Source organism: Paralichthys olivaceus, chromosome 16 (assembly GCF_024713975.1).
Source record: "Paralichthys olivaceus isolate ysfri-2021 chromosome 16, ASM2471397v2, whole genome shotgun sequence".
Taxonomy (NCBI): Eukaryota; Metazoa; Chordata; class Actinopteri; order Pleuronectiformes; family Paralichthyidae; genus Paralichthys; species Paralichthys olivaceus.
Genome location: NC_091108.1, coordinates 211,898 through 348,542, shown reverse-complemented (window position 1 = coordinate 348,542; position 136,645 = coordinate 211,898). Strand labels below are relative to the sequence as shown.

At 44.4% G+C, this 136,645-nt stretch overlaps 17 protein-coding genes across 52 annotated transcripts in view; 5 read left to right on the top strand and 12 right to left on the bottom strand.

Moving 5' to 3' along the window:
• Positions 1–1,655, top strand: part of nmnat2 (nicotinamide nucleotide adenylyltransferase 2) — an 8,128-nt gene extending 6,473 nt beyond the window's left edge. For both annotated transcript variants that reach the window (XM_069511479.1, XM_069511478.1), the window contains one exon: positions 422–1,655. In XM_069511479.1, coding sequence (XP_069367580.1) covers positions 422–442 — 21 coding nt within the window. In that variant the 3' untranslated portion in view covers positions 443–1,655. The remainder of the gene's footprint in view (positions 1–421) is intronic.
• A 1,488-nt stretch (positions 1,656–3,143) lies between these two features.
• Positions 3,144–13,427, bottom strand: lamc2 (laminin, gamma 2). Its single transcript, XM_069511372.1, has 21 exons — positions 13,243–13,427; positions 11,950–12,126; positions 11,756–11,873; positions 10,562–10,680; positions 10,316–10,447; positions 9,859–10,048; positions 9,388–9,500; positions 8,905–9,309; positions 8,012–8,245; positions 7,303–7,439; positions 6,902–7,058; positions 6,316–6,521; positions 5,966–6,045; positions 5,741–5,878; positions 5,411–5,555; positions 5,146–5,295; positions 4,601–4,715; positions 4,329–4,525; positions 4,048–4,206; positions 3,871–3,970; positions 3,144–3,735 (listed from the first exon to the last, which is right to left on the bottom strand). The coding sequence occupies exons 1-21, from the start codon at positions 13,319–13,321 to the stop codon at positions 3,482–3,484; spliced, it is 3,405 nt and encodes a 1,134-aa protein (XP_069367473.1). The 5' UTR covers positions 13,322–13,427; the 3' UTR covers positions 3,144–3,481.
• Positions 13,428–16,108: 2,681 nt separating this feature from the next.
• Positions 16,109–23,743, top strand: mfn1a (mitofusin 1a). Of its 10 annotated transcripts, none has more exons than XM_069511407.1 (18): positions 16,109–16,264; positions 16,410–16,529; positions 16,900–17,035; positions 17,213–17,375; positions 17,460–17,584; positions 17,999–18,107; positions 18,211–18,318; positions 18,577–18,730; positions 19,539–19,606; positions 19,687–19,808; positions 19,882–20,008; positions 20,276–20,380; positions 20,773–20,875; positions 20,987–21,210; positions 21,284–21,385; positions 21,537–21,733; positions 21,814–21,948; positions 23,061–23,743. In XM_069511407.1, the coding sequence occupies exons 2-18, from the start codon at positions 16,415–16,417 to the stop codon at positions 23,125–23,127; spliced, it is 2,160 nt and encodes a 719-aa protein (XP_069367508.1). In that variant the 5' UTR covers positions 16,109–16,264; positions 16,410–16,414; the 3' UTR covers positions 23,128–23,743. The 10 variants fall into 10 exon arrangements, 8 of the variants coding, with proteins under 8 accessions (XP_069367508.1, XP_069367506.1, XP_069367505.1 ...); XM_069511405.1 differs by having other exon boundaries at positions 18,577–18,739; positions 20,707–20,875; positions 21,537–21,725; XM_069511404.1 differs by lacking the exon at positions 23,061–23,743 and adding an exon at positions 22,032–22,494 and having other exon boundaries at positions 21,537–21,725.
• A 1,820-nt stretch (positions 23,744–25,563) lies between these two features.
• pex5lb (peroxisomal biogenesis factor 5-like b) lies at positions 25,564–44,690 on the bottom strand. 2 transcript variants are annotated; one of them, XM_020108941.2, is made up of 14 exons: positions 44,414–44,690; positions 39,431–39,526; positions 36,318–36,432; positions 34,472–34,675; positions 34,243–34,363; positions 34,092–34,155; positions 33,670–33,768; positions 32,935–33,054; positions 30,127–30,270; positions 29,646–29,716; positions 29,351–29,563; positions 28,943–29,108; positions 28,687–28,844; positions 25,564–27,606 (listed from the first exon to the last, which is right to left on the bottom strand). In XM_020108941.2, the coding sequence occupies exons 1-14, from the start codon at positions 44,426–44,428 to the stop codon at positions 27,408–27,410; spliced, it is 1,785 nt and encodes a 594-aa protein (XP_019964500.1). In that variant the 5' UTR covers positions 44,429–44,690; the 3' UTR covers positions 25,564–27,407. The 2 variants fall into 2 exon arrangements, with proteins under 2 accessions (XP_019964500.1, XP_019964501.1); XM_020108942.2 differs by lacking the exon at positions 39,431–39,526.
• A 150-nt stretch (positions 44,691–44,840) lies between these two features.
• Positions 44,841–47,186, bottom strand: LOC109643740 (dual specificity protein phosphatase 18). The gene is made up of 3 exons (XM_069511487.1): positions 46,900–47,186; positions 46,422–46,591; positions 44,841–45,914 (listed from the first exon to the last, which is right to left on the bottom strand). Exon 3 carries the CDS (start codon positions 45,903–45,905, stop codon positions 45,270–45,272), a length of 636 nt encoding a protein of 211 aa, XP_069367588.1. The 5' UTR covers positions 45,906–45,914; positions 46,422–46,591; positions 46,900–47,186; the 3' UTR covers positions 44,841–45,269.
• Positions 47,143–48,851, top strand: sft2d3 (SFT2 domain containing 3). Its single transcript, XM_020112034.2, has one exon. It carries the CDS (start codon positions 48,014–48,016, stop codon positions 48,668–48,670), a length of 657 nt encoding a protein of 218 aa, XP_019967593.1. The 5' UTR covers positions 47,143–48,013; the 3' UTR covers positions 48,671–48,851.
• A 589-nt stretch (positions 48,852–49,440) lies between these two features.
• wdr33 (WD repeat domain 33) lies at positions 49,441–66,221 on the bottom strand. 2 transcript variants are annotated; one of them, XM_069511377.1, is made up of 21 exons: positions 65,857–66,221; positions 61,447–61,665; positions 61,059–61,127; positions 59,969–60,073; positions 59,741–59,836; positions 59,386–59,537; positions 55,634–55,731; positions 55,347–55,473; positions 54,714–54,868; positions 54,376–54,454; positions 54,142–54,252; positions 53,818–53,912; positions 53,653–53,739; positions 53,168–53,307; positions 52,918–53,073; positions 52,004–52,753; positions 51,830–51,887; positions 50,568–50,868; positions 50,325–50,485; positions 49,989–50,159; positions 49,441–49,916 (listed from the first exon to the last, which is right to left on the bottom strand). In XM_069511377.1, the coding sequence occupies exons 2-21, from the start codon at positions 61,648–61,650 to the stop codon at positions 49,774–49,776; spliced, it is 3,258 nt and encodes a 1,085-aa protein (XP_069367478.1). In that variant the 5' UTR covers positions 61,651–61,665; positions 65,857–66,221; the 3' UTR covers positions 49,441–49,773. The 2 variants fall into 2 exon arrangements, with proteins under 2 accessions (XP_069367478.1, XP_069367479.1); XM_069511378.1 differs by having other exon boundaries at positions 65,835–66,058.
• A 1,013-nt stretch (positions 66,222–67,234) lies between these two features.
• LOC109648095 (transcriptional activator Myb-like) lies at positions 67,235–73,452 on the top strand. Its single transcript, XM_069511457.1, has 15 exons — positions 67,235–67,328; positions 67,821–67,914; positions 68,065–68,146; positions 69,963–70,034; positions 70,167–70,262; positions 70,334–70,554; positions 70,852–71,008; positions 71,081–71,245; positions 71,504–71,605; positions 71,732–71,821; positions 71,919–72,046; positions 72,134–72,227; positions 72,346–72,438; positions 72,543–72,734; positions 72,871–73,452. The coding sequence occupies exons 2-15, from the start codon at positions 67,892–67,894 to the stop codon at positions 72,955–72,957; spliced, it is 1,602 nt and encodes a 533-aa protein (XP_069367558.1). The 5' UTR covers positions 67,235–67,328; positions 67,821–67,891; the 3' UTR covers positions 72,958–73,452.
• Positions 73,449–76,473, bottom strand: LOC138405100 (uncharacterized). The gene is made up of 5 exons (XM_069511497.1): positions 76,349–76,473; positions 74,657–74,700; positions 74,006–74,173; positions 73,783–73,877; positions 73,449–73,708 (listed from the first exon to the last, which is right to left on the bottom strand). The coding sequence occupies exons 1-5, from the start codon at positions 76,413–76,415 to the stop codon at positions 73,501–73,503; spliced, it is 582 nt and encodes a 193-aa protein (XP_069367598.1). The 5' UTR covers positions 76,416–76,473; the 3' UTR covers positions 73,449–73,500.
• Positions 76,474–78,551: 2,078 nt separating this feature from the next.
• On the bottom strand, positions 78,552–86,326 carry adhfe1 (alcohol dehydrogenase iron containing 1). 2 transcript variants are annotated; one of them, XM_069511438.1, is made up of 14 exons: positions 86,158–86,326; positions 85,354–85,391; positions 85,180–85,232; positions 84,842–84,895; positions 84,357–84,511; positions 83,981–84,177; positions 83,528–83,605; positions 83,225–83,330; positions 82,084–82,236; positions 80,930–81,028; positions 80,404–80,482; positions 79,847–79,943; positions 79,111–79,268; positions 78,552–78,865 (listed from the first exon to the last, which is right to left on the bottom strand). In XM_069511438.1, exons 1-14 carry the CDS (start codon positions 86,208–86,210, stop codon positions 78,782–78,784), a joined length of 1,404 nt encoding a protein of 467 aa, XP_069367539.1. In that variant the 5' UTR covers positions 86,211–86,326; the 3' UTR covers positions 78,552–78,781. The 2 variants fall into 2 exon arrangements, with proteins under 2 accessions (XP_069367539.1, XP_069367540.1); XM_069511439.1 differs by having other exon boundaries at positions 85,180–85,229.
• Positions 86,327–91,605: 5,279 nt separating this feature from the next.
• Positions 91,606–97,490, bottom strand: LOC109644456 (tripartite motif-containing 55-like). Of its 3 annotated transcripts, none has more exons than XM_069511444.1 (9): positions 97,204–97,490; positions 95,069–95,241; positions 94,488–94,662; positions 94,225–94,320; positions 93,911–94,144; positions 93,782–93,804; positions 93,272–93,405; positions 92,654–92,910; positions 91,606–91,782 (listed from the first exon to the last, which is right to left on the bottom strand). In XM_069511444.1, the coding sequence occupies exons 1-9, from the start codon at positions 97,321–97,323 to the stop codon at positions 91,702–91,704; spliced, it is 1,293 nt and encodes a 430-aa protein (XP_069367545.1). In that variant the 5' UTR covers positions 97,324–97,490; the 3' UTR covers positions 91,606–91,701. The 3 variants fall into 3 exon arrangements, with proteins under 3 accessions (XP_069367545.1, XP_019965409.2, XP_069367546.1); XM_020109850.2 differs by having other exon boundaries at positions 93,281–93,405; positions 97,204–97,488; XM_069511445.1 differs by lacking the exon at positions 91,606–91,782 and having other exon boundaries at positions 92,726–92,910; positions 93,264–93,405.
• Positions 97,491–98,127: 637 nt separating this feature from the next.
• Positions 98,128–101,065, bottom strand: LOC109648065 (dnaJ homolog subfamily C member 5-like). The gene is made up of 5 exons (XM_020113855.2): positions 100,710–101,065; positions 100,135–100,255; positions 99,788–100,001; positions 99,541–99,715; positions 98,128–98,834 (listed from the first exon to the last, which is right to left on the bottom strand). Exons 1-5 carry the CDS (start codon positions 100,813–100,815, stop codon positions 98,737–98,739), a joined length of 714 nt encoding a protein of 237 aa, XP_019969414.2. The 5' UTR covers positions 100,816–101,065; the 3' UTR covers positions 98,128–98,736.
• A 68-nt stretch (positions 101,066–101,133) lies between these two features.
• On the bottom strand, positions 101,134–115,223 carry slc4a2a (solute carrier family 4 member 2a). Of its 3 annotated transcripts, XM_069511373.1 has the most exons (22): positions 114,945–115,222; positions 114,456–114,556; positions 113,797–113,947; positions 113,177–113,354; positions 112,980–113,104; positions 111,341–111,474; positions 109,407–109,587; positions 109,142–109,277; positions 108,895–109,042; positions 108,037–108,133; positions 107,761–107,945; positions 107,459–107,678; positions 107,047–107,250; positions 106,766–106,914; positions 105,891–106,085; positions 105,462–105,671; positions 102,926–103,015; positions 102,676–102,842; positions 102,336–102,589; positions 102,086–102,255; positions 101,821–101,994; positions 101,134–101,492 (listed from the first exon to the last, which is right to left on the bottom strand). In XM_069511373.1, the coding sequence occupies exons 2-22, from the start codon at positions 114,507–114,509 to the stop codon at positions 101,412–101,414; spliced, it is 3,303 nt and encodes a 1,100-aa protein (XP_069367474.1). In that variant the 5' UTR covers positions 114,510–114,556; positions 114,945–115,222; the 3' UTR covers positions 101,134–101,411. The 3 variants fall into 3 exon arrangements, with proteins under 3 accessions (XP_069367474.1, XP_069367475.1, XP_069367476.1); XM_069511374.1 differs by lacking the exons at positions 105,462–105,671; positions 105,891–106,085 and having other exon boundaries at positions 114,945–115,223; XM_069511375.1 differs by lacking the exons at positions 111,341–111,474; positions 113,177–113,354; positions 113,797–113,947; positions 114,456–114,556; positions 114,945–115,222 and having other exon boundaries at positions 112,980–113,101.
• A 607-nt stretch (positions 115,224–115,830) lies between these two features.
• On the bottom strand, positions 115,831–120,751 carry ttc19 (tetratricopeptide repeat domain 19). 9 transcript variants are annotated; one of them, XM_069511454.1, is made up of 12 exons: positions 120,402–120,751; positions 119,529–119,627; positions 119,452–119,492; positions 119,245–119,333; positions 118,857–118,967; positions 118,694–118,732; positions 118,518–118,574; positions 118,299–118,360; positions 117,716–117,810; positions 117,014–117,177; positions 116,705–116,867; positions 115,831–116,625 (listed from the first exon to the last, which is right to left on the bottom strand). In XM_069511454.1, the coding sequence occupies exons 1-12, from the start codon at positions 120,452–120,454 to the stop codon at positions 116,465–116,467; spliced, it is 1,134 nt and encodes a 377-aa protein (XP_069367555.1). In that variant the 5' UTR covers positions 120,455–120,751; the 3' UTR covers positions 115,831–116,464. The 9 variants fall into 9 exon arrangements, with proteins under 9 accessions (XP_069367555.1, XP_069367553.1, XP_069367554.1 ...); XM_069511452.1 differs by having other exon boundaries at positions 120,434–120,751; XM_069511453.1 differs by having other exon boundaries at positions 119,529–119,624; positions 120,434–120,751.
• Positions 120,752–120,885: 134 nt separating this feature from the next.
• Positions 120,886–128,300, bottom strand: LOC109644847 (oocyte zinc finger protein XlCOF6-like). Of its 8 annotated transcripts, none has more exons than XM_020110307.2 (6): positions 127,995–128,300; positions 127,022–127,066; positions 126,742–126,798; positions 124,708–124,914; positions 124,344–124,491; positions 120,886–124,161 (listed from the first exon to the last, which is right to left on the bottom strand). In XM_020110307.2, exons 3-6 carry the CDS (start codon positions 126,742–126,744, stop codon positions 122,819–122,821), a joined length of 1,701 nt encoding a protein of 566 aa, XP_019965866.2. In that variant the 5' UTR covers positions 126,745–126,798; positions 127,022–127,066; positions 127,995–128,300; the 3' UTR covers positions 120,886–122,818. The 8 variants fall into 8 exon arrangements, with proteins under 8 accessions (XP_019965866.2, XP_069367526.1, XP_019965867.2 ...); XM_069511425.1 differs by having other exon boundaries at positions 124,708–124,928; positions 127,982–128,262; XM_020110308.2 differs by having other exon boundaries at positions 127,982–128,262.
• Positions 128,301–129,253: 953 nt separating this feature from the next.
• On the bottom strand, positions 129,254–133,391 carry tmub1 (transmembrane and ubiquitin-like domain containing 1). The gene is made up of 4 exons (XM_020110305.2): positions 133,252–133,391; positions 132,591–132,727; positions 130,657–131,150; positions 129,254–129,891 (listed from the first exon to the last, which is right to left on the bottom strand). The coding sequence occupies exons 3-4, from the start codon at positions 131,106–131,108 to the stop codon at positions 129,540–129,542; spliced, it is 804 nt and encodes a 267-aa protein (XP_019965864.2). The 5' UTR covers positions 131,109–131,150; positions 132,591–132,727; positions 133,252–133,391; the 3' UTR covers positions 129,254–129,539.
• Positions 133,392–133,401: 10 nt separating this feature from the next.
• Positions 133,402–136,645, top strand: part of ubtfl (upstream binding transcription factor, like) — an 11,092-nt gene continuing 7,848 nt past the window's right edge. For all 4 annotated transcript variants that reach the window (XM_069511398.1, XM_069511397.1, XM_069511396.1 and 1 more), the window contains exons 1-4: positions 133,402–133,588; positions 133,738–133,919; positions 135,959–136,040; positions 136,317–136,492. In XM_069511398.1, coding sequence (XP_069367499.1) covers positions 133,402–133,588; positions 133,738–133,919; positions 135,959–136,040; positions 136,317–136,492 — 627 coding nt within the window. The remainder of the gene's footprint in view (positions 133,589–133,737; positions 133,920–135,958; positions 136,041–136,316; positions 136,493–136,645) is intronic.

The following is a 136,645-nucleotide window of genomic DNA, read 5'->3' as shown; positions in this document are numbered from 1 at the left end:
GGAGTAACTGAGTACTCTTACTCCACTACATTTGTCCAACAGTTCCCTTTAGGAGACAAAGACGTTATTTAAATATAAAACTTGGTTTTCATTCACCAGAACTCAAGGTTGTTTCCCTGTTGCTATGGTTACACCTGGCGGAGTTTCCAGCCTCTGGATCAGAGACGTGTGTGAACTGATCTGGTTTCAGTTTGAAAACTCTGGTTTTGTGTTTTAGTCTGAACACAAACTGAGACTTTAGAAAACGATGCAGATCCTCCTTCAGAGGATTTTCTGTAACTTAGCAACCAACTGCAGAGACGACAACCTACTTCCTGTTTTCATCACATGATCAGTGTATGTTAATGGTCATGTGATGTGTGTTTTCAGGTTTAAGTGTAGACACAGTGATGTCAAGTATAACATGACTCCTCCCCCACAGACTGGCGCTGCAGCACGGTGACGGACACGTCGTGGATTATCTGACTCAGCCCGTCATCGACTACATCCTGCAGAGTCAGCTGTACATCACCGCCTCGGGATAGAGACACCGACCTGAACTGCATGACAACATGAAGAGAGAGAGTGTGTGTGTGTGTGTGTGTGGGGGGGGGGTCCATCCATCTACAAGCTATATATATACAGTATATATATATATATATATATATATGTATATATGTGTGTATATAGGGGTGGAGGTTGTGGTAATTACAGCGTTATGTCACTGGAAATGTTAACGGATAAGACTGTATCTTATCGACTGGATCAAGGCCGACGAGCTTCATGCAAGAACAACTCAGAAGTAAAAAAATGAAAGAAGCCAAACTTGATACGTTGAAAATTTAAAAGTTGAAAAAAGTTTGTTAACAAAGAAACAACAACTCTGACCTGAGGGGGGAGGAGTCATTCACATGTTCACCAGGAGGGGACGTCAGCTTCACTCAAGACACAGATGTCTCTCCGTCACCACGTTTTCATCACGCTCACAAACTTGTGCTTTTCTTTCTTTTGACGTCTCTTTTCCGAACCTGTGAGTTTAAGGTCGATTATCTGTTCACTGATCCGACATCTGTAAACATCTGTGAACAGTGTCAGTCAGAGAGCAGCTGGTGAACATGTGGAGCCAGATGTTTCCCTCAGGACGCGGTGGAGACCAAACACAGACAGAGGAGATAATTAACATCTCAGGTGTCGAATGTGACTCAACGTAAACTTCACGTCTTCCTGCATGAAGCCCGTGGGTTTGGTTTTTTTCGGACATCTCACCTGTACACGTGTCAACAGCAGTTTCAAACGTCGCTTAATCAGAGCTCAGCATGTGCTAAACCAAAGGTAACCATAGCAACAGTGCAGCTGCTTCAGGCTCCGCTAGCGGTCGAGTGAGCGGCGAAACAAACCGAACCCACGAACACTGAGTCAAACATTCAACAGATGTTTCCATGATGAAGATGAAGATGAAGAAGGGAACTTTTCTAAACCTAATCCTCAGCAGCAGGGTTGTTGCTGTTGTCGTTGTTGTGAGTGTGTTCCTCGTCACTCGCTCTGTTAGCCTGCATGCGTAGAGTCTGGTTCTAGCATGAAGTTAAAATCACTCTGTCGTGATCGTGTTTCAAAACAAGTCAAAATAACTCTGACAATAAACTGTGGGAATCATCTGCACCCACATTTTCTATTCACTCTGTCAATGCTCAGTGTGTGTGAGTGTGTGTGTGTGTCTGTCTGTGTGTGAGTGTGTGTGAGTGTGAGTGAGTGTGAGTATGTCTGTGTGTATGTGTGTGTGTGTGTCTGTATGTGTGTGTGTGTGCGTGTGTGCGTGCGTTTTCAGGGTCAGAGGTCAGACTTTGATCTTTGATTGTTAAATCAACACAATGTCAGATTTGCCCTCAGTCCACTCGGGGCTCCCCCTACAGGTAGGAGGTGTGATACAGGGACAGATCATATAATGACGTAGAATAAATTCAACAGCACAATATTGTGATTTCAGTATTATTTTGAATGACAGACAATAAACACAGACTTCCTGTGTGTTCTTCATATCTACGTTGCTGCATCAGAACATCATGGTTCTAAAAATCAAATCAAATCTTTTATAAATCTTTTTACGCTGCTCTCAAAATGTTTCTAAAGAAAATTACATGAAAGAAAACTTTTTCCACTTGTAGTTACACTCCTTGTCAGCAGGAGGTGCTGCAGCCGCGATGCTTACCCTGCATGCTCATTGTATATAACCCACTAGGAGACCACGGTCAGAACCCCCCAATGAGACCCCATGTCAAACTGTCTTTCAGAGGTTTGTCCCAGTAAACCCCCCGTCACAATCTGGTGTGTCTGAGACGTCACAGAGTCGGAACCAAACAATGACGTCTCGCTGCATCGATCCAGTAGATGAGTGTGACTCGATCTCATTTCATCATAAATCAACAAGAGAGAAAGTTTTGGTGTCAGGGGACTTTGAACCCAGCTCACTAGTAACAGGAACTCCAATTTATCAAGAACCCTCCCCCAAACTTAAGTCACAGAAAACAATGAATGTCCACTTAAATGTCCACAAGGTCAACTCCTTAGGCAGTTTGCTCAGTCCACAAAATGTCCACCAACAGAAAGAAGAAATCAGTGAAGGTCCTTCCTTCAAAATGCAGAAACACATCCGGGAACACAACGCACTGCAAAAACAAAAAGCCAAAAACAGAACTCACCAGGAGTCGAGTTGAGAAGAACTTCTGCGGACCTGGTCCTTCACTCACTCTGTGTTCTTTTCTTCCACTGGGTAAGGTATCAAAATGCAGAAAACCAGCTCCTGTCTTCTCCCTGTTCCTCCTCACTCCAAACTCCTGTCTCCCCAAACAATTCACCTCCTTTGTCCTCTAAGCCCCGCCCCCCCCTCACCTGAAGAGTGCTTGCAGCAGGACGCTGCACCGAGCCGCCTGGTGGCAGCGGCTGAGGAAAGAACTCAGCACTAAACCATTCAAAAGACAAACTTCCTGTCACACTTGTGACGGTGTCCTGACACGGCTTTGTTCATTCATTTATAATGTTTGGAAATAAAAACCTTTTCTTTCTGACACATTGTCTAATTATTTGTTTCTGCTTTTACTATTTTTATTTTCATTCTTTCAGAGCGTTAAAAACATTTTGGGCAGAAATGAAGAAACATTTTGATTTGATTAAAGTTTTAATGTGAAAAGAAAAAAGTCATTTAAATATTTGTGCAAATAAAAACTGTGAAATGTGAAAGAGTCAAAAAGTATATGTACAGATATAAATATCAAACATTCAGACGTCAGAAAAATACAGGTCGAAATTACAAACAGAAAAATATATTTTAATCTGTTGTATCGTTTTCATTAAAGAGGAACAATCTGTTGATAAGTGCAAAATCAAAACAAGTTTTTTCTGCTTCTGAAAAAAAACATTTTTTATGTTTATACTGTTTTATATTTCACGAGGACTCGTTCACCAGGACCCTGTGGTGATGTAACTGTTTATGGACCAATCACAAGCCTCAGGCCTCCTCGATGGGGGGGCTGTTAAAGCAGCCGGGGGGGATTTTAGACAGGATTTCCTCCAGGTTTTTGATGTCTCTCTGGATGGTGTCGATGTCCAGGTTGATGGTGGTCAGCCGGCGACGCAGTGCGTCCTCCTGCTGCTCCATGTCCCTGAAGCGAGGCCTCAGATGAGCCTCCACGTCTCTCTGAGCGTCGGCCAGAGACGCCTCCAGCTGCTTCAGGCGACTTTCATCCACCGTCCCGGGCTGGTCTGAGGAGGAGGAGGAGACTTTTACTGGAGTGAAGAATGTTTGACCTTTGACCTTTACCTCCTGTGATGTTTGAATCAGTTAGAAAACGACAAATGTTAACTCCTCTCCCCCCCGATCGCAAACCTTGAACTTACTCATGTTGTCCAGCAGGCGGCTGATATCTCTGAGTGTTTTACCCACGGCGTCTCTGGTCCGTCCGGCATTGCTGAAAGCGGCATCTGCTCCTATGGCAGCCTGCACAGGACACATTTACACGGTTACTCTCTGTGCGTCGATCGGTGAGTCAGCTCGCCTCCATGTGGACGCGTTACCTGCTCTGCTTCAGCCTCCAGATTCCTGGCGTCATCCAGCTCAACCTTCACGTCTCTCGTCAAGTCGCGCGCCTTCGTCTTCAGGTCCTCCGCCTCGCTGCTCAGTTTGGTGGCGTCACTCAGCAGGCCGACATTAGACGGCATCGACCCGAACATTCCCTGTAGAATACAAAGGAAACTTCAGGATGAAGCAGAAGTCCAACACCGGAACACGTGACACAGACATGGAGCTAAGCTAACGGTTGTTTTTGTGCTAAGCTAGGCTACACATGTGTTTTCACCTCCACACTGCTGACCAGGCCCTGCAGCTCATCCACGGTTCCCAGAGCGCTGTTGTAATCTTCAGACACGTCTCCGAGGACAGACAGCGTCTCCACATTGTTGCTAACGGCCTGCTGGATGGTGGCGTTGATCCCAGGAAGACGCCTGATGGCGGATTTGGCCTGAGCTCGACCACTGTCAATCTGCTTGTCGAACCCTGAGGAGAAGGAGGAGTCGCGTTCAGTCCGATGTTTCGTTTGTGGAGGAATGTTTTCACGAAGTGTGTCTGTACCTTTCAGCGCATTGAGGGCGTCGTCCAGCTCGTTGGTGTTGCTGCCGATTCGTCCCAGAGCAGCTTCAGTGTCGGCCTTCGCAACGTTGACTCGGTCCAGAAGCCCGTTGAAGCCCTGAACACGCACACACACACACACACACATTGTTTGTACTTCTATCTTAGTGAGGACACTCGTTGGCATCATACATTCCCTAACCTCAAACCAGGTCCATTAACGGTGGGTCAGACAGTGAGGACCAGACAAACGTCCTCACAAAGAGTCTGTGCAAGAGCACACTGGATGTTTGTCGACACTTTAACATTTTAACGTTATCGTTTAAACAGAAACATTTTGAAAGTGAACGCGACCTTAAGGAGAAAACAACTTTTCCTTCAGGTGCTGGAAGAGATTGACCAATCACAGCAGACCCTGACACTCTTCATCTGTTTGGAGGCGTGTCAGAATCCTAGGTGCAGATGTTTGTGCAGATGTTTGTGCAGATGTTTGTGCAGATGTTTGTGCAGATGTTTGTGCAGATGTTTCCTGATGTTTGTGTCAGTACCTGCTGAGCAGACTTCCCCCTGGCCAGCAGGTTCTGGGTGGCGGCTTTGTCTCGCTGCACGCCGTCCTGCAACGCCTCGAAGCCTGAGATGTTCTCCTCCACCTGACCTTTCAGGTCATCCAACTTGGAAACCATGGCATCAATCTCCCCCTGAGCATCATGGGAAATAGGGGAGGCGTTAAACAAAGGAGATTTCAAGTAGGATGTTTTCTAAGATCAGTTTTCTGAGAGTGAACTGTTTTCGACATCTAACAGCAGCTGTTACTTTCAGGGACGTCGGGATGTTGCGCTCCATGTTTGCGATGTTTTTCAACATTCCATCCGCCATCTTGCTCTCATCTTTAGCCTCGCCACTCAAACGGATGGCGTGGTCCTCCAGACCCTTCACCCTAGCCGAAGACTGATCAAACCTGAACACAAATGGACAAAGTATTTTTAATATCGTGTAGCGTCCTGAGGAAACTCACAACATCAGAGTGTCTGGTCCTCCGTGTTTGAAGCGCTGTGATTGGATGATCTTCATGTCTGTTGTCTCGTGAAACAGGAAGAGAGAGACTCTTTGGAGGAGAAGTTTGAGCAAACAGAAGCAACTCACGTTGTTTTCAGATCTCCAATCAGCTCTTTAACTTTATTCTCTTTGTTCATGAGAGTTCGGACCAGAGCCAGACTCTTCTCCGAGTCGCTCAGAGCTTTGCTGGCGGTCTCGTCCACGGCTGTGGCCTTCGTCTGGTGTCTGAGGGATGGACAGAGAGACGGGTCAGTGGAGAATATCGGACACTTTGGTATGTTTAATGATTACATATCAGAATCATGGACTCACTTATCTGCGAGGCTGGTCGCAGTTTGCACCAACGATGACAGGGTGTTTGAACCCAGGGGAGCGTCTCCGACAGGAAGTTCCTGCCAGGAGAGAAACAGGATTCGTCACAGCAACAAACACCAAAGTCTCAACATCTTTATATTCACTTATTATACTGGACATATAAACAATATCTATAAACCTATGCTTATATATTTTAATCTTAATACTTTTAAATCTCTAAACTATAAGATCAACTACCTGTTCTTCCAAAATAAAAGCCGCTGAATTGACTGTGATTGATTGAATTGATTAACCAGCTGATCGGAGGTTGGTCTAAAGTCTGACAGCTGATTGGTCGAAAGTCTTACAGCTGATCGGAGGTTGGTCTTGGCCTCCTCCAGTTTGCGTTTCATCGCGGTCATCAAAGTCTGCACGTCCTCCACCTCCGTCTTGTACTTCCTCTGTTGTTGTTTGATGTCGTCGACCGTGTCGCCGATGTTTTGGATGTTCTGACCCTCGACCAGCTGACTCCTGCTGATGGACGACAGACGGCCCTGCAGCCTCTTCTCCATTTCTATTGGACACAGGAGATGTGGAATAATCAGGTCATGATATCGATTTGAACTTCTGAAAACTTTCTCCACAACTTCTCTCAAACAGAAAATAACTTTTTGTGGAACACGTTGTCCAATTACACTTTTTAACTCCCAAAAAATTCAAAAACATGTTTTAAGGAGCATGTCAAGCCAACAGGTGGCGATATAACCACAACTTTAGAGTCAGGCAGCCCAAAAAATATTGAAAAAACAGTACAATGATACTTTTATACTTTTTTACTTTTTTCGTTTTAAAAATACCCATGAGCACTTGGAAAGCTGTAGTTCTTCCCGTGTCCACTAGATGCTGCTATAAAACTCTGATTTGAAATCAATGAATGCAGCGACATCCTCTCACCTGTCAGTTCCTCTGTGTCGTCTTGCAAGTCTTCAACCAGGTGCTCAGCAGTTCTCAGAGCGGCCTCCATGGTGGCGCTGTTGGCCAGAGTCAAACCTCCATCCATGTGTGAGAGTCGAGTCTCCAGCTCCTTCAGTCTGGCGGCGTAAACGTCCACCTGAGCACAGGAAACACGTTCAGACTTTAAACTGTGACACACAGACGTTCTTTGAAAATTCCAAATTCTCCGACATGAAACTTCACCATCTGTTAAATCATCTCAAAAGTCACTCAATCATTTTTATATTTTCTTATGTTCTTGTTGTTTTGTCTCTTGCAGCTGATTTGAACTGTGGTTAACACTGATGTGAACGATGAGTCACTTCAACATTTGCTGACTCGTGGCGTCTTGTGGTCGTCACCTGTGTCTTGATGGGGCTGAAACATCGGGGGCAGTGGGAGCGTTGACACCTCAGGCCCTCGAAGTCTGGTCTGCAGCGACAGCGGCCGGTGTCGTCACACTGTCTGGACTCAGAGCCTTGAAGGTCACAGTCACACGCTGTGAGAACAAGCGTCAGAAACATTTACACTATTAAAAACCCACGGAGCTTCATTCATTACACAGTAAAACTCAGGCTGCAGAGGGCGCTGTTTCTCAGTAAGGCCCAATCCCATTTCACCCCTTAGCCCTTCCCATTCATTTTTCGCATTCACGTGTAGGGGCAGGCTGTCCCAATACCTCCCAAGACCTTTTGGGACAGAGGGGAAGGGCCAAGCGTTCGAAATGAAGATTTTTCAGACCCTCACTTCAAACCTAGGGTTAGGAAATTAGGAAATGGAAATTTCCCAGAATGTCTTGCGAATCACAGGCAAGCTGAGAGAGACCTACAAATGTATACATTTCTTAATTAATAATGATTTAAAAATGGAACAAAAAGATTGCTAGCGCTGGCGTTAGCAGCACAGATGTTACCTGGATATTAAAGGTTTGTTACTTTAGTAACTGCAAACAACAGCATTGGTTTATTTAAGATCTCAACAATGTTATTACAATGACGTCTCTCGTCTGTTCACATTGACAACTTGTGAGTCCTGCGTTAATGACATCACCTCCTGTTACTCGGTTCTTACGTTTGCAGGCGTCAGTGAGTCGGCTGCGGTAGAATCCTCTCACACAGGCCTCGCAGCTCCGCCCCTTCGTGTTGTTCACACACCTCAGACACTCACCGCTGCTGCGGTCGCAGCTTCCTTCCACGCTTACGTCAATGTGGCTGTTACAGTCACAGGGTCTGCAAGGGCGGCGCTCTCCGGTGACTCCTGCTGGGTCGCCATAGAAACCCTCCTGACAGACGTCACAGCGAGGACCTGAAGTCAGACAGAAGAAACAACGTCATGTTTAAATATCTTATTTCAGTTTGAATGATTATAACTTTATATTTCCAGCTGGCTCATTACATAGAGCTCAGGTCTCCCCAGAACATCTGATCCATTGTTCTGTTTCACCTGGTTACACCACATGTGTCCTCGACTTGGTCTACGAAGTAGATTGAGAGGTCCACAGAGGCCCAGCTGAAATGTTTGATCGACAGAGGACTTCCTCTTGACATCAGCAGCTGTTGCTCAATTGCATCATTAGCTACTTTTAGTAACTGCAGCTTAACCATCTGAATAGCTTGTTAGCTTCCTCACCGACGCACAGTGAATCTTGGGATAGGTGGCCTGACGAGGTTGTTGGCTGCTTACTATGACAGTTGGTTTTCACAAGCCTCTGAAGGACCTGGACCAGACGGGTAAGATGTTCTCACCCAGTCCAGACTCTCATTGAAACCCAACACCCACAGGAAGCTGGTGTTCATTGAATAACATGTCAAACATTGCTGCTGCATCCTTCCTCTTCCTCTGTCCTCAAAGACTTTACCTCATTTCAGATTCACTTAGTCAATAATCAGGCTCAATTTTCACCTGCAGTGACATCACAGTGACCAAAGAGGAGCCGAATGTTTTCATCTGACTCTGGGTCTTACCGGTGGTTCCGGTCGGACAGCTGTCACACTGAGGCTGCAGTGAACCAGTGGCCAGGGAGCAGGACACTCCCTCTGGACAGGGACACTTCACACAGGTGTTGGGGCTCCCAGGGCTCTTCCAGGGGTCCCGGTAAGACCCCTGAGAGCAGCTCTGCTCTCCGGGCGTCTCATCAGCGGAGTAACAGTCTCCGGTCTGAGGGTCACAGCTGCCTCCTCTGCAGCTGCAGGGCTCGCAGGGGCTGAAGGCTCCATCTGCTGGGGTGCTGCGCCTGAAACCAGCCATGCAACGTTCGCAGAACTCGCCCTCATACCCTGTGGGGCAGCTGCAGGTGTGGACCCAGCGGGCCGGGACGCCAACGTCACGCCGTGCTGACACTAACTGAACGTTGTCAAGGTAACCACGTCCTGAAAAGACACAACAGTTAAACACCAGGGTCACTCAGCTGCTGTTTCAGGAAAATTGCTGCTGAAGTATAAACGGACCGTTTTCACCAAAAGTCGCCCGGATCTTGACGGCGGTGAGATTCTGCAGGAGCTTCTGGAACTGGAAGGAGGAGATCTGAGGACGCCACCTGCTACCGGGCTTCTCGTCCAATCTGATCATCCGACAGAACACACAGTTTCACACTTTACAACTCAAACTGCAACCGACTCACTCTTTATAGTATATAATATAAATATATATCTATATATATACAGTCTTGGATATATATATATATAAATACATGTGTGTGTATATACTGTATGTATACGATGTGTTTGTGTTCCCAGTGAATGGTGTGTCTTATTGTCAGAGTCTCAGCAGCAGATTTGTTTCTACTCGCTCTGCAACTTCAGGAATGTGAAGAAAAAATGTTAAAGTGGAAGCGAGGATGAGATCAGATGTCACGGCAGGAGGTGTGTCTTTTAACCACGGAGGAGCACCAGGTGGGTGGAGCCTATCAGATTACTGACCTGAAGCTGTAGTTGATTTTCTTTCCACAGGGGACGATGGATCGCAGGTCGCCCAGCGAGGCCGAAACTCTCACACCACCACCTTCAAGGACCACGTCATCGGTGGACGGGTGTCGGGTGCCACGGTCCAGACGCAGAGAGAAGGAAAGGTTCTGACCATAACTTAGCAACTGGTTCCCCAGGTAAGGAGCTGTGGAGGAGGAGAGGAAACACCTGGTGAGGAAAGAAAAGATAGAAGAGAGAGACACGATCGGAGGGGAAAGGAGGAAAGTAAGATTTAGGCAAGAAGAAAAGGGGAAAGTGAAGAAAGAGGAGGAGGGGAAAATAAATGAAAGAAAGACAATAAGACAATGTGAGGAGGTGAAGGAGAGGGGGAGGAGACAGGAAAATAAAGAAATCAGAGAGTGAGTCATGAAAGGTGAAGAAGGAAGGTCAGGGAGGCGGGTCTTATTCTCACCTGGGGCGTACAGGTAGACCGGCAGACTGTTTTTAGAGATGACCTCCAGGTCCAGGTGTGTTGGGGACCATCGGAAGTGAACATCTGCGGGGGTGAGGCCCTGAGTCGTCGCTGCCGTCCAACCCTCCATACCTTAAACAACACGACACACACTTCCTGATGCTTTCGTTTTAAAAATGAATCCCACAATGAATTGCTGAAGCTAACATTAGTCTTTTATTGTGAAGGGAAGTGGTGAGCGGTTACCGTCGGTAAAGGTCGACGTGATGTTGTGGACGGAGAAACCGAACTGTGCAGAACATCTGCTGCTGTGGCCGTAACAGAAACATGTCTGTCGACTCCCAGAATCCTCTCTGAGCTGACGTCTGAGAACCACGACGAGGCGCGAGGAGGCAGAGATGGACAAGAACAACCACAAGTTCAATTTGAAGCAGTGAAAGGAGTGGAAGAGAAAGATGAAACAGAAGCGCTGGAAGAAGTTCAACCAACATGTTAACATTTATTTGAAGTGCAAAGACTGAAAGGAATCACAGAGCAGTTTGAAGGATCGACACTGAACGAAGCTGAAATGACAAATAAGACAAAAGTACTGAACAAAAAACAATAACATTTAAACCCTGAAAGACGTTAAAGGTGCGAGAACGAAAGAGTTCATCTGTTGTTGAAAGGAACTAAAGTGGCAGAGGGAATTCAAGCAGTGAAACGAGTTAAAGATTCAGCAGAAGTGCAAATACAAGAATACGTTTAAAGTACAGACACAAAGGAGTTGAAATGATCGGAGTGAAGAGAAACTGGGCACATTGAACATGTGTTAGGTAAAAGTGCTGATGGGAAGTGAAGTGTGTAACTGTAGTTAAAATGTGAATTAAAGTGAAAGCACTGAAGCGTCAGTTGCAGGGAAAGAGCCAATTCAAGTGCAAACAACAAAAGTCTGATTGTTGAGCTGTACACCAAGATAGGCAGTGAAAACAATGAAAGATTGAAATGAGATGCAAACAGAGAGGAACTGAAGAGTGTATTGATCTAAAAGTGAAGAACGTTTCAGTGGGAAGAAGAAAAATGAGAAGAAAGAGCTGAAGTGTTAGTTGAGCTGTAGCCGATGAAACATAGTGAAAGAGGAGTTCAAACACAGAAAGGCAAATAACAGTGAGAGGAGTTAAAGTGTCAGCGAGAGCGGAGCTGAAGAAATCTGAGATTCAATGAAACTTCAGTCATGAAAACTGTTAAGAGACAGTTTGAGTGAAAGCTCAACAAGAATTAATGTCAGTGAAGTGAAAGTGTGAAAATACATGAATGATGTTGACACAGTGATAAAAGTAGAAGCACAGGAAGCGACAGTTGAGTCAAAGATGTAAAAAGAGTTGAAGCGACAGTTGAGTTGACATCATCCCTGTAAGATTTTTGAAAAATTATAATGTGTGAATGAAGAGAGTTGTTTACCTTTTCGAGCAGCCATTCGGTCCGATTGGTCCGTCTGGACAGCTGTTGCATTTATCTCCTGACACGCCTTCTTTACAGCTGCAGCGCCCCCTGCTGTCACATGTAGCACTGACAGACCCTGGAGGACAAGCAACAGTTTGAGACGTCCAGCACCTGTAAGAAGTCTCTGAGGACAGTGTGTGGTGCTTTCTCACCTGTAGTGTTGCAGCGGCAAGGCGTGCAGCTCAGTGCCGCCCCCTCCAGGAAGAAGCCGGCCTTGCAGTGCTGGCAGTGGCGTCCCTCAGTGTTTCCCTGACAGTCGACGCAGTGTAAACCCAGAGCGTCTCGAAGGCAGTACTGAGATCTCCCATTGCACTCGCATCGAACTGTTGCTGCCGGACGACACGAAGAAAATGTATTTTATTGATCTTTTAATTTTTATTCATTTTCTTAACTAATCTCACTCTTCAGGCTGTTTTGTATTTGAAATTGTATAATTTAGTTACTGTTCGTCTCAGTGTCGTGGTTTTAGACAACTTGATGGAACGTGATGGAAATCTTAATATATTATATATATTATGACAGGGCTTTTCAGAGTGTGGGACGCGCTCTCCAATGGGGGGCTAATTCTCCCACTTTGAAAACCCCTGTATTATGATATCTAATTTATGACGTCTTCGTCTTCTACGTGTTCGGCTCCTCTTCTTCATCCTGAGAGATTCGTGTTCTTCCAGTTTCACGTCCGTCACGTGTTAGAAACCTCAGAGAACAATAACGTTAATACCACTGCTCTATTTATCATATGTGCAGTTTATTTATTAAATGACATCTTGTTGCACTGACAATAAACATATCTGTGATGTAATATCATTCAATGTGTTCTGTAAATGGTAATGAAACTTAAACATGGCCCTTAATCCTCACTTTTTATGGAGCGACACCCAGTGGCCAGAAGTGGGTTGTGCATCCATCCCTTTCTTGTGAACACATTATCTCAAGAACACCTTGAGATAATCTTCTCAAATGTGGTACAAACTTCTCTTTGACTCACAGATGAACTGATTAGATTTCAGAGGTCAAAGGTCACAGTGACCTCATGTAGACTGAAACTTGACTATTTAGTGGAGAAACACGCACAGGACAATGGTTTCAGTTATGATGTCAAATATTAGCAGCAGAATCTGTGTTTTTTAATATATATAAAGTTAATACATCAGTATTGACATCAGTTCTTACTCTTAAAGTTCAGTTAACCCCTCTGAGGATGGATTAAAGAGAATAAAGTGTAGTTGTTTCATCCTGATAAACTAAACTTTGTGTTTCTTGTCGTTGATGATGAAGTTTACGATTCTAGTTTTGTTCTGCAGTGAGAACAGACAAGACAAAAGCAAAAGAAATGAGATGAGCTGCAGAGGAGTGAGAGAGTTTAAAGATGCTGAGCTGCTTCAGCCTCCAGATTAAAACATCAGAGTCAAAGCAAAGAGAAGTAAAGAAGGTTTGACACTTACAGTAAAACGTGTTTGTGGCCTGGACGAGACAAAGTGCAGATAAAAGCGTGCAGAGTAAAATCCAGCTGCTGCTCCACATGTTGATCAAATGTGTTCAGACAAAAATCATCCAGCTCCTCAAAGAGTCGTCTTTTAACTTCTCTGCTGCTGCAGGTCTGAACAGGCTGCACATACTGGCTCACACTTACTCACATGTGATTCACACACACACACACACACACACACACACACACACACACACACACACAGTCAGAGGATATGACGGCGGCAGTGTGTCAGCCTCTGTGTGTCGGGACAGTCTGGGGCGTTGTTCTGGACTCTTCCATCACATTTACATTTTTACAACACAAAGACGTTTCACAAGACAGAAAATTAAAAATCATGAGTGTGGACGTGAAGCTCGCTCTGTTCCTGAAACATGAAGATCACAGCTGAGGAGAAATCCTTAATCTATCAATACACAACATCTGAAGGAGGAAGAGTTTCACTCTCCAGAAAAATAAAAACACTCATCAACAAGATCAATAAAATCAAACGCTGATAATGGTCCAAACATATATCAACATTTTCATAATTCTGTTAATGATGATTTTATTTGTGTCTCCTGAGGTTATAAACTGCAGTGTTTGTTTGAATCACAGTCTGCAGCTGAGGTAGGACACACCCTGAACCTCACACACACACACACACACACACACACACACACACACACACACACGGTTGTTCTATCATAGTGAGGACTCTAAACTCTAACTTTAACTATAACTCTAACTCTACTTTAACTCTAAATAACTCTAACTCTAACTAACTCCAACTAACTCTAAGTCCAACTAACTGTAACTCTAACTAACTGTAACTCTAACTAACTCTAACTAACTCTAACTCTAACTAACTCTAACTCTAACTCTAACTAACTCTAACTCTAACTAACTCTAACTCTAACTCTAACTAACTCTAACTCTAACTAACTCTAACTCTAACTAACTCTAACTAACTCTAACTCTAACTCTAACTCTAACTAACTCTAACTCTAACTAACTCTAACTAACTCTAACTCTAACTCTAACTCTAACTCTAACTCTAACTAACTCTAACTCTAACTCTAACTCTAACTAACTCTAACTAACTCTAACTAACTCTAACTCTAACTCTAACTCTAACTAACTCTAACTCTAACTAACTCTAACTCTAACTAACTCTAACTAACTCTAACTCTAACTAACTCTAACTCTAACCTAAACCTGATTCTGAACACCAAGTCCCTCAAACAACCATTGAAGAAGTGATGGTCAGACAAATGTCCTCACTCTGTAGGTCTATGCTGAAGATGGTCCTTATTAAGATATAAGTACAGGAACACACACACACACACACACACACACACACACACACACACACACACACCCTAAACCTCAGACACACACTTACTCACTCACACACATTATGATGCACCACACACACCCTGCTTACACTCATATGCACTTTCCCCAGCACAAATACATCGCCGCAGGCCTCAATACACACACACACATCAGGGCCACGCCCTGTTCCCATGTCAACGCCACACCCTGAACACACACGTTATCAACACCTGAACCTCAGAGCAGCTCTGACCTGAGAACAGTTTCCTGGTCCTGAACACACAGTAGTCCAGCTCATAAACCTCCTCCATGTCAGCAGATGGGACATGGACCAAAATAAAACATTTAAAATAGACGTTAAATAAATGTTTGTCAGAGAGTATTTCTGTCATTTTAGGCAGCGCAAGGCGGTTTTATTGATAAAGCACATTTCAGAGGTCGATTCAAGGTGCTGTACAACACACGACAAATATTAAAAGACAACAATTTCAAATCTGAGATCAAAAAAGAGAAAAGATTAAAGAAGAAATAAAAAGCATACATTTGAATTAATATCTTATAATAAGTGAAAGGTAAAAATAACACAAATAAAACAGAACAGCACTAACACAAATCAATTTTCAATTCAATTTCGAGGAGCTCAATTATGGGATGGCTTTTCACAGGTGGTCAAGAAGTGTTCTTCTATAAAATGTTATAAAAGATGCTTAAAACACAATTTAACCGCTGTTCTTTATTAATTTATTTTTTCTTCTTTTTACCCAGTCTTTAGCCTAGCCTTTAGCCTAGCCTTTAGCCTAGCCTTTAGCCTAGCCTTTAGCCTAGCCTTGCTGTTTTTTAAGACATTAATACCAAATAAATAAATGATAAATGTAAACATATATGTTGAGGCCTTTAGCTCTTCTGCTCTGACTGAACCTCGTCCGTTCAGCCTCATTAGCATCCAACGCCTCCAAGCTAGTTCCCTCAAAGTGCTCCACCTTTAACCAATGAGTTCTGTTAATCAGGAAAAGAAGAAGAATCATTTTTTACCAGGAAGACATTACAGATAGGACCCACCCTACCCGGCCTCTGATTGGCTTACTTTGATATTCTTATCCTATCTAACCAATCAGAGGCAGGTGATGCTTTCGCCGTCCTTGCAGGACATGACTGAATGATGCGAACAACAGAACATACTCCGTATACCTGCAGATACCCTGCAGTACACACACACACACACACACACACACACACTTGAACTCTTGTCTTAGTGAGGACACTCATTGACATGATATATTCCCTAGCCCCGAACCCAAACCTCCACACTGAATACATACACAACCCGAGGTCTTAACCCTGAAACACCATTAAAGGTGCTTTAGGAAGTGAGGACCGGCCAAAATGTCCTCACAAAGATATCAGTACAAGTACATACACACAGACACACACACAGGTTTGAGGCTGCAGGTGAAGCAGCTCTAATTCCTGCTAAGAGGATCTATCTGCACACACACACACACACACACACAGTGTAAGCTGAGATTTGTGTGCTGAGGATCAGTTCAGTTGATGTGCGGTCATCCATGTGTTGAACAGAGGGAAGATGGGAGCTGACGACAACTCGACGGAGAAGAATCACGAAAACACAAGTGATCTCTGACCCCAAGACACACAACACGGTAAAATACACACACACACGTTAGACACAGTTAGTGTCAATTTGTCCAAGAGTTTGTTTTTGTGTCAATGTCTGATCAACAAAATGTGTGTGTGTGTGCGTGTGTGTGTGTGTGTGTGTGTGTGTGTGCGTGTGTGTGTGTGCAGGTGTGATGGATGTTGAGGATCCGTCTCCTCTGCATCATTTTGTTGTAGCAAAGCGTTCGATCACCTCCATCTTTGATCAGCTGCTGGACTTTGTGAAGGACGGCTCTGCCTTTGTAGACGGTCAGACACACACACACACAGACACACACACACACACACACACACACACACACACACACACACACACACACACACACACACACACAGATGATGAACAATGAAAAGTGTGCAGTGGTTTTTTTCCATCAACCAGTCACAGTCTCACTCTCTTCACATGTTCCTGACATGTTACGTTCACGATGAGGTCACTATGACCTTTGACCTCTGAAATCTAATCAATTCATCTTTCAACCAGTTTTGAGGAAATTCCTTCGAGGTGTTGTTGAGATATCGTGTTGACAAGAAAGAAACAGCCTCTGACCACTGGGGGTCGCTGGTGTAAACAATACAAACGTGACAATGTGACCTGTGTTTGTTGACGTGATGTCAGAGGCATGGCGGAGCGACGACCTGGGCCAGGTGGCGGTGGAGGAGCAGAGCGTGGACATGCAGAGCTGTGCCACCAAACTGTCGACCATCAGGGACGTTTTGCTGCGGAGGCACATGAAGGTGGCGTTCTTTGGCAGGTAACTGAAAGAGCTCACCCTCCACACAGTCAGTGAACACAACACAGAAACATCCAGTGTTTCAAATCTTTATATGATGACGAGGAACAATTCATTTTAAAATCTAAAAATAGAACCAAAAAAATACAACTCAGATTTTCAGGTAATGGTCACGTGTTTCATATGTATGATGTTCAGAACTAGTAACGGGAAAAGTACCGTGATCAACGCCATGTTGAGAGACCGAGTGTTGCCCAGCGGCATTGGTCACACCACCAACTGCTTCCTGAGGGTGGAAGGAACCGACGGAGACGAGGCTTACCTCACCACCGAGGCGTCCAATGAGAGGCGGAGCGTCACTGTACGTTTTTCTTTACTCATTAAATGAAGTGACCTGAGGTTTACTGAATCTGGTCATGTCTGACATCTCTGTCCTCGCCCACAGACGGTCAACCAGCTCGCTCACGCGCTCCACATGGATCCAACTCTAGATTCCGGCAGCCTCGTCAGAGTGTTCTGGCCTAAAAGTTGCTGCGCTCTGCTGAGAGACGACCTGGTGCTGATGGACAGGTAACACTGTCTTTACCTGATGGACAGGTAGCACTGTCTTTATCTGATGGACAGGTAACACTGTCTTTACCTGATGGACAGGTAACACTGTCTTTACCTGATGGACAGGTAACACTGTCTTTACCTGATGGACAGGTAACACTGTCTTTATCTGATGGACAGGTAACACTGTCTTTATCTGATGGACAGGTAACACTGTCTTTACCTGATGGACAGGTAACTGTTGACCTGAAACCTCCCTCTCTCTCTCTCTCTCTTCCTCTCTCCCTCCCTCCCTCCCTCCCTCCCTCCCTCCCTACCTGTGTGTTTGTGAGAAACTTGTTCTGATGCTACGATGACTAGATAAAAAGTTAAAGGTCACAGCAGCAGGAAACACTTAATCCAACCTGTTGTCATCTCTGAACTTTGACTCAGTCCTGGGACTGACGTGACTCTGGAGTTGGACAGCTGGATCGATAAGTTCTGTCTGGACGCCGACGTCTTTGTGCTTGTGGGAAACGCAGAGTCGACGCTGATGAACACGGTGAGGACCCCCCTACAGGACGACCTGTGAATGACAGATGTATGCGAAGGACAAAAGACGAAGATGAGTTTTATTCCTTAAATTTTTCATCTTCTGTTTTCAGGAGAAACTTTTCTTTCACAAAGTCAGTGAGAGAATTTCCAAACCGAATATCTTCATCCTGCACAACAGATGGGACGCTTCAGTCACCGAACCCGAGTACATGGAGGAGGTGTGTGTGTGCGTGTGTGTGTTCCTGCAGTAAAAGCCTGCATCAGCTCTCTCTTTAAGAAAGGGCTTTATTGTGAATCAGCTGAAGGAACTACTTCCTGTTAAGATCTGAATTTTTCCTTTAAGAAATAATAGAACTGTCCAAAGACAGAGAAACTCGTGTAACTGACTCTCAGACGTACGACACAAACAGCCTCACTGAAATATACAGAAGGTGAAGTTATGTAAAACTGCAGCGTGTGTGCCCCCTGTTGCTCAGGTGAGGAAGCAGCACTTGGACCGCTGTGTGAGTTTCTTGGCTGAGGAGCTGAGGGTGGTCGGTCTGGACGAGGCTCCGGGGAGGATCTTCTTCGTCTCAGCTAAAGAGGTCCTGAGCTCCAGGATGCAGCGAGCGCAGGGCATGCCTGAGACAGGTGAGACAGGTGAGGAACATGTCCTCAGTCCTCAGATCAGCTGAGGTCAAAGATCACAGCTTCTCATTGTAAACATGTTCAACAAGCTGACTTCAAACCACAGACCGTAAATAAAGATGGATGACATGACAGCTCCCAAAAATAAAGCCAAAGCATCTCCAATGCCTTCTGGTGTCTGGCTGCAGTACAGGTCATAAACCTCCATGTTAGCAGATGGGACATGGACCAAACTAAAAATCAAAGTAGATGTTAAATAAATGTTTGTCACAGACGTTTCTGTCATTTCAGCTCGTTCTTATCTCTCTGATGTTTGTTTGACGGTTCGTCTTTATATAAAGTCATCGATCAACAAATCAGGTCAAAGATCGAAGGTCAAACTTTATGATCATGTGATCATACTGTCATCATCTCACAGGGGACATGTGGATCTTTAGAGACGCTGGAAGTCAGTCAGGTGTGGCTCAGAGAGAAAGTCTGTACCATGATTTTGTATTAAATAAAAACATTCATCACGTTCGTATCAATAACAAACCAGCTTTAAATCATTTCACACAACAACAGATATTATTGAACTAAATGTTTTGCTTGGTCAGAATCACCTGTAAATGTATCTATGTCACATTGGATTGTAAATGTATTATGCAGTGACAGCTCCTCACCAGGGGAGGGTGCTGCATTCCCTCAGCACTCCTACCTCGAGCACCAGGTGTAACTATAGCAGCTAAAATAATACCCGGTGACCTGACCTGACGTGGATCAGCTGACCGCTCCATCAAAGTGAAACTGAACATCCTGTATCTACCTGCAGGTGGCGCTCTGGCTGAAGGTTTCCACGACAGACTGAGGGAGTTTCAAAGCTTTGAGAGGACGTTCGAGGTACGCAGCAGATTCAGTGTTTGCTCTGAGGCCGATGCTTTGTGCCGAGCTGTGACTGTGAATGACCTCTGACCCTGCAGGAGTTCATCTCTCAGTCTGCGGTGAAAACCAAGTTTGAGCAGCACACGGTGACAGCGTGGCAGATCACTGAGGCCATCAAAGCTGTGATGGACGACATCAACATCGCCTCTGCTGACAGAAAGTGAGGGAGACCGACAAACTCATTGTTTCATAATGTCCTCCTGTGTCTGACTCTGACCTCTGACCTCTGTCAGGATCTGCTGCCTGGAGGAGCGAGAGGAGCAGAGGGACCGGCTGGACTTTGTCCGAGGACAGATTAACCGTCTGAGCGACAACGTGAGAGATAAGATCAAGACTCTGAGTGATGATGTCGCTGCCAAGGTGAAGAAATCTTCCTAATGTAGCTTCACAACACACACTGTCAATAACGATGGATGACATGACAGCTCCTAAAAGTTAAGCTAAAACATACCAGTCGCCCCCTGGTGTCTGGCTGCGGTTTAGAGCATAAACCTCCTCCATGTTAGCAGATGGGACAGGAACCAAACTAAAACTCAAAGTAGACCTTAAATTAATGTTTGTAAAGATGTTTCTGTAATTTCAGCTCGTTCTTCTCTCTCTGATGTTCATTCAAGTGTTTCTGATCAGGTGACCTCAGCTCTCTCAGATCAGACTCGTTCACTTCCTGTCCTGGTGGAGGAGTTCAGGTGCGACTTCAGTCCGACACATGAGACTCTGCAGATCTATAAAACTGTGAGTGAAACATGTTGTGATGTCGACAAACATTTTGAGTTGTTAAAGTCAGAGGTAGTTGAAATCACAAGAGGGCAACGTTGGGTCGTCTGTTTCCAGACGATCGTATTGTTGGATATGAGACCAGTGACCAGGTTCAAGCCCCATGATTCATTGCAAAACAGTGACTGCTAAAGCACTAGCTATGAGGGCAGCTGAGCTGCAGCAACTGCAGTGGCTCAAAGAAGCTAACGGTGCAGCATGGCGGGAAAATCTGGTTCAATTATCTGGAAGATAAATAGAAATAAAAAATTCTCTGTAAAAGCCGACATCTCATTTGGCTTCAGCCGTCATTGTTCATGTCTGAGAGAAGAAAGAAGAAGAAAACAGGTTCCAGTCTCATCTCTTCTCAGAAGCTGCTCCAGCACGTGGAGGAGAGGCTGGTCGGCTGTTTGGCTCATCGCTGCTCCATCGGCATCCTCAGAGACATTAGGGACACCCAGAGACACATGATCGGTAATGGCAGCGTCCCACTTCTTCCTCAGACTCTGGACGACATCCTGCTCACGTGTTGCATGATGACAGTGTGGTTGAAAGGTTCTTCTTTTGTTTCTGCTCCATCCTCAGACAGCGTCCGTCCTCTGCTGTCTCTGTCTGTCCAGGAGCAGCTCTCTGCTTCCTCCTCCAGCTCCTTCGAGCTGACCTATGACCTCGGCCTTGCGGTCCTCTGTGCAGATTTTCAGGAGAACATCGAGTTTCAGTTCTCTCTGGGCTGGACCGCCCTCGTCACTCGCTTCATCGGAGCCGCCAACGCAAAGCGAGCACTGGGCAGCTGCGAGCCGCGGCCTCAGGTCAGGTCTCTGAGGTTCGATCCCTAGCAGCTGTTCGTCAGTGTCGCTCTGTTGTAACTTTGTGTCTCTGCAGAATGCCTCCAGCTTTAAGGATGAGATGGTGGTTTCCATAGCGACAGGCCTTGTCTCTGTCACCTCCCGAGCATCAATGACGGTTCTGGTGATCGGTGGAGTGGTACGTTACTTTGTGTATGTGTGTGTCTCTGGTGTGTGTCTCGGGTGTGTGTCTCAGGTGTGTCTCAGGTGTGTCTCTGGTGTGTGTCTCTGGTGTGTCTCTGGTGTGTGTCTCAGGTGTGTCTCTGGTGTGTGTCTCTGGTGTGTCTCAGGTGTGGCGGTCTGTGGGCTGGCGTCTCGTCGCTCTCTCTCTCTCTCTGTATGGTCTCCTGTACCTGTATGAGAAACTGACCTGGACTGACATCAGCAGGGAGCGTGTTCTGAAGCAGCAGTTTGTGGAGCACGCCGCCCGCCGCCTCAGAACCGTCATCCCCGTCACAAGCTCCGCCTGCAGTCAGCAGGTGTGCAAGTAAGCCCACCCCCCACCTGTCACTCACAGTGGCTCGGTTACAACCATAATCTGAGCTTTGATTTGTGTTTGTGTCGGAGGGAACTGATGGCGACGTTCAGCCGCCTGAGTCAGAGAGTCGACCTGAGCGAAGCCGAGCTGGAGGGAAACGTCCGACAGCTGAGCCTCAGGATCCAGAGACTGGAGAACATCCAGAGGAGGTCGAAGGCCTTCAGGTCAGAGGTCACGCTCACACCTGAGCTCAGATCAGATCTTAATTCAAGATTGAACCCAGAGACACCATCTTTCTATTCTGCAGAAATCTCTGGATTCAATCAAGGAAACAGTTTTTCATTCATTCATTCTGGAGGAGGAGGCAGGATCAATGACCAATCCTGCAGCCAGCCACCAGGGGGTGTCAGATGTTATGGGTTCACTTTTGGAAGCTGTCATGTGTCCGTCATGTTTTAAGTTAGCGGCAGCTCCGCCCCTCAGAGACGCCCCGTTTGATTTTTATGATGAAGCTGAGTTTGACCTCTGACTCTTCTTCACGTGTTACCTGTTCACTGTGGCTGATGCAGAGGAGCTCAACACAATCTACAGTTATCATTGTACACATTAAAGTCTTTACTTTAGTTTCTATTGTTCTTTATTTTTTTCTACTGATTTTCTTTTTCGTATCTGACTTGTTTTCAAACCTCATTGTACATGTGCGCACTGATGTCCTTATACAGTAGAAATAGAATCAGTGTTATGATATGTAATACATAATATGAAAATCAGTCTACTTCCATCTTTACAGTATATTTGTGTTTTATTTCCTCCAGCTGAGCTTGAAGCCACCAGGGTTTCACCTGAAAGACTAAAACTGTCCCACACAGTTATGATACTTGTTATTCTGGATGTTGGTTCTCCTCGGATTTTTATTATTCAACAGTTTGATCCTTAGCTCTGTCCACATCTGTGATTGGTCATATGCAGTAAACTCCGCCCCCCTCATATCCAGAGGAAAACCTGAGTTAACTTCATAAGTTTAAATCAGCTTCATGTGACCACTTAGCCTGACTGTGATTGTTAGGTTAAGTTCAGCTGGATAACTGAAAGAGATCGTGGATATGTGGAACAGTACTTTATGTAGTACAGGGCCTTGGAGGAGACTACAACTCCCATAATCGCACGCTGCATCACCACAACAAATTCCCTCTGTAGTTATTGTTCTGACTGAGAAGCCCCCTGGTGGCAGAAATATGACATGTTGAGTGTTTAACATAAAAGCAGTGAGAGTAGAACTATTGCATGTGTATAACCAATATCATTAAAGACTGATTGACTTGTTGTTGACTGACAGGAACAGAGCCACAGAGCTGGAGACTCAGCTGGAGGACTTCTCTGTTCGGTACCTGCAGGCAAACTGAAGAATTACACCTGGACAGTGTTCTGCTGATGAGCAGCGCCCCCTGCTGACAGAATCAGCAGACCAGCCGCTCAAACGGAGACGAGGAAGACTCTGACGTCAGTGTTTCTCACAGAACAGAACCTGTGGTCAGACACTGTGTGTGCCTGTAGGGGGAGCACTAACCTGTTCTAACGAACAAATCACACTGGTCCTTTAAAGATCAAAGGGATTTCGTGACGCTGCTGTGTCCTAATATTTTCATATAAAACTAGAAACTGTGTCTTTCACAAAATACACAAACACACAAGTAACACACACATACACAAACCAATAAATACAAACTATCGAAACCAGAAACAAATAAACACATGGATGGTAATAAGTAGCTAAAACTGCATGAACCGATGTAAAATGAGAACTAAATACTTGAATATTTTATCTGATACTTGAAAATATACTCTGGTTGACAAATAGATGATTGTTGATCGATTGAGCATTAATTCATTGAACTGTAGTTACTCACAGTTATGAGTCATTAATGTGTTGCTCTTGATGTTTGTTCTGATCAGAACTTTTATTTTGAATAATCACGAGTTTCACATCTGATACAAAATAAATCTGTGTTGTTGATTTGATTTTGTTCCAGGTTCAAGTCGTACAGGCCTTTGTGTCAGTGTGTGTCCTCAGAGTCAGTGTGTGTCCTCAGAGTCAGTGTGTGTCCTCAGAGTCAGTGCAGACAGTGTGTCCTCAGAGTCAGTGTGTGTCCTCAGAGTCAGTGTGTGTCCTCAGAGTCAGTGTGTGTCCTCAGAGTCAGTGTGTGTCCTCAGAGTCAGTGCAGACAGTGTGTCCTCAGAGTCAGTGTGTGTCCTCAGAGTCAGTGCAGACAGTGTGTCCTCAGAGTCAGTGCAGACAGTGTGTCCTCAGAGTCAGTGCAGACAGTGTGTCCTCAGAGTCAGTGCAGACAGTGTGTCCTCAGAGTCAGTGTGTGTCCTCAGAGTCAGTGCAGACAGTGTGTCCTCAGAGTCAGTGTGTGTCCTCAGAGTCAGTGTGTGTCCTCAGAGTCAGTGCAGACAGTGTGTCCTCAGAGTCAGTGTATGTCCTCAGAGTCAGTGCAGACAGTGTGTCCTCAGAGTCAGTGTGTGTCCTCAGAGTCAGTGTGTGTCCTCAGAGTCAGTGCAGACAGTGTGTCCTCAGAGTCGGTGTGTGTCCTCAGAGTCAGTGCAGACAGTGTGTCCTCAGAGTCAGTGTGTGTCCTCAGAGTCAGTGCAGACAGTGTGTCCTCAGAGTCAGTGTGTGTCCTCAGAGTCAGTGCAGACAGTGTGTCCTCAGAGTCAGTGTGTGTCCTCAGAGTCAGTGTGTGTCCTCAGAGTTGGTCTGTGTCCTCAGAGTCAGTGTGTGTCCTCAGAGTCAGTGTGTGTCCTCAGAGTCAGTGTGTGTCCTCAGAGTCAGTGTGTCCTCAGAGTCAGTGTGTGTCCTCAGAGTCAGTGTGTGTCCTCAGAGTCAGTGTGTGTCCTCAGAGTCAGTGCAGACAGTGTGTCCTCAGAGTCAGTGTGTGTCCTCAGAGTCAGTGTGTGTCCTCAGAGTCAGTGCAGACAGTGTGTCCTCAGAGTCAGTGCAGACAGTGTGTCCTCAGAGTCAGTGTGTCCTCAGAGTCAGTGCAGACAGTGTGTCCTCAGAGTCAGTGTGTGTCCTCAGAGTCAGTGTGTGTCCTCAGAGTCAGTGTGTGTCCTCAGAGTCAGTGTGTGTCCTCAGAGTCAGTGCAGACAGTGTGTCCTCAGAGTCAGTGTGTGTCCTCAGAGTCAGTGTGTGTCCTCAGAGTCGGTGTGTGTCCTCAGAGTCGGTGTGTGTCCTCAGAGTCAGTGCAGACAGTGTGTCCTCAGAGTCAGTGTGTGTCCTCAGAGTCAGTGTGTGTCCTCAGAGTCGGTGTGTGTCCTCAGAGTCAGTGTGTGTCCTCAGAGTCAGTGCAGACAGTGTGTCCTCAGAGTCAGTGTGTGTCCTCAGAGTCGGTGTGTGTCCTCAGAGTCAGTGCAGACAGTGTGTCCTCAGAGTCAGTGTGTGTCCTCAGAGTCAGTGTGTGTCCTCAGAGTCGGTGTGTGTCCTCAGAGTCAGTGTGTGTCCTCAGAGTCAGTGCAGACAGTGTCCCACATCACGTGATTCACTCAGTTTGTAGTACAGGGCCCTGATGTGACATCACAGTGGGCGTGGTTTCAGTGGGAGGACCAGATCATAATGGCAGATAATTTTTTATAATCTTTTTATTATTTTTAAACCATCAGCTCTGCAGCTTCTTCTTTTCTAAAAATTAAAAACTAAACAAAGACGATCGACGAGCTTTAAAAACTCGTCAGATTGTTATTGAGGCGTCAAACACGTAATAATATTGATTTAATCTTGAATAAAAGTCAAATCAGTTGTTTCATCACTATATAAAAATAAAGACACATAAAAACTCAACATGACTCGATATGCTTTAATACATTTTCTCATCGACTATTAAAAATCTATAGTTTTATTCACATTTAAGTGACGTTTACATGTGATTAATGTTTGTACATTTGTTTACATGAGAAACAGAAGAATAAGAGATGATGTTATCACCTTCTGATTTTTGATGATGTGTTGATATTTGATTAACGTGTTTGTACAAAAGTGTTTCTTTGAGTTTCTAATTGTTTTAATTCAAAGATCAATTTTCAATCATAAGAAACGTTTTAACAGAATTTTACTCTGGTTCAGTTTTAAATGTTCAGACATTAAAATGTGTTGATTTTTAAATGTAATGTTAAACAGTTTTAATATTTCATCTTAAATATGATTAAATATATTTTATCTGAGTTTAGACAGGAAGCAGGACAGACACCAGACCTTCAGAATAAAACAAAAGCAAATGAAAATCAACAAAATGTTTGTGTTGAGCCAACACAATTATATTTACTACTCTTATTTTGACAGTCTGCAGCCTCAGCAGTGATAACTTCCTCCTCTTCATCACTGACTCCCTGAGCTCGTCTTCATTCATCAGAGGTTAAAGGTCAAAGTAAAAAGTTTCAGATTTAAACTGGAAACTTAGATTTAAATTAAATCATGTTTTTATTTGTCAGTCGTGCCAGAAGCTTTTATTGTGAACATGAGTCACCTTTCAAAGTAAAGTGTTTATTAAAGGGTCAGTTTGTAGTCAGTGACATCTAGTGGTGAAGCTGTTTACTACAACCAAGTGAATACTAGTGTGCTCTCTCTACTTGATAATAATGTAGTAGAATCTACGGTGGCCCTCAGGGGCCATTACAACATGCAAGTCTCTGAGATGAAAGACTGATTATTATTTTAATAAAAACTTTATTTAAATAAATCTAAACTCTTAATTAAATTAAATCACTGAGCTCATTGTAACAAAAAAATTCAGCTTTATCAACACCTCCTGCAGATCGACACATGCTCGACACACACAAACTCCAGTTTCAAAATAAAATCTCATAAAAAAAAAACGACCTCTGACCTGATCTGACTCATCACAGTGATGTAGGCGTGTACTCCGGGTATGTAGGTACACTGTGACATCACTACTGGGCGTGGCTACAACTGCAGTAAAGTTTTACAGTTCAATGGCTTTAAGGGATAGTTCACCCAAAAATGAAAATTCCCTCATTATCTCCTCACCACTATGATTACATTTAGCTGACACTTTTATCCAAAGCGACTTAAATTACAATGAGTGCATTCAGCATCTATGGAGGGAAAGTAACACAACACGCCTCCATCCTGCTCCTGTGACGTCATCAAGTGTCTGCAAGCCCCGACATTCAGATTCAACAGGAAACGACGTCATTTACACCAAGTTTTAAGCCTAAAAGTCTCTGATAGCGTCCTACGAGTCTTCATGTCCTCACAGAAACACCATCCTGAGGCTACATCCTCTGGCATGGCTATTGCTGGTTGTGTAAATAGAACTCGTAAATACGTATAAATGACGTGGTTTTTAGTTGAATTTGAATGTCGGGGCTTGTGGACACCTGGATGACACCACACAAGCAGTATGGAGGCTTGTAATGTTTTTTCTCTTGTTTTATTACGTCTGAAGGTCGTGGAGGCTAAAACAGCGTTTACCCCTGAAGCTCAAACTTTTATGGAATCAAACACCTCACCCACCCTCCATCGTAGTGAAGAATGAGGGACTTTACAGAGAACGATGCCTTTAAAACACTCTTATAAACAGGAAGCTAAAAGGTTGTGCTCTTTTAATTTAAAGGAGCTGCAGCTGTTGTCTCTTTGGTTTGGAACCAATCTGTTCTAGCACCTCCGTCAGACGTCGCCCACGTCAAAGGCCCTCATCAGAAGGTCCAGGTCCCCGACGTTGGCAGCCTGGAACAGCTCTGGTTGGTCCATCATGGAGATGGCGATACGCAGCGCCGCCCAGATGTTGGCCGACATCTGCTGGTGGCTGCAGCGCTGACTCCGCCTCTGCTGGTTCAGAGCTGTCAGGAAGTTACTAACCGCCTCCCTGTAGGACCGGGACCACAACCAGATCAGTTTATTTTCATGTAATCAAACGTTTTTAAAACCTTGTTCATTTATTCAAAGTCACACATTTAAATTAATTTTTATGTATGTATATATATATTTTTATGTGTATATATATATATATGTGAACATTAAGGCTCCCTCACTTTACTGAGCAGTGTACTTATGTAAAATCGAGAATTTAATTTAAAGTTCTCCTCCTCACCTACATACGGCAGCATCAAACCTTAAGGAGCTCATCGTACCATATCACCACTAGAGCCCTGAGCTCCCAGAATTCAGTCTGTTGTCCCTCAAGTCTAAAAGTAGAGGAGGAGCCAGAGAGGAGGAGTCAGAGCGATGAGCATCAAGCTCCTCTCCTGTGGAATCATCTCAGGTTCAGTTCTGGAGACAGACTCCCTCTTTACGTTTAAGATTCAAACTTCCTCCATGACGAAAGTTTAGTTAGAGCTGGTCCAGGTTTGTCTTGGACCTGCTCCAGTTCTGCTGCTGGAGGTCTAGAATGTGGAGCACACAGGACACATGGAGCTTCTCTTTCCTCTTCTCCATCTTCATCACATTAATGTCTCATCAACATGTTACTGTCGTCACTTCTCCACCAGAGTCCTGCTGCTTCATCGTCCACAGATCCACATGGTGGACGATGATCACAGACTGATCAACAACATGTCTCCTCAGAGACTTCCTGACAGTAACTCCTCTCTTCATCACCTTCCATCAAGCTTCTAACTGTTTCCTCTAACCAGTGCTGGAGCTACTCTTCTGTGTCTGACCTTCTCAGTTACACGTGGCGTCTACTGCACCTGTGTCCGTCCTGGGAGACGGGTCCTCACGTGTCTCTGAGGTCTCTACGTTCTTTTCCCTGTTGAAAGGTTTTTTAGTAGTTTTACTCTTGTTGAGTTAAGAACAGATGAGGTCACAGCTCGTTAACCCTATGAGACAAACTGTGATTTGTGAATATGAGCTGTACAAACAACATTTGTACTAATATAAATGTGTGTGTGTGTGTGTGTGTGTGTGTGTGTGCTGTATAATGAGTGTGTAGAAGGAGATGTGTCACCTGTGAGCTCCCAGGTTGATGCATGTGATTCCCAGGTTGTATCTAGAGCGGATGAATCCCGGCTGCAGCTCCAGAGCGCGGGTGTACGCCTCCACCGCCTCCTCGCTGCGGTTCCCGTTCGCCAGCGTCGCCCCGAGACGGTTCCACAGCAGGTAGTCCTGAAGAGACACCAGACCGAGGTCATCGCCATGATGTTATCAGAGGTCAGCCAGGTGACGAATGTGCGTGTTTGTGTGTGTGTACTGAATGTGTGTACCTGTGGTCTGACGGACAGCGCTGCAGTAAAAGCCTCCACTGCTTTGTTGAAGTCGGAGCTGAGATTAAAGAGAACACCGAGTCCAGTCTGAAGATCTGGATCCACAGAGTCCAGATTTAACAGAACCGCATCCTGGAAGAGGAGCAACACACTCTGCAGCTCAAACCTACACACACACACACACACACACACACACACACACACACACACACACACACACACACACACACACACACACACACACACACACGGTTATATGAAATGTTGTACTGCTCCTTTAATGACTCACTGGATAAGTGTCACAGAACTGGATGGAATCATCTCCATGGTAACAACCAGAGAGGCTCGTGGGTAATGTAGTGTTGAGACGATAACATGAACCTGCAGCTTCCTGTCAGGTGTTCATACCTGGCCGGTGTGAAGGTGTGGGGGCCCCTGCGTGGCGTGGCCGGTGAACCCTGTAGCGGGCTCCTGTGCTCCAGGACCAGGTGTTTGTATCGTGGGTTGTTACTGATCCAGCGGCGCAGGGCGTCACACGCCTCTCGCTGCATGCTGCTGTTGGTGAAGCTGACGGCAAGCGCCATGAGAGCCAGGAGGTTGTTTGGGTGGAGCTCCAGACACCTGCAGCAGGTGAGACAGGTGAACTCATTCATCTGAATATGTCTGACATTAATAATAAAAACAGTATAATAGCACCTCTCACCTCTGCAGGGACACGATGGCGGCCTGTTCGTTCTCGTTCTCAGCCTGAGTCGTTCCCAGAAGCTGCCACGCCTGAAAACACACAAAGAAGAGTTGGTCAAGGACTCGTCTCCGCCGCCTGTTCCACCAACACACAGCAGGTTCCATTCATGCACCTTATTTTGAAATGTTCAAAACATTTCCACCCAAACTAACCGATATATTATCTGGTCTGATTTATTGACCAACACTGACCAAGCACAGACGTACGAGTTAATATGAAATGTTTTGTTTGTCGTCATTTAGCAATTAGAAATAAATTGAAAAGAAAAAGTGTTTCATACAAAATTTGGCAACAATAGTTTATACATAAAATCAAGAATATCAATCCTCAGAAGTTTTTTTCTCCTTCTGAGTCAGACACCACAAACTCACTGTCATTGATTCATCTTCCACTGATCAATCGTTGAATACTGAACGACAGATTTATGAAAAGAATTCACCTCAGAGTCCAGCGGGTCCTGTAAAATGGCGGACTCCAGCAGCAGGACAGCGGCATTCAGGTCTCCGTCCCGAGCTTTCTCCTGACCCTCGGCAAAGGCGTTGGGCCACTCTCTGTACGGGTTGTTAGCGTTGAAGTAGTAACCCTGAACAAAACAAACTCTGATTTTCAAATGACCACAGACGTCAGAAGAAAATGTCAGTGATCGCTGGAGTTCCACAGGGCACAACGCTGGGGCCTCTTTTATTTCACATTTACACACTTTCATCCTCAATTCATACAAAACTATGAAATCATAGATCACTGCTGCAACAATTATTATATTAGACTGAGACTTGGACCAAAATCTTTATTTTAGTATTTAGTAATTATTTGAATGTTTTGTTTTGTACCAGAAGTTAAAAAGTACAATAACATATTCACTGTGATGTTACATCAAAAGAATAAAATAGATCTGTCACATTCTAATTATTGTCAGGTTACGCAGAAGACACTTTCATTTATGACACTGTACAAATCAAAGTGTCAGAATTTAACCAACAAACGAAGAAAAGCATCAAATGTCTCGTCGTCAAAGTTCAACATCAAAAACAGAAGAGTTGGTCCAGAGCTTCTCCAGAGTTTGTTTCACAGCTGAACAACTCAGCAGCAGGTTTTCTGCTCAGACTCCTTCACAACAGATCATTGACAGCACAGAGACAGCTGTTAAAAGTCACTCATGACCTTTTCATGGCCTCAGATGATGGACTTGTCTCTGTCCTCGTCCTGTTGGATCTTAGTGCAGCATTTGACACCATAGATCATAAGATCACAGAGACTAGAACAACATGAAGGGATCAGAGGAACATCAGACTGGTTTCAATCAAATCTATCAGATAGATTTCAGTTTGTTAACGTCAACAATGCCCCCCCACCCCCCATGCACATGCAAGTTAGTCATGGAGTTCAACAAGGTTCTGTCCTTGGACCGATACTCTTCACCTTATATATGCTCCCTTAGGCAACATCATCAGAAAGCTCCACAGACTCTTCCATTGTTACGCAGACGACACCCAGCTGTACATTTCTCTGAAGCCTGATGAATCTAATCACTTAGTTCAACTTCAGGAACGTCTCCAGAACATCAAGGCCTGGATGAGCCAGAACTTCTTGCTTCTAATTCAGACTGAGGTCGTTGTCATTGACCCTCAACATCTCAGAGAATCACTGTCTGAACAGAGTCACCTTGGTGTCAGTTTGTCCTCCAGCTCCACTGTGAGGAACCTTGAGTTATGTTGGACCAGGACATTTGACCAACACATAGAACAAGTCTCTAGGACAGCTTTCTTCCACCTGCACAATATTAAGAACATTAGAAACATCCTGTCTCAGAAGGACGCTGAGAAACTCGTCCATTTGTTCTCTAGACTAGATTAACTCTTTATTATCAGGACGTCACAGGAAGTCTGAGAAAGGTCTCCAGTTGGTCAAAGTGCTGCAGCAGAGTGCTGACAGGAAGTAGAAGGAGACATCATATTACTCCTGTCTTCTCTACATCAGCTCCCTGTAAAATCCAGAAGATCAAGATCCTGCTCCTCACATTTAAACCTTAACAATCAAACCTTCATACGTCAAAGAGCTGATAACACCGTGTCATCCAGAAAGATCAGTTCACTACCAAAACACAGGTTCTCCTGTGGTTCTAGAGTCTGTAAGAGGAGAACAGGAGGTAGAACCTTCAGCTACCAGGCTCCTCTCCTGTGGAACCAGCTCCCACTCTGGGTTCTAGAGTCTGTAAGAGGAGAACAGGAGGTAGAACCTTCAGCTACCAGGCTCCTCTCCTGTGGAACCAGCTCCCACTCTGGGTTCTAGAGTCTGTAAGAGGAGAACAGGAGGTAGAACCTTCAGCTACCAGGCTCCTCTCCTGTGGAACCAGCTCCCACTCTGGGTTCTAGAGTCAGTAAGAGGAGAACAGGAGGTAGAACCTTCAGCTACCAGGCTCCTCTCCTGTGGAACCAGCTCCCACTCTGGGTTCTAGAGTCTGTAAGAGGAGAACAGGAGGTAGAACCTTCAGCTACCAGGCTCCTCTCCTGTGGAACCAGCTCCCACTCTGGGTTCTAGAGTCTGTAAGAGGAGAACAGGAGGTAGAACCTTCAGCTACCAGGCTCCTCTCCTGTGGAACCAGCTCCCACTCTGGGTTCTAGAGTCTGTAAGAGGGGAACAGGAGGTAGAACCTTCAGCTACCAGGCTCCTCTCCTGTGGAACCAGCTCCCACTCTGGGTTCAGGAGTCAGACACCATCTCTACATTTAAAGTTAAATTAAAACGTTCCTCTTTGATAAAGTCTAAAGTTCCCCCCCCCACACACACACACTCATTTATTTATTTTAATACATGTCAATGATTATGTTTGTCCTCCCATTGTCTCTCTCTCTCTTCTCTCCACTCTTTTTTGTTTGTGAGAATGAAACTAGTGAATGAAGAACAGAAGGAAGATGAAAGTGTGAATCTGATTCAGCAGAGTGAACAGATGTTTGACATCATGTCGACATCAAATCAACGTCACCTCCGTCACCATGGTGATGTAACACCCAAGCAGAGACGGGATTATTTCGGATTACTGAGGATTCAATCGACAGATTAATACCACGAACGTCCCCCTCAGTAATAATCTGTCATTGTTAAAAACTCTCACTTTGTATCAATGAGTCTGAATGAACAAAGAGAAATGTGAAATGCAGTCTGGGAAACTCAGCAGGTCCAGGTTTACTTCAGGTCATCTGGCACGAATACAGATGTACAGGTCTACAAGGCCCAGGGTTCAAACTCACCTTCTCCACAGGTGAGACGGTGGGCGGGATCGGCCGCTGATCCTCGGAGTCCTCCAGCCAGTTTCTCCGAGCGAGTTCCTCCCACTCTGCCTGCATCTTATCCCAGAACTCAGTGTCCGACTGAAAAACAGGCTCACGTCAACCAAATCCACATCAGCATGATTTCAAACAACAAAATGTTGGGCTTTTTTCATTGTGTTTTTTAATAAGGGTCTCATAAACTGATCCTGCAGAACCGGACTAGGTTCAGATCAGTTCCTTTGAGTCGAATGATGCAGGATCATGGATTTGTTCTTACAGAACCTCAGTTCCACAGCTTGAATTCAGAGCCTGTCAGAGCCAATCAGCTTCATGATAACATGAGAGTTCTTGACTTGGGAAGTCACAGTGACCTTTGACCTCTGACCCCTGAAATTGAATACTTAAGTCAAATATTTCAGTTAAATAAACAGAAGGTTCCTGTTGATAAATGTTCTGACGCCTGGTTTCTGTGTTTTCTCTGACCGACTGTAAACGTTTCACTCTGACCTCGTCTCCGAGGATAAAAACATCAGGAAGAGGTTTTAATCAGCGGCTCATCAATCAGAGCGGACGTTGTGATTGGTTGACAGAGGATTGAAGAGCAGAACATCACAAACTCATCCACACCAATCAACTCAGATGATGTGTGTGTGTGTGAGTTTGTGAGTGTGCGTGAGTTTGTGTGAGTTTGTGAGTGTGTGTGTCAGTGTGTACTTCGACAGCAGCCTTAGCTCTGACAAACTCGTCCTCCTGAGACTCGTTTCTGTTCAGAACGCAACGAGTTCGTCTTCGCTGTCTGGACGCCCCACAGTCCTAAACAAACAAACAAACACACACACACACACACACACACACACACACACACACACAGACACTTGTGAGAGTCTTTAAAAGGCAGCTCAGGTAATACTACTAAAAAAGTAGTACTATAGTGTGAGTAGTGGTACTGCAGTAGTATTACAGTGTGAGTAGTGTTACTGCAGTAGTACTACAGTGTGAGTAGTGGTACTGCAGTAGTACTACAGTGTGAGTAGTGGTACTGCAGTAGTATTACAGTGTGAGTAGTGGTACTGCAGTAGTACTACAGTATGAGTAGTGGTACTGCAGTAGTACTACAGTGTGAGTAGTGGTAGTACCTGTGGTGACGAGGTGAAGCTGTGGACGCTCTTGGTCCCTGGATCAGTCTTGAACTCTGCCGACCTGCAGCAGGAACATACAGAGCTGTTGTTAGCGTTAGCACCACCTAGAGGCAGCAGTGATCACTCCAGCAGAGATAATGATTTTTACCACAGCAGTTCACTGGAGGAGTGATGGGAGGTGCATCTATTCTCATGTGTCCTCCTATGTCCTCCGTCCTCCACGTCCAGATTCACCTCATTCCATTTGTCCAGAGGAGACGACAGACTGACTGTAACCATGACAACGAAACGATGAGTAGCAGGAAGTTAGTCTCATCAGAGTAAAAGCTCAGATTAAAAAGCTTTTAACAAAATGAGCGGGGGCGGGGTTCCCTTACCTGAGTCCAGTGACATCCGCTCAGGTGTTGTGTGTCGGACGGGCAGGTGATCCACCTCCACCTGGATCAGCTCTGTCTCCTCAGGACATGCTCGGCGTCGAGGACTCATCGAGCTGCCCTTCCTCCTCAGAGGACTCCTCTTCCTCCCCCCACTGACCTCCCCCGGCTCGCTGAGGTCCACGAGGTCCAGAGCTGTGGACAGAACTGATGGACAGAAAGAGGGACAGGAGGATGGGCAGGAGGACAGTCAGGAGGATGTTATATTATTAAGATTTGAAACATCCCGTCTCAAAAGGACGCTGAGAAACTCTCTAGACTAGATTACTGTCCAAAGTGCTGCAGCAGAGTGCTGACAGGAAGTAGAAGGAGACATCATATTACTCCTGTCTTCTCTACATCAGCTCCCTGTAAAATCCAGAATATCAAGATCCTGCTCCTCACATTTAAACCTTAACAATCAAACCTTCATATGTCAAAGAGCTGATAACACCGTGTCATCCAGAAAGATCAGTTCACTACCAAAACACAGGTTCTCCTGTGGTTCTAGAGTCTGTAAGAGGAGAACAGGAGGTAGAACCTTCAGCTACCAGGCTCCTCTCCTGTGGAACCAGCTCCCACTCTGGGTTCTAGAGTCTGTAAGAGGAGAACAGGAGGTAGAACCTTCAGCTACCAGGCTCCTCTCCTGTGGAACCAGCTCCCACTCTGGGTTCAGGAGTCAGACACCATCTCTATATTTAAAGTTAAATTAAAACGTTCCTTTTTGATAAAGTCTATAGTTCTGGATCAGGAGAGTCCTGAGGGAGATTTCCCATCATGCACTGAGTGCTTCTCTCCTTCATTCTGTCTCTCTGCCTCACTTATTTTTTACTAAATGTCACTGACTTCGTGTGATTATTATCATTGTTTTCATGAAAACAACTCGTAAAAGCTGAATCTGATGATGCACCACTGCCTCTCTCTCTCTCTCGCTCTCTCTGAGTATTAAATAAATAAATAAAGTTCACTGCTCATTGATTGTTACGCTGTTTAACTGGTATTTATATCAATTACTAATAAGTCAAATAATCAATTAAAGGAACTGATGAGATTTGATCACAAATAGAACAGCAGCGTTCAGCCGTCCACATACTTTAGGCCACATTGATTAATGAATATGAGCTGCAGCGGTCACTGTGACCTTCATCACGCTGACACTCGACCACAGTTTGATTCTGATTTCAGCAGTGCCTCTGATTTTGGTCTCGGTTACAGAAACAAAGAGAAGGTCAGAGGTGTGAATAACGGACGCTGCAGGTGACAGATGGTCACAAAGCAGGAAGGAGGTCGGCCAAGGACAGGAAGTAAGAGACAAATGAGGAGGACACAGGAAGTTAGAAAGTTAGAAAACAACAGAGTGAGGAAAGGAGGAGGAGAAGGAGCATGAGTCTTTAACATCACGTCAGAGGATCCAAGGAACCAGGAACGCCACATGAGCAGCAAGCAGCTGATCTGATTGGCTCTCTGTGCACCTGAGTGTCCTATAGGCTGGAAACAAAGATCTTCTGGTGATGATGTCATTTGCAATAAAAGTCGGTGCAGTGGTGATCATGGAGTGAAGTCGTTTTCAGACGTGAGCTCCAGGTAGAATCCAGAGACTCGTCTCCAGAGTTCATGTTTCACAGCTGAACAACTCAGCAGAAGGTTTTCTGCTCAGACTCGTTCACAACAGAATCAAATCCTCCTCGTTCTTTTCTTTTCGTTTAAGGAGTCGTCATGTCGTCCATCTTTATTTACAGTCTGATGTATGGTGATTGTTGTGGGTGCACTGAGTGTGTGTGTGATGATCATTAGTGAGTCAGGACTCTACCTGCTGTGTTGGTGGTGAGGGGTCGGGAGGAGGCGGTGTCGCTACGGCTCTCTGACAGGAAGTCATCGATGGAAGGACTCAGCAGGGGGCGACTCTCCTGCTGCTCGCTGACCAGCTGCAGAGAAACGAGGAGACATGTCTGAAACACTGAGGAGGAAGAAAACGATCATTGTCCTGAAGTAAAGTTCATCCTGATCCTGTTTCAATTTTAAAGAACAGCTAATAAAAAGAAAGAAATCTATTCAAACAAACCAAACGAGCAGACGCTTCAGTCACTGTGACTTTTTACTTATTACAGGATAAAGGATTCATCACAAACATGAATAATTATAAGAAGAAGAAGAAGACGCATGTCATCAGCTGCAGCTTGAAATCAGGCTCCAACTGTCTACAGTTTGTTTCAAAATAAAAGCAGCTGAATTGACTGTAATCAGCTCCTGTTCTTTCAAAGTAAAAGAAGCTGATTTGACAGTGAACTCAGTGATGAACAGATGGTTGTGACTCAATCACTGTGACACTGAAGGAAACTTAAAAAACATTGAGATTCTACATGAAGGTCTGCAGTAGAAGGAAAGTCTCTGACGACAAATATGAAACAGGATGTGAAAGAGTTCTGGGTCTGGAATCGATTTGATTCCAGGTTGAACCACCTGAAACTTGTCGACAGGAGTCTGAACCAAACCAACACAGAAGTCAAATGTCTCCGTTCACTCTGTTTTCATTCGTTGCATTAATTCACACCTGGCAGCCAGTCGGACACGCCCCCTAACAAAACCAAGTGAGAACAGAGGCCGACAGCGGTTGACCAATCAGAACAGAAGGGACCAGCTGATCTAACGGACTTTCTCCAGTTTGATTCTCACGTGAACGACACAGCAGCAGATTCAGGTGAGGAGCAGCAGACAGGAAGTATGTTTGAATTCTGCTGCAGAGATCAGATGTTTGGTTTTCCAGTTGACATGTGGACATATTCAATCTCCTGCTCTGATCTCACATCGACTCCTTTGGCCTTTCTATGGACTTTATACTCGGGGGGGTCTGACTGAGAAAGTCAGTAGAAACTCTGGAGGCTCGCAAACAAACACCTAGTGCAGAGGATCTCTGAGCTCAGTGCAGGTCTGAAAGCAGCTACCAACTATTTACTGCGAGTTAGACATCAAACTCCTGCTTGTGCAAATATATTGATTCATTAAAAAAATCTAAATATCAGGTGATTAGATTTAGGGCCAAGTGTTCAGGCTTTATAGCCCTCGAACACCCTCACTTCAAACTTTAAAAAAAAAAGGATTATCATGCAAAATAAAGATCGTTACCATGCTAACACTAGCGCTAGCAATCTTTTTTTTACATGATAATCTCGTATATTCATATAAGTTCATATCCCACCCCCCTCTTTGAAGACACACGATGCTCTTAGTTGACCCAGCGTGTAGCAACGATGTTACTGAACTAAACTGCTGATGACACAGCGTCCTGCAGGTTTCATACAGAGCATGCTAGCAGCCGCTGCTTTGATTCAAACGTGAAATAATGACGAGCATCCGAGCTTTTGAACTTCAAATGTCATAGATTCACCTGCGTTAGCACAGACGTTACTTGGATATTAAAGGTTCGTCACTTTAGTAACTGCAAACAACAGCTTTGTTTTATTTAAGATCTCAACAACGTTATTACAATGACGTCTCGTCTGTTTACATCGATGACTGCTGATGATGTAACGGCTTCTTGAAGTGCTGTCCCAATTCATGGAGAAGATTTCGACCACTAACACTGTGACTCTGTTTCAAGGGGCAAGACAACCCTCGAAAACAAGGTGGGGGGTTAGGGTTAGGCAGAAGGGGTGGAATGGAATTGGGCCTATGACTCCTGCACAGTGGTGAGCACTAGAGCTGTGGACATTTCTTGATTCTTAGAAGCACCGCGACATGGACGACTCTGCATCCAGGCAGAGACAGGTCATAAAAACATGAATAATTATAACACCACTGCTTCAGCACAGACGCACATTAAAGATCCGGTAGTTACGTTCAGGACTGACGTTTACTTTGTGTTTGTTTGATTCTCTAGAGTTTATGAGACACAAGTTTAAAGCTGCTACACAACAAGAGAAGTGACACGACACAGTCAGGACGTCAGGGTTAAGACAGAATAAGCGACGCCCCATTTATCCAGGAACATTATGAATTCATCAGGTTTTTATAAAAATCAGTTCTACATGATTAGAAAACATCGGAGGAGCAGAGTCACTTGTTGACCTGCAGAGTAATGCACCTCAGTGCAGTGGTGCTGCCAAGGAGGACCAGAGGGACCAAAGGGGCCATCTTGATACAGTGAAGGATATAATCTGAGTTTGTCGTTTTAGATCTTAGGTGTAGCTCACAAGTCTAAACTGAATCAAATCCAATCAGTGTGTAGACCACCGTCATAGACTTACTGTTACTTGCTGATTTATGAATTGAAAACCTTATTTTGTAGATGATAGCACACTTGTTATAACAGTAACAGTCTATCGTACTTCTAAATAAAGAGGAAGTTCATATCTGACTGACTTTAATAACTAATATTGATGAACTGATGAAAACGCGCAGTCTTTTATTGTGGCTGTGATACATTGAATCAATGTTTCCTGTGTTGTAGTTGCTATGATGATAAACCTAGTTTATGTGAACTGTTGACTTTATAACAATTGCGTGAGTGTGATAAAATAAATTGTTAAGTAAGTCGGAGATGTTCTACCGTACACTACTTTTAGTTTTAAAACATTTTTTTCATAAATAATTATGAGAAGTGCCCTTTTTCTCACTTGAGCCCCTGCCCCCGAAATGTCTGTGCACATCCCTGCTGTGAAACATCAAAGGCAAAAAGCAGAATCATCCAATAAGACGCGGAGACAGTTTGAAGTGAGAACAAACACAAATAACGTTTAGACAATAAGCACCAACAACAGTCTCATTCAGATTCATGTTTTTACTCCAGAATATGAATTACTATTAATATTAGGATTTTAATACTCAATTTAAAAAATGATTTTAAGTTTCAGGAAAAACAAGAAGAAAAGAAAAATTAATCTCTGATAGTGCCAGATAACAAACAAGCGTGGTCGTCATGCCAACCTTGGTTGTCACGGTGAGGAGGGGGTTTCCTTCAGAGGAGGCCTTTTTACCAGGAAGCTCCTTCAGCACCATGGCAACGACCCTTTCACCTTTGCCCTACAACAGGTAGATCAACAGGTTGATTCAGACGCTGACAACTTCTTCTGGTTGTAATTCAGGTTCAGGGTCGTCTGACAGAAAAAGTTTACGTGCGTTTCTGTCGAGACAAACACCTGAAACTGGATTGACTTTCACAGGTGACGTCGAGTTCACACGTTTAACGACCTCGCGAAAAATCAAGAACAAGTTTTCATCGTAAACATGTTTCTACAACGTGAACATGATGAATCCTGAGTCAGCTCTTCATTTCTCTATATAACACCAACGTTCTGGTATTATAGGGACGCTGTGACATTCACGTCCTTCACCGGGATCAAACCTGTGACGTCTAACAAACACACTTTCATCACTCCAGTCTCATCTGTCACGGGTTTAGCCGAGTTTAGCATAACACTGGAAACAACTAGCTGCTAGCCAGTGCTATGCTAGCATCAAAACAGCTACACTATCCAACAGTATCTTAGCATATACAAGGATGAAGATACAAGGAAACGATAATGACACAATGCTCCAGATCGAGAAATGATCCAGAAACAAACATCTGGATCCGAGGTAAGACCCAGATTCAAGGACACACATTCAAACACAGGTCAATGGTCCAGGTACAGAGGTAAAAAACACAAAAGGATCTAGATCCAGTCACAACATAGATACAAGGATCTAGATCCAGCCAGGACATAGATACAAGGATCTAGATCCAGTCACAACATAGATACAAGGATCTAGATCCAGTCACAACATAGATACAAGGATCTAGATCCAGCCAGGACATAGATACAAAGATCTAGATCCAGTCACGACATAGATACAAGGATCTAGATCCAGCCACAACATAGATACAAGGATCTAGATCCAGCCACTACATAGATACAAGGATCTAGATCCAGTCACAACATAGATACAAGGATCTAGATCCAGTCACTACATAGATACAAGGATCTAGATCCAGCCAGGACATAGATACAAGGATCTAGATCCAGTCACAACATAGATACAAGGATCTAGATCCAGTCACAACATAGATACAAAGATCTAGATCCAGTCACTACATAGATACAAGGATCTAGATCGAGTCACGACATAGATACAAGGATCTAGATCCAGCCACTACATAGATACAAGGATCTAGATCCAGCCACAACATAGATACAAGGATCTAGATCCAGTCACAACATAGATACAAGGATCTAGATCCAGCCAGGACATAGATACAAGGATCTAGATCCAGTCACTACATAGATACAAGGATCTAGATCCAGCCAGGACATAGATACAAAGATCTAGATCCAGTCACAACATAGATACAAGGATCTAGATCCAGTCACAACATAGATACAAGGATCTAGATCCAGTCACAACATAGATACAAAGATCTAGATCCAGTCACAACATAGATACAAAGATCTAGATCCAGCCAGGACATAGATACAAAGATCTAGATCCAGTCACGACATAGATACAAGGATCTAGATCCAGCCACAACATAGATACAAAGATCTAGATCCAGTCAGGACATAGATACAAAGATCTAGATCGAGTCACGACATAGATACAAGGATCTAGATCCAGCCACTACATAGATACAAGGATCTAGATCCAGTCACAACATAGATACAAGGATCTAGATCCAGCCACTACATAGATACAAAGATCTAGATCCAGCCAGGACATAGATACAAGGATCTAGATCCAGTCACAAAATAGAGAAAAAGGATCTAGATCCAATCACACAATAGATAAAATGATCTAGATCCAATCACAACATAGATCAAGGTTCTAGATCCAGTCACAAAATAGAGAAAAAGGATCTAGATCCAATCACAACATAGATACAAGGATCTAGATCCAATCAAAAAAGAACACAAGGATCCAGATCCAGAAACAACATAAATACAAAGATCTAGATACATCACTACATAGGTAAAATTATCGAAATTCAATCATACAATATAGATAAAAAAGATCTAGACCCAATCCCACAGTAGATACAAGGATCTAGATCCAATCACAATATAGATAAAAAAGATCTAGACCCAATGACAACATAGATTCAAGGTTCTAGATCTAATCAAAACCTAGATAAAATGATCTAGATCCAATAACAAATCCAGATACAAGGATCTAAATCAGATCATATAATCTAGATCATGCTGCGGACACAAACTGTATGTAGATATAGAAACACAATCTAGATATGATACTAAAGGGTCAGTGTGTGTTTCATAAAAACAGAATTGTGTTCTTTTATTCAAACTGTGATCAGAAGTGTCCTGTGTAGTGCTGCAGCGCCACCACACAGCTGTGGCAGTTACTGCAGCTGTGACCGGCCGTGGTTCATCTCAGAGTTGAGACAGACGTGTGTTTTCAGAATGTCAGTGAACGCAGCACAAGGAGTTCATCAATAAAACATCAGCCACAGTTTTATTATTAGAACGAGTGAAACACATGAACCGTGACGAGATGCAACATGACGTGTCTGATTCAACACGCTACTGATGAACTGTGCGTGTGATGAAATTTGCGTGTGTGTGTACGTGTGTGTGTCTTCAAATCAATGAATCAATAAATCATTACAGTGATGGAGTAAAAACCAAAGACTTCATTGATGTAAAAAAAAAAATCATTATTACAAAGAGGAGTTGGCAGATGGAGTGATGGAAGTAACTGACTACTTTTACTCAAGTACAATTTTTGTATTTTGTGTCTTTTTATTTTCTGTTTGTTCACAATAAAAATAATGAATAAATGAATAATCTAATGATAAAAAACTGAAAGTTCTCTCTCTCTCTAATTCCCCACTCTGTCACAGTGTCGCTCGTCCAGCTCATCTGTGTGAGTGTGTGTGTGTGATTGTGTGATTGTGTGAGTGTGTGTGTGTGTGTTGTTGCTGGAGATGCTGTCAGACTAAAAATAACCTGCTGAGCAAACAGTCTTCCATCATCCCAACAGAGCTGCTGCTTAAAATCACATTGAAAGATCCTGACTCACACTCTCTATACTAATAAAACTATTCATACTATTAATACTTATAACGGTAATAGGTTTATCTATTTGCTACTGTACAGTGACTGAATAAAGAAAAGCAAAAGGATTTGCCCCTGAACAGAATCTGAGATGTTTCTTGGTCCGTGTCAATAACAAGGTTTCAATTACATCAGCAGCTTTTCTGTGATTGTCCTGAAAAACACTAGAAATAAAACATGGAGGTGAAACTGAGCCGAGGTCGACGACGACTGGAGGAAAATATTTGACCCCAGGAAGTTTAGATATTTATGATCCCACAGCTTCAACCTGTAATTAATCTTGTATGAGAGAGTTTCCCCTGAGACTCAGTCACACTGTAAATACAGAAGAGGACGACTACAGGACAAACTGCCCTTATATATATTCTTATACGTCTTTATATACAGTCAGTGTCTTTATATACAGTCAGTGATCGTCTTTATATACAGTCAGTGATCGTCTTTATATACAGTCAGTGTCTTTATATACAGTCAGTGATCGTCTTTATATACAGTCAGTGATCGTCTTTATATACAGTCAGTGATGGTCTTTATATACAGTCAGTGATGGTCTTTATATACAGTCAGTGATGGTCTTTATATACAGTCAGTGATGGTCTTTATATACAGTCAGTGATCGTCTTTATATACAGTCAGTGATCATCTTTATATACAGTCAGTGATCATCTTTATATACAGTCAGTGATGGTCTTTATATACAGTCAGTGATGGTCTTTATATACAGTCAGTGATCGTCTTTATATACAGTCAGTGATCATCTTCGTATACAGTCAGTGATCATCTTTATATACAGTCAGTGATCATCTTTATATACAGTCAGTGTCTTTATATACAGTCAGTGATCATCTTTATATACAGTCAGTGATGGTCTTTATATACAGTCAGTGATGGTCTTTATATACAGTCAGTGATCATCTTTATATACAGTCAGTGATGGTCTTTATATACAGTCAGTGATCATCTTTATATACAGTCAGTGATCATCTTTATATACAGTCAGTGATCGTCTTTATATACAGTCAGTGATCGTCTTTATATACAGTCAGTGATGGTCTTTATATACAGTCAGTGATGGTCTTTATATACAGTCAGTGATGGTCTTTATATACAGTCAGTGATGGTCTTTATATACAGTCAGTGATCATCTTTATATACAGTCAGTGATGGTCTTTATATACAGTCAGTGATCATCTTTATATACAGTCAGTGATCATCTTTATATACAGTCAGTGATCATCTTTATATACAGTCAGTGTCTTTATATACAGTCAGTGATCGTCTTTATATACAGTCAGTGATCATCTTTATATACAGTCAGTGTCTTTATATACAGTCAGTGATCGTCTTTATATACAGTCAGTGATCGTCTTTATATACAGTCAGTGATCATCTTTATATACAGTCAGTGTCTTTATATACAGTCAGTGATGGTCTTTATATACAGTCAGTGATCATCTTTATATACAGTCAGTGATCATCTTTATATACAGTCAGTGTCTTTATATACAGTCAGTGATCGTCTTTATATACAGTCAGTGATCGTCTTTATATACAGTCAGTGATGGTCTTTATATACAGTCAGTGATCATCTTTATATACAGTCAGTGATCATCTTTATATACAGTCAGTGTTGGTCTTTATATACAGTCAGTGATCATCTTTATATACAGTCAGTGATCATCTTTATATACAGTCAGTGATGGTCTTTATATACAGTCAGTGATCATCTTTATATACAGTCAGTGATCATCTTTATATACAGTCAGTGATCGTCTTTATATACAGTCAGTGATCATCTTTATATACAGTCAGTGATCATCTTTATATACAGTCAGTGATCATCTTTATCCAGGAGACTCACCTGGACCTGGTACATGTCTCAGATCAGCGGGACGCAGGTGGAGCTGCAGCCGCCAGGAGTCCACCGCAGCCCGGCTCCGCTGCACTGAGCCGCTCGGCTCTTAAAGCCCCGCGTCTGAGCTCCGGGTCCCGGTCCTCTTTGTCCCGTCACCGGAGCTGCGGACGCGTCGGGGTCCGGTTGTCATGTCGCGGTGTTCCGGTGGAGGGCGGGATCAAAACAAACCGAGCAGAGCCGAGTCTCCCCGAGCTGCTCCGAGGTCCAGCGTCCTGTGCGGCTTTTCACAATAAAAGCATGACTGTGGAGGGTCATTCAATGGAAACTGAGATTTAGATAAAAACATGAAGAAATGAACATGAACTCGACTCCAACAAAAAATAAAGATCAGCTTTCAAATTCAGGAATGAACCACGACACATGACGTCACCAGTTATATATATTAGGTCTTTTATTTTAGAATATCTTTGATTATTTATACATTATTTCGATCTGCTTTTACTCTGAAAACTACTTGCATCACTGGCAGTTTTGTGTTTAAATACTTCACACATGAAGCACGAGCGGACCTGAGGCAGCTTCCGGTCGGACAGACAGACAGGCGTTTCTATATAGTTGTGAGGACACTCATTGACATGCATTCCACACACACACACACACACACACACACACACACACACACACACACACACACACACACACACACACACACAGCGTTCAATGAACTCTTCTCATGAACACCAGCAGCTTCCTAGCCTGTCAGTGGAGGAGATGCATTGTGGGTAAGTAATGATCAGGTTTGGACCAAAGAAAACCACAAGTGTTGGTTCGAAGATGTTTCAGATGCTGTGGCGCTCACAGCTCAGACGTTGCTGGACTTGGTTCCTCTTCTTGACTTGTTTCCTGGTGTCAGACCTTGTGACATCACAGGTGACCCTGCTATCAGTGACCTGGGTACCAGCATGAACCAGTTCCTCTGCAGCTGCGTTGACTTCGTCACCCTCTGTGTCCTCGGCGTCAGGGGGGGAGGTGGGGGTGACATCTCCTCTACTGTTGCGACTTTGACGGTGTTTTTCCCGTAGAGACGCTTCTCGTACTGCAGGAGCTGGTCCCAGAATCCAGTGTTCAACCTGACGCAGGGCCGACTCTCCTGCACCCAGCGATGTGCCTGGCGGAGCGTCACCCCCCTGTAGCGCATCAGGTAGGCCATCACCAGCGCCGGAGAACGGCTCATACCGGCGGCACAGTGCACCAGTGTTCCGCCAGCTCGGTTGCCATGGATACGCTCTGCCACCCGGTCAAAGTGATCACCAAGGCGAGCGCTGGGTAAGTCAGAGACAGGAACCCGTACACACTCCACCCCAGGGTAGGCGGGGCAGGTGTGGCTCAGTGTGGCGTTAACGATCAGGGTGATGCTTTTCTGTGACATCAGTGCTGCGTTGAGGGGGGCGTCAGCGCTGCCCAGGAAGAGAGTGGGGGTGATCTGAGAGATGGACATGACGCCGACCTGTCCGGAAACACACTGCTGTTAGTACACTACTGAGGACCTTGACACGCCAATATCAATAATCAGTGATTGATTATTCATGTCTGATCAGTGGTGTCAGAAACCATATGTCAATAAGATGATTTAAACTGTTAACCTAGCATAGCACAAAGACTGGAGGCAGGAGGAAACTGTTAGCCTAGCATAGCACAAAGACTGGAGGCAGGAATGAACTGTTAGCCTAGCATAGCACAAAGACTGGAGGCAGGAGGAAACTGTTAGCCTAGCTTAGCACAAAGACTGGAGGCAGGAGGAAACTGTTAGCCTAGCATAGCACAAAGACTGGAGGCAGGAGGAAACTGTTAGCTAAGCTACACTAACGTTGTCCGTGAACAGATTTCTTAAGCAGGTTCTGATTTGAGTTCACAGGTGATGACACAGCTGATCTCAGCTGTCACTCTGAACGTCACCGATAACAAACATCAGCTCTTCTGTTTCACACTCGACCGGAGGACTGGACGCTCTCACCTGTCGACTCCAGGTTCACGTCAAGGCAAATGTCTTTATCCGTCTCACGACCTGCACCCTTCTTCAGCTGCTGGTGTGAAATGCATGCTGGGATACAATGGCAGCTGGTTCCTGTGTTAACATGGAGCTCAACACACACACACACACACACACACACACACACACACACACTGTAGATGGTTGTGTGTCAGTCCTCCAGCCAATCACCTGAAGGATTATTTTTAGACGGACAGCTGGAGTCACGTGATCTATCACACAGGTCAAAGGTCACAGGAAATGGGGCTCAAACACTTCCTAGAGTAACTCCATTACTAAAGATCATCAGTTCAATTCTCTGCCTCGAAGAAACACTGAATGTGTTTTCAGGTTGCTTTTCACGCGGACGATTCTTTAATAGATTACAGCTGTATATTGAAAAAATGATCGTCAGTGTTGTTGAAGCGTCGTCCGTTCACAGCTTTCTTTTGTCCTGACGTACCTGAACCCATCACCCGTATGTGTGCTTCCGGTGGCTCTGGCTCCGCCCCTACTTACTGGTGACGTGAGGAGGAAGTGACGCATTAATCACAAAAAACACATGTAATTTTGTATCTGACCGTTGGGGGCGCAGGAGGGCACCACGCTGCCGGAAGTCGACAAGAATAAGAATCAGTGAAGAAGAAAGTGATGCTACAGTTTAGCAGCCTCAGTGAGAAACATGAGACAGACACAGAGACATGAGAGAGAGACATGAGACAGACACAGAGACATGAGACAGACACAGAGACATGAGAGAGAGACATGAGACAGACACAGAGACAGACACATGAGACATGAGAGACAGACACAGAGACATGAGAGAGAGACATGAGAGAGAGACATGAGACAGACACAGAGACATGAGAGAGAAACATGAGACAGACACATGAGACAGAGACATGACACAGAGACATGAGACAGAGACATGAGACAGACACAGAGACATGAGAGAGAAACATGAGACAGACACATGAGACAGAGACATGACACAGAGACATGAGACAGAGACATGAGACAGACACAGAGACATGAGAGAGAAACATGAGACAGACACATGAGACAGAGACATGACACAGAGACATGAGACAGAAACATGAGACAGACACATGAGACAGAGACATGAGAGAGAGACATGAGACAGACACATGACACAGAGACATGAGACAGACACAGAGACATGAGAGAGAGACATGAGACAGACACATGACACAGAGACATGAGAGAGAGACATGACACAGAGACATGAGACAGACACATGAGACATGAGAGAGAGACATGAGAGAGAGACATGAGACATGAGAGAGAGACATGACACAGAGACATGAGAGAGAGACATGAGACAGAGACAGAAACATGAGACAGAGACATGAGGCAGAGACATGAGACATGAGAGAGAGACATGAGACAGACGAAGCTCGTTGTGCTGCTGACACTCGGCTCAGTGAGGAGGAGAAGAAGGCTGCACTGGTGTTTCATACCGGGGGGGGCAGTAATGCGCTGAATCGTGCCAAGTCTGCCGGAAAGACGAAGAAGAACAAAGTGATGCTAACAGCTAGCCGTTAGCTCCCTCCGTCATGGCGGACCTGAACCGACAGCTCCAGGAATACCTGACTCAGTCCAAGGGCGGCGGAGCGAAGACCATCTCCCACTCCAGCACCACGGTGGACCTGGATGACCCGGAGCCGGTCCCCAGCAGCTGGTTCGGGCGGTGGTCCAGCCCGTGGTCCGGCCAGAGCTCCAATTCAAACAGTGGCATCTCCTGGCCGTGGTCAGCCGAGCCGGACCCCTGTCTGCCGGGCATGGGCCGGCGGCAGCGGCTGGTGGGGTTCGGGGTGTGCGCGTCGTTCTCCGCGCTGTGTTTCGGGCTGTCCGCGCTGTACGCGCCGCTGCTGCTGATCTACGCCCGGAAGTTCGCCCTGCTCTGGTCGCTCGGTTCGCTGTTCGCTATCGCGGCCGCGGCGGTGCTGCGCGGCCCCAGCAGGCTCGTCGCCGGCCTCCCCACCTCCCCTGCAGCCGCCGTGTACCTGTGCGCCCTCGGAGGAACTCTGTACGCGGCGCTGAGCCTCCACAGCACCGTGCTGACCGCGCTGGGCGCGGCCCTGCAGGTGGCTGTCATCGTCGGATACGTGGTATCGCTTCTGCCCGGAGGCAGCGCCGGGATCCGCTTCATGGGGGGCATGGCGGCCTCCGCCATCAAAAGGACCGTCACCGGGAAAACCATTCCCATCTGACCGGAGACTGAGCGTCAGATCCGCCCCGGACTAGAAAGGACCAAGTGATCAGTACATTCCTCCAGGAAATAAACAGGCTGCGGATTATGGACAATGGATGATTGATCCTGTCAGCTGGACAATGGATCTGAGGTCTTTTCACTTCATGGTTGTTTCTTATTAAAATCTAATTCAAAACTAATGTCATGATTCCTGATCAATGACCTGATGTAAACAGCTCCGGTGTGTTCATCAATATTAAATCAATATGATCAGTTTCACTGATCAGTACTCGTGTGGAAGAGGAAAGATTAAAGAGACTTTGTTTCATGATGAAACTGTAGAGGTCAGAGGTCATCACACTGTGAACATGTGTGGAGGTGTCACCGTGACGATTCTGTTCTTACTTACCTGCAGATGTTTAACATTTGTCTGATGCAACAAACACTGTTTATAATTTTGATTTGTACAATTTAACCTGAATGCAGCATCAGAATGATCAGCTGACTTCATAACAAATCTCAGTGACACTCACACATATATTTAAAGTAACTTATGATACATTTTAATTGTCATATATAGTCAAACAACTATATGTCGTTTAATCGTTCTAGATATATAGTTGGATATGTTTACCATGTAGTTCTCTTTAAATAAATAGTTCTACATGTGTTTCTAGAGGAGACGGTGTAATAATGACCTTTCCTGTTCAGTCAGTCTGAGAAATGTTGGACTGCTCCTTTAAACGATCTTTTCTCTTGATTGGTCAACACCAGCAGCCGCAGTAAAGATGGAGTTTGAAGTGTGAATCTTTATTGTCCACCTCAGTGGAGTCAGTGAAGACATAAAAACATAGAAATCTTTTACAAAAAACGACAAAAACAAGCTGAAGACAAAAGATTGGGTGAAATAAAAGAGGCGGAGCTTCTCTACAGTATCTTACATTAAAATGTCACCTGCCAGTCCCTCCAATCACAAGCCACCGTTCTCCACAGCAGCACACATCCGTGTCACATGACCAAACGTCAGTCCGAGGGTTGGTCAGGGTATGGTCTCAGGTCTGGAGGGACTAGCAGGGTCACAACCAAAGGACAGGAGGATCTTGAGAGTTTTTTTCTTCAGGACTATCGGCCCCGAACGCCTCCCCTCAGTACTCCTCTGGGTGGTGGTCCCCCCCTCCTGGGTCCAGGTCCTCCAGGACCCCAGCCTCCTCGTCCACCTCGACCAGACGGACCGTAAGCACCTTCTTCCCTCTGGGGGGGTCGACCTGCAGGGAGGAGGCGTTTAAACATGATGTCCACAAAACGCTGCATATTAATCTTTATGTGAAAATATGAACCTCCGTCAGCTCCGGGAGACTCTCTCTCGCCAGTTCCTGGTCCATCCTGCCATGGACGCTTTCGGGGGGGCAGAGACGCCATGTCCATCCCCTGCAGGGAAGACGGTCGCTCACGACCAGCTGGTGACGACCCATCATGCATCTGCTGACTGTCCCGATAACCATCCTGACCTGTACACAGAAAGACAAATACAGGACCGCCAAAATAAGAGTCTGAGGAGAAAATAATTCAATAATGTGGTTTGAGACAGAGACGTGTTTGAGACGGAGACGTGTTTGAGAGTGTGAACTGGACTCTGAGGATACAGAGACTAAAATGTCCGAACTCCTCTTCACCTCCTCCTCTGGGGGGACCTCCTCCTCGAGGCGGCCTCCCTCTGCATCCAGTGTCCCAACCTCGGCCAATCTCCTCTGGGCCGTCAAAGCCCTCCTCCTGGCCGCTGTACGCATCAGGGTAACTATGACCTCCAGGCCGGCCAGGGCCGCCTCCTCTGTACCTGAAACAGAGTCCGGTTCAGACCAGTTCAGACCTGGGTTACTGGAAGTTCTCACATTAAAGTAAAGTGGAAAGCATCTGACCTGTCGTCTCTCCGTCCTCTAAATTCTCCTCCGCTGAACCTCTCGTCAGGGCCCCAGTTCCCTCCATTCCCTCCCCTGTGTCCTCCCCCCCTGTGTCCTCCCCCTCCCTGGTATCCTGGTCCAGGTCTCCAGCCCTCCTCTCCTCTACCGTGAAAGTCCTGGCCTCCGTCAAAGTCCTGTGGTCCACGCCGACTCTGCTGGTTGTCCCCCCAGTACGGCCCTGATCCCTGGTCTGGTCCTCCGGGACACTGTCGGTCAGGAGGGCCCATGTGGTGGTTTGGCGGAGGCCCCCGGGGATCTCCTAGATGAGAAGAGCCAGTGGATACCATGAGAATTAGAGCTGAGAATCAAATCTCAGTTTGTTAAATATCAACTGCAGAGAAAGGATTTGTCCAGAATGTTCCTGATGGAAACATCAGATTTATTGTTTTACTCCGACACATGAATATTTTGTCAAAAAGACATTTTAACATTCCCAAAGTTTAGTCAACAAAGACAAATGGACCTCATCCAACAACCGTTTTCTTCTCAAAACCCACTCACACTTGTTCTAAGATTCTGACATTCACCAATGTTGTCTTATCTGGGATCTGTTCATAAAGACAGAATCTCCTCACACTGACAACTGAAATGCTTCTGTAAAATAATCCATTTTTCGTGGATCTACAGTTGTATGGTAAGATCTAAATTATCATAACATTTGATTTTGTGTTGGAGATGAAAATGATGAAAAAGAGGAAACGTATTCACTGGTTGTGTTAAATGTGTCACATGTTCAATGGTTTTCCAGCTTTAGATAAAATCTTCTGTCCAATTGTTCCGATTAATTAAGACGTTTTCTGACTGAGACGTGAAATGTCCCGACCTGAACCTGTGTCTGACCCGAACAGTTCAAGTTGTATTACTCCCTGACACAATTAGTTACAGACACGAGCAGTGTCAAATAAAATAAAACAATCAGACCAGCCAACATGACCTGAATTTGATTTAAAAACTGGTCCAGCTCAGATAACTGTGTATTTAGTTTTTTTATTTTTTGACTTTAGATTTATATCAAACTATTTTTTTTATTACAACTCTGCAACCCTCTATGGATGCAGACGGTGGCCTATATGGTGAACCAGCACTAGCACTCGGTTCACTTTGGTGGGAAGGCCCTACATGAATCCCTGAGGTACACCACAGGATCTGAGACGTTATCAGCAGAACCAAAACTGGTCTAAACATCTGGCTATGTTCAACTTAATCTTTCTGTCTCTTACCTTTGTTATTGGGCCCCTGCTGCCCCATCCCGTGCATTATAGGCCCCGAGTTTTGACCCTGCAAAGACCACATGAGTGCAGATGATCAGATGGCACCTTTAAAACCTGATCCAGGGCCAGTCCTGATGATTAGCAACATTTGACATAAGCTGAATCTCAGTCACAGAAACTCACCTGGTGCATGTATGGGGGCCCCTGCATGTTACCATGTGGCCCTTGCATGTTTCCAGGGGGGCCCTGCATGTTTCCATGGGGTCCTTGCATGTTACCTTGGGGCCCCTGCATTTTTCCTGGAGGTCCATGCATTCCACCTGGGGGCCCCTGCATGTTGCCCATCCCATAATTGTTTGGCATGTTGTTATGTGTCCTGGGTGGGGGGCCCATCATTCCACCCTGCATAGGACCCTGGGGGCCCATCATGTTCCCTTGAGGTGGCATCATGCCCCCCTGAGGTGGAGGCCCTTGAGGATCCCTTGGCCCCATTCCCCGAGGAGGGGGGCCCATCATCCCACCAGGAGGGCCCTGCATCCCTCTGGGTCCAGGACCCATACTGTGAGGCCCTTGAGGACCCATGTTTCTATGAGGGCCAGGATGTCTCTGCATTCCTTGAGGTCCTTGCATGTCTGGTGGTCCCATCATGCCCTGAGGCAGCCCCTGGTGAGGCTGAGGTCCTGAGGGTGGCCCCATCTGTCCAGGGGGAATGAAAGGGGGCTGCATACCTCCAGGGCCCATGGGGGGGGGCATGTTATTGGGCATTTGCTGGGGTGGCATGTTTGTGTGAAATCCCTGCTGGCCAGGAGGCATAGGGGCCCCAGGACCTGCAGGGCCTCCGGGGCCAGGGAAGGGGGGCATGGTGCCCTGTCCCTGTGGGGGACCCATGTTCCCGTCTGTACTCATCTGGTTCATCCGGTCCATTTTCATTTGCTGCACAAAAACCAAAACCCGGTTTAATGAGGTTCTGTTTTCAGGTGTTTATTGTGTTAGAACAGGTTTAAGTCAGACGTAGTTTATTGTAGTTTTAAAAACTCGTTAGTTTTCATTCTGAAAATGTTAGTGCTTATGTTTCAACTGAAGGCGGAGCCTCTCACCTCCAGCAGCAGGGGGTTGGTGTACTGCAGAGCTGCCATCTCCTGCTCCATCTCTGCCTGAGTTTTCTTCTTACCCTCCACCTTCTGCTCCACCTTTCGCTCTTTTGAAAGATCTCCAGAAGGCGGCATCATGGGAACCTTATTCTCCGCCCAGGCCTGTGGTGAGATGAAGGAGGTCACAATAAAAACACTCACAGCTGCTTCTGTCAGTGTCCAGGTGTTGACCAGGTGCTGTGCTGCAGATGTTTACCTGTTGGAACTGGGCCGGGATTGGTTTGGCATACGGCACTTTCTTCTGAGGGACCTTCTTGGCGTCTTTACCCATGACCTCGTCCATGCCCCAATCCAGACCAGGGATAGACATCTCGACCTCCGGGGCCGCCTCTTTACCTGGATACAAAATTAGCACCTGAGTTACACCTGACACTGCTTCATGAGCTAACACATGAACACATTCACAGATTTTCAAGTCAGTTTTGGGAATAAGAATGTTAAAGACAGTATCATCAACACTGTTCATTATTATAGTTACATTATCATACTATATCACAATACGTTATCTGACTGCAACATAAACATTATTATAATTATTATATTAGTATTTAGTTTCCAGACCCAATAAACAGGGTTAGGGTTAAAAACAGGAAATTAGTTAAATTGAGCAAATTAAATATGAGGGTTTGGAGAATAAATGTGATAAAACAAATACTCCATGAGGTCCAGGATGAGACTTACTGCTCTGCTCCTGCTCCATGGCGGCCTTCAGCTGCTCAGGGATCCCCATACCAGGGATGGAGGCCACGCTGTTCAGCTCCATGTCGTCTGAAACAAACACACAAAGATCAGCTGTGAAGTTAAGTCATAATCATTTGTGTTTCTACTTTGTCCTCTGCCACTCACCATACTCCACGCCGTCCTCCGACATCCCCGGCAGCAGGTTTAAGTTGTAACGATCTCTCATCTTGTCACCTGGTCGATTCCTCGTCCAGAATTTACTGCAAATAAAAACCCAGCTGAGTGTGACAGCATCAGGTGTTTCTAATGAATTTAGTCACTACTCACAGCCAACAATGTGTTGATGAAATACATATGTTGTGAGGATCTTGTGTCGTTGTGTGAAAATATAATTGTTGTATAATTGTTGTCTAGACATTGTTTGGAGATATAATTGTTGTATAGACATTGTTTGGAGATATAATTGTTGTATAGACATTGTGTGGATACCTGGTGTGGTCATTGGAGCCAGAGCACAAGATGTGACCCAGCGGGTGCCATGCCAGACTCCAGATCATCCCCTCATGAGCCATCTCCATCCCTCCAACCTCCTTCTCCACCCTGAGGACAACAACAAACACCTGAGTCAGTACACAACACATTGATCAGTCTCATGGGAGTGTGTGTGTGTGTGTGAGTGTGAGTGTGTGTGTGTGTGTGTGTGTGTGTGTGTGTCATTTTTACCCAGTGTGCCAGAAGAGCAGAGAACCATCAGAACCTCCGCTGGCAAACAGACCTTCGTGGACGGGATGCCAGGCAACAGCTAAGAACATAGAAACAGAAATAACAGAACAGTTTATCACTCAAATTTTATTCTGTTATATCCACGACTGTGAATACAGAGACTATAAACAAAGACGGGCATGTGGACCAACACTGCCATCTTGTGGTGATTACATCATTTTGAGTCAGACTCAGTCCAGATGATCTGGCCTCAGTTTTGAGGAGCCTTAATGTCATCCATCTTTATTTACAGTCTGTGATGTAGAAAGTGATGATGTCAAGTTGGTTTGGTTTCTCACCCGTTGCCTCCTTCTTGTGTCCTCGGAACACCTGCAGCTCGTCCTTCAGGTTTCTGATGTCAAACAGTTTGCACAGGTGGTCACGTGATGCCGTCAGCAGCCAATTACCATTCAGGTTCCACTTCACCTCCATCACCGTGTTCTTGTGGGCGTGGCTAAGGAGAGAGAGAGAGAGAGAGCACAAGATCTGAATGATCCGGTTTCATCTTTCACCACGAAGGTTTAAGGTCAAACGAGTTCCACTGTGACGACATCATCGTCCTCTGCCGTGCTATGAAATCACACACTCACGTCACTGATACAGTGTAAGAAACCAGTGTGTGTGTGTGTGTGTGACGCAGGACTCACACATGTGTTAATACTTGACGGTGGGCGTGCCCAACGATGGGTGCTGGTGTAATGATCTTAACAACAGTCACAGTTTCCTGCTCGGTACACAACATAATCTGCTTTTAAGCTAACGTTCTGATGTACGCAGAGCGACCAATGCAGCGGAATCATTATGCAGTCCACTAACGAAAGATGTCACCACAATCAAAGTGAACAAGCAGTGTTTCTGTTGAAGCCAACAACGTGGACATGTAAGTCCTCTCTGAGTGTATGTAATGGTGTGTGTGCAGTGTGTGTACTCACAGTGTAGCCAGACTCTGTCCAGTCTTGGGGTCCCAGAATTTGATTGGCTGTTGACTGTCTTTACTGCCAGAGACTACGAGACCTTTAGTGGGATGCCAGTCAACACACTTCACATCAGCACCATGACCTGCGCGCACACACACACACACGTTACCATCATCAATTATATATTGATAATGTAATGTTTAACATGATAAAGTATAAATACTTTTTCTTAATTTAAGCAATCAATAATCGTCACTTGTGATTATGCCCTCAGATCAAAGGAAGAGGCAACAGGTTCGTACCTCGGAGGATCCGTTCCTCATGGCAACGCAAAAAGTCCCAGATCCGAACGGTGCCGTCGTCTGAGCAGGTGGCGAATTTATTATCTGTGGGGGAGAAACTGGACAAGACGAGAAGCTGTGACCAATCACAGAGAGGACTGACATCACATAGACCTTCACTTCCTGGTACAGAGACTTTTACAGAACAAGAGAAGGGGTCGGAGGTCAGAGGTCATCTGAAACAGTCACTAACTCCCACTCCAATGTGAGAACTGGCCAACTACACACCATCGCTTCAGTCCAATAACTCACCAGCTGAACTGAGGCTCCAACCACAAGTTACATGAACATTCAGACCAGTCATGTGGTGTAAACAGGAAGTAGATTGTCTGCTCTGCAGTTAAATGCGTAGTTACAGAAAATACTACAAACAAGGAACAGCAATGGTGAAAAGAGCAGAGATTTCTTGGAGTGACGACGAGGTTACTGACAGTTAAGACTGATTCATGGTTCTGTGTCGCATCTACATGTGTAGCCTTTACACAGGACCTACACCGTTGTGAGCATCATAGTTTATGAAGGTGTGTGTGTCGCTCAGTTACACCGTAGAATCGCAAGTGGCGGTAGAGTTTCTCTGCTACTGTTTGAGTTTCTTCTGGTTTCCAGTCCGCTTATTAACACATTTTCTGGCATCTGTTTACTTCAGAACAAGGGTGTCATCATGTTGGAGTTGATAGATGTTGAAGAGCAATTACTTTTTTAAAGAACTGCAATGATAAAAAGAAATACGGAGTTGGTCTGTACAAACATTAAACCAAGTGAGGCGAAGCAGGAGATTCCCGAAATACTGTCTGCAGGACATGTGATGCTACCAAGTGACCAAGCACAGCTCCTGCGGTCTGTGTCGCCTCAACCTGTAGTTACAATTTGGGAAGGTGCACGTCAGGGTACGGCTTAGGGTTCTACGAAGGGTACACATCTACACATATGCAGGAGCTACGGCGTAGATTAGACGCAGAAGCAAGAATTGGGGTCAAGTCTTTGCAATGATTTGTGTTCACTGCTGGCAGTCGAGTCGTGTGACCGATAAACAATCTAGAGAACGTGGGGATCTGCCTTTTCATCAGTTAAAATACTTTTAATCACAATTGATGAAACTTTAAAATGTGTTCAATGTGTTTGTATGACCCACACGGCTGTGTTTTATCTACAGGTTAATGTAAACACATGTATGACCTCACACTGAGCAAAGGAATATTCACATGTCTCCACCTGCTGGACCTCAAGTGGAACTTCACTAAATAATGTGAGTGAATAACACACACATGCAGCCTCTCTCTCTCAGTCACCCTCCCCACCCCCCATGTAGGTGTACTGTACAACATGTTAGTGTATCAGGTACTTTATGTATACTTCATGAGGGCATACCATGTACTGTGGTGTGGACCAATGTGAGTGTACTGTATCCTACATGTGAGTGTAGTGTATACTACATGAGTGTACTATGTACCTAATGTGTACTAAATGTGAGTGCAGAGTACTTCATATGTAGCATGCTATGTTCTTCATGTGTACTACAAGAGTGTACTGTGTACCACATGTGATTGTGCTGTGTACTGTATACTACATGTGACCTTACTGTGTACAACATGTGAGCATACTGTGTACAACATGCAAATTTACTGTACTGTATGTGTACTACATGTATACTATATGAGTGAACATGTGGGCATACTGTATACCACATGTATACTACATACTGCTGCTAGGTCGAAGATTTCCCTATGCCTCATCTTTGTGCTAAGCTAGGCTAACAGTTTCCCTATGCCTCATCTTTGTGCTAAGCTAGGCTTACAATATCTCTATGCCTCATCTTTGTGCTAAGCTAGGCTAACAGTTTCCATATGTCTAATCGTTGTGCTGAGCTCAGCTAACAGTTTCCCCATAGCTCGTCTTTGTGCTAAGCTAGGCTTACAATATCTCTATGCCTCATCTTTGTGCTAAGCTAGACTAACATTTTCCATATGTCTAATCGTTGTGCTGAGCTAGGATAACAGTTTCCCCATAGCTCATCTTTGTGCTAAGCTAGGCTAACAGTTTCCATATGTCTAGTTGTTGTGCTGCGCTAGGCTAACAGTTTCCCCATGGCTCATCTTTGTGCTAAGCTAGGGTAACAGTTTCCCTATGCCTCATCTTTGTGCTAAGCTAGGATACCAGTTTCCCTATGTCTTATCTTTGTAGAGGTAGGCTAACAGTTTCCTCATGCCTCATCTTTGTGCTAAGCTAGGATAACAGTTTCCCCATGTCTAATCGCTGTGCTAAGCTAGGATCAGGGGTGGGGGGGGTGGTTCAGCTGCAACATGACACTTCAACACAAGAGGTCACTGCATTCTACACACTGAACCTTTACAATTCCCTGCCTCCAGTCTTTGTGCTAAGCTAAGCTAACAAATGAGCCTGAATCAAATGAGAATTTAGAGGAAGCAGAACAAGACTTAAAAGTTTACAGCTACCAATATGAAATCAAATTAAAGTCTTATTTCTGTGTTGAAGTTTAAATATTAACACTGTCAGGATAAAAAATTTAAAACCTTTTACATTTGAAAAACTTTTATCTCCTTTCTATTAAATGGCCAATTTTACAATTAATGGCAAATATGACAGAGATCTGGTGATATCTCTTCAAAGATCAGGCCATAAGTCAAACTCAAATAATTCAGTTTAAACTTATAAATAATCAGTTTTTATTTCATTACAAACTAAACTAAAACTTTTATCTTCACATTAAGTTTGTCACAGTAACGAATGACGATGAAATAAACTGATTTTAAATCAAATAAAACTTAAGTATAAAAACAGATTTAAGATTAAATCTAAACTGATCATATTGGCAGCTGTGGACTTCCACACTTATTCACTACTCATGAAGAACAGCAGCACCACACGCAGCCTGTGACTGACAGCAGAGAGGATCATGGGTAATGTGGCGTGAATTTCAGATTTAGGTCAGGGGTGTGAACAGGAACACCAGAACAACCTGGCACACAACGTCACTGGATGACATCACACTGTACAGGTGATGGTTTTCAGGTTAAGACTCATTCCACTCAGTGCACTGGTCCTGCTGATGAGGGAGTGTGATGTCATCTGCAGTCTGATGATGTCATCTAACTAAAACCCTGGAGGTGAGGAGTGAGACTACCCTCTTGCATTGTGGGAAAAGTAAGCTACAGTGTGTTTGTACTGGGTGAGTAAGTCTTGTTTTTAATCGTCTCCTTCTCAAACACCAACAGGAAGTGGAAGACAAACGTGTAGTTAACACTTGCTGTTAAATGTGGAGCAGTGGGATTCAAAGGATTCAAAGCTTTATTTAAAACACCTATAGGCGCCTGTCAGGTGACGTTCAGAACAGCAGCAGCAGGACTGTGTGCAGGAGCTTCTATTTATTCACTTTATTGATCCCTGCTAAAACTTTATTGTTTAAAGTCAGTCCCGCCCCCTCCCCACTGGGCCTATCAAACCAGTTTAGTAAATGAATAATGACTTTATTCAACACAGAGAAACAGCTCATCAGCCACATCAGGCAAAATATCAACAACAGATCACTGCAGTGTTGCAACAGCACACACGTACATCTGTCATTAATCAACCACAACAACATATGGCAAGAGGTGAGGCAGCAGCCCCGTGTGGCTGCAGCATGGTACTGCAGTGCCAACAGTAAGTGGCAGAGACTCAGTTTAACTACAGAAAATGGTAGATTGGGTATAAACCTGGCTTCTCTAATGGCCTCCTTGTGAGCCTGGAACATCTTGACGTTGTTCATGTTGGACTGCCAGTACTTCACGTAGCCGCCGTGGTCCGCCGTCAGCATCCACATGTCGTTGTGAGACCAGGTCATAGCACGCACTGGACTGTCGTGGGCCTGCAGGGAGACAGGAGGGTGTTGATTTATTGTTTTTTACTAATGTGTGGAAAGTGATGCTCAACCCCAACTGTGGTCAAATTAGTGGCTGGTTCCCGCCTTGAGCGAGCTCCGTCACTCTTTCAGTTTGTGACCTTCAAATGGAGTGATCACATCACCATTCAGCTGACCACATCACATGGTTGTCTGTAGCAAGCGTTTACCTGTAAAATGGTCTCAAAGTTGAAGGTGAGTCCGTTCCACAGAGTGAACTCTCCACTGGATGCTCCTGTGACCAGACGTCGACCCTCAGGAGTCCACTGAAAAGAAAACACACACACACACATAATAATCTAGGGAATTTGTAGTCTGAACCCTCCCCGTACCCTCATTCACAATAAAAGAAGTAAATATGAGCCTTTGTGCAAATGAGAAGTGATGAAGCAGCTCACCCTGATCACAAACACAGGACACTTGACTTTGTTCGTGGAGGTTCGTACAAACTTGGTGGTGACAGCGTTCATTGGGTTGTTCAACATCCCGAGAGGAGGAACCAGCTGCAACACACATGTTTTGGGAATACAATAAATATTCATCTTTTTACAAATATGTTTGTAACATGTTATACTGAAGATTTCACAATAAAGGTTTAATGATTATTATCATGTGAGCAAATAAAAGAAGTGAATATTCAAATTAGATACAAGAACAGCTTCCAGATACTCTTTTGTTCATTCACATTTCTCACTGGTTTCCACCCCATTAATACCCCATAATAATCAACATGTTTCTCTCATTCAGATTTGAAACAGCTGGGGTTTTTTTCACACCTGCTTCTAACAAACTTTTTTAGTATATAAAAACAATAATTTAGATTATTTTGTTTCTATATTTAAATTCATCTGGTTGGTCTGTGTGAGAATCAGCTGATGTTCATCTTCTGAATCTGAGTTCAGTGGGAATCACAATTAATTAAAAAAAGACATGTCTGAACAGTTATGTTGGTAACAGGAAAACAGTGGCATTCACTCGCTGCTCACACGGTCTGTATAAAATGCCCTTCCAAACAGCTATGGAGCCCTTCTAGTGCCATTTGTGGAAAAATGTAAATAGCATCTCAATCTCTCGATGTTTCCAGAAGTGACAGGTGCTGCTGGTCACCAGTTTGCCTTAGTGCAGCCAGGCTCCCTGCACACTGAACATTAAATGTGCTTTGCAAGGTGCACCATGGCACACGACGATAAACTAAAGCTCAACATAGATGTCACATTATGTGATTCAGTGAAACGTTTCATCTCTCATCTCTGAGGTCTCTTCACTTCACTTTATAGTGTTTGCCACTTTGTTCACGTAAAGAGTTTGAGGAATGGACTCATGGCTGAAGTCAGCCTGACGTCGGGAGCAATTCATCATTGCTCGTTCCCCCAGTACACAGCACGGCAAATGAAGAAGCTGAAAATCATTCAACTCTAAAAAGAGTCTGTCTTAAATGGTTCAGTGTATGCCCAGCTTAACTCCACATAACAGTTTTGTTATACTGACGTCGTTATAACATCCTGCGTCGGGCTGGATGGCTCTGAAGTCTCGATGGTCTCTCTGCCACAAACGGTTCTGCGCAGAGAAACACAGAAAGTCACTCAAACACAGATTAAGAACACAGCTTGTGATTGGTCAGCTTCTAAACATTCACATGTAAACACGCTATACACACGTCATACACATGTGAAACTAAAGCAGCTGGTGATGGACAATAGCAAGTCAATTAATCATTGACCGTATCCACCAGTAGAAAAGCAGTTAAAAGTGTTTCTGTTGTAATGTCTCCACCTGATGACATACTAATAAAGTTTAATAGAATCAATATACATTTGCAACATCCAACGTTAAAACACGAGTTTCCTGTTTAAATAAAGTTTTACAGGTGAGTCACCTCCAGGTATCTGATGACAGACGGGTTGTAGTCGATGGTTTTGCGGTTCACCGCTTTCCTCATGCGTTTCCCATCGAAGGTGAGCTGCTGCATCGCCTGCTGCTGAGCAAAGTCCGGCCTCTTGTAGAAAACCTGCCGTGGCGCCTGATGCTGGAAACGCGGCATGTGGAAGAACCGCTGCGGTGAGCCAATGTCTGTCGCCATGGTGACGGACTAAACCTGCAGGTGGCGAGACCCGGTGGTTAGAGCTGAAGGTCAATACATTTGTCAGAGACTGAGGTTATACATAAAGATTCAGTTCATCAACATTATTGAAGCCTGATCTGAAACATTATTGATTGATGTGACAATGAAAGAAATGGGTGAAACAAACTGATCCAGAACTCTGATCATTTCTCTGCTGAACAACAAACCCAGAGATGAGACAGAGTGATTCAGTCTGTTCTGAACCATCAATCTGTTCACTCAACAATCTTTGTTAGTCAGAGAACAGGAACCAGGAAACCAAACTCACTGTCATCACCAACCTCTATTACATTACAGTATCAAACATGAACTATTTACAGCTGTTAGGGTCATGGTCAAACATGAAGCTGGGAATGACAAACAGTCATGCTAAGTGACCGAAGCTCACATACCGACCACAAGCATCACAACAGAGGATGTGTAGAAAGTGATTAAACAAATGAACATAAAGGAGAAGGTGAGAAAAGCAGTGGCTTCAATAATATTAATGAAATGATTGTTGATTCAATCTCAATAGAAAAAACAGTGACTGTTTTTGTTGCTACAACTCGACAGATTTATGAGTTCTGTCAGCTATCAGGTCCAGTGTGTAAGATTCAGGTGAAAGGGAACTATTGGCAGAAATTTAATGTAGAATAATCCTCATGATGTTTTCACTAGTTCATTTGGTCTAAATTGTACAAATCGTAGTTTTCTTTACCCTAGAAAAGGCCCTTTATATTTAAATACTTTATATTTAAATACTTTATATTTGCACCGAGGGGACCCTCTCTACGGAGGCTGCCATGTTTCTTTCATTAATCCAGACTGGACAAACTAAAAACCTTTTGAGTTTTTATGACGACTGAAGGTGCCACAGGTTCTTCATGTTTGGAAGGAGAGGGGGAGGGGAGGGGTGTTCAGCTGCAACATGACACTTCAACACTAGATGTCACTAAGTTGTACACACTGGACCTTTAATCAGCATCAGTGTTTGCTGATTAAAAATTGATTTTACACAGCAATGCAGAAAATATGTTTCATATATTTAGTTGTACTTGTGTTTTCTTTTTATCTATAGTTATTTGTAATACGATTTATGGTTGAAGTAAAATATACATAGGGAAATGACGACATCTTAGTAATCATTGACTAGTTATCTGGATATTGGTCACAGAAAATCCATATCAGGCTGAAATCTTTACAGTATTATTAAAGTTCCCTTAAAATAAAGTGTCAGCAATGATGATAGATAGATAGACATACTTCATTCATCCCCGAGGGGAAATTCTTGTGTTCCACCAGTACAGACATGTGCAATAAGTAGAAGTACTAGATACTTTTTTGTGTTTAATATGGATGTATTTTAATATACATATATAAGTGTAATAACAGTACAATAAAAACATTATGTGATGTTGGTTATTCATTAATTTTTCAAATGGGTTCACCTAATAATAAACTATTAACTGAAAAATTCATACATAACCACAAGAAAAAGACAGAGACCTGGGGCCTGTACTACGAAGCAAGATCCGGGTGAACTTGAAAGGGATAGTTTACCAAAAAAATGGTGAACTAAAGATGGAGGCGTGTGTAAAGTGTTTTAAGTCCACAAAACACTTTCAGGGGTAAACTGTTTCAGCCAAGGCAACCTCCTCTTCAGACGTAATAAAACAGAAAAAGCATAGCACGCCTCCATACTGCTCATGTGGCTTCAAACAAGTGTCCGGAAGCCACGACATTCAAATTCAACTCAAAACAGCGTCATTTACACCAGGTTTTTAGCCTAATCATCCAATACCGCAAGGAGCGATGCTAGTGGACTTAGCTATGTGAACGTGCAACCTGCGCGTGCCCTTGAGGTGAGTGTGTTGCGGTTTTCAGGTGTGCCCGTGTGTACGTGAACACGCCTCTGAGGAGGCCATCAGACAACATTAAGGCTGAAAACTTGGTGAAAGGACCTTGTTTCAAGTTGAATTTGAATGTCGGTGCTTACGGACACTTGACACCACAGGAGCAGTATTGAGGCATGTGATGTTTTTTCTGTTTGAACAATCAGTCACTAGTTTTTAATCAATTTTAATATGATTTTAATATGATAATATGATGGCCTAAACGATGATTTTTATTTTTTTTTAAAGGGGGGCATATTTGCATAGTTACACTGGTGTGCCTAGTTATTAAAGTTATCCGCTCTGTCTCCGAAATAGTCACAAAATGCCACTAAGTGGTCGCAGTCTGGAGCCGTGTTCATGATGATTACCAATACTGACTCAAATTTAACTGATCGTAAGTTGTTGATCTGCAGACTTGTGAATGCCTGATTGTATTAACGTCCAGGTTTAAATAAAGTTAACCTTACTAAACGTTGCGTTAGCATGTTAGTCACATTGGTAAGTTAGCTCTGTTTTTCACAAAATAAATAAATCATTACCACGGTTATGTTAACAGGTTAGAGCTGCCACACAAACTGCGATTAAGCCGCGCTGCTCTTCTACAGATTCGGGGTCTCGCTGATATTTTCCGCATTCTGCTCAGTTCACAGCTGAACAGACACAGAAAATGACCTTTCAGCACAGTTTCAATGTTCATCTGTCAGACATGTTACGAACATTTATGTTTTTTACACTTTCTGTAGCCCACCATTTCAAAATAAAGCTCTCCAGCGTTTCTGTTGACTGAATCCATTTGTTTTTGAAAGGTTTTTAAATGTGAAATATTTGCAGGAGCGGAAGATGTACTGCCAGTTGTACCAGAAACCTCAGAAAGGCTGCAGTTATATTAAAAGTTAATGTGAAGAACTTGTCTCTCTCTAACACCTGTAAACCTCAACCGCAACACGCAGCCGTTCAGTAGCCGCTGAGCCCCGGGCATCATCCATACAGTACCGATAAAATTAGGTATGTTAAGATTCCTGAACAGTTACTGCGAAAACTTTCTAGTATTGGTATACTGTGCAGCACCAATAGCAACGGATATGAGTTTTCGACTAAAACATAGTGTGGACTTAGCCTCACTCTGAGTTCATATAATCATCACTCTATATGATGAACAGAATAACAAAACATATTCTTCAAACCCAATGTTCACTGCAGCTTGTGCACACTTTCACCATTGCACCTAAATCAAAATTCAGCATCAGTTTTAAGACAGACTGACCCTGCGTTAGTAAAATGTGAAGTGGTCAACAGAGTCTAGGAGAAGTATGAGTTCCCCAGAGAAGATTTATTTCATTTTAACCTCCTCACAACCTGACACTTCCTCAGCTGGATCATTTTGTACCAATACGACTGGTAATGTATTTATAAAGATCTTTTCTGCTCTTTGCAGTTGAATCATTCACACACACATTCATAAAGTGCATCTCTGTGCACACATCACTCAGACACTCACAGCAGCTCTGATCTGTGGGAAGAAACAGTGACGTCACAGACTTTCATCACTTGCCTTCAGCTACAAACACAATGTTTTAGCTGAAGCTGCTGATACAGGATCAGTGTTGTGGTCAGGTGACTGAACATGGAGCCTCCTCCTCAGAAAACAATCTGTGACACGTCCTGATCTCACTGAGGCTTTGAGGATGCAACATTTACACTTTCCCCTCTGCTCCTTCACAGACTCAGGTTCTGTCACCAGACTTCAGGTGCACGGAGTCAGTCCGGTGCTCCTGGAGCCAGGCCCGTTGTCTGTCTGCCTGGATGAGAACGTGAGAGCGGTCGAGCCCCTCACATCGCCCCGTTAGCCCCGCACTTTCCGGTATCGTTGCGGGGAGACGGGAGAGCAACACCACGAGGTTTCAACGCTGCTCCATGGCGCTAGCGGAGAGCGAACACGGCTCCAGAGCAGCCAGCTGTGAGCCCGCACTGCACGGCGGACCCACCGGAGCAGCCCCGGCTGCGCTGGAGAAGGTTCATCGGAGTTTCATTTAAATCGTTAACGTCTCTAAAGACGCTGCTGCAGCGTTTAGCTTGTGGCTAACAGTGCTAGCAGGTTAACCATCGGCAGCTTAACCGCACGGCGCGGTTCCGATCGACACTGTGACCGCGACACGACCTTTAAGCGCGGAGTGTGGTAGCGAACGGACCGAATCTGTGTCCGCGACGATTCTGTTGTGTTCGGCAGCCTGAGTTAAATGGCGGCCCGGTCATTACAATACTTACGCGCTTCAGCCACGAAACTCACCAACAGTGTCCGCAGCAGAGTCAGCTATCTGTGGGTCGTGAAGCGGCCACACTCTTCGGTCCGTGCCGCTGCTCTCTGCGGGAACATGGAGCTCTCAGTGGACGTTGAGCTGGGAACGAGGCGCTCCTGTCGCTTCAGCCTCCTGCAGACTCCATCTTGACGCTTCTTCTACTCGGCCCTGCAGAAATGCATGCTGGGACGTTTTCACAACGGGCGGGAGATCATGGCATCATCCCGCTTTGAACTCTGGGAAAGATAGTTTTACATCCACCCCATGAACTACAGTGGAGGAACACTTCGGTAAATTCTCACTGCGTCAGATTTTCTTCATGTTAAAGTTCTGCAGGAGGATGTCACCATGGCTCCTAACACTGAGAGCCGGTGAGGAGCCACAGTTAACTTTTTAAGAAAAGAAAAGAACCCCCCCCCCTTTTGATTCTAGCACGTTTTATTCAGCAAAATAAAAGTGAAAATGAAAGCTGTTGGAAGCCTGAATACAATCCACAGAATAGAAAAGCTAACATAACACTTAGAAAGTCACAAACAGCTTCAAAGAGCTGAGGTTGTGATGATGTCACACCAGAATAATCCCAGGGGACAGTTCCAGTTGCTTGTTTGGTCAGAAGTCAAAGAACAGCAATGATGTTTTAATTAGCCATTGTAAACTAAACTAGTGAATAATAAGGCATTAAAGGTCCAGTGTGTAAGATTTAGGTGAAAGGGATCTATTGGGTGAGGTGAGGGGTGTTCAGCTGCAACACTTCACCTCTAGATATCACTAAATTCTACTCACTGGACCTTTAAGTTGTGTGTTACATACTAACACTCCGCAGACAGTCATTGGACAGAACACATTTAAGGACAGAAGTGCTAATAAACAGTAAAAACTACTGCTTTCACTTATTGTTGATACACAGAGCAGCCGTGTTGGATTTCACAGTCCGGGGTGCTGAGGTTCCCTCAGACTTCCAAGTCGAAATTCACAAGTGTATAATGAAGAGTAGCTCTCTCTCTTCTCTCCCCTCTCTCCTCCCCATGTCTCTCTCCTCTCCCCTCTCTCCTCCCCCCCTCTCTCTCCTCCCCCGGTGGAGGCAGATGTCTCCTCTCTGACTCTGGTTCTTGAGGTTTCTCTCTGTTCATGAGGAGTTTCTCCTCCACAGACTCAAAGTGCTGCTCATGGTTCACCTGTTGGTTTCTGTAGATGAAGAAGATCTGAAGCTCTTCACCTTCTCTGTGAAGAGTCTGGAGATCATGGATGTTAGGATTTGGTGCCACACAAATAAAACTGAATTGAATTGAATCTAAACCAGATGTGAACCAGATGTGAACAAGGTGCGAACCGAACTCTGACAAACGAACTGGAACTGATCTCTAGTGATGTCACTGGAGGGCGGTCAGTCCGGGTCGATCCCGGTGGATCCCTGAGTCCACGGTCAGCCCCCCCTCGTGCGGTTCCTCCTCGACTGTCACCGGTAAGTTCACCGCAGCGTCACCGGCCCGTACAGCCGCTCAAGTACCGGGACACAGCGAAGTGTTACCGGAATAAACAACAGCTTTGACCCGCGTCTGTCTCACTGTAACCCGCTTTAATGAGCCTCTCCTCGCCTCCCAGTGAACGGCCGCTAACGGCTAACTTAACGGCCGGAGAGTAATCCGTTACTGTGCTCAGGTGAGAACAGGTTAGTCTGCTGCCACGGAGTAATCGAGTACATCTACTCCATTTCTTTCATTCACTTCGTTGACGGTGAGCTTGTTTTCATTATGTCATGTATAATACATTATTTTGATTCTTGATCTGAATTATTGATGTATTTATGTTGTAGTAATATTTTGTGTACTTGCTTTTTAGGTTCTGTGTATTAACGGTGTGTTACTGACGTCATCAGGTCCGGGTTTTACCCGGTATGAACACAGATGATTCCACAGAAAATCACTAATTACTCTTACCGTGATCTAACCCACAGGACGTCTCCATGACAACCAGCAGTCCTCGCACAGTGTGGTGTTGTGTCTCCTGCAGTGTGTGAGTGTTGGTATGATGAGCAACAGCAGGTCCTGGTGAGAAACACACACACACACACGTTCATCACTTGTGTTGTATATCTTATTCTACCGTGTGTGTGTGTGTGTGTGTGTGTGTGTCTGTGTGTGTCTGTGTGTGTGCGTGTGTGTGTGTGTGTGTCTGTGTGTGTGTGTTTTCCATCTCAGTTCAAAGACTAACTCCTGTACAATACATAAAGGACGATTCAGCAGAGTCAAACTACAGAATCCTGAGTGGACTAAAGATGAGGTAACAACAGTGATGATGATGATGAGGATGATGGTGATGATAGTGATGATGAGGATGATGGTGATGTTGATGATGGTGATGATGATAATAATGATGATGAGGATGATGATGAGGATGATGGTGATGATGATGGTGATGATGATGATGAGGATGATGGTGATGGTGATGATGAGGATGATGGTGATGATGGTGATGGTGATGATGATGATGATAGTGATGATGATGATGTTGATGATGGTGATGATGATAATAATGATGATGAGGATGATGATGATGATGGTGATGATGATGTTGATGATGGTGATGATGATGAGGATGATGGTGATGATGATGATGATGATGGTGATGGTGATGATGATGAGGATGATGGTGATGGTGATGATGATGATGATAGTGATGATGATGATGTTGATGATGGTGATGATGATAAAGAGGATGATGGTGATGATGATGATGATGAGGATGATGGTGATGGTGATGATGATGATGATGATGATGATGATGATGATGATGGTGATGATGATGAGGATGATGGTGATGGTGATGATGATGATGATAGTGATGATGATGATGTTGATGATGGTGATGATGATAATAATGATGATGAGGATGATGATGATGAGGATGATGATGATGATGATGATAATGATGAGGATGATGATGATGATAATGATGATGATGATGAGGATGATGATGAGGATGATGATGTTGATGATGGTGATGAGGATGATGAGGATGATGGTGATGATGATGTTGATGATGTTGATGATGGTGATGATGAGGATGATGATGATGAGGATGATGATGATGGTGATGATGATGAGGATGATGGTGATGATGATAATAATGATGACCATCATCCTCATCCTCATGATGATGTTGATGATGGTGATGATGATGAGGATGATGGTGATGATGATGTTAATGATGGTGATGATGATGAGGATGATGGTGATGATGATAATAATGATGATGAGGATGATGATGAGGATGATGAGGATGATGATGATGATGATGATGATGGTGATGATGATAATAATGATGACCATCATCCTCATCCTCATGATGATGTTGATGATGGTGATGATGATGTTAATGATGGTGATGATGATGAGGATGATGGTGATGATGATGAGGATGATGGTGATGGTGATGATGATAATAATGATGATGAGGATGATGGTAATGATAATGATGATGAGGATGATGATGAGGATGATGATGATGATGATGAGGATGATGATGATGATGATGATGAGGATGATGATGAGGATAATGATGATGATGAGGATGATGATGAGGATGATGATAATGATGATGATGATGTTGATGATGGTGATGATGATAATAATGATGATGAGGATGATGATGATATGATGATGATGATGAGGATGATGCTGATGATGATGATGAGGATGATGATGATAATGATGATGATGATGAAGATGATGAGGATGATGCTGATGATGATGATGATGATGATGAGGATGATGATAATGATGATGATGATGTTGATGATGGTGATGATGATAATAATGATGATGATGATGATGATGAGGATGATGATGAGGATAATGATGAGGATGATGATGAGGATGATGATAATGATGCTGATGATGATGATAATGATGATGATGATGATGATGATGATGAGGATGATGCTGATGCTGATGATAATGATAATGATGATGAGGATGATGATGAGGATGAGGATGAGGATGATGATGAGGATGAGGATGAGGATGATGAGGATGATGATGATGATGATGATGATGATGATGATGATGATGATGATGATGATGATCTTCCTCTCCAGGATAAGAAGCTTCAGACTCTGGTGAAGGAGTTAGGATCAAAAAGCTGGTCTTCAGTTTCTCTTCATTTCAAGGTGAAACTCTCACACACACACACACACACACACACACACACACACACACGCACACACACACACACACACACACACGATCAACTTGTTAACATGAGTCTGCTCAAACATGTGAGGACTGTGTGTGTGTCTCAGGGTCAGTGGTCAGGTGTAGACTGTCAGCAGAGGTGGCAGCAGATAAAGGATCCAGATATGGTTAAAGGTCCCTGGACTCAGGAGGAGGACGACAAGGTAACGAGGTGCTCATAGTTTTCCAGAATAATGATTGACACTTCCTTTATGTGATGTCACTTCCTGTGCAGGTGATCAAGCTGGTTCATAAGTACGGTGTGAAGCACTGGTCGCTCATCGCTAAACGCATGTGCAGCCGTAACGGGAAGCAGTGCCGTGAACGCTGGCACAACCACCTGAGCCCAACAGTGAAGAAGACCCGCTGGACGGCAGAAGAGGACCTCATCATCTGTCAGGCCCACGAACTACTGGGAAACCGCTGGGCCAACATCTCAAAACTGCTGCCTGGCAGGTACGTCGACCACGGTTAGCAGATACATAGATCACTTGAAGGGCGTCAGGTATAAGATCGGATACCGACTAGATGTCTGGGGACAGAGAGATTCTGTCTTCAGGTGTGGGAGTAGACGTCCAGGTGTGGGAGGAGACATCTGAGACAGTCAGGTGTGGGAGGAGACATCCAGGAGTGGGACGCAATGTTCAGGTGTGGGAGGAGACGTTCAGGTGTGGGAGGAGATGTCCAGGTGCTGGAAGAGACTTCCAGGTGTGCGGTCAGGTTGGACTGTCTGTTGTTGTTACTCGTTCTCAGGACAGATAACTCCATCAAGAACCACTGGAACTCGACCCTTAAGAGGAAGGTGGAGAACCAGCGACACCTGCAGGTCCTGCACCTCCACAACTCTTCCTCCTCCACACTTGCAGTGACGAACTGCACCCTCCCAAGCTCCACCATCGACCCCACCAAGGTCACCACACACCCTCCACCCCCAACACCCACCCATGACAGATGTGTTGTAATACTCATGTTTATCCTGCAGGCGGACAGTGTGTCCACGATGACGGTCAAGTCCAGCTGCACCTGCAGTGAACAGAGCACTTGCAGCTGCTACGTCCACCTGTGCTCCGCCTGTGCCCCTCCCTCTTCAGGCTACGACTGTCTGAGCTTGTGTGAGCTGACGACACCCGCGGAGCTGATGGATGCAGTAAAATAGTTCATTTGTTGGGGCTTTTATTTTGGAAGGGAGCTTTCTGTCACCTTCGTGACTGAACCTACATCTCTCAGACTTTTATCTGTACTATTGATTGCTTCATTTCTCTGCAGTTTTTCCACTCAGCGAGGTTCAATCAGTGTTTTTATTTCATAAATGATTTAGTCTAACTTTTATTTCCTGCAGCAGCCTTGTCACCGTTGTTTCATACTTATTTTCTTCCTAAATCGATGGAATCTTATTTTTTAAAAGAACATGGAGGCTTGGAGCCACAGCCCAAAGGATGTAACATCATCACTCCACATCCATCTGCACAAAGAGGATGCCGATCCGTCAATCGTCAATCTGAGCTATGTAAGACTGAACCCAGTTAAACCTGAGTTAAAGGAAAATTCCACAGTTTTTATCCTGATCAGAGTCTGGATCAATCTGTGACCTCTAACCGTGGGTCGTGTGCAATAACAGTTTGTTTGTGTGCAGGAGGCAGGTTTTAAGGAGCAGCTGATGAACAGTGAGGACGCTCCGTCCTCCTGCAGCCTGGTGGGGGCACTGAACTTCTCACCCTCTGAAGTAAAGACCTCACATTTGTTCGACTTTTGTCTGATGTTTCTCTGATGTTTCTCTGATGTTTCTCCGACATTTCTCTGACGTTTTTCTGACGTTTCAGTTCCTTGGTTTTTTAACTGTTGAGGATCCGAAGTTGCAATGTCCAACCTACACCTCCACTCCTGTCTGTTCCCTCAAACACTCAACCAGCAGTTACTATGAAAACTCTTGTCTCCACGGTAACACAGTGTACGTATGTTATCAGTGATGATGGATGGATCAACTAAGCAGATAAATTAAAGATAAATTAAAGACATTTGATGTTTATTGGTTCAGGACACCGTCAGACATCACAGAGACAATCAGAGATCTGTGGACGTCAGCTCCTCAGACACCGACACCACTGAAGATCAGCAACAGTCAGGACGAGGTGAGTCAGCTGATCTTCAACTGATCAGCAGGTTTAAACAATTAACAGATTTAAAAGAGTGTAAAAGCTGACGTTTCCATGATGTCAGGGAAGTGGACAGTGTTTTTGTGTTGTTTAGGTCGTTTCAGTTTGTCTGAGCAGGACCATGAAGGCAGAGGGGGACGTGAGGAGTGTTAACCCCAACAGTCAGCTGTCAGCCAGCAGCTCGGAGGTCTCACATACACACACACCCACACACACGTACACACACATTGAACATCACAACATGAGAACAGGGTTAACAACACCCCCTGGTGACATGTTGGACTTCAACAGGAGGCGTCTGTCCTCCAGGTTCAGGGGGAGAGTCTGCTGAGCTCCATCCTGCAGGTCCAATCCGGGTCACAGGGGCAGGGACAGTCCAGCTCGGTGTCATTTGACGGACAGTTAGAAGTGTTGTGGTGCGAGCAGCCTGTTGATGAGCTGCAGGCTCCAGAGGATCCTGCCCCCGCGCTGACTCCCCTCCAGGTAAAAACCAATCATCAACACGCCATCAATTTTCTCATCAGTGGTCAGACCTCTTTTCTCTGTCTTGTGTCGTCTTGTGTCGTCTTGTGTCGTCTTGTGTCGTCTTGTGTCGTCTTGTGTCTCATTGCCTCATCAGCTCAGTGACCTTCAGGTGGTGATCTTTGGGAGAACAGACGATCAGGTGAGTCTTACGGAGCAGGCCCGGCTGTATGTGGAGCTCTGATCTTCATCGTTTTACTTCATCACTGAGAGTGAGAGGATGACGTCAGCACTCAGGTCTTCATCATCATCATCATCATCATCATCATCATCATCATCGCACTGCTGAGTCATCCTATTAATCGTGACTCAGCATTTCAAACCCTCAGTGTATCGTCTTTTATTGATTGATTTACTAAGCATTGACTTTCAATTTTTAACATTTTAGTCACATTGATTTTAAATGTTTTAACTTTTTATTGACTGAAATTCTAATATTTATATTTTGACTCAAAGAAACTATATTTCAAACTTTATTTTATTCAAACTTGTATTATATTCCAATTTTTAATGATTCAAACTTTATTTTATTCAAACTTTATTTCTACTCAGCTTCATTAATTGAGATCATTAAATAACATAAGCATTCATTGATTTATTTATTTATTTGTTGTTTTTCACCTTAAATGTGTGAATCTGGACAAAACTATATTAAAGCATCAGACGTGATGAAGCTTCATGTTGTTATTGGAGTTTATTCTTTTGTTATTTTCAGTTGCCCTCCCCTTCAGTGGTCTCCGGCATCGTCAGGCACGAAGGCCGTGTTGACAGAGCCGGTGTCTTCAGGGGGGTGGGGGAGGTGGGGGCAGCTTCTCCTCCTGGACTTGGCCAGGACTCGGTGGAGGAGGCTGGGGGAGCTGTTAGCTGACCCCCCCTCGACTCCCGCAGGCCGATGGATGCTGTTTTTTCTGAGCAGTTTCGGAGTACTGCGACCGCTGGGGGGGAAGGGAGGAAAATATTTAAATATTCCAACAATTTATACAAGAAGGGGTGGGGCTTCTGTAGTTACCTGGTGCAGCCACAGGGGGCACCTGCAGCTGTTACAACAACCGGCACTGATCCCCTCCTGACTGGCAGGGGCGTGGCTCTGGATGAATCACTGCCCTGTCACACAATGATGATATCATTAAGGTTGACCTAATCGCTAAGGTGGAAGTGATGGTTAAATTGGAACTGAGTTAAGGCCATTTTGTTTAAGGTGTTTCTACCTCTAACCAGGTGAGTGTTGTTACCTGTAGAGGCTCCACACACGACACAGGGAAATAACCTCTGTGTTCATTTGACAGGCGTCCAAACCACCAGTCGTCATCCTTCTTAAACAGAACCTGGATCCGGTCTCCTGGGTTCAGGTCTAGTTCCTTAGGCCATTGGGAGCGGTAACGAGTCCTTGCCACCACCACCTGCCAATCACAGCCAAGGACCGCTCATAACCACACCCCAAAATGATGGCATTCAACTTCTGCCCTTCTGGGCTTTACTTTGAAAAACCAAAGCCATAATTTGAAAAGGCCTAAATGTTTATATCCCAAGAGCTAATCAATGAATGAATTGACTGTATTAAGGGGTTTTAACTTATTCTCTGCAGAGTTGAAGGGACCTTGGTGAGATCAAAGCTGCTGCTGATTGGTTAATGTGTGAGTGTCAACATTAATCTGCTTTAAATAGCAACTCCTCAGCTCATCGGGCTGTAAATACTCAGAGGTCAGAGATTACGCTGATGTAAGACTCAGTAACACACATGTTATCATAGGACGTTCACCACTGGGTCCCCACTGGACTGCTCTGTAGTCTGTCACACACACACCCTGTCTTACAGAGGGGTCAGAGGTCACCTCAAGATTCTTCCTCTTTAAATGTCAGGCAAGTTGAATATACGTCTTTACCTGCTCGGCCTCCACGTGTCTGCTCCTCGTCCTCGACCTGCAGACTGACAAAACAAACACATCTGTTACTGTCTGTTAACTTTCCACTCACTCACCCTTTAATTATGCTGAAGTTACACAATCGTTCACAGATTTTAATTCTCTGTATCTCTGTTTATCTCAGTCCACCCTGAACATCCTCTGATTGGATGAAGCCTGCTGAGCTGTGCATCATCGAAAACTAGAAACTAAATAAACTGCACTGCTCAGTAAAGTGAGGGAACCTTAATGTTCAGTGTAAAGATCAATGTGTCCATTCAGAAGAACAAGTGATTGTGAATCACTTTCTCTGCTTTGGTGCAAATCAAAGTCACAACAGGTTCAATGAGACAAAAGTAAACGAGCCCCAACAGAATGTTTTTAATGTGGTGTCCACAGACAGCTGCTCTCTCCTGCTCCTTCCTGACTTATTCTAGTTCTGTGTTCTGCTCGGGTCCTCCTCACTACTGGTAACATGAGGCGCTACCTGCAGCACCATCAGGGTGCACAGGTAGTCCAGCTCCTCCAGGAGGACTCATCCATACCTGTGGTCACAAGAAGGTTTGTGTCTCCAGCACAGTCTCCAGAGTGCGGAGGAGACACCAGGAGACGTTACACAGGAGACACCAGGAGACGTTACACAGGAGACATTACAGCAGGAGACATTACACCCAGGAGACACCAGGAGACATTACACCCAGGAGACACCAGGAGAGCTGGACAGTAGAAGAGCATCAACCCAGCAGCAGGAGGAGACATGGCGTCCTCTAGTGGGACCTGAGTCACAGTCCAGCACCAAGCAGCTCCATTCACCAGAGAACACCAGGACCAGCAGGTTCACCACTGGAGCCTCGTTCTCCTCACAGATGAGCAGGTTCACACTGAACACATGTGACAGATGTGAAAGGATCTGGAGAAGCTGTGGTGAACGTGACGCTGCTGTAACATCATCTATGACCAGTTTGGTGGAGGGTCAGTGATGGTCTGTGGAGGCAGATCCTTAGAAGGTCACATAGACCTTCATGTCACAGCCAACGGTTCCCTGACTGCTGCTAAGTACCACGATGAAATCCTCAGATTGACTGTCCGACCGTATGCTGCTGCAGTGGACCCGGGGTTCCTCCTGGTGCTCCCGGTCTGGTGGCCCCGGGGTTCCTCCTGGTGCTCCCGGTCTGGTGGCCCCGGGGTTCCTCCTGGTGCTCCCGGTCTGGTGGCCCCGGGGTTCCTCCTGGTGCAGTGGAACCTCATGTTCCTCTGACCTTAATCAAGTGGAGCACCTATTCCCATAGACGTATTGTATCGGTGCATGTGACGCCACCAAGTCCGTCCACAGACTGTCCAGAAGCATCAGGAGCATCATGTCATTGTCAGGAGGACATACGGGCACGAGGAGGCCACACCCACTGAGTCACATGATGACTTTGAATCCAGCCTCAGTGGGTTGATGGTTTTAGTTTCAACTGATCGTTGTTACGTAGTAACTCAGTAACAAAGTCTTCATATAATGATGATCAGTGACTTCACATGAAAAGGTCATTTCAATTGATTTACTTTTTACCGTTTGACAGACAACATGTAAAGTGTGTGTGTGTGTGTGTGTGTGTGTGTGTGTGTGTGTGTGTGTGTGTGTGTGTGTGTGAGAGTGTGTGTGTGTGTGTGTGTGTGTTGACTCACCTTGGGGGGAAAACACAGTTGTATAAATTTCTAGCTGTTCATCAGTGTGTCTGTAGATCTGCTGCATGTTGCTCTGCAAACACACAAACACACACTGAGCTTAAATACCTGCTGTCACTAATCCCGCTGAATGTGTGTGTCTCTGCAACACACTCACACACACACGCAGGAGATCAGTTGTATCAGACCACAAACTATAAATAAAGACGGACAACATGACAGATCTTAAAACATAACGATCACCCCCTGGTGGTCGGCTGCAGTACAGGTCTTAAACCTCCTCTATGTTAGCAGATGGGACATGGACCAAATCAGTGCTTAATTTGTTAATGAGAAGGAGGCGTGACAAGGCGAGCATAGTGGCTGGAAAATGTACACAACACGGTGCTCAAAACAACATGCTTTGTACACACGTGCCCAATTTACATACCTCTATTTAGAATAATTTGCATGATATGGCAACAATTATTTCTGTTCATGAAGTCTGCTGCCTGAGTGACATCGTCGTAAGCTTCCTGGATGAGCTGTAATATTCTCTAATAAACAGAGGTTCTATTACTCGGCCCTAAAAACCTCAGAGATACATTATCTAATGATGAGGCTGCACTAGATGACCACTGACTTAAAACTGTCCCCAATTAACTGGTCAATATTCTGAATTCTGTACCCAAATGTACTACTACTACTACTAATAATAATAACTGTATTTGTACAGCACTTATCTAAACAAAGTTACAAAGTGCTTCACAGGAAAAATAATAAAATCCATGGCTAGAAGAAGAATAAGTTATAATAAAAGGTTTTCAATCCAGTTAAAGGTTTTGGGCCCTGGAGCAGTTTAACCATCACTGAGCTCAGTAAGACTGGTTGTTGTCATGAAATAATAACTTCAGTTGTACGTTGGTGTCATCAAGTGTTTCAGCCTATCAATCACAATCACATTAAGAGAGGCTAAAGGTCAATCTGACCACTGGCTTATTTGGCAGTGCTATGAAAGCCACGTGGCCCGCTCAGTAGATCAGACGTCATTACCTCTGTGCCTTTTTTATTCTATTTATTTCTTTTTAAACTAAAGTGAACTCAATACCTACTCTCATAGGTGGCAGAAGCTGTCATATTAAACCCAACAGTTCCCACAATGAGCGAGCCTCCTGGTGACTGTGGAGAGGAGAAACTCTGTAACTGGGAGAAACCTCTGGCAGAACCAGACTCGGCGTGGGCGGCCATCTGCCTCGACCGGTTGGGGTGAGCGGAGAAAAATTGGGAAAGAGGAGGTGGGTGGCAATGAGGGAGTAGAATACAGAGAGAGATGGGGTGGTGGGGTCAGGGGAGGGGAGAGGGAGCATCATAACTGAACTCTGTAAGTGTCATTATTGTAGTGAAAGTAATTACAGGTCACATGTTAGAAAGGTTTTGAGCGGTGATTTAAAAATGGGTATTGAGTTTGTGAGCCTAATCTCATCTGGCAGGGATTTCCAGAGCCTCAGGGCCCTGACAGAAAATGCCCGGTCACCTTGAGTGGCCAGCCTTGACCTAGGGACCGCCAACAGGGACAGGCTGGCGATCTCACGTTACGGGATTATGTAGGGCTTTAAAAGTTATTAAAAAAATCTTAAAATGAATCCTGAATTTAACTGGTAGCCAATGACGGGATGCAAGAACTGAAGTGATATGAGCCCTACGGTTTGGATTTGTTAAAATACGAGCAGCAGTGTTCTGGACAAGCTGCAAACGAGTTACAGGGTTTGGCTGAAGCATGAATACAGGGCGTTGCAATAATCCAGGCGGGAGAAAACAAAGGCATATATAATCTTTTCTAAATCAGAGAGGGACAGAACCGATTTGATTTTAGAAATGTTTCTTAGATGGAAGTAGCAAGATTTAATGATTTGGTTAACGTGTGTTTTGAAGTTTAGATGGGGATCGAATGTGACGACTAGATTTTTAGCTGTTGTTTTAATATTGGCTGCCAGGGAACCGAGAAATGATAGAACATTGTGGCACTGACTCTGCACATCAGTGGGGCCAGGGAGGAGGTGTTATTTCGGATGGAAACAGAGATTTGTCTATCTGTGTACGTAGCATATGACACACACACACACACACACGCACACACACACACAAACATACACACACAGTATTATTTCACACATTACAAGTTTATGTTTCAATTTAAAAAACCTTAGAAACATTGACACTAACATGTGAAAACAGTTTTTTATTTGGTTCAGGTGTGGTCACATGTGTTCAGGTGTTTCAGTCACAGGTGAGTCTGAGCAGGAAGACAACCAGCTACATCTAGTGGCTGTTAGAGGAACTGCAGCTCAACACAGCTCAGACCTGCGACCAGTCACACACACACACACATACACACACACACACACTTTGAGCGTTGTGTATTCAGAGTGTTTGGTCCCCACAAGGCCAGTAAAGTCAGTAGAGCTTCATGGAGGCTTCGAACAGCTCGGCCAGGTCGTCCTCGCTGTGACTCCTGGGAGACAGTTTGGTCACTCGCTCCTGAAAAATGTGAACATAAACTAATAAAACTTCTCTTTAAAGAACTTTATAAATTAACTAAAAGTGTCGGACTGAGGGGACCTGTGACTCAGTCTGACCACTAGATGTCACTACATCCAACTCACTGTTATTATCCCTGAAAACATGGAAATAATTTAAGTTGCGAAAAAGACATTCACTTTAAACTGAGTTTATTATTATTAATGTTATTATGGATGAGATGATGATTCGAGTCAGAGTCACACCTGAGGGATTGTTCCTTTCACCAGAGCTGGGATGTCGTCATTACTGTATCCGACAGCAGCAAGTCCGTCCTCCACCTGCAGCTCAAACAGGAACTGACGCAGTGTGTCAGACAGAACAGCACCCGCATCGTCCCGCTTCACCTGCCGGATATCTGCACCTGAACACAACACAACACACAGTCTGTTACTGCACCTGAACACAACACACAGTCTGTTACTGCACCTGAACACAACACAACATACAGTCTGTTACTGCACCTGAACACAACACACAGTCTGTTACTGCACCTGAACACAACACAACACACAGTCTGTTACTGCACCTGAACACAACACACAGTCTGTTACTGCACCTGAACACAACACAACACACAGTCTGTTACTGTTACTACTAATAATAATACTACTTATAATAATCTGTCCTGGTACCGTCAGTGCTCGGGTCTGATTATTTTCAGATCCACTCTTGTTAACACTATTCATTACTATAAAAACAATCCAGATGTTTCTCCAGCTGTTCTTCCTGCGTTGAGCAGCTGGAACTGTTTCTTTAATTCCGGATGTTTGTTCTCCTGATTTTTATTGTTCAAGTTTGATCCTCAGCTCTGCTGTCAGTCAAACTGTCCATGTCTGTGATTGGTCATATGCATTTGTGTGTCTTTGCTATGTTGTTGTCATGTCGTGTTGTTTTTGTTGTGCCGATGGCGGGTGAACGGGTGAAGTGGGGAACAGGTACCGAGGATCTCTGCAGCCTCCAGGTGGCGCTCTGGACACATTGGGGCCGTGAAGTTGAAGACGGCCGGAGACGTGAGAACGACAGAGAGACCGTGAGGCTGAGGACACACACACACACACACACACTATATTCATCTGTTCAATAAAACTAATGATAACAACAATAATTAATAATAATAATCAATATTATCTTTATCATGACATTTACTTCCTCAATGAGAATTTCTGATGCTCCGCCCACCTCCACTGCAGGTGACCATTCAAAGAGCAGCATTAAGGAAACATTAGACACCAGCAGCCAATCATGAGATTCAGTCGGTTTTAGCTCCGCACCAACATAAGTGGGGAACAGACCAATTAGAATGCTAACATTAGCTTGTTGTGCTAATGTAAAGTCTCACTCTGTGATTGGTTGCTCAAGTCTTTGATTTATGAAACTGTCTTTTGTGTCCAATGTTTTCATAAAAACTTTCAGAAGCATCAACATGCTAATCATTTATTTTGTATGTTCATCATTTAAAAGTGTTCATGCAGATGTGTTGTCTTCTCATCACTCACCACCAGGGGGTGATCCACACTGTAACCCTTTGCTGAGTGAGTCTTTACATTACCAGCAATCGGATACGACATCCCGTGACTGAAACACAAAAAACATTTAAAACGTATACTTTCACAATAGTAGTTCATTATTCATTATTTCCAAACAGACTTGTCTTCTGGTTATTATTTTATTATTTCTAAGTTTCATATTTGACTTTAGATTAAAAACCGTCGATACCTGAACACAGTTAGCCAATCACAAACATCGTCTCAAAAGGTTTCAGGTCATTATAGTGATCAGGTAATGTGCTTACACTGATCATTTTGGTTCTTTTCATGTTTGAACCGTAAAATGTTTTTTATAATTGTTAGCGTCTGTCAGTAATTTACTGCTGCTCTCTGCGTCTCCATCGTTCATCATTCATCAGTGAACCATCTCCTCCGGCTACAAACATTCAGCATGTGATGAAACAGAGTTAAAATAAACAAAATCACATTCAATTTAAAGTTCGATGTTTAGTGACATTAAATCTTTGTTCCTCACCACAGATGAACTCCAGCGTTTCCGAAGCCGATTCCAGCGAACACACTGGCCAGGTGCATGCTGGACCGAGCCTCCAGGTCCTCAGGGTCCCGCACAGCTCTGCATCAATCAATCAATCAGATACTGTTCATAAGAATCCTGTTCATGATTCACAAGATCACGATTCAGTTCAGGATATTTCAGTAACAATACCAGTTTTTCTCAGATATGAAAGAAATTAAAGGAGTAAACTTTCCAAGGAAACGTCTCATCATTTTGAAACCATTTTCCTGATATAATGATATAATAACATAATCATGAAATCATAAAAGAGCAATGAATTAGAATGAATATCTTATAATATCCTCAATAAATAAAACAAATTAAAAAAAACACAACCAAAACAATAACTAAAATGGACTCCCTGCCTGTTCACCAAACTTAAGATAAAACTTTATGGATCCACACGAGTTGTTACGGCAGCAGACACGAGAATAAAATATCACAGAAAGACAACAGAATCCAAAAAATGCTGAGTATGTAGATTATGTTCATACTCATGTTAAAGTATCACACCAGAGAGAGTGAACGTCATCATTGTATAGGCCATCATGTGACCAGGAGAGAAACGTGTGTGTGTGTGTCCATCTCTGTCGCTCTTCACACAAACAAAAACAATCCCATGTATTTAATTATTCATCGATGATGTCGGATCATGAATCCCAATCGTTCCTCGCTTGACCCTGACGTCCCGACTGTGTGCGTCACGTCTCGTGTTGTGTAGCAGGTGCATGCGCACAAAATGTTTGTGTATCAATGTTTGTGTATCAATGTTTGTGTATCAATTTTTGTGTAGCAATGTTTGTGTCTCAAACTGGAGTAAATCAAACAACACAAAGTAAAGTTGTAAAGTGAGTGCGGTGGGGGGTGACTGTGGGCGGGGCCTGTTTGTAAACTCAGCCACACCCCCTGACACAGAGGAGAGTCGTGACCGCTATTTGCTAAATGGATATCTGAGGATTCTACTGAAGATGGTTGTTAAGAATGGACTGTTTTACATGCAGCCCTCACAAGGACTAAAACCAAGAGAAAGACAAATCTGGTTTCTGTTTAGATCTTCGGCAGCGTTCCTCAGGGAACCAGATCGGATCTTCTGTGGTTCCCGTTCAACTCACCGCTTCATGTATTTGGCAACCACGTTGAGGGCGTGGCGGGACCAGACGTCACTGATCGGGTTGCTGCCTTGGTAGGCGGGCCGGTTGATAGGGTTGGGAGGGCAGGGGCTCCTCTGGTGGTAGGGGAGGGCAGTGTATGACTCCAGAGCGTGACTTAAGAAAACAACATGTTAACATGTTTCATCTTCAGTCATAAAAACATGCAAAGAACAATATTATAACACATGATGAAAATCAAGTCTAATAAATAACATTTATTTAAAAAAAATACATACATTATAAATTGAACTGAAATAACATTTAAAATCTGAATTCTAAAAATAAAGGAATAAAAGATGGAGGCTGGCAGCTGGCTGAGGTGAGGGGGCGGGGTCAGGACACAGTGATAATGGTTGACAGCAGTTTTATTTATATTTTCACATTCAAAGTTTTATTAAATTATACATTTAAATAAACAATGCTAAAAATAAATTATAATAAAATACCTAAACATGAAATTAAAATTAGCCAAATAAGATGAACGCAGCAGAAACTAATAAAGTTTTGAATCAGCTGAGAGACGTTGTGCAGTAATTTGAGACACTGAGCTTATAGATATCAAATATAGAAATGTATCACATAGATATCTATCTCGCTCATTGATAATGAATCATGGTCCACACCCTTTTCAAATTCCTTCAGGATACGACATTTTCACCACTTCTGAATTTTCTATGAAGAAGAAGAAGAATCGTGCTCGGGTCCTAATAAGGATAGTTAAGAACAAAGAAGGATCGTGAGTGTGGAACATTGACCTCTGATCTTTGTGTCTCATAAGAACAGAAGAACATTAACCAGCAGCCTCACACTGAGACGTGTGTGGGTGAAAGGTTCCTCTGTCATGAGAACAGTCAGAGGTCACGGCTGCAGGTTTCAAACTGTGTTTAACACGTACGTCACATTATCGACTGCAAAGAAACTGACTTTATGTAATTTATATCAAAATATCACCTGAGATGATGACAGATGTTGGACACAGACAGATGTTGGACACAGACAGATGTTGGACAAAGACAGATGTTGGTCACAGACAGATGTTGGACACAGACAGATGTTGGACAAAGACAGATGTTGGTCACAGACAGATGTTGGACAAACTGACCAGAGGACGTCAAAGCCGCTGTTGGCAGCGACTCGCTGGGGCATGCTCAGCGTGTGCGTTGGGTCCACGATCCCCAGCGTGGGTCTGATGGCTCTGCTGGCGATACCTGAACACAGACAGCCAATCACAGCTCGGATAGACACTGTGATGTCATCATGACCTGGTTCCTGATTCGCTCGTTGGTTCAATAATTCTATTCACTTCACATTAAAATCAATTTCATTAACGACAGAGAAAATATTTTGATTAAAAATCAAGTTCAAATATAAAAACGTGATTGAGATGATTCGGTCAATCTTGTACCAGTTTTAGCTTTCAGAGGTTCGTAGTCAAAGATGGCGACTCCAGTCGTCTCACTGCCGGTGCCGGCGGTCGTAGGAACTGAGCAAAACAAGTTTTTCAAAATATTAAATTATGACATAAATGAATAACATGTCGTTTCAATGGAAAAGCTGCTCCGTCATGGTAAGTGTCTTTAGACCTGTCGACCTTTGACCTCAGATATTTTTACTGATAAGAATCGTTGTGAAAGGTTGTTTCTGTGGATTCGCTCAACAGGTGAAGGTCGACAGATTAATAATCAACATCATGAGCTGAAAAACATTCAGAATCAATGATCAATATTTGAATATTTCATAAGATAAAATTGTCTGCTGTCAATCACTGTCACTGTGTCCTGACTCCGCCCCTAACCTTCCTCCACCAACCATCCTATCACCTCAAGCCTGTGGTTGCCACGGTAATGCAAATGGTTACCTGCGATGAGCGGCTTCAGGGCGCCGGTGATCGGCTTCCCTTTACCGATCGGAGCATTGACGAAGTCCAGGAAGTCGGCGTCGGGGTGACTTGAGTACAGGTTGGCTGCTTTACAGGTGTCAATCACAGAGCCCCCGCCCACTGCCACAAACACGTCGAATGAGTCGTTTTTTGCAAACGAGATGGCATCTTTAAAACTGAAAGAGAGAAATTAAAGCTCAAACTTCTCATTGGTTCATCACTGACAGTAAAAATGATCAAGCTGAACTGTGTTTCCTCGTCTCCAAGGCAACTGTTATTATGGTCTGTTATTGTTGGGAACATCGAGTCCCCATAATGCACCAATGACAAAAACACATGACTGTGTCCTGTGTACCTGGTGTCGGTCGGCTCCACGCGCACGTTGTCGTACACTTTGTATTTGACTCCGTTCTTCACCAGCGACTCCAGCACGGCCTTCACCGGAGGGAGGCGGGACAAGTTCATGTCCGTCATCAGACAGACGTTCCGGGCTCCAAGGTTCTGCAGGTCCTGCAGGAGAACCGGAGACAGAACGTTATCGTTGACATGCACCTCTCAGGGGTCATTGATTGGCACATTAGGTCGTAGCTCAAAGTGCGGCTGTAGCGTTAACAGAGAAAATGTTGTTTATGTTTGGATGAAACATTAAATTTTAACGAACATCAGCTAAACGTCTTAATGTCTCTGATTTACTAAATCTGGTTTAAAAAAAACGTCTTCAATATTTTCTCGATGGTCGCGGGAAAAAGAAATTCTGGCGGAGCTGATGTTATCATAGTTGAAATGAATTGTTTTGTTTCAGTTTGAACAAAATGAGATGAATGTGATGATGCTGGTTACCATGCCGATCTCCCGGCTGACTCCCTCTCCATATCGGATGTTGGAACTCGCCATCTGACGGAAAAACAAACAGCACATCACAATCTGCCTCTGATCGACGTACGGAAGCAAAAATAAATCCAAACATTCAAAAATACAAGAATATATATAAATAAATATGAAATACATCTGATATTTAAAGTCAAAACAGAATTTAGAGCAGAGAACTGTGAATTAAAGTTTTCTAGAATATAATAAATTAAAATCTTTTGAAAGTTTCTTGTAGCAAAACGTTTAATTAACAAGTTTGACGACATTTTGTTTCTCGACTGATAAACTCATGTTGGTTTTTTTCTTACTTCAAAAGCGTAGTCCGTTTTGCGGACGGTGCACGACGCAGCTCCGCCCCCTGCTGGAGAAACTCATGTGATGTGTGTGGTCACAGCAGCCATTTTGATCACATTCATTCAGGTTCTGTTCACAGTCATGTGTTCACAGTCATGTGTTCACAGCGTGCGTGTGTGTGTGTGTACCTTGATGGAAGGTGTTGGAGTGAGCAGGACATCTGCAACTGTTCACAAAAACAGACGTTTATTATGTAGATGTAAATAACATACATATATAATAATAAACATGTAAATAACATACATATATAATAATAAACATGTAAATAACATACATATATAATAATAAACATGTAAATAACATACATGTAAATAATGAACATGTAAATAATGAACATGTATATTACATAGACGTATGTTATCATCATCATGAAACAGACAAAAAGATATTTTCATTAAAAGAAAACAGAGTTGTTGCTATTCAGAACCTGCAGTTTGTAAAATCACCACTACTTAAGATCTGGACCTGAACCTGAATAAACTGGAACCAGAACTAGAAAAGAACAAGACTAACCCGGTCTGTTTTCACAAACTGAATAACGATGTTCAGGATCAGGGCAGAAAAGGTTTATTTAGTCCAGATCCAGAAACTGGACTCAGGTGGACCTGGACTCATGGTCCCAGGTGGACCTGGACTCCTGGTCTCAAGGTGACCTGGACTCAGGTGGACTTTGGTGTTTTTTCAAAGTCCTGTTCATCTGGACCAGATCAGAGCAGGTTCAGATCCAGATCCAGTTTAAACTGGATCCAGGTCCACATGAGTCCAGGTGTCACGTGCTCCAGATGTTGAATAAATGAAACTGGATCGTGTTGCTATAGAAACATTAAAGTTTAAAGTCACGTGCTGCAGTTTCCCTGAAAAACAAATCGTCAGAAGTTTACGTCAGTGACGTAACTTGTGCCTTAACTTGATTAAACGGGAATCAAACTTACGCCGCGCGCTCGAGCTGCTGCAGCAGGTGGACCACCCGCTGTCTTCCCGCCATGACGATGTGTTCACGATCTGTTACCGAACCTTTATGTACCGACTATGTACTGAACTCACCGACACTTACCGGAACTCACCGACATTAAGTCAGCAGCACACACACGCTGGCTTCCGTCCGCTCCTTTCAAAATAAAATTCCTTCTCGCCTCAATGAACCTATTTGACAAAGAAAATAAAATAAGATTCAAAGCTAATCTTTAATTTCTCTTTAATTCTTCCTTAATGTGTGTGTGTCTGTGTGTGTGTGTGTGTGTGTGTCTGTGTGTGTGTCTGTGTGTGTGTGACTCAGAGCTGACACATCGACCTTTAAACAAACCTCAGACTGTCAACACGCATCGCCGCTTCAATTTTATTTCATCTTGTGTCTCTGTAGAACTCTTTTCCATGAAAAGAACAAATGTTCATGAGATTCTTCAACAAATGGAGTTCTGGGTTTTGAGTTCTGGGTTCTGGGTTTTCAGTTCTTGAGTTCTGGGTTTTGAGTTCTTGAGTTTTGAGTTCTTGAGTTCTTGAGTTCTGGGTTTTGAGTTCTTGAGTTCTGGGTTTTCAGTTCTTGAGTTCTGGGTTTTGAGTTCTTGAGTTCTTGAGTTTTGAGTTCTTGAGTTCTTGAGTTCTGAGTTTTTAGTTCTTGAGTTCTGGGTTTTGAGTTCTTGAGTTCTGAGTTCTTGAGTTCTTGAGTTCTGGGTTTTCAGTTCTTGAGTTTTGAGTTCTTGAGTTCTGGGTTTTGAGTTCTTGAGTTCTGGGTTCTTGGGTTCTTGAGTTCTGAGTTCTGAGTTCTGAGTTTTGAGTTTTGAGTTCTTGAGTTCTTGAGTTCTTGAGTTCTTGAGTTCTTGAGTTCTGAGTTTTTAGTTCTTGAGTTCTGAGTTCTTGAGTTCTTGAGTTCTGGGTTTTGAGTTCTTGAGTTCTGGGTTTTGAGTTCTTGAGTTCTGGGTTTTGAGTTCTTGAGTTCTTGAGTTCTGAGTTCTGAGTTCTGAGTTCTGGGTTCTTGAGTTCTGAGTTCTGAGTTCTGAGTTTTGAGTTCTTGAGTTCTTGAGTTCTGAGTTCTTGAGTTCTGGGTTTTGAGTTCTTGAGTTTTGAGTTCTGAGTTCTGGAGTTATTGTGTTCTTGAGTTCTTGAGTTCTTGAGTTCTGCGTTTTGAGTTCTTGAGTTCTGGGTTTTGAGTTCTTGAGTTCTGGGTTTTGAGTTCTTGAGTTCTGAGTTTTGAGTTCTTGAGTTTTGAGTTTTGAGTTCTGAGTTTTGAGTTTTGAGTTCTTGAGTTCTTGAGTTCTGGGTTTTGAGTTCTTGAGTTCTGGGTTTTGAGTTCTTGAGTTCTGAGTTCTTGAGTTCTGAGTTCTTGAGTTCTTGAGTTCTGGGTTTTGAGTTCTTGAGTTCTTGAGTTCTGAGTTTTGAGTTCTGAGTTCTGAGTTTTGAGTTCTTGAGTTCTGAGTTCTGAGTTCTGAGTTTTGAGTTCTTGAGTTCTGGGTTTTGAGTTCTTGAGTTCTTGAGTTCTGAGTTCTGAGTTTTGAGTTCTTGAGTTCTGGGTTTTGAGTTCTTGAGTTCTGGGTTTTGAGTTCTGGGTTTTGAGTTCTGAGTTCTGAGTTCTGAGTTCTTGAGTTCTTGAGTTCTGGGTTTTGAGTTCTTGAGTTCTGGGTTTTGAGTTTTTGAGTTCTTGAGTTCTGAGTTCTGAGTTCTGAGTTCTTGAGTTCTGAGTTTTGAGTTCTTGAGTTCTGGGTTTTGAGTTCTTGAGTTCTGAGTTCTGAGTTCTTGAGTTCTTGAGTTCTGGGTTTTGAGTTCTTGAGCTCTGGGTTCTTGAGTTCTGAGTTCTGAGTTCTGAGTTTTGAGTTCTTGAGTTCTGAGTTTTGAGTTCTTGAGTTCTGAGTTCTTGAGTTCTTGAGTTCTTGGTTTTGAGTTCTTGAGTTCTTGAGTTCTGGGTTTTGAGTTCTTGAGTTCTGGGTTTTGAGTTCTTGAGTTCTAAGTTTTGAGTTCTTGAGTTCTGAGTTCTGAGTTTTGAGTTTTGAGTTTTGAGTTCTTGCGTTCTTGCGTTCTGAGTTCTGAGTTCTGAGTTTTGAGTTCTGGGTTTTGAGTTCTTGAGTTCTGAGTTCTGAGTTTTGAGTTCTTGAGTTCTGGGTTTTGAGTTCTTGAGTTCTGAGTTTTGACTTCTTGAGTTCTGGGTTTTGAGTTCTGGAGTTCTGGGTTTTGAGTTCTTGAGTTCTGAGTTCTGAGTTTTGAGTTCTTGAGTTCTGGGTTTTGAGTTCTTGAGTTCTGGGTTTTGCCTTCTTGAGTTCTGGGTTTTGAGTTCTGGAGTTCTGGGTTTTGAGTTCTGAGCATCACCACTCAGAACGTGAGTCACGTTGTTCCAGTGTTGCTCTGCAGTCCACACGAAGGACAGTGGTTCGTCTCTGGTGAGGAGACCTGAGGACATGTGTCCCATGTTGTCCAGTGTGTGAAGCTGTAGAGAACCCGAGCTGACGCTGCCCTGCTCGTGTCACTGTGTTCTCCGTGGCCGCAGCAGATGAAGGTCACAGGTTCCAAACTCTCAAAGGTCAAATCATCTTCATCAGGCCTCCAACAAACAGGAAGTCAGCTGCTGTCTCTTTCAGATGAAAGCTTAAAAGAAAAATTTGTAATCGATTTAAAAACAAGAGTAAATGTGTGTTTGTTTGTGATGAAGAGGATTCTCATCTTCATCGAAGCTCCTCCTCCTCAGAGATAAAAAGACGAATCAGACGAAGTTTGTAAGACGAGGAGACGAGGAGACGAAGAGACGAAGAGACTCAGGTGAGATCAGCTGATCAGGAACTGATCATATGTATTGATCCACGTGTGTGTGTGTCGGTGTGTGTGTCTGTGTGTGTGTGTGTGACTGTGTGTGTGTCTGTCAGAGTGTGTGTGTCTGTGTGTTGGTGTGTGTGTGTGTGTGTGTGTGTGTGACTGTGTGTGTGTCTGTCAGAGTGTGTGTGTCTGTGTGTTGGTGTGTGTGTGTGTGTGTGTGTGTGTGACTGTGTGTGTGTCTGTGTGTTGGTGTGTGTGTGTGTGTGTGTGTTTGTGTGTGTGTGTCTGTGTGTCAGTGTGTCTGTCAGTGTGTTTGTCTTTGTGTGTATCTGTGTGTGTGTGTGTGTCTGTGTGTGTCTGTCAGTGTGTTTGTCTTTGTGTGTATCTGTGTGTGTGTGTGTGTGTGTGTGTGTCTGTCAGTGTGTGTGTGTCTGTGTGTCGGTGTGTGTGTCTGTGTGTGTGTGTGTGACTGTGTGTGTGTCTGTATGTTGGTGTGTGTGTGTGTGTGTGTGTTTGTGTGTGTGTGTCTGTGTGTCAGTGTGTCTGTCAGTGTGTTTGTCTTTGTGTGTATCTGTGTGTGTGTGTGTGTCTGTGTGTGTCTGTCAGTGTGTTTGTCTTTGTGTGTATCTGTGTGTGTGTGTGTGTGTGTCTGTCAGTGTGTGTGTGTCTGTGTGTCGGTGTGTGTGTCTGTGTGTGTGTGTATGAGTGTGTATGTGTGTGTGTGTGTCGGTGTGTGTGTGTGTGTCTGTCAGTGTGTGTGTTTGTGTGTCAGTGTGTCTGTCAGTGTGTGTGTGTTTGTCTGTGTGTCAGTGTGTGTGTCTGTGTGTAGGTGTGTGTGTCTGTGTGTGTGTTTTTGTGTGTATGTGTGTGTGTGTCTGTGTGTGTGTGAGTGTGTGTTTGTGTCTGTGTGTGTGTGTGTGTGTATGTGTGTGTGTCTGTCAGAGTGTGTGTCAGTGTGTCTGTCAGTGTGTGTGTGTGTGTCTGTTTGCGTGAGTAGTTAACCAGCTGTAGCTCCTCCTCAGGTTGTATCATTGTGTGGAGATGAAGCTGATTGTGTTGTTGTGCGTCGTCGCTCTGATCTCTGTTGACTGTCGACCTGCGTTGGCTCCTCCCTCCCACCACCGGCTCCTCCTTCCCCGGCCGCTGCTGGTCCACCTGGGGGAGGAGTTTTCCCTGCAGCTGGTGGGAGTTTCCTCAACCTCATCAGTGAACCAGGCTCTGCCGCAGCTGACACAGCGCCCCCTGCAGGTGAAGGAGAAGAGGTCGGAGGAACCTCCCATCTCCCTGGACCTGACGTTCCACCTGCTCAGAGAGGTTCTGCAGATGGCGAGGGCCGAGCAGATCTCCCAGCAGGCCGACAGCAACCGCAGGATGATGGACGCCTTCGGAAGATAAACACGAGGTTCATCATGTGATCGGAGTCTCGCTTTCCTCTCTTCAAATGAAACAAACGACTTTTTACACAATGCAACAAATCAAATGATTTCACAAAGTGATAAATAAAACGAATCAGCTGATGTTTTTACAAGAAACGTCTTTTTCTTCAGAAACATTCAGTCAATGTCTGGTGTTGCTGTTGGATGGATCTGTCTAATATCTGGATTCTCTGTTATAATAAACCTGGTGTGATCATCACAGAACATTGAAATCAAAACTTATTTTGTTTTGGTGGATAGTGAAGGACACACTTCACAGACTGTTAGTGAAGGACACACTTCACAGACTGTTAGTGAAGGACACACTTCGCAGACTGTTAGCGAAGGACACACTTCGCAGACTGTTAGCGAAGGACACACTTCGCAGACTGTAGGCGAAGGACACACTTCGCAGACTGTTAGTGAAGGACACACTTCACAGACTATTAGTGAGGACACACTTCGCAGACTGTAGGTGAAGGACACACTTCGCAGACTGTAGGTGAAGGACACACTTCGCAGACTGTAGGTGAAGGACACACTTCGCAGACTGTTAGCGAAGGACACACTTCGCAGACTGTAGGCGAAGGACACACTTCGCAGACTGTTAGTGAAGGACACACTTCACAGACTGTAGGTGAAGGACACACTTCGCAGACTGTTAGTGAAGGACACACTTCACAGACTGTAGGTGAAGGACACACTTCGCAGACTGTTAGCGAAGGACACACTTCGCAGACTGTAGGCGAAGGACACACTTCGCAGACTGTTAGTGAAGGACACACTTCGCAGACTGTAGGTGAAGGACACACTTCGCAGACTATTAGTGAGGACACACTTCGCAGACTGTAGGTGAAGGACACACTTCGCAGACTGTAGGTGAAGGACACACTTCGCAGACTGTAGGTAGAGGACACACTTCGCAGACTGTAGGTGAAGGACACACTGTTGATTAATCTCTTCATTCAGGTTACACTCTGTCTTTTCTCATCCATGTTGGAAATATTATATTTTGTTGATGTGACACTTCACAGGAAGTGATGTCACCTCTGAATATACATTTATTTTTCTGTAAAAAGTTTGTATTTGTTAGTTTTTCTCTCGTTTAGATCAATGAGACAAACTGTGATTTGTGAATATGAGAATATAAATATACAACAGATTCCATAAACCTTGTTTGGAACCATCACTCAACAAAGAAAGTCAAACTGACGTCAGAGAAAAACAGACTGTGAAAATCCTTTATTTGAAAGAATTTGACATAATGTGAACACGTGATATGAACATGTGATGTGAACACGTGATGTGAACACGTGATGTGTTTTACTTCTGGTTGAGCCAGCTGAAGGAGAACACGTGTCTCTGGCCGTCTCTGTCGTCCGACTCGTTCTGATCAGATTGAACCTGCAGCAGCGATCAATCAAGAATCAATTATAAATCATGATTCAGACCAAAGCAGCTTCATGCCTCCATTTCTATTGGACTGGATCAAAGCACTTTTTACAGTTGTCCCATAGAAAACACCAGAGAGACTCCAGCCGAGTCAGAACTCTGCAGCTCGTGAACCAAGAGGAGCGACCACATTAGCTCTAGCTGCTCTGCTCTGGTGGTTCCACACAGGATCGACTGTCAGGTTCTCCTCCTCACATACAAGGTTGTGAATGGACCCAGTTACACAGCTGCCTCTCTAGTGAACTATGTTCCCTCTAGAACCCTGAGAACATCTGCAGCAAATCTGTCAGAGGTTCCCAACAACAGCGTAAAGAAAATCTTTGTCTTATGTATTTCCTTTTCTTTTACACGTTATGTTAACATGTTCTTATGTTTCTTAAAGGGATAGTATCACCCAAAAATGAAAAGTTTCAGGGGTAAACAGAGTCGCAGCCAAATCAGTACCTGGAGACGGATTCTTCATTTGTAACAAACAGAAAAAGACAACATTGCTCCGTCCTACTCCTGTGATGTCATCAAGTGTCCACACGTCCAGACATTTCATCTGGAAGTTTCTCACAAAAAAAACTTGGTGACGTCGTTTCCAGTTGAATTAGAATGTCGGGACTTGTGGACACTTGATGACATCACAGTCTGAACACTCTGTCTCAAGTTACTTGAGTAATTCTGAGACTCTGTTTACCCCTGAGACTACCCCCCCCCCCCCCATCATAGTGGTGTTTTCATTGAACTATCCCTTTAAGATCTGTTCTCTTATATGAATTAGATTTTAATATGTTTTAATTTTTATTAGACAATAAGATTAGAGCGATCATGATCCTACCTTGGGGGTGGGGCTGGCACTGGGCGGGCTCAGCAGGGGCGTGGCATGACTGGAAGACGAAGTGGTGGGGTTTATGGTATGTGACGTGCTTGTGGGTGTGGTCTCTGAGGGTCTCTGAGGGGCGGGGTCTGAGGGCTGTGCAGGTGAAAGAGGAGGCCACTGGTTGGCTGAAGCTGCTGCAGGTGCAACATGTGGCTGCGACTCAGCTGGACCTCCTGCTGACATCAATCTGACCTCATCTTCATCATCCTCATCAGCTGAGAGGAAATTCAAGGTTAGCTACATGCTAACACATTAGCTCCATGTTCATAGACTGACATGCTAACGCTGTAGCATCTACCATGCTGCTTCATCTCAATACATCATCCCTTCAGCATGCTAACCCATTACAATATCCTTTTCTGACTAGCAGCCACACGTAGCTTAATTTTGGTGGCATGCTATTGTGTTAGCATTTGAACATATTAGTGCATTTCCATGCAGCAGCTGCAGCAGTAGCATATCCCATTTTAAGACATTAGCACTTGATTCTGTTATCTCAAAGCTAATCACTCATCTCATGACAGGTCATTAAATGTAGCCAACAGCTAAAAGGCTAACACGCCCACACCCACGGACGTCTGTAACCTCCGATGAAGTTGATGTTGCTCAGCGCTTGTCTCTGACGTTTAAAGTTAGCCGTGAAGTTTTCCATGTTGTCGTATCCGTGTTGGAGTTTATCCAGGTGAGACGTGTTGGTTCCCTCCATGATCCTGATCAATAAACAGCAAAGAATCAATGTGGCAATTGAGCTCGCCACAGGGCTCTCCCACACACAGCCAGAGACAAATGTGTTGCTTTGCAGCATCTTCATTGATCATTCCACTCAAAACATGCAACTTCTCAGCTCCATCTCTGTGAGCTTTGCTCACATGTGTCTCTATCTGTGCATCTCAGTCCTTGTGTCTCTGTGAGGCAGCTCAGCCGCTGTCTTTTAAACCTGAGGATCAATCAGCTCTCACCTGCACTGATTGATCCTCTGGTCCAGGTGAAGATGCTCTCCCAGCCCCCTCACCTCCACAATCAATAAACAGCAAATAATCAATGATGCAGTGAGATGATTACAAACCAAACATGTTGAATACTCACTTCTGCAGCACAGGTTTGGACGTCTGTGGGACACAAATCAGAGTTAATAATCACATGAAACAAAATGATGTCACTCATCGATCGTGTTTTCTCCTTCAAGCTTCAAACGCTTGATGCAGAGAATCACACCTGCAGGAACACGGCCATCTCAGACTCGTCCAGCGTCTGGATGACGTTCTCCAGCAGCTTGGCGGCAGCGTCCATGTGCTCGCTGTACTTCCTCCTGAGACCTCGGATGTTGTCGAGTCTCTCTTCCTGTTCAGAGCTGATCCTCAGCGTCATCTCACCTTTCTTCTCCTCCAGGAGAGCGAACAGGTGATCAAATGTTTCACACACCTTCGACTTCTGTCTGCTGCCGTTCTCCTGAGAACACAAAAGATGTGAACCTCAGGTGAAACAGATGTGAAACAGATGTGAACGTCAGGTGAAGTGGATGATCTCACATTAACAGCTCTGCAGGTTTCCTCCAGGTGACCGATGATCGCCTGAATCCTCTCGTTGTTCCCAACAAGCATGGAGATACAGTCAGTCAACTCCATCTACACACACACACACACACACTTATGTTTAACACTCTGTGGATGAATAAGAAGTTGTGTTATACAGGAGTACAAGTGTACATGAATCTAACATCCCACCATGACTGAAGGTCATCTGACAAACAGAGCAAGCGTAGCAGTAGTAGTGTAGTTGTGTGTGCAAGGACCTTTTGTGCAGTGAAGACGGTGTCAAGTGGAGCCACCTCACACTCTTTGTGTGCTCCGAACACTTTACACAGTGAACAGGTGGGGGCGCTGCAGCTCACACAGTAAATGTTTATTCTTTCATTCTCATGGTCAACACACATTGGCTGATCGACCTTCTCCACAGAGGATGGTTTACTGAGAGAGAGAGAGAGGGATTATAATATTATGATTGTTGTTGTTGTTGGGGAATTTTTGTATATCCTCACACATTACTGTATATGCCACTATATGCTCTATTATGTATATATATAGTGTATATCACATTATATCTGTACACCATTAAGGATCAATAGGATGTGAACACCTACATGTTGCATAGAGAGTGACAGCAATTCTAGCCATTCATCATGGATGAGCTCTTAGAATGGGTGAGGGAGAAAGAGGAAGAAACATGGGGATGATGGGAGACAGCTTCAGACTTGGGGGGGGGTTACTCATGTTACTGTGTTAGCGTTTGTAATAATAATGATTATTATTATTATGATTGTTGTTGTTGTTGAACCTTGTTTTCTAGTATCAGCTGTGTCCAGGTGGGTGTTACCTGCTGCTGCCCTGTTTGTACATGTCGATGATATTCTCCACCAGCAGGTTCCTCTGCAGTCCATAAACACCGTGTCGGTCCAGGACCACCTCATGGCGACAGGATGGGCAGCGGAAACGACCTCCTGATGTCACCGTAGAGCCGCTCCTCGTCGACAGGTAGGGATTGGACGCCTGCAGGGGGCGGGGCCGAACACAAGTGAAGAGGTCTTATTTCTCACCTCTTCAGTGGAGAAACTTTGAAAGTTCCCAAGATGCTGTGGGAGGACTTTACGGATTCACTCGGGGCATTTAAATAATCCATTTCACTAAGGAACCTTCTGAACTGAGTGAAATGACCTGAAGTGTTTCATAATAACATCTGTTCCATTCTCTGAATCAATCTATCAATCAAATTTAATTTGTATAACCTTTATCAATCATTCACAGTTTGTCTCATAGGACTATAACAAGGTGTGACATCCTCTGCTCTTAACTCTCAACAAGAGGAAAACTACTGTTGAGGAATGAAGCCTCAATGCTCCCTAACTTATCTCCTTTAGCAGAGGAAACATCAGACCATCCTTTATGGAAGGAAAGGAGCCTCAATGCTCCCTAACTTATCTCCTTTAGCGGAGGAAACATCAGACCATCCTTTATGGAAGGAAAGGAGCCTCAATGCTCCCTAACTTATCTCCTTTAGCGGAGGAAACATCAGACCATCCTTTATGGAAGGAAAGGAGCCTCAATGCTCCCTAACTTATCTCCTTTAGCAGAGGAAACATCAGACCATCCTTTATGGAAGGAAAGGAGCCTCAATGCTCCCTAACTTATCTCCTTTAGCGGAGGAAACATCAGACCATCCTTTATGAAAGGAAAGGAGCCTCAATGCTCCCTAACTTATCTCCTTTAGCAGAGGAAACATCAGACCATCCTTTATGGAAGGAAAGGAGCCTCAATGCTCCCTAACTTATCTCCTTTAGCAGAGGAAACATCAGACCATCCTTTATGAAAGGAAAGGAGCCTCAATGCTCCCTAACTTATCTCCTTTAGCGGAGGAAACATCAGACCATCCTTTGTGGAAGGAAAGGAGCCTCAATGCTCCCTAACTTATTTCCTTTAGCGGAGGAAACATCAGACCATCCTTTATGAAAGGAAAGGAGCCTCAATGCTCCCTAACTTATCTCCTTTAGTGAAGGAAACATCAGACCATCCTTTATGAAAGGAAAGGAGCCTCAATGCTCCCTAACTTATCTCCTTTAGCGGAGGAAACATCAGACCATCCTTTATGGAAGGAAAGGAGCCTCAATGCTCCCTAACTTATCTCCTTTAGCGGAGGAAACATCAGACCATCCTTTATGGAAGGAAAGGAGCCTCAATGCTCCCTAACTTATCTCCTTTAGTGGAGGAAACATCAGACCATCCTTTATGAAAGGAAAGGAGCCTCAATGCTCCCTAACTTATCTCCTTTAGCGAAGGAAACATCAGACCATCCTTTATGAAAGGAAAGGAGCCTCAATGCTCCCTAACTTATCTCCTTTAGCGGAGGAAACATCAGACCATCCTTTATGGAAGGAAAGGAGCCTCAATGCTCCCTAACTTATCTCCTTTAGCGGAGGAAGCATCAGACCATCCTTTATGGAAGGAAAGGAGCCTCAATGCTCCCTAACTTATATCCTTTAGTGAAGGAAACATCAGACCATCCTTTATGAAAGGAAAGGAGCCTCAATGCTCCCTAACTTATCTCCTTTAGCGGAGGAAACATCAGACCATCCTTTATGGAAGGAAAGGAGCCTCAATGCTCCCTAACTTATCTCCTTTAGTGAAGGAAACATCAGACCATCCTTTATGAAAGGAAAGGAGCCTCAATGCTCCCTAACTTATCTCCTTTAGCGGAGGAAGCATCAGACCATCCTTTATGGAAGGAAAGGATATGTCCCACAATTCTTTGCAACAGCAAAATTAATTTATAAATAATAGAACAGCTGTTTTATTCTTATGATCCAGATGTGAATCATCACATGATCATCTGATCTCCTCTCTGTCACATCTGTCCAGTCAACAACAAACAAAATGGACTTATAGTTCACAACTAAATAACCGTAGTCCTTGAGGACATCAATACAAGTTCTCAGGTGGGTAGACTCATGTCCTCACCTGGAAGACATCGTTGGCACACTTCCGACAGAGGTTGTGTTGGCAGGGCAGGATGACCACAGGCTTGGTGAACATCTCCAGACAGATGGGACAGATGAGCTGCTTCTCCAGACTCTCCATGACGCTAAGCGGCACCTGTCACCAGGGGGCGACACCCGTGAGGACCGGGGCCTCAAGAGATTACAGAAAAAAAGAAAGTGAAGGAGCAGCAGTGTTGTGGGTCTGCGGTGTTGTGGGTCTGCGGTGTTGTGGGTCTGCGGTGTTGTGGGTCTGTGCACAACAGTGTGACAAATCTGAGTCTGTTTTTAGATGGACAGACGTCAGCTGTTGCTGTGCCGACAAGTCCTTATATGTCAAAGGTCACAAGGAGGCGTGACAGAGCACAGGGACAAGTGGGCCGGGGGAGGGGGTCAGAGTAAGTAAGCAGGACAGATTCTTAAAGGGACAATTCACAGTGTCAGAAAAGTTGAGGAGGCTGCAGCTCCCCCTGTTAGTCAGTGTTGGGTTTGATATTTATTTTAAATTATTTAATGACTTTTACCCAGAGATCAGCTCAAATTCCTTCTGTCACTTTTTATTCAAAATTCAAACTTTAATTTGAAACTGGGTTTCAAATTTAGATTCAAACTGCAACGGCAATCGAGCATCTGAAGTAGTTGACCCAGCAGAGGGCGCTCACTGCCAGCTTGACCCGTACGCTGAAAATAAAGCTGGACGCCATGACAGGTCCCAAAACTGAGAAGAGGTGTGTGAAGGGGTGGGGATTCTCAAGTGGCCTGGAGACAAGAGGAAAGTCCGGGGACATCTGATGGACAGGAAGAGTATGACACATGAAATGTCTTGAAAGTATAATTTTATTGTACAGCCTGTTCAATGACAATAAATAAATTCTTATTCTTATGAAGAAAAACACATGGACATCTGTAAAATCGAATATTTAATATGTCAACATACATCAACACAATAATCTCGGTAAATGTGTCCAATCATAATGGCGCTCTCTGCAGGACCGACAGAGACAGAGCTGTTCAACTGCTACGCTAGGATCACTCTCAACAATACTTTAATGATAAGAACAGACAGGAGGTTCATCATGCCATGTGATTACAGGTGACATTAGTTCGCACTCTGAACCTTATTCACAAATAAAGTAAACATAACAATTAAAATGAAACAACCTTAAAAGTAGAACAATATTTATATCAAATATATTTATTTAATCTTTTTCCTGAATCTTAACCTTTATTTATGATTAGTGACAGAATTTCAACTAATCAGAGTTCGATCAAAGAGCTGCTGTGTTCAAGAAACAGTCTGAACAAATAACCATGTTTTATATATATAGATATATCTATATATGGATATATCTATATATGTGTGGTCATGTCAGACTGTTGCTTTAAGACGTAACGTGGCCTCTTGTTGGCTCACGTTAACGTAGTTCTGGTTCAGACTTGTTAGAAGTTTCAGGTCTCTACAGTTACAGGTGGTCAAGTGTGGTAGTGCGGCAATGTTTCCTGTGTTCTGTCAGCTTCATGTGCAGGTATCTCCATATCTACGGTGTCCCTCAGTGATCAGCTGAGTTTTCTCACTGGCATTTGTCGGCTGCTGTACAATCGGAGTCTCAAGATCTGAAAGAAAAAAACAGAAAAACCTTTGTGATCTCATGACATCATGGCCTCAGGACCTCGGGTCTGAGCAGTGACCTACAGCGACACAGATCCATCTGTTTCTTTATTTTAAAAGAGACAGGAAACCATCAGGGACTGACACAACGACAGGGTTTCGGCCGGGAGTCGAACCGTCAACCTGCTGGTCCACACTCAGACTAATCACAGTTGAGTTTAAGGATTTTATTAAAATGCTAATTCGTCATATAGAGACATATATTAAGGTATTTTAAGGTATTTCACATTAACAAGTTTTCACCTTAAACCTTGCCAGAAGAATCTGGGTTTTTAAGATATGCTGAAAGTTCACTGTGGTTTGTTAAGGGAAGAATTAATGGCTTATTATTCATAATTGTTATTAATGATTATTAATTACCAGCATGTGGGAAAAGCCCTCAAACTTGACTTAATACCATTAAAGCCATGACCTCCCTTTTAAGGTAAGCTGAAGGGATCATTTTCATTTTACTTAAAAGTTTTAACCCTTTGAAATCCCTTAACTTTACAGATAATCCTCCGAAACGAATTCATGTTAAAATCCATTAATTACCTTAACCTCCCCTACAAATATCTTACTTCATCAATATTTAAGGGTAAATAAAGATATTTTAAGATATTTGATTTAACGTTACAGCTGACTGACAAAGTTCACTTCCTGTTGTCTCACCATTGTCGGGGTCATTGCGAATCTCGTCCTCGAGGTCGTCAGGGGAGATGTAGTCAGGCTCCGCCCCCTCCCCAGCGGGCGTGGGTTTGAGTTTTCCACAGCAGCAGTTACAGCAGCAGCAGAGACAGCAACAGCAGTAACAACCGGTCAGGACGCCACACAACACGAACAGACCCTGACACACAAACACAGCGTCAGCGCCCCCCTCAGGTCAGACTCTGAAACTTTGTAAGCCCCGCCCCCTCACCTTAGCCCACCAGGTGGACAACATGAAGTATGTGTTGACGTTGTCCTCTCCGAACTGCTGGGCCACGTAGAGTCCTAGAGACCCGTACGAGTCGTAGATGTTCCTCTTGGTGAGGTCGGACAGGACGGAGTGAGCGCTGTTTAGTTCCTTGAACTTTTCAGCAGTGTCTGGGTTCTCTGGGTTTTTATCAGGGTGGTACCGCAATGCCAGTTTCCTGTCACAGGTTAGAATGTCACTATTACTACTGAGAGCTCCAGAAGTTATCGACAGAGTGAAAATGAACATTTGATGTAACAGCTGACTGATCACTTGCTGCAGGTGAGTGGACGGGGCTGCGATTGACTCACCTGTAGGACCTCTTGATATCGTCATGGCTACAGCCTCTCTCCAGACCAAGGATCTGATATAGAGACTCGCCAGAAGTGGACAGAGTTCGCTGCCTCCCCTCAGACATCCTGACACCATCACCTGTCAGGTAAACACGCATCAGACTCAACACCAGACTCACCTAAACCTTGATTAATCATCTGAAACTCGATTAATCATCTGAAACTCGATTAATCACCTAAACCTCGATTAATTACCTGAGACTCGATTAATAATCTGAAACTCTATTAATCACCTGACCTCTGGGGCTCCTTAGCTGGTGCCTGATCCAGTCTTGGTCACAATAATAATAAAATAAACTGATAAGAACAAGTTTCCTCTGCTGCTAACAGAATCATGAACTCCATTATTCAAACCCACAGAACTTTATTTGACCTCTTGAGTCCGTAAGCAGCAGAAACATGGATGTCTTCACTGTCCTGTAAAAACATCTATGTAAAGTCTGATCGATTTTAATTCAGCAGGAGTCAAACGTCATGGTTCTCACTGAACACTCCACATGACAATGTGATGATATCACCCAGGTAGAACCTACCTGTGAAAGAGTCGATTAAAGAGCTGTTCCCTATTGAAGCCTTGGAGTGTCCGGTCCTGTTGTCCACTTGTTCAGGTGTCTGAGCAGGATCTCTGACAGCCTCCATCAAACATTCAGCAGCAGCTCGGCTCAGGTGACCACAAGTTGCCACGCCTGCTCAGGTTTCACTGAGACATTGTAATGGAGGGCTTTGTGATGAGGAAGGGAGGTGACCATGGAGACCATTATTTTGGTTCAAGTCACGTGATCATGTTGGTGACGTGATACCTTGTTAGATGTGATGATAACTGAACTGACCAGCAGATGTCAGTGTTTCTTCTTATATGAACAACGTTATGTTTTAATAAACTTTTTGAATCAGTAAAATATCAAAGTTGAATAAACAAATTAAATATGAGGCACTGAGAAAAAAATAAACAAACACAATCAGATCATTTGTATTTAATGAAGAAACAAAGAGGTACACATGGAATGTTTCAGTTAATTAGAGACAGAACTAGACCTGAACCAGAAGTAAATCAGACCTGAACCCAGAGTTCAGAAGCTCAGTTCAGAGTCAAACAGAAACAAAGAAAATAAAAAACAGGGTTTCAGTACCCCCCCCCCCCCCCTTCCTACAGGATACATGTTAGATGCTAGCAAAGACGGGAGCAGGTTCAGTCCATCTGGTCAGATCGACCAATCACCACACTGCTGGGCGGGTCACACGGGCATCTGCAGCTGTGAGTACTCGTCCTGCCCCTCCTTCTCCTCCAGGTGAGACTCTACGTCATCAGCATCCAGCTGCAGGAGCACAGGTAAGAGGTCAGCGTCATGGCACCAGTACGGTTTATCACATACACTATACACATGTATGAAACGTTTATCACCTGTAAACAAGGAACAACATCACAGTTGATTTTTATTAAAACACAATAAAAATGTGTCTCAAGTGATGTTTGTGTTGAAGTGGTTCATGTGTCATTCAGAGAAAAACTACAGACGCTGCGTCTATCAAAATAAAATCCAACTCACACAATCTGCTCAGATCAGTTGTAAACACCATGAATCTGGTTTCATTTGGTAACAAACAAGTTTCATGTGATGTCAGGTCGGATAACGTGTGACTCACACTCTGCAGCTCTCTGCGGGTGAAGAGATGAGGCAGCAGCAGCATCCTCACAGGGATCGTCAGCAGCAACACAAAGGGGAAGGCTAATGCAGCTGCTGTCGCCATGACAACCCACAGGAGAGACAGACAGGTCAGCTGGACGAGAGTGAACATGTGCATTCTTAACGTCCGTACCTGTCAGACAAGACACAAGTGTCCACGTCATGTGACCCAGTTTCACACCTCTTTCAGTGACTTTTGTCCCTGGTCAGGGGGTGGGTCTAACCTTGCGGACGTAGCTTTGATCAGGGTGGTACTTTGAGGGCATCAGCAGCAGGATGAGCCTCTCGGTGAGCTGGATCCCGTTCAGAGACATCACACCCATGTAGAGGAAGATCCCAAAAAGCACAGCCAGAGGGATTTGACGCAGAACTTCTCCGATCACAATGGACAGACCTGAGACGAGGAGCAGGGACCAGATCAGAAGTCGTAGTACAAACTGTGGTCACATCAGTCGCAGAAGGACTCAGTCGTACCCACTAGCACAGCCACCAGGAAGCCAGTCACCCTCTGCTCCTTCACTTCCTGGATGCGGGGCTTGTCCCCAGGGGCAACAGCTTTGCTCATGACAGTGAGGGCATTGGTGTGGGTGACGGACCGAACCGTAGCAGCTGACAGCCAAGGCAAACCAAACAGAGCTGAGATTCCACCCACCACCACAATGATGAGGAGGTCCAGGTGAAAGCCAGTTCCCTTCACCAGCATCCTCTCCTTCTTACTGACAATCAGTCTGACGGGCGCAGGGAAAGCGACATTAACACTTCATACTGAGACCAAAAAAAAAAAAAACAAGACAAGAAGAACAGAGTGTTGTACGCTGTGATCTGGGACTCCATGAAGATGAGGATGAAGACGAGAATGGCCGGCAGAATGCTTGCACCCATCATCCAAATGGGAAATTGCCCGTCCGACCCCAAAGGAGAAATCATCCAACCACGCTTCTCTGGACTGGAGACAGAGAATCCACTGGGCACATTGAGTTTCTGTCAGCCAATAGAAAGAAGTCAATTCAACAGAGGTGTTCATACAGATGTTGTAATAAGTCATAAATGTGCTCTGGTCTGACCTGGGTGTAGGTGTCCTCCACACTGTAGTCCACCAACACCATGATGAGGATAGCAATGGGGACCCCAAAGTCTCCGATGATCCTGCGGAGCTTAAGTCAGAAATGTGAGACCTCACATTTAGACTTTGAATATCAGAAAACGTATTACACACCTGGATCTATGAAATGTAGTGAGAGCTGTACCTTTATATCCCTGTCTGCATGTACATGTATCCATAGTTACCTGTGAATGTGTACTTGTGTACAGGAATAAATGTCTGTACCTGTATGTTTGTACTTGAATGTGCTCCTCTTCAACTTCAACTTAAATAAAATTTTGCAGCCAGGAAAAAAAACACAAAACTCACAGGAAACATTCAAGACATGAATACATCCAATAACAGAAAACCGAGAGCTTGGAAAACTATCAGGACCCGCCTCCTTGAGATTTCCCTGTAACATCGTTGTTTCTTCCTAATCTGACCGGTGATGACATGTTTAGTTGCATGTTGTCATTGAACCGCTGGCTGTCGAGCTGGTGTCTTGCAAACAGGTTTTATGGTTGTGGCAGGAGACAATGCCACGGGGCTCTCACCACAACAGCCAGAGATAAACCATTCAGGCTTTAGCATATTTATTTAAACTTTTAAACAAAACTCTCAAAATATAGCTTAAAGCATCTGAAACAGCTGGATGTTTCTCTGTCACCATCCTGTGGGTGAGTGTGTTTGTTCTGAGTGTTCCTTGAGGCAGCTCCACCGCTGCCTTTTAAGCCTGAGGATCCTGGTCTTGGAGAGACGGCATCATCCTATATTGATTTATTCCCTCACTGAGACCTGGCTGCAACCAAATGAATATGTCAGCCTAAATGAATCGACTCCCCCCAGTCATATAAATACACACATTCCCAGAGACTCCAGTCTATCAATTAAACTCATTTGAAAGTGTTGCTTAGTGTTTCTTAGTCTTCCACACCCATCAAGAAAATCACAACAGCCAATCATATTTGCTGTAGTTTACCGTGCTCCCGGGGCTTATTCTGAATTTTTAAATGGAATTCCCTGAGTTTTTATCAAGTCCTATAAACAGATAAAGTTATTATTGTCAGTGACTTTAATATTCATGTACACTAATAATGATAGCCTTAGTGTTGCATTCATCTCATTATTAGACTCAATTGGTTTTAGTCAGTGTGTACACCAACCTACTCATTGTTGTAACCACATGTGACCTCATAATATCATACAGTGTCAAAATTGAACATCTAATAATATTTACACATAATCTGATTCTATCAGACCATAATTTAATAACCTTTGATTTCTAATTGTCAGATTACAGGCCATTAATGAAAAACTCATTATCTAGATGTCTACCTGATAGTGCTGTAGCTAAATTTAAGGAAATAATTCCAATTACATTTAATCATCCATTGAGATAACCAACAAATTCTTTAAAAACCAAAGCTCCACTAAGATTGAGCATTTTGTTGATAGCTCCCGTAAACTCATTATGACTAACATTAGGCTCCATATCGCCTCAAAAAAAGAAGCATGTAATACAAAGTAAACTAGCTCCCTGGTATAACAACTGAATATAATCAATCTATTATTATGATCAGGATATGTACATCTCAGGTTCAGTTCTGGAGGCAGACTCCCTCTCTACTTTAAGATTCAAACTTCCTTCATGATGAAGGTTTAGTTAGAGCTGGTCCAGGTTTGTCTTGGACCTGCTCTTAGTTCTGACCAAGACTGCTTGATATACAATATGTCTCCTCAGATACTCGACGATTATTGACAATAATTCTTCAATAATTTACCTTCCATCTTGCTTCAAACTGTTTCCTCTAACCAGTGCTGTGAATCCTAGTACACTGAGGTTTCTACGTTCTTTTCCCTGTTGAAAGGTTTTTTGGTAGTTTTACTCTTGTTGAGTTAAGAACAGATGAGGTCACAGCTCGTTAACCCTATGAGACAAACTGTGATTTGTGAATATGAGCAGTACAAATAACATTTGATTGATTGATTTCAATCCATATGCACATTAATCGATCATTAAGTCTGGGTCACAGTGGTTTGAAAGCCAGGTTTTAATAAGGGCCAGAACACCAGCATTTCTCTACTTGCAGAGATGGAGTGCATTAGCCTGGAGCTCATCAGTTTTATTACAACGGGTCGGCACATTTTCCAGAATGATAGTTGGTAGTGGGAGATGGTTGATCTGCAGTCTCGGGTGAACCCCGCCTCTCCTGCCCCGTTTTGAGTTTGCTTAGAACTTTCATGTTGATTAGGTCATTTTGCAGGTGCTGAACCCGTGACTCGGACAGCAGTACATCATGTGTGTTGTATTGCAGTAGTGGTACTGTTTGTATTGTAGTACGCCACACGAGAGCAAAAAAAACCAGCTCAATTTCCAGTTTTAATTTGATGAATTCCAAACAAAACGGCTCAATCAGTATCAGTACTACAGAGTCACATTGTAAACCAACACAAACAGGACAGAAGGGAAACCCCGACAACTTACGATGATACACACATGGCTTGAATGTACTGACCCTGCCGGGGAAGAAAGAGCTGTTCTTGAACTTGCGGAGGTAGAAAGCGATGAGATACGTTCCCGCCATAAGCAGTAATGACAGCAAGGCAGTGTTGGGTTCTCCAACAACCTTCCCAGGATTCCCAGCAACAGTTGTATAGTTGCAGAGGAATGGAGATACTGTATTGTTACCATGGTAACAGTTTTGGAGAGGATGCTCCTGAAAGATCTAGAAAAGACAGAGACAAAGAAGTAAACGCTCAGAGTTGCTCTGTGTTGTATTAACAGATACAGTTGTCTGCTTCAGAACCTTTAATTCACACACACTCAGACTTCAACATAAAAATAATCTAAATGAATAAATCTGTAATATCAAAACTCAACACTTAAGCATAATAACCGTTACTTTTTAATAACACACTTCATGCTTATTGGTCTCTGACTTTACCTTGACCAGTTTGGCGAAGGTCTCATAGATGAAAATGAGGGAAATGAGAAAGGAGAAAATCTCCTGAGTGAAGCGGGAGACGAAGCGCACAAGGATGCTTCCCTCAAAGGCAACAGTGAGGAGAACAAGTAGCACCAGCCAGAACCCGATCCACACCCGGCCGGTCAAATACTCGATCCCATTGTCTTTACAAAACTACACAGAAAAAAAAGACCAGGTAGGATACTTTGCTTTGATGGAGGATCCCTGACATATATCCCTGATATTTAACATTGAGCTAAAAAGTAAATTCCTAGTTCACAGTGACACATAGATTTCAGAGGCTAGGGTTAGCAGAACAGATGAAACATCACATGAGGTATCAAGGACAAACTTCAGTTTTAACAGCAATAAGCTTAGAATTCATCTGTTTGACCAACTGTGGTTTTCAAATGCTAAGGCTTATTTGAGACGTACAATCAACCATCATCTGCATAACAGCTTTTATTAAAACTACTCATTATCTTGGCCAAAAAATCATGATTCCTAAAATAAGGTATCTACTGATACAAAGTGCTGATTGGATACCAGGCCTCTGTCTTCTCTGACAACCTCACTGCTCCTTCACTTCACTGTGTGGTAGACCTAGTTTTTATACTGTGAGGCTGTGAATTCACAGCCTGAAAATCACCGACTAGAAAAAGCAGTTTCCATTTCCTCCCCATATTCAAACATCCATCATCATCTGACCATTTTAAGGTAACGTGTAAAAAGTCAGAAAACCCCTCAAGTGAACATTGTGTTGACAGGACTCATGATAGAGATATGGTCATAGAGAATAAATTGAAACAAACAGTTCTCTGAAAACAGATGTAAAGAGAGTCAGGTGAGCTCACAGTGTAGAAGGCCTCTTCAAACACAAGCAGCGGCCCAGAGAAGCCGATCACCAGCAGAGGCTGAGCACCCAACACGCTGAACACTATGCCCTGCATGGCCGTGGCAACAATCAGCTCCGACACACCAATCAGACCCTCTGTTTTCTCACCTGTGTCAAAGGTCAATGATCACAGCAACAACAAAAAGTCTAAAACAATGTATGGAGATTTTATGTAAGCATCAAATAAACATCTGGTTCAACCAAACCTCATCACGAAGTTCAGTCTCTGTCACGACTTACCTAACAGTCCACCAAAGGTGATTGCAGGTGACAGGGCAGCAAAGTAGATGAAGATGATGGCGGCCATGCACTGAGGGTTCAGAGCATCTCTGATGTCACTGAGGTACTGAGGGTAACGTCGCACCACGTCTTTGACCAGACCTCCAAACAGACGACCTGAACGCCTCAGGGGCTCATTGCTGGGTTTGGAGGGAACCAGGGAATCTGCGATAAGATCACAGTTGATGAATATCTTCAGATAAGAGAAGGAAACATTTGGTCTTATCTGGTGACATGATTGTCTTGCAAGGAAGATGAGCACTTTCACAGAGAGATGGCAACTATCAACTGAGCAGGAAGTGACGACAATGTCCAAATTCATAACTGCTGGTGAAACATGTTCATTGACATAAGAACAACCCTGATAACTCACCTTCATGCTGCTGAATACTCGACTGTTTATCCTGCAGTTTGCTGCCCTGCTCCTCTTCCCTCTTTTGGAGCATTTCTCTTTGGAAGCGAGCGACAGAGTGCAGGAGCTCATCCCCATCAACCTCTGAGGGAGGCAGGACGACGCTGCAGTCCAGGAAACGGTTGATGGCTGTCAGAAGATCCTGGCGGTCATCTGCCTGGTACGCTGCCTCGTGGAAGTGCTGAGGAGGTCGAAATCATTATGAAACATTTATTATGTGGCTTCAAGGTAGCAGAGCATCTGTCAAGTCTGTGGGGACTCACCTTGTCTGACATGAGTGTGGAGATTGAGCGTCCGATCTGGTGATAGTCGATGTTAGTGACAGGTGGGCCCAGCAGCAGGAAAAGGAACCTCACAGGGACAGGGACTTCCAGAACAGACTCCAGCAGGACCGCCTCCTGCAGCCGCACAAACGCCATGGAGGGCTGGTCCAGAAAACTCACACTGCCTGTAGACACAGCAGAGGGATGCAGGTTCCCAACTACACACAGTCAAGAAGAAGATGATGTGTATACGATGTGTACGTTTGTAATGCATACCTACGAGGACCACAGTGGCCTCAGCTCTCTCTGGGATCTTCTCCATCAGCTTTGCTTCATGTTTGGATCTGGAGTGACAGGGGGGTGGGGCTTCTCTCTGGACACGCCACAAAACAACCTCAGAATCTTGACAAGTATTTACATTTACTCATTTGAAAAGCTAAATCCTAACCACTGCTTTGCTGATGACTCCCAGTTGTACTTCTCATCTGTCACAGCACCACTCGTGTTCTTCTCCCTGTCCGCCACCTTTCAGAATACTGAGGTGGCACCAACTCCATGTGGTGTCAAATTGAATGATAATCTCACAGCAAATAAACCCCGCCTCCTCACAAGGCAACCAAACCATCAACAAGCTCTTCCTAAATTCTTTGCCAGTAGCATCATGCTAACTGCTGCAAGTCAGGTGTACGGGCGCTGGGGAGCAGCCTCCTCCAACTTCCTGAGGAGAAACTCCTATTTTAACATGTTAGACATCATTTAATTAGATAATATTTTACTCGTACAATGCTACTGGTCGACTGCCAGTACCTGTGAACATTCAATAAGTTATTTTCAAATTGTATTTGGTTAATTTCTGTCTAAATACATTTACTTCATGGTTCGGCACAGAGGTACAGTGGACAACGTCCTGGGTGCAGGACCTGAAGCGGCTCTCTGAAAAATACATACGCCATGCAAGTTGCCACAGTCAGTCAGACACAATGAGGCTCCATTTTTTTCAGCAGGCTGACAACTCCATGAAGCCCCCCCCCCATAAATGTCTCTTTATTTGTCATCACTCACTGTGTTTTTGTTACTACGTTATAAATCGATGTCACATCACCGTCAAACTGTCGTGGTCTGTTTTTGTTTTACCTTGGTCTTCTCTGGGTCAGCCTCTTTGTGATTGGTCAGGTCTGGGGAGAGCTCTGATTGGCCATTGTGTTTGTCAATCAGGGCGGCCATGTTGGCAGCAGAGATGTTTCTGCTGAACAAGCTGTGATCTTTCTCATCACTGGGATGACTGACAACAAAGAGAGGGACAAAGACATGATTGATGGACAGATGATGGACAGATGGAAGATGGACAGATGGATGATGGACAGATGGATGATGGACAGACCTGTGTCGGAGCAGCAGAGCTCTCAGGACGTTGGTTCGATCCTCAGCTTTGATCTGATCTGAGATCACCATCTGCTCTGCCACCTGCTGGGCGATGTCCGGCAGCGTCCTCTGCTTCAGGTCCAGAAGCACCGCCCCTGAAAAGACAACACCATGATGTCACACCATGACATCATAACTCACCTGGAGTTGGTTTCGACAGAAGGTGAGTGCTCTGTGTGTGTGCAATGTCAGTGGTTGTCCAGTGGGGGCAGCACAGAGCTAACCATGGGAGATGGTTTTTCGAAGCTCCAGCAGCGAACGGAAGGAGAGAGAGGCGACGTGAGGTCGACCCCACCGCTCCGTCTCCTCCTCCACCTCCTCCTCAAACTTGATCCAGCGAGCCGTCTCCCTCCACTGCAGCTCATGGTTCCTGTCAATCATCAGCTCGTTCAGCTCCACAAACACCTACACACACACACACACACACACACACACACACACACACACACACACACACACACACACACACACACACACACACACACACACACACACAATTGACAGGTTTTTATGTGGGACATGTGTGTTAATGTCAGTGACCTGAGCTGCGACCACACATGGACACCGCAGACGCTCCAGCTGCTCCGTCTGAGACAGTGGGAGCAAAAACTCCAACGCTACATGAACGCAGTGAACATGCATGAGTGTGGTTTATAATACTGTGTGCATGTCACACTTTATCTGTTTAATGATCATATTAAACACACGCACGCACACACACACACACAGATACAGAGATATAAACACACACACACACAAACAAACAAACACACACACAAACAAACAAACAAACACACACACACACAGATACAGAGATATAAACACACACACACAAACAAACAAACAAACACACACACACACACACAGATACAGAGATATAAACACACACACAAACAAACAAACAAACACACACACACACAGATACAGAGATATAAACACACACACAAACAAACAAACAAACACACACACAAACAAACAAACAAACAAACACACACACACACACACACACACAGATACAGAGATATAAACACACACACACACACACAAACAAACAAACACACACACACACACACACACACACGCACTGGGCTGAAACCCGTTAAATGGAACTAAAGTTAAACACAGATGGGATAAATCAGCCTGTACCTTAGTGTGTCCACTGTTCACGTCCAAACTGTTCATGTCCAAACTGTCCATTGTGAAGACAAGACTGAACCAATGCAGACTCAACTCTGGGTTTACTTGCTCTCACATGAGTGACATCACCTGTCCCACCTCTCCTGTCCCATCTCTCCTGTCTCACCTCTCCTGTCTCACCTCTCCTGTCTCACCTCTCCTGTCCCACCTCTCCTGTCTCACCTCTCCTGTCTCACCTCCCCTGTCCCACCTCTCCTATCCCATCTCTCCTATCCCACCTCTCCTGTCTCACCTCTCCTGTCTCACCTCTCCTGTCTCACCTCTCTCATCCCACCTCTCCTTTCTCACCTCACCTGTCTCACCTCTCCTCTCCTGTCCTACCTCCCCTTTCCTCACCTGTCCCTCCTCACTTGTCCCACCTCTCCTGTCTTACCTCATACTTCACCTGTCCTACCTCTCCTGTCCCACATGTTTTTCTCATTGTGTCAACGTGTGTGATCCATTCTACACCTGAACATGTCCAGTACAGGGTAAACATAACTTAGCATAATGAGACGGATGACACGTCTCCACTTCCTCCAGAATCGAATGGAGGAACAACATCTCAGATACAAAAGCTACCATCTTGTGGTGATGATGTCATTTGTAGTGATCCAGGAGGCGTGGTCTCACCTGTCAATCATGACGTCTCTGCCTGTTTTTATATCATTAAATAAAAAATCTGATCAAACCAAACTGATCAGAAACACTTGAACAAGCACCAGAGAGAGAAGAACGAGCTGAAATGACAGAAACCATTTATAGTTTGGTCCATGTCCCATCTGCTAACCTGGAGGACATTTATGATCTATACTGCAGCCAGACACCAGGGGGCAATCCAGATGTTGACGAGTGCGTTGACAGGTCGTCAGAGCAGAAACTCCGTTCATGTGCACGTACCTTGTTTTTCGAACAAAATGTCTTTTAAAAAGTGAGTTGACATCCAGGTGATGTCACTATTAACTATGACATCACAGCTCACCTCGTGAGGCGTTCGGTCCGGTCGGAGCTGTGACTGACCGACGATCTGATCTTTGCTGATGTGAACGATTGGTCCTCTGGAGCTCCGCCTCACCAGGTGACGCCGCACTGCCGGAACATCGTCCAATCGGTGACCTGAGGGGAGGGGCATATATGTGGGGGCGAGGTCAGAGCACAGGGGTCATTGGTCAAAACTCTGATGGGAACAATTTCCTTATTTCATTATTCATTGCCTTGATTCTTCTTTCCTTAGGGTGAGGGTACATCCCTCCTTCCTTTTCTGTTTTCATGGGAACTTTCTTTTGTTTAATTTGGTTTCAGGCTCGACTGAGCTCCAGTGAAGTGAACGCTGAATAATCCAATCACGCACACAGGTGAGCAGTCTCAGGTTTCTCTGATGTAGGAAGAGAAAATGAGTTTTTGTCAGTCCAGTTGTGAGGATCAGCTGACAGCGCCCCCTGCTTGTTGTCAATTTCTGTGCGTCCTCTCACCTTACATCTGTTTCCCCATCAATCATCATGAAAGCTCAACAGTCTGTTGGTCCATCTCTCATTGTTTCCAGAGGTCTGTGGCTTGCAGCTCGTTTAAATCTTTAAAAAGGTGACAAATCTTCAAACATCCACAACTGTCCTCATCTGTCCTAATGACTGATGCCCTTTTCATGGCCTCAGATGATGGACTTGTCTCTGTCCTCGTCCTGTTGGATCTTAGTGCAGCGTTTGACACCATAGATCATAAGATCACAGAGACTAGAACAACATGAAGGGATCAGAGGAACATCAGACTGGTTTCAATCATATTTATCAGATAGATTTCAATTTGTTAACGTCAACAATGACCCCCCCCCCATGCACATGCAAGTTAGTCATGGAGTTCCACAAGGTTCTGTCCTTGGACCGATACTCTTCACCTTATATATGCTCCCTTAGGCAACATCATCAGAAAGCACCAGAGACACTACCATTGTTACGCAGACGACACCCAGCTGTACATTTCTATGAAGCCTGATGAATCTAATCACTTAGTTCAACTTCAGGAACGTCTCAAGAACATCAAGGCCTGGATGAGCCAGAACTTCTTACTTCTAATTCAGACTGAGGTCGTTGTCATTGACCCTCAACATCTCAGAGAATCACTGTCTGAACAGAGTCACCTTGGTGTCAGTTTGTCCTCCAGCTCCACTGTGAGGAACCTTGAGTAATGTTTGACCAGAAGGCAAAACTCCTATCGTGCACTCTCTCTCCCCCTCTCTGTCCGCATCTGTCCGCATCTGTCCTCATCTGTCCTCATCTGTCCTCATCTGTCCTCATCTGTCCTCATCTGTCTGTGGCTACTCACAGCAGAAAATGCACAAACTGACCATGAACGGCCAAATGACAACCAAAAGACGTAAAATCATGTCTTCACAAGTCAGATTCAGGATCAGTATCAGGATCAGGTTCAGATCCAGGACCAGCCTGTCCATGATTTGGAAATAAATCTCAGTGTGATAAGAACTGCCTAAAATGTCAGAAACCATCTTTGTGTTTGCATGTGTTTGCATGTGTTTGTTTGCATGTGTTTGTGTGTGTAGTGTGAGTAGTGTGTGATTGTTTGTGTGTGTTTGGTGTGTGTGTGTGTGTGTGTGTTTCTTCACTGACTCTTGATTCCGTCCAAGTCGACGGACATCAACGCTCCAACCTCATCAGCGTCGTCAGTGGCAACGCTCATCATGGTGCTGCCACGTGAGAGGGTGTTGTGATTGGTGGAAGTGGTGGGCAGGTCTCTGTGAGGGGGAGGAGTAACGAGTTAATGTGATGAGTCCTGATGTTACCAACGCATCAGGTGTGCTCCTCACCTGGAGGCCATGGTCTGACTGCAGGACTCCTCCTCCTGGTCTTCTTCTATGGTGGCTGCGGCGCTGGGGGCGGAGCCTCTCCTCCCCTCCCTCCTGCCTTCATTGGTCCTCTTCCTCCTGACGTCAGCGGGAGGTTTGGACAGAGGATGCTGGACATGGAGAGAACAGTGACGATGATCTGCAGTAGAGACAGAACCAGACGGTGCATGTTTGAGGTTCTAGGATCAGAAGTGGAACTTTTAAAGAACCTGAAACCCTTAATCCTCCACTTATCAGATCCTTTAGGCAGGGAAAGAGAAACTTGTATCTTCAGGATTCCTGAAACACCCTGAACCCGAGATGGAACAAACTCACTGAATGTCTCTGTAATGTTCCCTTCAACCAGACTCCGGAGAGGTTCCACCCTCTGAAATGTTCTCAGAAACAGAACCTTTTCCGATGTTCCTATTTTCTCTACAAATGATGATCAATGTGATGTAATCTCTACAAACACCCTCCCTTTAAAACTTTCTCTAAGATCACCAGAACCTCCTGAAACACCCGAACTCCTGCAGGATCTTAACAATGACGGAACCCAAATAAAGAACCTGAGAACCTGTTCTTAAGTTTTGATGTTTCACCTTCAAAATCCTGCTCGTCGTAGACTCTGTGTTTGTCTGGCGGACTAACCGCTGCAGGACCAAAGATCTGCGGAAAACACTGAACATCAAATGCTTTGTTCAGGTCCTCTTCTTCTTCATCACCATGGCAATGCGGAGGAGGAGACAGAGACTGTGGGAGATGAGTGAGGACATGTCCGTCAAGGTCAGGGGTCAGGAGGTTACAGCTCCGAACAGATAGATACTGAACACAGCACAAAAATTCTATGTCACAATATAAAGTACTACTAAAAGGTATTTTTTTCTTCCTCTTGTTGAGAGTTAAGAACAGATGATGTCACAGCTCGTTATGATGTGATTTGTGAATATGCGATATACAAATAAAATTTGATTGATTGATTGATTGATACTTTACTTTACTCTGTTAAACAGGATCATTATTATTATTGATGGTTTTTATTGAATCGGTGATGTTTCAGTCATGTGATCACATCTCTCTGCTGGCGAATGGGTTTTGATCAAGTATAGTATTCATCAAAAAATGTTCAGGAATTAATCAAGTGTTGATTGAATGTTTATTGAGTATTCTCATGATGAGCTGTTACCATAGTAACAGCATCATATCTTCACACTGACACAGAGGTGATAATGATTATTGATCGATCGGTGCCGAGACTCACTGCAGACAGACCGAGGGCCTCGCCGGGACCCACAGACTCTGGATGATGGCTCATGTCTCCTTCAGGGGTCAGAGGTCAGAGGTGAGTTCAGGAAGCAGAACCTGGAGATCAAGAGTCAAAAAAAGTAGAAGTTTAGTTTCAAATATTTATGATGAGTCATCTTAATTGTTGTGTTTTAATCAGACTGATGAAGCTCAACATCTGTGAACAGCCTCTGACATGTGGAGCCAGATGTTTCCTCAGGTGCTAACAGACAGAGAACATGATGTTCTGATGCACATGTTCTTTTCAACATGGTTCCTACACAGAGTCCAGCAGCTGAACTGTGGTGACTCCTGCATCATCAACAATGACTTTACCTCAGAGACATGAACTTCAAACTGAGGACACGATCCCCACTCTGTACACAAAACACAGTGTGTGTGAGTGTGAGTGTGTGTGTGTGTGTGTGTGTGTGTGTGTGTGAAACAGGGAAGAGTTGGAGCCTACCTCAGCGTCCCTGCAGCACTGAAAGAGACTGAAACCAACAGAGAGACAGAGAGAGAGAGAGACAGAGACAGAGAGAGAGACAGACAGACAGAGAGAGAGACAGAGAAAGAAAAAGAGAGAGAGAGAGAGAGAGAGAGAAAGAAAGAAAGAGAGAAAGAAAGAAAGAAAGAAAGAAAGAGAGAGAGAGAGAGAGACGGGGTGAGGAAAGAGGGAGAGACTGAGAAGAAAAGAAGAGAGAAAGGAGGTGGGGACAGACTGAGACAAAAAGGTCCAACAAAAATCAGCTGAAGGTCACTATGGCAACCAACTGTCAGTCAAAGTTAGTCCCGCCCCCTGGCTATTCACACTCTTTAACTCCTCTTCCTCCTCCGAACATGTTAATGCTAACTTTAGCTACGTAGCATCTTTAAACACATTGTTGATGACAGATTGGTCATGTGATCTGTCTCCAGGATCATCAGTTGTTTGTTCAGTAGAGCAGCAGTGACCTCTGACCTTCAGGCTTCACTGTGGAGCTCAGTGTTCTCACCTCGTCAGTGTGGAGCCGTCGTCCAGAAGAAACTGTCCCTTCATCTGAAGCTGCTTTTATATCAGCTCATGAACCTGTTGACACAACAACTGCTTCACATGTGTCGAGGGGATGGGAATGTGAAAGTGTGTGCTGGTGTGTGTGTGTGTAGTTAATCTACTGTTTGTGTAGCAGCACAATGATTCCTGTTTGTGTTTGTTTACTGTCGTCACTGTGCTTTGAATCTGATATGTTCAGTAAACACAACAGGAAGTTTAACCGCGTCACTCTGTGGGAACTCACCTGTGCGTGTGAACTCACCTGTGCGTGTGAACTGTTTGTTGTGTCACATGTTGTTAATGACACTTAACACATCAGTGTGGACAGAGGACATTTAATAAGTGAGGACATGGAAGAAGTTTTATTCAGACAGAAACTCACAGTCCTGAAACATAAACCAGGGCCCTGTACTACATAAACTACTACTCAACACATCCAGGATCTCTTTCAGTTATCCAGCTGAACTTAACCTAACAATCACAGTCAGGCTAAGTGGTCACATGACGCTGGTTTAAACTTGTTAAGTTAAAGGTTCAGTGTGTAGAATTCAGTGATCTCTAGAAGGGAAGGTGCCTGTTGCAGCTGTAGATTGTGTTGAGCTCCTTTGCATCAGCCACAGTGAACAGGTAACAAGTGAAGTACATGTAGACAGTCTGTGGTACTGTGAGTACTTTGCTCCTACGGGTCAGGTTGGCTCTGTTGGGCTCCAGAAGCTGACAAAAGTTCATCCTCTGAGGAGAATCTAGATCTTTCAGAAACTCCTCAGAGGAATAAATCCTGAAGTTACCCTGACAACCACAAATCCTGCTTCATAGTACAGGGCTCTGGTGTTTATGGGAAGGTTCATCCTCTGGGGACTGAGACAACAACAGTGTGAGGACGTTCTGTGGAAAGGTCACAGGGTCACTAACATGCTGGACCATCCAGTCTGCCTTTGGACACCCTGAGACAGTCAGTCCTCTGCAGGGTCCTGCTCCTTCTTCATGCCCTGCTCCCTCTTCTTCTTCACCTCCATCAGTCCCTCCTGGATCTTGTCCACGGCCTCCTGATCTCCTGCCTGCCGGGCCAGGCCCAGAGCCTCCTGGTAGTACCGCACAGAGTCGTCCAGCTGCCCTGAAGGACCAGAGACAGAATGTCTTAAAAAAATCTCCCATCTTAATAAATGTCCCCACAAACATTGACCTGTCCTTACCTTTGTGCAGCAGAATGCCGGCCATGTTTCCCAGCAGGATATGTTGGTCCGGGTGTCCAGCGGACCTGCTCAGATCCACGGCCTGTTGGACCATTGCAAGGGCATCGTCATGACAACCCTGCAGATCCAGGATGGTGCCCAGGTCGCTCATCAGCACCAGAGTCTGACAGGAGACGACAAGACGATGGTGACATCAGACGTAAACATCAGTCTCTTTACCTGTGGACGTGTTTCTAGTAAATGGGTGTGTCTCTACATGTGGGCGTGTCTCTGGGCAACGCGCCTCTCTATCCGTGGATGTGTCTCTACCTGTGGGTGTGTCTCTCCCTGCTCCTGGCGGCAGATTTTCAGTGCGTACTCATAGTCCTGTCTGGCCTGGTTCAGGCGCCATGTTGATGCTCGGTATCGAGCTCGAGAGTCCAGGCAGAGTCCAAGGAGAAGGCGGGTCTCTTTTCTCAAAGCCTCCTCCTCCTCTGCAGACGATGAACAGCGTCACCAAACAAACGTTGGTTATGTGAGAAATGTTTATAACGAACAAAATGAAAAATGCTAACAATGTTAAAATAATATGAATTATGTGAATAAAGGGAACAGTTATTAACATGAATAACGTAAAAAAAAAAACTGAATAGGACAAATGTCAATAACGTGAAAAATTAATAATGTCAACAAGGTGAAAGGTCTTAATAACACGAATAAAGGAAATAACATTCATCACATTAATAACAGGAAAAGTGTTAAAAACCTTAATATTGTGAATAAGGTGAAAAATGCAATTCATGATAGTAACATAAATAAAGGGATTTACGTGAAAAACGTGAGTAACGTTTTATGAATTACATTGTAACAGTTGTTTATTTTTATTTATTGTATGTCAAACACTTTGAGCTGCATTTGGTGTCTGAGCGTCACAGACTTTGACTCTTGTTGAGTTAAGAACAGAGGATGATGGTCATTGTTAACATCTGTGAGACTAATGTATTAGTATTGTTGATGTGAATACTGTCTCACCTGTCTGTTCCTCTGCTTTCAGGTCGAAGTTTTTCTGCAGTTTGGCCTCAAGAGACTCTGTACAGAACCTGAAGCCATGTTCAGCAAGCTCCGCCCTGCAACAACACAACAAACAAATACACAAACTAATAAACCAACAAACCAAGAGAGGCCAGGGCCCTGAACTGTGAAGCAGGATTTCTGGTTATCAGGTTAACTTCAGGTTTAATTCCGATTTTTCAGCTTCATGAAGCTCGTTCCCTTGTTATCGGGTAAATCACCATGGTAACTTATGATGATCAGCTGACCTGCTCCAGGTTAAGTTGGAGATAAGAGATCAAACATTATAAAAGCTCCACCCACTGACCAGACATTCCTCTGAACATGACATCATGTTGTTATCGTGGAGCTGGTGTGGATCGTTCCAGTCTCTGAGGAGGACCAGGGTCTTCAGAGACCCACAAGATCCTCTGAGATCCTGTGAGGAGTTTCTGTAAGATCTAGATTCTCCTCAGAGGATGAACCTTTGTCAGCTGCTGGAGCCCAACAGAACCAACCTGACCCGTAGGAGCAAAGTACTCACAGTACCACAGACTGTACTTACTTATTTTGTTCAGCGTAGATGGAGGCTAGTTTCAAAGACATCTCGATGAAGGCGTTGTCGTCCTGGTAACATACAGGAAGAGTGAAGACCAAAGAGCACACACACAGAGTACTGCACACACAGAGTACTACACACACAGAGTACTACACACACAGAGTACTACACACACAGAGTACTACACAAACAGTGACACACACACACACACACACACACACACACCTGTTGTGTTCCTCCCGACAACATGAAGCTCATCGCTGCTTTGAACAGTTTTTCTGCCTGAGACGAGGAAGAGATTTGACTCAACGATATGAGATGAGTCACAGTGACATCACAGTGACATCACTGCTCTTACAGGTGTAAGAGGAAGTGCTAGCCAGTGATTGGACGTTACTCACATTGTCCAGCTGACCCTGCACGTAGGCCAGGTTTGCCATCTGAGGAAACACACAGCGTCTTAAGACGAGGTCAAAGGTCACACTTGCAGGCTTACAGCCCATAGTACTTATTCAGATGTGGGTGTGGTCGGGTATGTGTGTGGGTGTGGTCAGCAGGTGTTACCAGGCTGTAGGTGTAGATGACGGCCTGCTTGTTGTGGGTCTGATGAGCGAGAGCGACGGCCTGATGGAGGAAACCTGAGGCTGCCTGAAGCTGACCCCGATACACACTGAGCTGAAAGACACACACAAACACCTCAACTACTGCAATACTACTGGAATACTACTGCTCATACCAAATAAACTACTGCTGATCCTAATAAAAATAACACTATTACTGCAGTAATAACAATTCTACTGATACTACTGCAGTACAAACAACACTACTACTGCTCATACTAACACAATGCAAATATTACCACTGCTACTATTGTTCATACTTACAATACTACTGATACTACTACTATAGCTGTGGTACTAACAATACTACTGAAACTACAGTGTGACTGTACCTTGGCTTTTTTCAGCAGCAGAATCATCTCATCGTCTTTTCTCTGAGCTTCATCTCGTTTGTCTTCATCAGAAGTGAACAGAGAGAAAGCTACAAACACACAGACACAGACACACACACACACAAAAACACACACACACTTTATGGTAAATAATGAAAAAGTGTAAAATCAGCATATTTATGGAGTTTGGGGTAAAAGATTTTTTACCAACTGTTGCCCACAGAGCTGCTGCTCCTGCTGCTCCTGCTGCTCCTGCTGCTCCTGCTGCTCCTGCTGCTCCTGCTCCTCCTCTTCCTCCTCCTCTTCTTCCTCCTTCTCCTCCGCTCTCAAAGTTTCTTATGTTTACCAAGAAGGCCGAGCGTTTTCCTGCCACAGAGCTGCTGCTGTAAAGTCAGGTTTGAATAGTGTCGATAATAAAAGTAAAACACAGAGTTTGAAATGGTGCAATAGAGAAAATGTTTTCTACCAAAGTGAGAGAAGTAACATTGAGATAAATTCAGATGTTTCCTGTGAAGATAGAAACCAGATCTCAAATCCAACTGGTCTGTTGGTAACAGATGAAACTGTCTCACATGCTTGTCTTCATCTAATTCTTCATTTCGATTTTTCCTTTTGCTTTAAGGATGATTTCTTTGGTGAGTTTGATTCGAAGATTGACAGTGAAGGTAAATTATTTGATAAATCTTTTATTATCAATGGGTAAAAAGCACATTTACAAATGTAAATTCAGTGGCTTGAAACCATCTTTTCAGGTTTTTCAAATTTAGTTGAAAAAGCCACAGAAGAAATGGAGAGGAAAGGTGATAAGTACATTAGCATATAGGTATATAAATACATATACATATGTATATATGTATATGTATATATTCTTCACTGATGAAGTGTTTTAGTTATGTTTGTTTTATTATATCATCATTTAAATATGACACAATATTCACTTGTACTCGGTAACACGTTGATAACAGTTGGATGACGTCATACAGCTCGTGGTAAATGGTTGTATTTATAAAGCGCTTTATACTACAGTTTGCCATTCACCCAGTCACACACACATTCATACATACAGTGCATCTAGAGGAGCACTTTTCTATTGTTGTTCTCTGAGGGGCCATTCGGGGTTCAGCATCTTGCCCAAGGACACTTTCAGGTGTGTTCACCTGTTGTCCAGGTGAGTCTGACTCTCGCTCACCTGCCTCCAGCTGCTGAACATCTGGACCTGATCAGGGTCAGACCCAGAGCACGACGCACACAGGAGGCCGCCATCTTACTGATTACGTCATCGTGGCCGGACGTCAGAAGGGTCACGAGGTCTCGTTGCCTTCAAAATAAAAGCAGCGGAGAAACGGTTATTATAAATCCGAAGATTTCAAAGTTTCCGTTTAGTTTCTTTTCGATGAATGAAAATATTGATTTAAAAATATCCTGCAGAATCTTCTGTCATTATTTCATTACATTCACTGATATATTGCAATTATTTCTGTCTATTGGTTATAATCATTCATAATTGTATTTAACGATCATAGTCTTCATACTGAGATGGCTTTCATTTCATCGACCAGTTTCTGTTCACGTTCTGATCCTGGATTCAACAGAGACACTGAAGCTACAATACTACTGAAGAACAAACCAATATCCTCGGTACAGGTTTGAACTTTTATTGTGAAAGAGAAGAACAGGATGACACAGATGGATGATTGTGTATGGAGGCACACCAGCCTCAAAAACTGTATCATTGGTTCAAATCTGAGAAACAAAGCAGCTGGTGTCATTAAAAAGTCTCCAGAGAACCAGGACCAGACCAAAGTCGACAAGGACGGTTCCTAAATGTGGTGTTTCAAGTCCTAAAGATTCCTACTGGGATTAATAAAACTTCTGATTCTGATTTTTATTGTCCCACAATCATGCACACACAGCACTTCATGCAACATGGGGAACTATGACCTCTGCATTTAACCCATCCGTGTGAACACAGCACACACAGAACACAATACACACAGTGACCACACGGAACAGTAGGCAGCCATGAAGGCTCCGGGGGAGCAATTGGGGGGTTCGGTGCCTTGCTCAAGGGCACACAGGTAGTGCCTAGGCAAACTGGCACCTATCCAACTACCAGTCCACCTTTCACCCTTCGGTCCATGCTGGAGTCATTGTTGGTCTCGCTGCTGCTCTGCTACTGATTGGCTGTAGTCACACTACTTCAAAATCAGGACAATGAAAAGATGATTGACTTCCTGAATTTCAGTCAAACAACCAATTAGTACAAGTTGTTAGTGTTTGTCCAGGTAACATGAGCGGAGTCCTGTCTGGTCTTCATGTCCAGAACCTTCATGGTTTACATTCAGGATTTTAGATTGAGCTCCTCCCACTTGGTTTGAACCGAACATGTGAACCTCCAACACCTGTAAAGTCTGTGCCACCTGTCGACCAATCAAATCAGTATTTTCATTGAGACGCATAGTGACCTCTGAATGTTATGGAGCCACAAATGTGGATTACACAGAAACCTGATTGAGTTCTGCACTTTCAGTCTATAAAATAACAAAGTGCTTCATACATGTTTGATTCATCAATGATCTGGCAAACACACAGAGGGGGAACAAAGTGAGTGAAATGAAGCTGCTCCTTCAGGATCGAACTGACTGACGTTCAAACAACTGAAGTTTTTCCTCATCCTAACGTGATGCTCACATGTGCAGTTGGTTCAGACATGTTTCTGCAGCTGCAGATTCTTGGTGCTTCGTTTCTTCTTTCTTTAAATGATTCCATAGTGATCATCAGTAAACATGCACGTTTTTTTAATGATCATCTTATTCACTCGTTTTAGGAAAAAAATAAATCTGTAAACGCAGCTTTGGATTCAAAGATTAACAAACAAGAGAAAAAACCAGTGAGTGCAAGAAACGAATCATTTTTTAAGAATTTGCAGCTGAATTGACCGATCGGCTCCTTTTCAAAATCAATCAATCAAATGTTGTTTGTACAGCTCATATTCACAAATCACAGTTTGTCTCATAGGGTTAACGAGTTGTGACCTCATCGGTTCTTAACTCAAGAGTAAAACTACTAAAAAACCTTTCAACAGGGAAAAGAACGTAGAGACCTCAGAGACACGTGAGGACCCGTCTCCCAGGACGGACACAAGTGCAGTAGACGCCACGTGTAACTGAGAAGGTCAGACACAGAAGAGTAGCTCCAGCACTGGTTAGAGGAAACAGTTAGAAGCTTGATGGAAGGTGAATGAAGAGAGGAGTTACTGTCAGGAAGTCTCTGAGGAGACATGTTGTTGATCAGTCTGTGATCATCGTCCACCATGGAAATAAAAGCAGCTGAATAGAATCAGGCAGTGATGTCACACTGAGTCAAATCAACAGGTTGGAGTTTTGACTGAAATGGCATCAATGTGTTAGTGTTTTAAAGCATCTTCATGATCTGTCACTGCAGCACCACCTGCTGGAAAACTACAGTAACTAACCTCCAGTTGCATTACACCTGCATGCACCTGTCTCTTCCCTCAGTCTCAGACCTGCATCATTTGTGTTCTCAAAAATCCAGATATTTTCCAAACGGCCGTTCATCCAGTAGGCCTGTGGTCGGTGAACCTCTTCAGGTGGTAGCGCAGCACTCCTTTAGTTTTAAAGGTTTTGCCACAGATGCAGGCATGCGGCCGCTCGCCCGTGTGGTTGAGCTGGTGGACCCGCAGCAGCGAGCTGGTGAAGAAGAACTCTCCGCAGGTGATGCAATAGTGGTTCTTCTCTCCAGTGTGTTTGGATCTCTGGTGGCTCAGCAGCGAGCCTGACGTGATGAAGCTCTGGCCACAGTCCTGGCAGGTGAACGGGCGCTCGCCGGTGTGGATCCTCTCATGGGCCCTCCAGGAGTTGTGGTAGGAGAAGGACTTCTCGCAGTACGAGCAATGATACAGCTTTTCTTTGGTGTGGCTCAGTCTGTGCATCTTCAAGTAGTGAGCAATGGTGAAGCTCTTTCCGCAGTCGTCACAGGAGAACGGCTTCTCACCAATGTGGAACAGCTTGTTGTGGGACTTCAGGTGAGACGACTGAGTGAATCTCTTGCCGCAGGTGATGCACAGAAATGGCCGCTCTCCAGTATGTGTGACCATGTGAGACTTGAGGTGGGGGGACTGGGTGAACCTCTTCCCACACTCGGTGCACTTATAGGGCTTCAGTCCAGTGTGGGTGCGGTTGTGCAGTTTCAGACCCTGGAGGCTGGAGAAACATTTGCCACACTCGGTGCAGTGGTAGGCCCTGAGGTCCTCGTGGGTCCTCTGGTGGCAGTGCAGGCCGCTCTGCAGCTTGAAGCCTTTACCACACGTGGGGCATTTATGTGGCTTCCTGTTGGAGTGAGTCACCTGGTGGAGCTTCAGACTCTGAGGGTTGCTGAACGTCTTAATGCATTTGGGGCAGGACAGCAGCTTCTGGTTCTTGTGCGATTTGCGGTGGAAGTTGAAACCCTGGTAAGAGATGAACATCTTGTCGCAGACATTACAGTGGTAACACTTCTCCCCCTTGTGCAACTCCAGGTGCTCAGTGAGCTCTTCCCGCTCGTCGAAGCCGTCCCCACAGAACCAGCATTTGAAGGGTTTGGTCCCGGAGTGTGTCCTGTGGTGGGTCTTCCAGTCCCTCTTCAGAGCGAAGGTCTGGTCACAGTACGAGCACTGGTACAGTTCCTTGCGATTGTGGATATGCTGATGGATGACAAGGCTCATCAGGGTCGGGTAGGTTTTCCCACACTGCCAGCACTCATTGGGTTTCAGTCCTCCGTGAATCCTCAGGTGAGCCTCCAGGTGAGACTTCTTATAGAAACCTCTGGTACACTCGGAGCAGTAGACCATCTTCCTGCTGCCGGTAATCGTTGAGCAGAGCTGGCTGGGTCTGTGGTCACAGAGCTCAGGGTGATCGTCTGTTGGAAAGGTCAGAAGTCAAGTTACTGCTCCTTCAAGAAGACTCAAGTTATTTCATGATGACAGCTACATGAACAGGACAGTTTTCATTCCACTGTCGACACAATACCCGAGTTATAAAGATGCAACGATTAATTCAAACTCGGCTGCAGGAAAATCAAAATGTTTGAGGGTTAGTTACCCAGAGACAGGAAGTCCCGCCCCTCCAGCCACATTCTACAGTCCGTCAGTTTGACGAGCAGGTTCTTCAGGACGGGATAGGACTGGATCTCCACGTCTGCTTCCGGTTCACTTTTGATTTCAACATTTCCAAACTCTTCAGCTGCGTCCTGGAAAAAAACCGTTTCAGATCTTATTTATCAAACTGACCCGAGTCATCTTCAGATAGTCACATCAACTGATCCGGATCGACTCTGGTTTAATCTGAATTTACTTTTTAACTGAATATTTAGAATTTGTATTACTATGACGTCATCAGTAACCTCGTCTTTCCTCGGTTAGCCTGAGGCTAGCTCAGTTAGCTTTAGCACAGTTAGCTCACTAACCGCTCCGGTGTCGGGCCCTGCGGTTGGAAGACGAGCAGCGAGTCGCTCGGTTCTTTTTACCGGTGAAGCCGCTTTGAGATCCATCCCGCCGGTTCCTCCAGAGGCTGAGACGCTCCGGTCCACAGGTCCAGGGACCGAAGGAGGACAGCCGTACACTGAGGGGCGACTGCAGCGGTGCACTTCCGGGTCAAAGTTCATCACTGCAGCCTGTGGAGGGGCAGCTGATCATTAACACACAGAGAGAGAGACAGAGAGAGAGACACAGAGAGACAGACACAGAGAGAGATACAGAGAGAGACAGGGAGAGAGACACACACACAGAGAGAGAGAGAGAGAGACACAGACACAGAGAGAGATACAGAGAGAGACAGGGAGAGAGACACACACAGAGAGAGAGAGAGAGAGAGACACAGACACAGAGAGAGATACAGAGAGAGACAGGGAGAGAGACACACACACAGAGAGAGAGAGAGAGAGAGAGAGAGAGATACAGAGAGAGACACAGAGAGAGAGAGACAGAGAGAGAGAGACAGACACAGAGAGAGATACAGAGAGAGACAGGGAGAGAGACACACACACAGAGAGACAGAGACAGAGAGAGACCCAGAGAGAGAGAGAGAGACACAGAGAGAGAGAGAGACAGAGACAGAGAGAGAGACACAGAGAGACAGAGACAGAGATACAGAGAGAGAGAGACACAGAGAGAGAGAGAGACAGAGACAGAGAGAGAGACACAGAGAGAGAGAGAGATACAGAGAGAGAGATACAGAGAGACAGACACAGAGAGACAGACAGAGAGACAGACAGAGAGAAAGATACACACACAGAAACAGAGACACACTTGACATATACCTTACTATAACCATTATAACTAAATACCTAAACCTAATACTGACATGTGAATTGTCACATGTTCATCACATCTGTCCAGTCAACAGCAAATGAACTTATAGTTCACAACAAGTAAAGAGTTATTTAATCCTCTCACTGTGGACACAGTCATTTATTTCAACTCTTAAATAACTTTTCTCCTCGTATATCCCTCACATTATTATATTATTTCAACATTTCAGTTGGTTTCATTTAAAATCTGTTTTGTCACTTCCTGTGAGTAACTGACATCAAATGTTTCCTTTGTATGAACTGAAAACATCTTTTCTCAGGACGAGAAACTTTATTAGAATTGCAGAGCACAGAGAACTGTTCTGGAGATGATTAAGTGGTTAGGAAAGGAGATGATTAATTGGTTAGGAAAGGAGATGATCTGGACTCAAGTGTTTTTCACACTGAACAACATCTTCATCTTATTTAATCTCTTTTTAGATTTTAAATCACTTTCTGCCTCTGTGAAAAATAAAGTGTGAACGTTCAGAGTAAACATGACACATTAAATAACACATGAATGTTTCTCAACAGGTCCAGGACATTTTCATCATCATAGTTTAAGGCTCATTATTCCTTCAAACAAAAAACTCAGAGTGTAAAACCCTCCGCTGTCTGAACCAATCAACATTTTAAATCTTTATTTAAACCAGAGGTGGTATGAGGATGGAAATGAGCTCGCTGGCTAGCCCTAGCACATTTACAGAAATGCTGAATCATGTTTCTAAATAAATACATTTCATGGTTCAGAATTCTGTCACCAAGTTGAATCTTTCTCTTCTGCAGTTTAACGTTTTTATAAAGTCAACTAAAACCTGCAGGAGAAACCAAGTATTACAGTTTCTACTGAGCTTCATTACCCAAAAGCTGTGAAACTGAGACTGAATAAGCCGACTCAAAGTCTCATACTGGAGCTTTCAACCCTTTGTTTTCTTCAGCAAAAGGAGCACAGTTAACGGAGCCTGTCCACTGTTCTGGGATCAGATAAACGCTTCGGTCAGTCTTTGTCAGGACGCCCCCACTCTGAGAACACACTGCCTTGCGGGGGCGCTACAATTCGGCCTTTTGTTTACATCATCTCCCAGGCGACAGGGCCTTGCCCACTCCACGAGGTCATCACATACACACATGACAAGGTTTGTTGACACTCACCATCGTGTCGGACTTCTGACATCACAGCTTCATCTTCAGTGGGTCATGGAGGTCACTCTGTCAGAGCCAATCAGAAAGCAGCATTAATGAACAGGTAGAGACTCACCTGTAGGACCCCCCCCCACCCCTGGATCAGAATACGCTTCAGTCCGGTTTCGTCACGGCACCGCCCCTGTGAACGGCCTGCTGAGGGCGGGGCTTCAATCGGCCTTTTATTTCATCACTTCCTTTCCTGAGCCACAGGTAGAAACACACCTGTCCTGGGATCAGAGAATCTTACCTGGGGGGTGGGGTCCACACAATGACTTCAGGTCTGTGCTTCTTGCTGAGGGGAACAAATAACATTGAACATTAAATTCTGTTTTAAACAGGCAATCAACAGAAACCGGATTAACTGATTCAACTCATTACTTAAAACCAATTTTAATCAAAAGTCAAAGGGTGCATTCGGAAAGTCCAAATCATCTCCTTTCCTAACCACTAGTCTCTGACCTCGATGGAATACACCACACGAACAAGGAAAGATGAAGAGCAGAAGCCATAAGGAGTTAGAAAAGGAGTAATGAAAGGAATTAGGAAAGAAGAACCACAGAGCGGAGAAAATCCAACCCCACTTATACTCTGCGTTTTAAAAATAACCTGATTTATAAAAAAAGATTTGCACAAATGTACGATACTCTGTGCTCTGACAGTTTTCTGTTTGAAATAGAAAGACACGTCATTGAAAATGAAAAGAATGAAATGTTGAAATATAATAATGTGAGGAATATACGACAGGAAAACCTTACATAAGGAGAAAAAAACAGCAGCATGAATGAACAGGTAGAGACTCACCTGAACTGGAACAGTTCTGATTTAAACTGGTTCGTATATATTTCTCACATTATTATATTATTAACATTTCAGTTGGTTTCATTTTCAATGTGTTTTGTTATTTAACCACTAAATCATATACTTTCCTAACTCCTTGGCGTTCCTGATGTTTCCTCTGCTAAAGGAGCTCAGTTAGGAAGCATTGAGGCTCCTTTGCTCATCATTCAGAGAACTGAACAGATCTTATTCTGAAACACTTCAGGTCATTTCACTTAGTTATGAAGGTTTCTAAGTAAAATGGACTATTTGAACACTTTCTCAAACAGGAAGTGAAAGTCTCCTGAAAATCAAATGTCACCATTACATTCTAACCCGGAAACAACCAAACAAACTGATCAGTTATTCTTTTTTCTATTCTGTTAAATACAGGCTCGGTTCACCCGTGGTCCACGTGGTCCACATGACTCCAGCTGAGCACATCCTCCAGGGACCGGCTGGTCCAGGGCTGCAGGTTAGCATGTTAGCTTAGCTCAAGGGTCCAGTCCTTCGGTCAGTGAGAAAGCTTCCACTGTTAGCTTTAGCTTTAGCTTATCGTAAGAGTCTCAGACACTGTGCAGAGCACACGTTTTCTTCTTCTACACGAACACATCACAGCGGCGAACCGCCGCCATGATGTCTTCACACCACTGACCAATCACGACAAGGTTCTTGAAGAGCTCATTGACCAATCACAGCGCTTCTTGCTTAAACGTAATGGTGACGAGAGACCGGAAGAAGGGTGAGTTGTAGGAAGTGACGCCCATGACGTAAGTCGCCATCCGTCAATTAACCGAACGAAGAAGAAGCTGATCTTCGTGTTTTTGTCAGAACAAACATCGATGTAAAAGTGTTGAAACTTTGCATTTGATCTTTTAATCATGTTCTATTTGTGTATTTAACAGTGACATAAATATCAGAATTACAACAAACAGGTAAACTTCAGAGTTACCTGTGGACTCGATGAATTCACAAAATGTGCTCTTCATTTATTCGTTTTATTTCCTCTGTCGCCCCCTGGCGGCTCGTTTGTGTGAACATGTTGATTCGTAGTGAAGACGACAGATTGTGACTTAACTGACACATGAAGAATTATCAAACACTTTTATCACCAATGAAATGAACAACATGAAATGAACAAGGACAGTTTGTGTTCTCTCGTGTGATGATGAAGAGGAGGATGACGAGGTGATTCAAATCACGTGAATCATTGAACTGCGGCTGTTGTCTCCACCAATCAGCAGTTTCTGTCTGTGACATCACTGTCAGCTTTGACCCCTGTAATCAGTTCGTATGTTTATAATGAACATAAAGATGTTATTTACATCATGTTGTGGTCAGTTATGAGTTGAAGACGTTTGAAGGGACATTCACAAAAAGATTGTATTGTCTTAACAAGACGGAGGGACAATCTGAAAACATGACACCTCTGGGCGGCCTCTCATAAAAATGTATTAAAATAAATCTCCCACAGTTCACCTGGACTAATGATGTCCAGGTGAACAGCTGATCTGATTGGTCTGAGCTCAACACTGATTCGTGTAAATGATGACTTGATTTTGGTGTTTTTAGATTTTTATTATGAGTTTCTGATGTCATCACTCTGTTGACATCACAGTGTCTGTGATGTCGTCACTCTGAAAAAAAAAGATAGGACAACAAGATAAATTAATGATTTAATAGATTTCTCTCTTCAAAAGCTTTAATCAGACAGACAGGTAAAAGAGCCTACACAAACAAGAATTAAAAAAATAAAAATTAAAGTCCTGGTTCACATTCCATCTCCATGGCAACAGAAACAAAAACAAACATTAGCTCTATGAGCGTCTGCGTCCTCCCGCAGCTTCGAGTCCTGTTCAGCTCTGAGGTCAGAGGTCGCAGAGAGAGCATAGCGAGTGTGCGCCATGCCTGGCTGCTGACATCATCATCAACAGCCAATCAGAGAGCAGCTAGCGGCGGTACACTCCGAAGGCCACCAAGCTGAGGAAGATTGTAACTCCGACCAGTGAGGCGGTGGCCGGGGCGGTGAAGAACTGCCGGTACTGGATCTGACAGTACCACAGCACAGACAGCATGAGAGCCAGCAGCGGGACCATCAGGCTGCCTACGTTCAGAGCCACCGCCACCTGGTCAGCAGGCCGCGGCCCCCCCGCCGCCCCCCGTCCAGCATGCTGGGAGATGTGACAGTGCAGGACGCAGTTGTGGACGAGGTTCAGAGAGGCCAGAGTCTGAGCATCATCCTGAAGCAGCTGACCCTGATAGATTAACCGCACCTGCTGCTCCTGACCCGCAAAGTAGGTCCTGAAAGGTCAGAGGTCAACACATCACTGATCAGGTGACGCAACTTCACCGTCTCACTAAGAGCCAAAACCATGGTGGGTTCTCTCAGTCAACAGGTGTAGAACAGGAAAGGTGAAGGAACTACAGAACAGTCTGATTCTAGGTCCAGGTCTGAGTCGTGGTCTGAGTCGTGGTCTGAGTCCAGGTCTGAGTCCAGGTCTGAGTCCAGGTCGGAGAACTGTTCTGAGTCCAGGTCTGAGAACTGTTCTGAGTCCAGATCTGAGTCCAGGTCTGAGAACTGGTCTGAGTCCAGGTCTGAGTCCAGGTCTGAGTCCAGGTCTGAGTCCAGGTCTGAGTCCAGGTCTGAGTCCAGGTCTGAGTCCAGGTCGGAGAACTGTTCTGAGTCCAGATCTGAGTCCAGGTCTGAGAACTGGTCTGAGTCCAGGTCTGAGTCCAGGTCTGAGTCCAGGTCTGAGTCCAGGTCGGAGAACTGTTCTGAGTCCAGGTCTGAGAACTGTTCTGAGTCCAGGTCTGAGAACTGTTCTGAGTCCAGATCTGAGTCCAGGTCTGAGAACTGGTCTGAGTCCAGGTCTGAGTCCAGGTCTGAGTCCAGGTCTGAGTCCAGGTCTGAGTCCAGGTCTGAGTCCAGGTCTGAGTCCAGGTCGGAGAACTGTTCTGAGTCCAGGTCTGAGAACTGTTCTGAGTCCAGGTCTGAGTCCAGGTCAATAGTAGCAACAGTAAACAATGTTTTAGTAGTGGTAGTATAGTAGTAGTTGCCATAGTTACCGTTTGATGTATCCAATGGTGTCCTGTGGTTTGACCTGAGCGGTTCTCTCTGTGTCGTTAAGAAACTTCAGTCTTACGACCATGTTCCTCTGAGAGGGCGGAGACTCCTCTCCTCCCCCTCTATTCCTCACACCATCGCCTCCGCCCTCCCCCCTCCCTCCACCTCGCTCCTCACCCTTCTCTTCCTGAGGGGAGGCGGTAGGAGCGTCCGTCAGAGAACTGTCACTAACAGAACTTGAGGGTGATGATGAGGAGGTGCTGGCGGTGGGGGGCGTGTCCTGGTGGATGGGTACGGTCCTCGGTGAGGGGGTGGGGTCTGCGGCTGAGGTGAACAGATGTTCTGGGGGATCGGAGGTCTGGGTGGAGATCCAGGCGAGCAGCAGCACCATGAGGAGCAGCAGGGAGCCAAACAGCAGCGTCACTTCGTCTCCTACGCCTTCAATCAGAGCCATCGCCCCCGGCAACGCCCGCTGGGGTCAACACAGTTTACACACCTGTACACAAGGGGCGGGGCTTAGCATCAACACCTCAGGGGGGCTGTGTACAAACTCACTCACTAATTACTGTAGCCTATAGTGACTTCTACAAGTTTTTATACCCCTATTGTGCACTCACTGTTTCCCACAATGCAACATGAAAAGTAGTCTACAACCAATGGTCACTAATCAAGTTATATGAACCATCATGCATTGCGCTTGCAGCAGAGAAATGAAAGGACAGAGAGCAGCATCAGCCCGATCATGTAAATATGAGCAGAGCAACAAGTTTATTTCTAAATTTGAGATGATGATCTTTCAACATGTAAAATAAAAAGTACATTTAAAATGTTTTATGGTATTTTCTACTGGCCAAAGTTATTGTTATTGTACGTCATAATACTACAACGACCTGAGAAAATGATCAGAGCAGTGGCTGAAAGTGTTTTTTTCTTTTTCTGATGAGCTCAGTTTATATTTCTCTGTAGAGAAGTTACTATATATGAAGTAGTGGTAGTAGTGTTAGAGTAGTGATTTCACCTCTTCAAACAGAAAGAAACAAACTTTACCCCCACCTGTGAAGCTGTACCCACCTGTAAACACCTGTGAACCTGTAAACACCTGTGAACCTGTACCCACCTGTGAACCTGTACCCACCTGTGCCATTCTGCTGTTTTGTGGTCCATCTTTTAAACATGGCCCATTGTCTGTGGCTCTGAGCTAAATATGACGTATTTTCCAAATAGGAGTTTATTTTATTGTGCAATTATAATATTAGTAAAATACCAATCAAACTGTGAAACTTCCTGAAGCAGATACTTTTGAATTGGTCTCTGCTATTTAAACACAACTTCTCTCCACAAAATGATTACGTCTGGAATAATAAGGACATTCTCTATTCACATAAATCTTTATTTCTTGAAAATCGGTTCAAAATAATATCACAATTTGATCTGAATGGCAGGTTATAGCCTCTCATTTCAGTCAAGGAGTATGTTATTGTATTTGATGCAATTCCTTCAGGAATAAGATGTTTCCTTAGAAGATAGAAACCAGAGATTGAACCCATCCTTCTTCATTACAGATTGGGTTAGGGTTCTTCTCATGTACCTCTGTATTTCATGTGTCGATATGTTGTAGGTCTTCGATTCTGACTTTGATAAATACAATAAAAACAAAACAGAACAACTCGGATCTTATTTCGGGTAGTTCCGGGTCTGACTCGGATTATCTGCTATTGGATCAGTCCGGTTATTGGTGACAGCTCCACTTAAACCCGGGTCAGATCGAACCTGCTGAACCAAACTGATGACTTCAGAACCAAACTCTGAGCTAACTGTCAAACCGGACAAGAAGTTCGCTTAGCTACATGCTAACAGCTAACAGCTGGTTAACGACCGCTCGATCAGAGTCAGTTTGTAGATGAACAAGTTTAAATAAAGATCAAATCAAACTCACAGTTCAGGTGGTGGCGATCACATCACAGTTAGCCTGAAGCTAACCAGGCTAATCTGTCCCCTCACTTCCTGCTTCTTCTTCTTCTTCTTCTGAGCACACTGACGCTCTGCGACCCAATGCTGCCCCCTGCTGGTGTTCTGTTAATTTTCAGATAAGCACACACACAAACTGTCCGATTGATTGTTTGATTGATTGATTGATTGATCGATCAATTAATCGATCGATTCTGCAACATGACGCACGCGCAATAATCGTCCATTATCCAGCTCATCATGATGGAGAGAATGCACCGGATGTTTAAGGTTTGTCCTTCAAAATGAAAGATCAGTAAACAAATCGGCATCTGATTTAACCATAGACTGTATATAAAGAGGATTTAAAACACGACCTTAATTTTTATTTATTTAGTGACAATTTTTTTCTTTAAACCCCAAAATTGAACATTTATAAAATATCATTCATAGATAAAATGCAAATAAATCATGTGACTTTGATACAGTTACAATTAAATACAATTCATCGTCATTCTTCAGACTTCCGTGTTAGTTGACGCTGTGTGTGTGTGTGTGTGTGTGTGTGTTCATTGGATAAACCTCCTTTTTATATTAAATGTGTTTCATTGACTCAACTGGACTAAAGCCCCGCCCCTCCACAGACACACCTGTGGACACTTCCGGGAGACAGGTGTACCGATCACTTGATGTGTTGATTGATCGGTGATTGGATCTGTCCCTCCCCGGCTGTGGGGGAGGGGACCGCTGACAGTGAGCTCAGACCCGGCAGACGGTGCGCTGTCAGCGGGCGGGTCGCCATGTGGATGCGGCTCCTCTGTCGCCTCCAAGCCGCTGATCAGCAGCCACAGGCCGGGGAGGGAGAGCGCAGGAGACGGGACACCTTGGTTCCTCCTCTCGGGGCCTGGAGCCGCTCTCCTCCCCGGGTCCCCGGGTCCCGTGCTGAGTGTGAGCGGCGGTGGAGCATCTGGAGCCGGACTGTTAAATGTGTGTGAAGCTGCTGATTTGAGACATTTTGAATAAAAGCTGTTTGGTGTCTGTGAGTCTGTCGCGGCTCGGGCTCGGCTCTTAGCCCGGCTCTCAGCCGCTGTCTCTGGTTTCATCCTCCGCCTTTGTCCTCATGTTTTCCCCCGGAGTTCCTCCCCCTGCGGCGCTGGGCGGAGTTTCATACCGGACTAGACGCTCCTTCTGTCGGATTCGTTTCGACCTGACTCCCCGGGGTTTACGGCTGAAAAACACACACTTTGAAAGTCCTGAAATAATCCTAACGAGCACCGTGGTGTGCAGCGTGAACCCGGGTTTCTGTCTGAACCGGAAGGTGAGTAGTAAGTTGTGATTTTAAACAGATTTCTCGGGTTTTCTGCTCGTTTGTCCCCGAGTCTCCTGAACATTCATGGCGGCCTCGCAGTGAAGCTTGTTGGGCAGCAGCGACTCTTCCTCCCGCTGAGCGGCGGCTTCATCCGTCACATCGACGAGGTTTAACAATGAAAACACGAAGAACACGAATGAATGTGAAAACAGCACAATCGCTTTTTCATCATTTCACACTTTAGCTCAACAACTCGACTCCGCTGCTTCAATTCAACCGTTTTCTCTTTTTTCACTTTCACTCGTCTTTTCTCGTTAAATCAAACGTGACGTTAGCTCGTGCAGCTCGTGCAGCTCCCCTCGTGCCAGCGGAGCTCATTGCTGCCTCCTGCCGGAGGACAGACGACATCACCGGGCAGCTGGAGGCCCGATGCTTCTCTTCATCGATCACAGTCGAGCTGATCAAATGTTCGAGCTGATCAAATGTTCGAGCTGATCAAATGTTCGATAACGAGTCACAGCGAATTCATACGAAGCTGAGACGAGTCGGTGCCACTGCTCTCTACCGCCCCCTGTGTTCAGTCAGAGAGCAGCTGCTACAAACAAACAGACTTAACACTCACCAAACTAGCTGAACTAATCCTGACTCAAGTTAAGAAGTCCAGCTTGAATTAGCTTGAATTTGAGCCTTAAGCCGGTCCACTAAAAAATTAATTTGGGTCTAATCAAGGCTGGTTCTAACCAGGCTTTAATAAGCCACACTTTAATAAACCACACCTATTAAGCCACACTTTAATAAGCCACGCTTTAATGAACCAGGCTTTAGTAAACCAGACTTTAAATAGCCCAGAATAATCGACTGTAGAAAAGAGGACAGAATGTCCCTGAAAGACAAAAAGCTGTGTGGTGTGTTTTCTGCAGCAGATCAAAAGATGATCATTGAGCTCCGTGAAGAATTCAAACTCATATTTACCAGAAAATGAAACGTGGTAATCAACAGGGCAAAGAGACGCCAGGACAGAAAGTCTCTGACTGAATGTGAGAGTTAGTGCACCAGAAGAGGATTATACGAGCACATGTGAAAAAATGAAGTGATGAGGAGGGAGTGACGCCACAGACAGAAGAGAAGATTCTTAGCACTGATCTCACAGACTCAGCTAAATGTCAGGATTAGCTTTAGAAGCTGCAGAATTGATTTCAAACTGTTTCACATGTGCTGTTAATCTTTCTCCACATTGTTTTCATTGAATAGATGAATTGTCAGATCACTAGAGTCAGACTGGAGATGAAGCTGTATCATATCAGATATGTTTGAAATCACTACATTTACTGTGAAGAGCCCTGAGCTGGTAGTTGTTAAATGATGAGCTAAAATGATTAAAGTGATAGAATGGTGAAATGATCTACTCAACAGTACGATGGGGGGTCTCAGAAGTAAACTTTGTAGCAGCCGAATCCGATGAGGTCATAACTTAAATGACGTCGTTTCCAGTTGAATTTGAATGTCGGGGCTTGTGGACACTTGACGACATCACAGGAGCAGGATGGAGGCGTGTTGTGTTTTTTCTGTTGTTTTACTACATCTCAAGAATCTGTTACTTCAACTGTATCAGAATCGGCTGCCACAAACTTTTGAGGCTCCAGAAGTGTTTAGTGGACTCAACCCCCCCCCCCCCTCCATTTCAGTACTTTTGGGTGAACTATCCCTTTAACAGATGTATCCTGTAGAGACAGTAGAATACATCCCAGCATGGTTCTTCTTCTACTGCCTATTGAAACTGTATATGCACACATTTGACTAGCATCACAGACGCTACAGTATAATCATCACATACCAATTTCCTTCAGTTACATTTAACTGTAACCTTCTATCACCAATCACATTTTATTTGTACAGCCCATATTCACAAATCACAGTTTGTCTCATAGATCTTAACAAGGTGTTATTAATGTCTATCAGGTTTTATCAAGGTGTTATTAATGTTGTATGAATGATTCAAAGCAGAAGTGGAAAAATTTTCCAACAATTTATTGTGTGTGTTTGTTCAGGAGGGAGGGGCCTGCTGCATGATGAACGGCAGCAGCAGCAGTGTATCTGCGTCTCAGAGCTCCAGGGTCAAAAGTGAACAAGGTAACAATCAACCTGACTGTGACCTTTGACCTGTGACCTTGATCACCATCTACACACTTCTGTTGTACACATCCTGCTGTCTGTTTGACGTAAAATGACTGAGACGTTTTTAAAGGAATGTTTTGCATCATTGATCAGTTTCTCAGTAACAGAGTGTCTCTTTGACGACTGACACATCTAGTAGGAACCAATGAGCTAAGAACCACAGACAGAGGGAAAGTGTTGAAGGACGGACCAACAGACTGTGTGTGTATGTGTGTGCGTGTGTACATGCAGATGACTGGAGAAAGGAGGACTGTCTCACTCTGCTGGAGAGGATCCGCAGTCTGCTGCCGGACGTAGATGCCATGAAGTATAAAACCACAGAGTCACACTTTGACTGGGAGAAAGTTTGTTTCGGCAGCTTCACCGGAGACATGTGTCGCCAGAAGTGGCAGAAAGTGTCAACTGAGGTACGGGCGTCGATAAGAGGTCACGACCTCTGAGGTTGTCACTTCAACAGGTTTATTTACAGGTGATTGGATCTGTGTGATTTCTCTTTGGTCTTAAAATGTTCTGTTGAGAACCTCCAGACTAGAACTGTCTTCTGGACTCAAACACTTCAA

Bases quoted from the DNA above. Each gene is read 5' to 3' on its own strand.
- LOC109648065 (XM_020113855.2), bottom strand. From the start codon at position 100,815: ATGGAGGCTGTCAGAGATCCTGCTCAGACACCTGAACAAGTGGACAAC. The intron at 100,002-100,134 runs GTGAGTCAATCG...AACCTGTGACAG, and splicing joins GATATCAAGAGGTCCTACAG to GAAACTGGCATTGCGGTACC. The intron at 98,835-99,540 runs GTGAGACAACAG...TTTTTCTTTCAG, and splicing joins TCGCAATGACCCCGACAATG to ATCTTGAGACTCCGATTGTA.
- LOC109644847 (XM_069511425.1), bottom strand. From the start codon at position 126,763: ATGTCAGAAGTCCGACACGATG. The intron at 124,929-126,741 runs GTGAGTGTCAAC...GTTAATGATCAG, and splicing joins GTCAGAAGTCCGACACGATG to CTGCCCCTCCACAGGCTGCA. The intron at 124,492-124,707 runs GTTAGTGAGCTA...GTTTTTTTCCAG, and splicing joins CAGGGCCCGACACCGGAGCG to GACGCAGCTGAAGAGTTTGG.
- LOC109644456 (XM_069511444.1), bottom strand. From the start codon at position 97,323: ATGGAGAGTCTGGAGAAGCAGCTCATCTGTCCCATCTGTCTGGAGATG. The intron at 94,663-95,068 runs GTAACACCCACC...TCTCTCTCTCAG, and splicing joins TACAAACAGGGCAGCAGCAG to TAAACCATCCTCTGTGGAGA. The intron at 93,805-93,910 runs GTGTGATTCTCT...TGTGTCCCACAG, and splicing joins AGATGGCCGTGTTCCTGCAG to ACGTCCAAACCTGTGCTGCA.
- LOC109648095 (XM_069511457.1), top strand. From the start codon at position 67,892: ATGATGAGCAACAGCAGGTCCTG. The intron at 68,147-69,962 runs GTAACAACAGTG...CTTCCTCTCCAG, and splicing joins CTGAGTGGACTAAAGATGAG to GATAAGAAGCTTCAGACTCT. The intron at 71,009-71,080 runs GTCACCACACAC...TTTATCCTGCAG, and splicing joins CCACCATCGACCCCACCAAG to GCGGACAGTGTGTCCACGAT.
- pex5lb (XM_020108941.2), bottom strand. The intron at 36,433-39,430 runs GTTGGCATGACG...GTTTCTCTGCAG, and splicing joins TCCTCACCGTGACAACCAAG to CTGGTCAGCGAGCAGCAGGA. The intron at 29,717-30,126 runs GTGAATTCTTTT...GTGTGTTTTCAG, and splicing joins AGGACCCGCTGGACTCTGAG to GCGTGGCAGCTTCTGGGAAC.
- adhfe1 (XM_069511438.1), bottom strand. From the start codon at position 86,210: ATGGCGGGAAGACAGCGGGTGGTCCACCTGCTGCAGCAGCTCGAGCGC. The intron at 85,392-86,157 runs GTAAGTTTGATT...TTTTGTGAACAG, and splicing joins CAGCAGCTCGAGCGCGCGGC to TTGCAGATGTCCTGCTCACT. The intron at 84,512-84,841 runs GTAACCAGCATC...GTTCTCCTGCAG, and splicing joins TCAGCCGGGAGATCGGCATG to GACCTGCAGAACCTTGGAGC.
- ttc19 (XM_069511446.1), bottom strand. From the start codon at position 120,507: ATGGCGGCCTCCTGTGTGCGTCGTGCTCTGGGTCTGACCCTGATCAGG. The intron at 117,811-118,298 runs GTAAGTACAGTC...GTGTTGTTGCAG, and splicing joins ATCTACGCTGAACAAAATAA to GGCGGAGCTTGCTGAACATG. The intron at 116,626-116,704 runs GTAAGGACAGGT...CTGGTCCTTCAG, and splicing joins CGGCATTCTGCTGCACAAAG to GGCAGCTGGACGACTCTGTG.
- LOC109643740 (XM_069511487.1), bottom strand. From the start codon at position 45,905: ATGTCCATCTCTCAGATCACCCCCACTCTCTTCCTGGGCAGCGCTGAC.
- mfn1a (XM_069511400.1), top strand. From the start codon at position 16,415: ATGGATGTTGAGGATCCGTCTCCTCTGCATCATTTTGTTGTAGCAAAG. The intron at 21,211-21,283 runs GTCAGGTCTCTG...GTGTCTCTGCAG, and splicing joins GCTGCGAGCCGCGGCCTCAG to AATGCCTCCAGCTTTAAGGA. The intron at 21,726-21,813 runs GTGTGCAAGTAA...TTTGTGTCGGAG, and splicing joins GCTCCGCCTGCAGTCAGCAG to GGAACTGATGGCGACGTTCA.
- lamc2 (XM_069511372.1), bottom strand. From the start codon at position 13,321: ATGTGGAGCAGCAGCTGGATTTTACTCTGCACGCTTTTATCTGCACTT. The intron at 4,526-4,600 runs GTACAGACACAC...CCTTCTCCTCAG, and splicing joins CGCCCTCAATGCGCTGAAAG to GGTTCGACAAGCAGATTGAC. The intron at 3,971-4,047 runs GTAACGCGTCCA...TGTCCTGTGCAG, and splicing joins TGGAGGCTGAAGCAGAGCAG to GCTGCCATAGGAGCAGATGC.
- sft2d3 (XM_020112034.2), top strand. From the start codon at position 48,014: ATGGCGGACCTGAACCGACAGCTCCAGGAATACCTGACTCAGTCCAAG.
- LOC138405100 (XM_069511497.1), bottom strand. From the start codon at position 76,415: ATGCAGCAGATCTACAGACACACTGATGAACAGCTAGAAATTTATACA. The intron at 74,174-74,656 runs GTAAAGACGTAT...TGTGATTGGCAG, and splicing joins GACACGTGGAGGCCGAGCAG to GTGGTGGTGGCAAGGACTCG. The intron at 73,709-73,782 runs GTAACTACAGAA...CTTCCCCCCCAG, and splicing joins GCCCCCTGTGGCTGCACCAG to CGGTCGCAGTACTCCGAAAC.
- tmub1 (XM_020110305.2), bottom strand. From the start codon at position 131,108: ATGGCTCTGATTGAAGGCGTAGGAGACGAAGTGACGCTGCTGTTTGGC. The intron at 129,892-130,656 runs GTAACTATGGCA...CTGACCTTTCAG, and splicing joins ACCATTGGATACATCAAACG to GACCTACTTTGCGGGTCAGG.
- slc4a2a (XM_069511373.1), bottom strand. From the start codon at position 114,509: ATGAGCCATCATCCAGAGTCTGTGGGTCCCGGCGAGGCCCTCGGTCTG. The intron at 105,672-105,890 runs GTAAAGTCAGAG...TGTCTTTTCTAG, and splicing joins CCTTCGCCAAACTGGTCAAG to ATCTTTCAGGAGCATCCTCT. The intron at 101,995-102,085 runs GTTAGACCCACC...CTTGTCTGACAG, and splicing joins ATCAAAGCTACGTCCGCAAG to GTACGGACGTTAAGAATGCA.
- wdr33 (XM_069511377.1), bottom strand. From the start codon at position 61,650: ATGGCGACAGACATTGGCTCACCGCAGCGGTTCTTCCACATGCCGCGT. The intron at 54,869-55,346 runs GTGAGTACACAC...CTCTCTCCTTAG, and splicing joins GGACAGAGTCTGGCTACACT to CCACGCCCACAAGAACACGG. The intron at 54,455-54,713 runs GTGAGAAACCAA...CTATGTTCTTAG, and splicing joins ACACAAGAAGGAGGCAACGG to CTGTTGCCTGGCATCCCGTC.